The sequence below is a fragment of the Neolamprologus brichardi genome, chromosome 12 (assembly GCF_056152115.1).
Source record: "Neolamprologus brichardi isolate AB-2024 chromosome 12, ASM5615211v1, whole genome shotgun sequence".
NCBI classification, from domain to species: domain Eukaryota; kingdom Metazoa; phylum Chordata; class Actinopteri; order Cichliformes; family Cichlidae; genus Neolamprologus; species Neolamprologus brichardi.
In genome coordinates, this window is record NC_142115.1 from 35085643 (window position 1) to 35229821 (window position 144179).

Genomic DNA, 144179 nt, shown 5'->3' on the forward strand with positions numbered 1-144179 from the left:
AGGAAAGCGGGGAGCGAGCACCAGCCTCCACCTTTCTCCCCTTCACTCTCACCATCTCCCTGTCCTTTTCTCCCCTCATTCACTGAGGATCAAGCCTCCATAATCCCTGGATTTTATATCCACCAAAACAGCTTGGGCCCATCAGCAAATTGCGATGGCATATGGTATAGGTTTATGATTCATCTGGCACATGCATAGCAATGAGAGCCTCATCATCCGTGGGCAAACACCGGGAAAATATCGTAATGTTAAACGATGCCAGCCACGGAGAAAAGTGGCACCGGGCATGTGGGAGGCCTGTGTTTGTTCGGCCCAGCGAGTGCAGCAGCTGAGGTTGTAAACAGCGTTTCAGATCTGCCCTCCTTCCGCAGTCTGGCCTAGATTAGGGCCTGCTGGGAGCGGGAGCTCCGAGCAGACCTCATCTCCAGGGGGAGAAGAATGGAGAAACAGAACATCAGCAAAATACTATTTAAACACCAATGTCAGATTTTTCGCCCGGGTTTCAGACCAGTATTTTTAAATTTAATATTAGTTTTGATGAGATGCTCATGGGTATTTTTTAGGGGTGCAACAATACACAAAATTCACGGTTGGTTCGGTTCGATATTTTTTCAATACAAAAAAAAAATGTTCATGCCTTTTTAATTTGTCATTTATTAAAATTATAACTATATATTTTAACTCAAAAGTAGAGTTTTTAAATTTAATGTTGCTGAAACAACAAAGTAATAAAAATAAATCTCTCTGATCGAGAAATCTCATCTTTGGAAAAGAGAGTTTATTACAGAGAAATGGCTCTTTCCAAAAGAAAAGCTATACTATACGCTTCTTCTGGGCTATATTCTCAGCAGCATATTAAACATATCAGGTCCCCATAAGGAGAATCATGTGCTAACGGCTGTCTAAATGACTAAAGCTTGTAGCATGCGTGCCTGTTTTTGTGTCTGCTTCCACTTGTCTTTGCACGAGGATGATGTCGGAGTAAATGTGCAGTCATATTCGTTGTGTTCCCACTAGTGCTGTCAGCGTTAATCTCGTTAAAATGACGTTAACGCCATAACGCGGCAAATCTCCGTTAACAAGTTACCGCGGATCGCCCCGTGCGTGGGGCTGGACGGCGTCAACACGTTAACAAGCTAACTGCGCTAACACACTAGTTCCCACAAATTGAGCATTGCGTGGCACATCCAACATACTGTTTTACTTTTGTCCATGACGCGCTTACCTTCAGGGTCATACGTCATATGAAGACCAAAATAGTTCCAAAGGCCAGATCTGAATGAGGGTGGGGGAGGTTCAATTTGCCATGTTGCAACGAGCTTAGCTTCTGTCTTGCTAGCTTGCGCTGCGCTCAGTGGATCTGCACTCGACAGTGCAGCCTAGGCGGAGTAGTCGAACGCAGATCCACTGAGCTCTCAACACAGACAGCATCGTCAGAAGAAAAGTTGATAAAATAAATTTAAAAAATTTGTATTGTTCGATACATATGCGTACCGAACCGAAAACACTGTATTGAACGGTTCAATATCGATACGAGTATCGTTGCACCCCTAGTATTTTTGCAGCCCCTTTTAATGACATGTACAATACATGTGATTAATACCATTACTAATGGCTTCTTATAAGCAACAAAGGATCCAAACACATGCACTTAAAGAAGTCAGATGGTATTTTTGGAAATCTCTTGTTAATACTGTAGCCTGTACAAAAAGCTGGTTTTAGCTACCGGAAGGTTAATCCTCGGTTTTTCTCTTTTGGACCCAAAACATTTTTTAACGTCTTGGATGGCCTGTACCCCACAGAGGTCCCAAACTGTGAAGGCTTCATCTTCACGCTTTGAATCTACTGCAGGTCGCTAAGTTTAAACCACTTTTTTCTGACAAGTCAAAGTTTTATTCAGTTAAACTGCCATAAAAAGTTGATTGTAACTCACTAGGAGTGTGATCCAGCCAACACACCTCTCTGCAGGATAACATTTCACTGCGCTATAACCCTATTTTGCTTGAGCTCCCTGCATTCATACACATACAGTTTCTATTTCAATCCATTCAAAATAAGAGAGAGCTACTTCTGTTGAAATGTAAAATGCAGAAGGTTTCCCAATAACGGACTTAATGTGCAACTCCAGGCGATTACTAACACCAAATGGAGTCAACAAGACCTTTGACTGGTCAACTGGGGTTATTTTTAGTTTCCCCATGTGAGCTCGGACATCTGCAAACTGAAGCTTTCTAATGGCCAGCCAGGGAAACCCCACTAAAAGTCTGTGGGAAAATAATGGGTGCATCTGTGACATCAGTAAACACTTTTCTGGTGAGCTTATAGCCTCAGTTGTTAACTTCAAATCATATCCACAATAATGGTTTTCATTTTGCAAATAATGATTGTTGGATCTTTGAACTGAATCAACTCTGGGATTTCCTTACATGGATTACCAAACATGCAAGACATTCAGGTCACAAGCTTTCCTCTTATGGAGCGTCAAGATCAGTTCGGAGGTAGAAGGAACAAGAACGGGGCAAAAAGTGCCTTTTATGGACCGCTGATTACTAAAAGCTCAGTATAAAACAATAAAAAAGCTCAGACCTTTAAACTGGGCAAAGAGGAGAGACGCTTGAAGACAAGGGGCATTTACTCAGAGGGCTTATGAAACAAGACACAGGTGGAGAAAATCATCCACTGATGAGCACACAGAAGGGAAAAAAAACAGGAAGTGAATAAAACAGAGACAACTAACAGATATTAATAGATAAATACTAGATACAAGAAAGAAAGTAACACTAAAAAAGACTAAAAGCTAAAGGAGAAAACATAAGATAAGATAAGATAACCTTTATTAGTCCCACACGTGGTAAATTTGTTTTGTCACAGCAGGAAGTGGACAGTGCAAAAGTTATGAAGCAAAAATTAGAATACAATAAGAATAAATACAGTACACAACTGTACAGAATAGAATAAATAAAATACTATATACAGTAGAATAAAATAGAATAAAATATACAATAAGAAAAAAAATAGAATACAAATGCTATATACAACTGAGTAAAAATACAAAGATAACACGTTTGGTCTCTTCAGTCATTTTATACCTGTCTGCTTGCATATGTGTTGGAGCATAATTTATTGTTTATCATGTAGGAAAGTAAGCACACTTTTACAAAGCAGGCATGTGTGATATATGAGTGAAACCCCCAGACGTAACAGACTACAGAGAAACAGCAAAGTGAAGCACCACCACTGCTTACCTCGTGTATTTCTTTGTGCAGGAAATCAAAAGCACATTTCACCAAAGTTAACTCAGTTCTCATTAGTATCAGAGCTTCTCACTGCTTGCTCACCCACAGACATAATCCACTACATTAGCACCATTTCCAAACATCTGCTGGAGAAGTCAGAGGCGATCTGCTGCCTCTTCTGCTCATGCCTCTTTGGAAATGTGACATGATTACATACAAACACCTCCAGCCAATGTTCCCCTCTGCCTTCATTAAAGTGCAACGCAGAGCGCTGCTGGCAAGGTGACTCGACCCGGGTCTGCTGCAGCTCCACCCCCATCGGTTCAGCCCAGGCTCCCAGAGCCCCACGCTATTGGCTCAGAGGGCCATCCATCAGTGCGGGTAGTGGGTCAGTATGGGTTCAGACGTGGAGCAGAAGCGACCGCGGCTGCCTGCGTGGATCTTCTGCTCAAAGAAGACCTGCCATGAGCTGACAGCCAGTATGTTGGAGGTTTATCATTATCAGGCTCCAGACGGCCTGCCGACCCCTCCGGCCGGACAGGTGATCTCTCCCTGGCCGCCTGACTCAACATATGCCCCCGTGGAGCTTCAACACACATATTGTGCCATCATTATTTCATACCTAGCAGGAGCTTCACGTAGCACGGCCCAAATGTAGGTGCAAATGCCGGCTACTGTGAAAAGAGCTCCCCCCCCCCGCATAAGTAGAAATAGGTTGGAGAGGGAAACAAAGCACAGAAACGGCATCCGTAACCTTTTGCATGTGTTGGCCATCTGCTCATTTTAGAACAGCTTCAAAAACACTTCACACAAGCGATTTCAAAAAGCAACACAAGATTTTTGTCATGTCGCTCACCACTGCCAGAGTCTTAGCTTAATATTTATCACGTTTGCAAACTGATCATAGAGATTTACTATAAACACACACTCGCAGACTCCACAGGAACTCCTGCTTATCATGTCACTTCACCTGAGTGGTAAATGGAAAGGTTTTCTTAACTGTAGCCAATGAAATGACAAATGGCATTAAAATGTTTGTTACTTCAAGACTTTTATAAAGAAATTTCCTGTATCTACACTAAATTAAAATGGCCTTTTAATGTATAAACATGAACCACTTTACAAGAACTTAGAGTTCGTAGACCTCTACTCGACTAATCTTTGTTTAAAGATGGTACATATGTTAATTTAAATGAATTTAACAGTTAGAACTTGTTTTTTGTACTAGTGTACTTTAAGGGTTGATATGCATTAAGTCCTGTTTTGATTAGACAGTTAAACATTAACAGGGCTGCATGTGTGTTAAACTATTTTGGCAACTGAAATATTATGTCAAATACAAGATGGTATTTTGTTTTTTAACCATTTTTTCACACATGATGCAAAATGATGCAAAACACTCTGAAACTACAGACTATAGATTGATTAGATTAATCCCTCGGGTGGGTTCCTCCGGAAAATTCAGTTATAGAACTCATATAGAACTTAAATAAGAAAAATAGACAAAACCAACTTGATATTACTCACTGGTGTACGGAGTCCTGTTTTTAAACCTGATTTTATTTTAACATTTTGTCCATTTCGGAGCCTCAGGCTATTTAAATAAAAATGCTGTTAGCTAACTTAGCTAACTTGCTAACTTAGCTAACTTGCTAACTTAGCTAACTTGCTAACTTAGCTTGTTAGCATTAGCAAGGAACATCCAAAGGACACTGAATGTTTAATAAAGATGGACATAGCCACTGTGATAGCCTTATCTTTTGTGAAGCTACGTGAGGGACCTGACTGAAAACCAGTGTGCCACCAGAGCACATTTTTGGATGTATTTTGTCCGCCTGGGAACAATCGGCTGGTTTACAGCTAATAATTGACTGTATATGAAATAAATGCCCTCACCATTTTGGAGTTTTGTAATTAAATGACCAAGGGTTGGGTCGACTGTACAAAAACAGTAAGACTGCAGAGTCATGGCGTAATTGTCAATCACAACATTTCCTGTTTAATTGTCCTTTCTGACTCTAATGTAAACTTAACATGATGTTATATCCGATAAGACTACAGACATGAAGGGAGCAGAAGCGTTGTTTTCCTGTAGACTTCTGTTGAATCAGACTCCTGCCAAGTGCCCCCCAAACATTTCTGCAATTTAGTTCAGAGTATACAGTGCCGATATGCTTTATATTCTAAGGTATAGAACAATACAGAGAAATCAGATGACCCTGTATGAGCAAGCATTTGGCGACAGTGGGAACTATAACCTCCCTTTTAACAGGAAGAAATCTCCAGCAGAACCAGGCTCATGGAGGGGCAGCCATTCACCCTGACCAGATGGGGGGTGAGAAGCACTTTCTATACCAGGGGTGGGCAACTCCAGGTCTCACGGCCACATCCTGCAGGGTCCTTGATCCAACACAGCTGATTCAAATGGCTAAATTACCTCCTCGACATGTCTTGAAGTTCTCCAGAGGCCTAGTAATGAACTAATCATGTGATTTAGGCGTGTAGACCCAGGGTGAGATCTAAAACCTGCAGGACTGGCCCTTGAAGCCCAGAGTTCCCCACCCCAGTTCTATACTGGTCCCCTTTAGGTGGTACACAGAAACAGGAAAAAAAGCCTCACCACCAAAAAATGTGCCATTAGTGCATGGGAAGCCATATATGACAAATAGTTGCATGGAAATATTCCAAAATGCATCAAACACAAACAAGATGTAACTGAAACTAGGGTAGGTAAAGCAAATGGCACCCACCTGTAGCTGAAAGTGACTCTTTATGTAGTAATGCACAGATTTAGGCCTTTCTAATGTTCATATGGCTTATTTATTAAAAACTAAACAAACCAAAAGTCAAACGCGCAATCAGAAAGCATTTTATCACGAGTACCTACGTGAAATTATGTTTTTGGCACTTTGTTTGTCAGCCCTGGAGCTTTCGTCTTGATGGATAACATCATTTAAGCGCAGAACTGTAGTTGCACCTTCCATCTCAGTTTTCCACATTCACTTAAAGCCACTGGAAAATCACACAACGTATTTCCTTCTCTTCCGTCACATTAAAGCTTTATGACTTGCATTACATATATGTGGCTTCCCACTACTTTGCTGTTCTCTTGAAATAAATGTACACCATTACCGACACTCTAATCATCTTACAGGAGTCCTAAATCTTTATCAGCATATATAGTATATTGGGCTTAAAAATTCACAGCAAGCTCACAGGAAAGAGCATCAAGATAAAGCTCTGAAATCCCAAACCGTCAAGCTCTCCTAATCCTCCCACCTGCATTTTCCATAGCCGTCAGTGAACAGCAGCCCTCCATATCGCCTGAGAAGGGGATTTAGTTGTAATGCTTTCGGAAATACAATGCATAAAATCAATTGTCAACTCTAACAAGCTGTTCTTAGGGCGGATGGACGGCCCTCTGGATCTGACAGAGTCTGGGCTTGGGCTTTGAAAGGTTAGCGGCTGTACAGCGCTGCAGCATTTGATCCCACAGTTACCCGAATTTCAGAGACAACTGTGCAAATCTGGATAACCTGGGAAGCCAGACGGGCTTTCGGGGGGCAACAGCTGCTTAAGTCCATTCGCTGCCTGCCAGAGAAACTTTATCAGGGGAAGTGGAGGTTGAAATTTTATGGCAGCTAAGCCCCCTCCATCAAATTGTGAAAACAGAACCTTGTGGCACAGATCAGGATGGATTTAGGAGTTTGCTTGCTGTTTTCTTGGCTGCAAGCGCTAATATAAAAATAGAAGAATGCAAAGACCTTCGGATGCCGCTGTCCTCATGTGCCACTTTTATTCCAAGCACGACGTTAGTTTCCATCTGAAATACAATAGTGAATTGCAGGCAGACGCCGCTACAGTGGAAGGACGTGAATTTCTCCAGCGTTCAGTCAGAAAATTACCACCGAAATTCACTTCTCCTCTACGGCGCTTCATGTTTCTGTTTTGTAACGCATTTGTGAATTTCTTTCCTGCTAAAATGAAGAATATGTGCAGCATCTAAGCTTCTTTAAACACGCGACATCTTTTGGGTAAATCGGCTGCTTTATTCTCCTCTCAGATGTCTTTTCATCTCCAAACTATTTTGTTTGTTCTAGTATAGCAGTGTGTTCATATGCACCGAGTCCATTTACATAGCACATGATGTATAAGCTTGAATGACAGCATGGTATATAAAGCGGCTTCAGTGAAGTAAAGGCAATAAAGCAGATGAGTGAAAAATGTGTGAAGAGTGTTTTTGGAAGACAAACTCGGCATCGGTGCAGTTGCATTTTGTTTTTTCTTCTTCTTCCTTTATGTGTTTTATTGTTTTTATTTAAGACACATCAATGGCTACACAGCCTTCATAATGATAAAAAAAAGGCTTTTTAGATCTTGTTGGGAGCTCTGATGACGGCTCAATTTTCCCAGAAGGGTAGCCAACTCGATCGTTGGACTTATTTCATCTCAAGTGATTTTTTTTTTTACCCCTTCTGTGTGAAGACATTCAGCTGGTGTTTGCTAGAAACTCGGACTCACATTTTTATGTGATCTTGCACAGCGTTCGTTACTGATGAACACAAACCGAGAAAAAAAGAATAAAGGAGGAAATTCATCGTGCAAAATGGAGGAAGACGGAAAAAAAACTTTATAAATTAACAAAATGAAAGTGCATCGTGTTTGAAACAGCAGCTAATTAATTTGCTAGTATTAAAAAAACAATTAAAATGCAAAAATGTAATTTTGATCATCACCACATCTTTACCTGTAGTTAGTTATCTTTTAATTCCTTCCTTTATTTCAATGTGTTTTATATAAATACCTGATGTGTGCAGTTTAAAATCAGAGGCCAGCTTCTACATAAACCCAGCCTGTGGAGGGAGTCGTTACCATACACCAGACTTCAGTCTAGAAATGTCAACTTTTATGGGCTGAATACTAAAGTCAGATTATCACCAAGTGCTTCCTGCAGCCTGCTCTGTTTAAAACAACCCCGCGTGTAGCTGCCGTCCTAAGCGCAACGGTAAACAGAGCAGACGAGCTGATATTTCACTAAAGCTGTTTGTAGAGTTGTGCGATTTCATTTTTTAGGAAAAAGATGATTTCTAATGTCTCTGTTTTCTAAAAGCTAAGCGAAGGGGCGAGAGTCTTCTCGTGATTTAGTTCATTATTGAATTATGCTGCGTGTAGAGTTTTTTTCTTTAAAAGAAAATCTTTTTGACTAATCAACAATTAAAAGTGAGTTTTTCTTCAGTGTCTTTGTAAAAACTGTCAGATTTCAGTTACTTGAAAGGAAATGATCAGACTGTGACATGATGTGTCAATGCATTTGTGTGTGTTGTGATTATATAACTGGGGACGTTTTGAATACTTTTAATTTTAACGATTGATTAGTCAGTTATTCAGAAAACATTAATTCCCCAGTGGCATCATCTTCCATCTACTTATTTTTCCTGAACACTGAAACTGCTTTTACTTTAATTCCTTTGTGTGGGATCAACAAAGTTAATCTGATCTCACAGGCAGACGACAAAAAAATCGCTCTATAAGGATATAATAAATAATTACAATTAAATTAAATCACAGTGTTAATTAGTCTTAATCCTGTGTTTTTGTTTCAGAGGAAAAAGAAATCGAGACTCTTTAAAGGTCTCGTTCGACTGTGAGATGATGATCGCTGCTACGTTTATAAATTCAGTAAACAGCGTGCGGGTCTGTTCAGTACTTTCTGCTGACTTTTACTTTTGATAGATTAAGTAAAAGCTCGATGTCCGGACATGCAGGTTTAAATAAACGGCGCCTCGTTTGTGCCGTTTGAATAGATTTGTTCATCCTCCCCCTCTACATCAAGTTTCATGACATTTGACTTGATAGTTTTTTTATGATTTTCTAGAAAAAAAACAAAACCAACAACAACACCACCACACAAACACAGTCGTTATGACTTTACAACCTCATGTGAACAGCTGAGCGTATTTTGGTTAATTTGTAACGTTAAAAAAAGTTGATTCATTTTAAAAAAAAAAGGGTTTTACTAAGAAAATTCTGGTATCTGAAGACAATTTCAGTTTTATGAATAAGTAACATCTTTACTAAACTTCAAAACTGACTCGTGAACCGCACAAGATTATTTCTGGATGTTTAAAATACCAGAAAGGACATTAAAAATCAGATTTTGCTGAACGACACTCATGAGTGAAGCATCTAAACTAAGAAAAAAAGTGTTTTCATGACACAACAAATCCTTCCTCAACATGGCGGAGGGCTTATTGTATATACAGCCTACACACACACACACAAACTGACCCGTACACACACATACACACACCTCAGCTGGCATCTTGTCACAGCATGCAAATGTGGATAAAGCAGAAGGTGTACGAGCGCATATTTTTTACTAAATGGAAGACCTCATTTTTGGGGCGTTGAAGACCTTGAAGGGATTTTGTGTGTGTGTGTGTGTGTGTGGTGCCTCCGGTGACTGACTTCACAGGGGGAGAGGCTGCACACTGTCCACTCTGTCCACACACACTCTGTATAATCATGTTCCCTGTCGGGCCCTATAAATCTGTAAGGGCCCAATTAAAGATAGCCTTTAGCATGACCACCCCTACCAGCACACATGTGTTAAAAAGAGAAAGAGGAAGAAACACACACACACAAAAACACTGTTCACTTTTTTATTGAATGTATATTTGATACAACAGACTGCAGAGTACAACAGTGACAGAAAAAATCTGATTAAAAATAAAAACAGTGTAAAACTCAGAAAAGCTTTAAAAACAAAAAAGATGCAGCGGCTCACACGGACGTGAGTCGAACTTCTTTAAGGTTCTACGTGAATATAAAAAAAGACTTCATATTAAAATGATAATTTACAATTCTGCACATGAAATGAGCCGATACAGGAAGTCGTGCATGCATATCGAACCGAAGCCGGAATTTGTTAAAAGTGGACAAAAATCAAAATGTGAAGTTTAAAGTTGTGAAGGTGTTTTAAAAAAGTACAAAAATACTTGCATTTATTACAAAAAAAAAAAAAAAAAGGATTCATTTACAGAGAGGTACAAGCAAATTTGATTTGTTACCTTTAAATGTACAACAATATGTGGTGTGGGGACGCAGCGGTGACTTGTGACATGCTGTAAGCAGGATGAGTTGTGTTGTGACTGCTATGTAAATATCTCATTAGTTTGGGTTAATAATATTCCCGTGCTCTCGGTCGCTACATAAAGAAGACAACATCTAAGTGCTAAAATTTCTCCGTCCCCTGCAAGTCCGGAGCTGACGAGCCTATTAAATGTCAGCCTGCGAAATTATGCAAGAGGCTAAAAGCGTTTAAGTCGAACATAAATACCAGCGCACCCCGAGGATTCGATTCGGAATTATTTATGTCCCTCCGATCGGGACGGAGAGGAAACAAAGGAATAATTAGTCCGGCGCGCTGCTCGCCGCCCGTCTCGCGCGCCCTCGTGCCCACCGAATGCGAGACGCTCGCCCGTTCCCCCTCAAACTTGATGGTTGTTGAACTTATTTTTAGTGTCATTTGATAAGCTTCCCTGCTTGCACAGAGACATCCCACTGACCCAGCCACTGGTCATTGTCTATACCGCTTCCCGTCAAAGCCGGCACGCTTTGTCAGGTTTCGACTCGAATATCCATTTTGCGTCTGAAGTACGGTATCCAAAGTGACTGGATCATTCGAGCCTTTTTCTTCAGCTGCTGCCCCCTTTCCTCCCCCACAGTGTTTCCGCTCACACTAACATCATTTGGGATTGGCGTCGTGACAGCGCGCTTGAGAAATCCACAATATATTTAAGTACATATCCCTTCCTTTTTGGGCTGGGGCGGAGGAAGGGGAGGGGGACGAAATAATTTCTGGAAATGAACAATACTTATCCGTCCATCGCATCCGCTGCTTTGGGTTTACGTTTTGGACGCGGTGCACCGTCGCCGTGTCCTCTTTTTCCTGTGAATAACGCGGTAATAGGTCATTCAATGTCAAAAGGCATAAAAAACAGACAGCCAGGTCTTCACAGGCTGCTGCTTGCTGTTGCCTTTAATTATTTTAATTAAACTTTGATATTCCGCCGCTGAGCGAACTAGCGAGTCGCGACGCGGCTCGGGAGCCCTCGGAGAATTGAGACGGAGAGTCGGGCGGCGTCGAGGCAGCCGCATCTATATCTTAAAACTCTTAACTGATAGGCCTGTTTATGGTTTGTGATGTGCTACGCCTTACTGAGCAGGGAGCAGACTGAACTGAAAACAGGGGCAAAAAACACCAAGCGCCATGTCAAGGTCTTAAAGGCATCAATCCCTCAAACCTAGCTGGAGATCACCCCGGTCAGGAGGCTGTCCTGCGGTCGGATAACGCTCTATTAATTTCCTTGTCCCGAGTGCATAATGAAAGGAAGGTGTATTAAAAAAAAACAAAAAAAAAAAAACTAAAGGGCAAAGTCTTGGTGCCTTCCAATACCTTGGGGCATCCTGTCTACAATTTGTCATGCGTGTGCACTTCTCAGTGTTAAAATGACAAGATAAGCCAGTCAAAGGGCAGCCGCCAGGCACCCGGCGCTGCCGAAGTTGGAGAGGAGTCGTGATGAGACATTGCCAAAAGGCAGTGGACTTCTGCACTTGCGAGGCCCGCTGGGATTATTCAGACTTCCACGCCAAAGGCAAACAGCCCCTTCCTCCGTGTTTTTTTCTCTTTTTTTTTTAAAGATAGCTTCTGTCTGTGTCCACGAAATGAGGTTTTTCACAGAAGCTGCAATATGGTCAGAATATGTTAAGCCTTTGGTGCGCATGAAAAGCTAACCGTGTCTGAGTGCTACGTTCTGGGGCACGCCGCGTTCCTGCTTTGGCCTTTTTTTATTAAATAAAAAGATTTGGTTTGAGGAAAATCTAGTAAATAACTTAATAAATGAAAATTAGAGCGCTGTCGTTCTCCCCGTTTTTAAAACTGCAGAGAGGAAAAGAACCAGAGGGGGAAACTTTGTGCACAGAGTGAAGCAGAGCGAACAGATAGTGGTTTTAGCTGCAGGGCTACACGTCTTTGAGAACAACCTGAAATTCTTCTCTTGTCCACAGCGATCAGCACATGCTGGTTTTCACACAGTAGTTCTTCTTCTTCTTCTGTTTTACACGTGCTGCACGCGGCTGAAGTTAATACACCGGCCCTGAAAATGACACACACACACACCGAGAGGATTAAAACTTTAGTAAGAAACGTCCACTTTGCATTTTACTGCAGTTTTTCAAGCAAATTACACATTTTTTTTTAAACGTCTTAATATTAAATAAAATGATTTGCATTTGATTTTGAATTTGCATAATTTGAAAACATGTATTGCTGTGGGAGATATTTCTATACATATTATATATTTTTTAAATTGGTAAAAAAGGAAAGAAAAGTATCATTCAGACAGCAAAATAAATCGATCAATATTGCGATTATATTATAAAATACTGATATAGGTCTCACAAAACAATCCCCTTCCCCACGCACAAAAAAACCCCAAACAAACTGAAGAAGATTTTCATAAACACACACAGAGTGTAAACACACCAGGATGGATGTTCAGAATAAATCACATGAAACAAAATCTACACTGAGCTGAAATCTTTGTCTCAGCTTCAATCAAACGAAGAATCAACTGGTGACCCTGCAGCAGCTTTAAAAATAAAGTAAGCTCAAAGTAAAAGATCTCAGTCGTCCCTGTGCATTGTTTTATCTTGTGTGTGTTTGCAGCTTTGCCTGAGCCTCTGTGCGGCAGCGCCCTGCTCACTAACAGTAGGCTGACTGGCACCAAGAGGGAGCTCTCGCACAGCGAATCCCCAGCAGCCCGTCAGCCTCACATCTCTGCCTGCGTGAGCCTCCTCTCTCTCTCTCAGCTTCCTTTAGCCTGACTCCAGCATCATCCAGGTGCTCAGCTACACTTCACTGATGCTAGCTGTGAAATTTGTCTTTCACTTATTGTTTTACTGGGTTGTTCTGTAATTTCACTGATTCTTTATTACGCAAAGCTCGCGCCCTCTGGGAGGCGAGAGATCTGATTCGAACACAGGCCGAGAGGTCACAGGTCACAGACCGACTGCACAAGAGGAAAATCCAGCATGTAAACATCTCCTGATCTTCTGCATGGAGTTTTTGGCGTTTAGGTTTGGCGAATGGTCAATTCACACATTCAATGATAACAACAGCACAGTTTGGACCCTTAACTTTCTGAGGTCGAGGGCGCTCCTGGGCTGCCTGTGTGAAAAGCTTCTGTAATCCCATCGTTAACATGATCGATTGAGTTCTATACATTTGATTTTTTCTGGAAAATAATCCCGAAATCAAACCTTTATGGGATTAATGAGCTTAAAGAAGAAGAAAAACAGCCTGCTTTTTATGCAAGTCCTGCAAAACTCATGAACAGGTACTGCAGCTGGCAGGGTTTACAAAATCAGGATTTCTGCACGGCTGCATTGCTCTGCAGGAAGAGCAGCTCACTGACTCACAGCAGCAAAGAGTAGATGAACATTTTATTCCTGCTTTTCAACACACAGGCAGCTGAAACGCTTTGAAGATTTCATCTGAAAGGCCCCGATTCATTTCCTGCGCTGCATTTGTACCGACGCGGCGACACGTGCACATGTTCGAGCGCTACAGCTGCTTCTTTCTCCTTCTGTGGAAACAAAAGCACATTCTTTCACACGCAGGCCTAACGCCGTCCAGGTGGATGCTTCCTATTGAGGCACGGCGGACAAAAATGACCAGGACTTTGGCTCCCGAGCTGCCTGCTGAATGTGGAGCTCAGCAGCCAGCTCCTCTGGTCCCGGAGCTCTTACAGTATCTGCTCTACAGTCTGGCTCGGGAGCAGAAGTGTGCACGGACCGACTGTGACAAGGGCTTTAGACAAGCTGGAGATTCTTCCATTTCTCATTATTTGGCAAGGCTGGTGGGTGTTTGGTGGAGGGGTGGGGGCTTTGCTCCATCTCTGCATGATAAGCCCCTCGACGTGTACCCTCTGCAACTAATCTCACACAGTCAACAAATAAGGCACATCAGATGCTGTTTTGGCCGCGGCCATCAGAGCGGCTAAGTTCAGCGGATTTTACGGGGTTTTACGTCGCGGGGGCTTGCGAGGGAAGGAGCGCTCTCTGCAGTGGCAGAATGGCAGGCGAAGCAGGGGGATATGGTGCGAGGGCGAAGCAGGTGCAGCACAATACGGTCAAACCCATTCCAGTTCCCCTGTTCCCGGATGAACGGGGCCTGACTTGGCAGGGAGCGCTGCATTGTAACTGGGCCATGTTGGAGAGACGGAGGCCCACCTGTGCCACCCGCAGACGCAGAACAATAGTCTGAATATGTCAGCGCGGAGCGTCGGTGACGACTCATCAGACGGACGGCGGCGTGACCGCGGATGGACGGTCGGATTAGTCAGACGGGGAGGTGGAGAGGAAGGGGGAGTGGGTCAGAGAGGGTCATCAAATCCAAGAAGACTGTGATTAATAAGGTTCATTACAGACACCCCGCTGGCTTTCTATTGAAACTAATGGAAACAGCAATAAATTAATAAATATATTAAATAAACAAAATAAATGCTTTAAGGTTGTGATCATGGAGGTAAAACACCATAAAAATCTAAGGATTTACGCATCATTTACTCAGTTTTGTTCTGCAAGACTCTCAGCACGAGAACAAAAACTTCCAAAGTGGAAGGAATAATAATCTGATCGGGGCTGTCGCCACCTACGCCGCAGCCGTGTTAGGAGGCCGCGGCGTGCGGAGAGGAGCCGCAGAGGTCCACGTTCGTCCGGTCCTCAGACGACACGTTTGTCACTTGGACCGTCGGCTCATTACTCGAGGCGCAGCTCCAGAAGTGAATTGGTGTGCGTGTGTTCGTATGTGTGATTTTGACTCTCATCTTGCGGCGTTCACACCCTGAGCAGCTCGAGTCCCCCACAACTCTTTGAGGATCTCTGCTGCACGAGGTTGTGAGATTCTGCAAACTGTTAGTGGCGACGAAACTCTGCGATTTTTTTTCTTCTTGCTATTAAACGAGCCTGCAAATGATAACCAGCAAAGCTTCAGGAAACTAACAGGGAATTTAAGGAGCAGTACTTTCCCTTCTTTTTGTACTCGAGTCGTGTATTTTCCACAGATTGGCTGCCACATGTCTGCGTGAGGTTTAAACTTCACAGCGCTCCTGTTTCACACCTCGGTGCCTTTCAGTAATATGAAACTGCAATATTTAAGGTGTCCCTGTCTACCTTTTTATTATTTCAGTGTTTGCATTTGTATATTGTATGTTTGCATGTATATATGCATTGACTGCTGACATCAACTTGGCGAGGGGATGACTTGAATCAACAAAGTCTGTAAGGTTGTGTAAACTCTTCAAGAAATGTCACATAACCTCAGAAAGCTTTGGCTTTCATAACTTGTGTGTGTGTGTGTGTGTGTGTGTGTGTGTGTGTGTGTGTGTGTGCACTGCAACTGTTTCCAGAGTCAACTTTCTATTTAACCCTTTAAAACCGGTCAGAACAGGCACGCTCCGTTTTGCGCAACTACTTTTAAATCCCGGTAGCTCTGCAACCACGTGAGCTAGCGCAATAATTTTTTTTGCATATGAAACCGGAGGAGTTGTACTTACATCTTATGCCATCAGCTTGTCCTCGGTCACAGTTTCCTTCCACATATAGCTTTGCAAAAACTCATATTGCACTGCTGGAAATAGTTTATTTTGATGCATATGCTGCTTTTTTGCAAATTTGCAGTATAATGTTAATTTTTGTTTTTCCTGCAGTATATAAAAATTGGTGTATTTCAAAAATAAAACTATGAAGACACTCAAAATGAATTTCCTGTGGTGGGAAACTATTTTGTGCAACTTTTTTGTATTTACAGTTTTGAGGGATAAGCCTCTTAAATTTCTCTAACTAGAAATATATGTTAAAAAAACCAAAACGATTTTCAATTTTTTTGTAGTTTAATTCACTTTTTTGCAATTTATGTAATTACTATGCACTTAATGCATACATATTATTAAAATTTAGGCTGTAATGGTTGTATTGATGTATAGCAACTTGAAATGCTCCCAAAAATGGCTCCACAGCATGTAAAAATATAATATAAGCTCTGGCGCACTTGGTTCTATGGTAGGTCTTAAAGGGTTAAAAGCAATACCTGCACACAATCACTCGGGTCCTTGCAAACTTATTTAGAGTGAACTGTGTCTGCTGTTGACATGAACACAGATGAACCTGGAGTCTGAAGCGTTTGAAATGTTTGTGCATGAAATGCTTTTAGTAAGCCGGCACAGCTGCGGACCCGGCTTTCATTTCACTAAAGAAGCGGAAAATATTATTTTCCGTTCACTGCTGAATGCTTTCCTACGCATTAGGCGCTGAATGTGCAGGGTTTTGGGACACGCGCAACAAGGGTGGACTTACACCTTGACTGGGTCCCCCTGTTGGCTGGAATAACAAATCTGAGCATGCATTCCAGACTTTCTTGCACTAATTAAGCAAATAACTTGTAAACCATCAACGATTTATAAGCTAAAGAAAAACTTGGGTTTGTCAGAACAAGTTTGAAATGTTTTTCCGTCGTTGTTTTTGGGAGATTGCTGGAAATAAACACAGCTGATGGAGAATTAGCTGCTTTCCAAATGTTTGTATTGGCTTGGTGTATTAATTGATTGTATAGTTTGTCACATTTACAATATCAGAAACCAAAAAAAAAGGAGATGCACGAAAAGAAGAATCCATTTAGGTTACAGAACGAATCTCCCATCTGGACTGTAGTGTGAAAACACTTGCAAGCATGAGAGTTGTAATCCAGTTGCAAGATGCTTATTTTGCAGTGATAAGCTACAGGCTTTGAAAGATTTTATTACCAGAACAGAGACTTTTTTCCCACATTAGGGCTTTGCAGCGTATACAGTAGCTTAGTTAATCTAGGGCTTACTTAATCCAACAGCAACACTCATCACTCATTATTCCAACACTCGTCTCTGGTTGAGACAAAATGTTAATAAGCTGAGCAGCAAATTCATACTGCAAAGTACTCGCGTACAGTTATGCATGTTCCATTTCTCTTACAGTGACCACGTGTGGCACGAGGTCAGGCCGCGGTTTTTCGTGATGCACACTCGGGCATCATGTGTCAGAGTAGTGACCCTAACAATGAGAACGATCATACGTCCAACACGACTGCGACAAATGTTTCTGACACTTATGAAATATTGTATCCATCGATCATCTGCAAAATTTAAACCACTAAATAAGAGACTTGTCCCAATGAAACATGTTTGCTGTATATGAAGCAGTAGCATGTGCACACAAAATCTTTAAATACATTTTTAGATAATATCATAAATCCTTTGTAACAATAAATAACAAAGTAACAATCAGCTTCCTCAGATCGGTAACTTCCTGATCCTGTTTTCTGACACCACCTCCACCATCTTGAACCCGAGCTGTTGATAAAGTTTCTTTACTGCTCTGCAGCTCAAGATGATGGAGTTACAGTCTGTCCGACCGAGAGACGAGAGATCAGAGATCAGAGACGACTACACGACAGCGAATTTAACAGTGTGTTTGTTAAATGTTAAGTACCACAGGTGGTCATCAGGAACTAGACTATCAAAATAAAAGTGAGGAGACTGTCCAACAGTCGTGCCGCTGCCTCAGAGAGATGAAAAATAAAACTACACTTCGCGTGCATGTTACTTTAACCCTTTAAGACCTACCATAGAGAAGTCCACCAGAGCTTATATTATATTTTTACATGCTGTAGAGCCATTTTTGGGAGCATTTCAAGTTGCTATACATCAATGCAACCATTATAGCCCAGATTTTAATAATATGTCTGCATTAAGTGCATAGTAATTACATAAATTGCAAAAAAGTGCAATAAACTACAAAAAAATTAAAATCGTTTTTGTTTTTTTAACATATATTTCTAGTTAGAGAAATTTAAGAGGCTTATCCCTCAAAACTGTAAATACAAAAAAGTTGCACAAAATAGTTTCCCACCACAGGAAATTTATTTTGAGTGTCTTCATAGTTTTATTTTTGAAATACACCAATTTTTATATACTGCAGGAAAAACGAAAATAAATATTATACTGCAAATTTGCAAAAAAAGCAGCATATGCATCAAAATAAACTATTTCCAGCAGTGCAATATGAGTCCTAAGCATCCCAGAAACGACACAGAAAGTCATAAAGTCAAACATAACTTTTAAAAACACCAGTATAGGCTCATGAGGCCCTGATGGTAAAAAACTACATTTCCGCGAAGCAGATACCACACCACAAATCAACTGCACGTCTCTGGGATGAACAAGTACGTCTAGTCCGTCACACCGAGGCCTCAACCCAGACGAGGTAAACATCCTTCCTCCAGAAACCACAGGAGTCCCCCGAGGTTCAGTGTAAAAGCCAAAATATTACTTGATATCCTCTCTGAACTATTTCACTATTGTGTGAAGATCATTCTCTCAAATTAAATTAGATAGTGGTGAGAGACTTAGCTTTAGCTGGCAGAGTTTGCTCAGGACTTCATTTCATATTTTTCATGTTTCTTCTGTTTGTGCAGGAAACTAATATCAGTGCACCACATTTGAACTGCTCCCCCCTCCAATATTAAAGGGCCTTACTGCCTTTGCATTGCAGTGCATTACACACTAGCCTGTGCTGATGAGATCAAGGATAAATAAGCATTTTAAGACTAATTCAATGACTATTTGAATATTCCTGTCATGACCAATCTAGTCCCGAGTCCGTGTTCCCTCTCTGGGTCAGAGATATCGATGACAAACACTGATAACTTTCCTGATTGATTCACGGCTCATCTTTATATCAATATGTAGATGTAAGTAAGTAGATGCTGTACAGGGATGGATATATGCTACCATCCAGCAGATGTGGATTCACCGGGTATCCTGTTAACTAATAAATACGAAGGTTCTTCAGGGACAGAATTTTATGAAAGATGAATGCAAAGTTTCTTTCCATCTTCAAAAAAATCAAGAAATCAATTCTTTAGGGTTTCTGAACTAAGCTATAAGCTGCTTAGTTTTAGTAATCTGCTGAGTTTTTATAAACAAAACACCAAAAACAGATAAATCCGATACCATGTGACCATGTTGTTGTTTCCTGAGTTACATTGTGGATTAACTTGATTTAACTTAATTTAAGCTCTTTTCTTAAACCTTATTTAAGACTTCTGTGAGCCCAGCAAAAATGTAAACATCCACTTTTGAAATCACACTGACAGCAGTGATCTGAAGAGAACTTAACTTAATCTGTTGTGTTTTATAACAATTTTAATTTATTTGTTATGAAAAAACAGGAAAAATTAACTGAGTCAATAATGCAGAATCAGACTGTATCAGTGCGTCTAAAGTAGGGCTGCCACATTATTATTATTTTGATAGTCGACTAATCAGATCATCATCCATTGGACGTAAAACGTACAGCTTATTGCACCAGCAGCATCTGCTCTTATATAACTATCATTAGCTTACAGCTTTAAGTGTTTAAGGTATGTGCTAACTAAAAATAAAGACAAGATGATAGTTTATTAAATTTTAATGAAATTTGCAGATTGTTTCGGTGAAGTTTAATAAACTCCTTGCTATCTAAAATATAACAGGACACCGGAGTAAATTCTTGAGCATCTCACACTTCTGATAATCAGCTGTCTGCTTGATGTTTATTCAGCTGTGTAAAAACTATAACTTTAATCTCAGCCAAACCGATTTACTCAGGAACAAATAAAATACTAAAAAAAGCCAAACAATAACATTTTTAAGTTATCTAAGTGACTTATGTATGTTTAACCTGAGTAGCGAAAGACAGCAGTGGGTTTGAAAACGATGTACCGGGAGTCCGGTGTTCTCACGGCTCTAGTGAGCCTAGCCCCCGGCTAGCTATCGAGCTAGTGGGTAACAGACGTCTCCGAAAACGTCGGAGCGCTTTTGAAAATATGTGGTGTCTTGATAAACTGAGCAGATATTTGAGGTTTACACAGCTACATTCTCGCCTGAAAATATGTTAAACGTTTATTTTGTGACCCAGAAAGAATAATAAGAGTAATATTAAAACTTACTAGCTGCCGCCATTGTTGGAAACTGAGCTGGGTTGCGCTATGAACTCTGAGACGCAGCTTCTTCTTCTTCAGGGTTTAACGGCAGCTGGCATCCTTGTACATGCAGTGCTGCCATCTTCTGTTTCAGTCCGTTATTACACTCTTAAATCCTACTACTTATTCCTGTGTCTTTTGGGATCTTACAAAGCTTCAAACGACTATTAAATCAGTCGTCGACGATTTTGATAGTCGACGTAATCGTGACTAGTCGACTAATCGTGGCAGCCCTAGTCTAAAGCAGGAGCAAATATAATTTGTCTCAGAGACCTGCAGGATGAGATTTTTGTATTTTTAAGATGTTTAAGCTACGTGAATTAAGCGTTAGACAAACAGACCAGAAGAATCCGTATAAACTTTAACTAACGTCACCGTGTGCTGGAATTCACACGGTGACTTTCCTACAAACTTGAAAACATATCCACTTGACGTGAACTCAAATCGATTTAATACTTTTTAAGTTTTTTATTAGTAAATGTTTGAGACTTTTAAGAACACGCAGCCACCTTGTGTATTTGTGCAGCGTTGGTTCAAACCCAAGTACAAGAAAGCAAACACTTGATTAAAAAAAAAAAGGTGTGAACTATTCCCTTATGAAATCCACGATCTCCCGGAAGCAGCAGACTTCGACATGTTAAAAAACAACTCCGCGCGGTGTCATCCTCCCCTTCGAGTCCCTGCCTGTCGAGCCTCAGCCACCAGACATGTGTTCTGTTTTACTCGGTGTCCTCTGCCACATATTGAACAAATTAAAAGTTCAAGTTGGACGGAGAAGCACAGCTGCACGGGGACAGAGGACAGAGCCAGAGTGTGAGCAATCCTCCCTTCATGAGGCTGCTGGCCCTCTTCTCGCAGCCCCTCGTCCACACACACACATGCTCAAAGACAGACACACACATATACGCTGCCCACACAGCACTGCCATCTGGCCTGCTGGGAAATCAGAGCCACCTGAGACTCGGCCAAATACATGATGCTCGCTGACAACTCGGGCATTTCTACTGATTGTAAAGAGATGAATAAAGATTACACAAGCACATAAGGTACATTGGAGGAAAAAACTGTAACTCCCTTCAGTGCTGCTGTGAAGTTTAGCAGATAGCTCGGAAGAAGCTGGCGAAAAAGTGCGACTTTCAGGAGGAAAGTTCCAAAACAGGAAAGAGTTTCCGTTCTTACTTAACGGCCTTAAGAGCTGTGCGTATACGCAAACACTATAGTGCAGTGAGCCACAATACTACACGCACTTTGATACTCATTAAGCTTCTGTGTCACTACCAAAAACGTGCAACTGCATGGTCGACGCCAGAGTAGGGACGGCGGTTGGTGTCTGGTGAACTCGACCTCCCTGAATGTTAGGGTCAAGATCAGACTACTGAACTCTATCATCTTCCCTACTGCACTTTACGCTAGTGAAACCTGGCGCTCAACAAGTGCAACTATTCAACACCTGAACGTGCTTCAACAACGAGGCCTGCGGCGAATCCTGAGAATTTCCTACCGGGACCGAATAACAAATGAGGAAGTCCTACGAAGAGGAGGCACCTGTTGTTGCAGAAAGGCACTTCCGCTTTGCGGGCCATATTTTACGCCCTCATCGCCCAGCTAAGATTGCCGTGACATGGCGTCCACGCACTGGCAAGCGAAAGCAAGGCCGACCAAAGACCACGTGGCGTCGAACATTCACGGACGATCTGAGAACTGTCGACATTGCCTGGGACGAAGCTGAAGCAGTCGCTGCTGACCGACATCGATGGAGATCACTAGCTGCCCGATGCGCCGCCCGGCGTAGGAGGAACTAAGTGCTAAGTGCATGGTCAAAAGTATGCAGACAGATAAAGCACAGACTGGATTGTGTGCTCCTGTAACAACATCCGTTCTCTGGACTAAGCTGGCCACTGGAATTTGCTTCCTTTCAGTAAAAGATCCAACACTGACGCTGGGTGTTAAACTCTGACTATATCCCACAAGTGTCGGATATGGTTGAGGGTAGAGTTCTGTTAACTAGTCAAATTCCTCAACGTCAAAAGTGGTGTACAAATTCTTGATGAACCGGTCACATTTGGGACCCTCTGAAAATTTGAGACACACATCAATAAAATATCAAAGTCATTGTTTCTGCTTTATACTTTGTTTCAGTTTGACTTTCCTTTACTGCTGGTTCCACATCTTTGTCCAACAATACTGTGTTTTAAAAACCGAACCATGTCAAGTCTGAAGTCCTGCATATGCTGCAATTTACTTTAATGGATCAATATTTGTGTGTACCAAGGTTTTGCAAAGAAAACACTTCCTGAAATACATTTTCAACAAGGAATCAGTGGGTAGAAAGGAGAAAATGTTAGCACAAAGCCCAAGGAGTCTAATTCACACCAGAAAAAAACCTATTGCAAACCAAAAGTGCAGAAACTGCACATCCCATGTTAACTTTAGTCCCAAAGAGACTGTAGACTGCATCACGTCTGCTGTGATATCCGCTCCATCCATTCATTCTCCTCCGGTTGTCCTTATGAGGGTCGTGGGGGTGCCTGAACAGGTTCACATTCACATATATGGGCAATTTAGTGCTACCAATTAACCTAACCCCACTAACTGCATGCCTTTGTACTGTGGGAGGAAGCTGGAGTACCCGGAGAGAACCCACACAAACACAGGAGAACATGCACACAGAAAGGCTCCGCCCAGAATCTCCAAATAACCGAGAACATATTCTGTGAATCTTTAAATATCACTGACACCTTCTGTTAATTCTATTCATCATCACACTGATGATACAGAGCTCTGCTGAGACACCCGGGGCACTCCCCGATGGCTGCAGCCTCCCTCAGCAAGACAATAAAAGAAGCTCCTAAGATGTCTCCAGAAACACGACAATGATCCCAACCTGAAATATCCACTGCTGTTCTAATGCAAGCCCCTAATACATTAGCATAGAACAGAATGAATAGATCAGAATAGCCCTTTATTGTCATTGTACATGCACAACGAAAGCACGGGTGCACCACAGCGACTGTGCTGGAATTAAATGTCTGTGTAGTACTGATATATACATTCAGACATCTTTAATAATTCAGTAACTAGGATTTGCAGTTGAAATTGCATGAGGATAAAGTTGAATTCTCTACACTATATTTATATTTCATGGGTTTTCAAGCTGCGACGCCGCTTCGCTTCTCTGTGAATAAAGCGGTGGATGATGGGAAATCGGGCTCTGATGGCTACTTGACTGACCCTGGGAGCAGAGAGGGAGTGAGTGACAGCTTGCAGTAAAAAAGTTACGCTAACAGGCAGCAGCATATGGTCTGCAGACTGTCAGAGCATTGCTGGCTCCCATTTCTTGCAGACAGGAGAATATTTCAGCGGAAAAGAAAATCTGAAGGCAGAAAAGAAAAAGGTCGAGTTATTTGGGCTGCTTCTTTTTTTATGTTTCTGCTGCAACTTTGAAAACTGTGTCGATCGGACCGGGAGGATCTCGTTTTCTAACCGTTACAGCAAGTCAGCGGCCAAAGTCAAAAGATCAGATCTGCAGAAATCTGAGAGCTATTATGATTCATTTAACATGAACAAGAATCTAGATTGTAGATTTGTTTGTTAATGTTTCTTCTCTGTGCATCAAACTCACAGCAGTCGAGCTTTTGCACATCTCAGTTACACACTAGCCTTTATTTTCCTCTGTTTTCCGCCCTCCGCCGCGACCCGGAGGCGATAAAACAGATGCGTTTACGCTGTGAAGACCCCAGCCCCTTCCTCGCCCAGTGTTTCCAGACAATACAACTGTTGCTGGCACACTTGCATCTTTCGCTCTCACTCCTGGCTGCTGTGTGCTCGCCCTCTTAGTTTTTCTTCACTTCTTTGGTTTTGTTTTCATGCCTCGTGCACAATCATCTCATGCACATCCCACACTACTGCTTCTACTGTCTCTCACAGTCCACGTGTTCATTTTGTATTACAGATTACTTCAACGGCAACGACGTGTATCCTCCCCTTTCAAGCCTAATTTTTTCTGCGCACACATCAAATGAACACCTTGAAGCCTGACATTTAGCAGACAGATTTATCTCCTACCGGGTCCATGCTGATAGGATAACCTCGGCTTTTCGTAGCTCCTTTTTTACCCGACTTGGCAGAAAAACTATGAACACTACATCAAAATCTCCAAGAAGTCTGTGAGAAAAAAGAGGAACAGCCATTCTTTCACTTCTAACTTCTTGCATGTGTGATCGGTTTACTTGCAAATAAAGCTAAAAAACTACTCTGCAGGCAAGGCAACCTTTCAGTTTCCTGCAGAAAAGGTGTAGTTTTAATGCACAAATACATGTCAGCAAACATTTGAGGTCTGCGCTCGGTTAAATTAGGTTTAACCACCTGATGATGAGGACGAGCTTGTTGGTAAGCAGGCGCTAATCTGTACCTGTTCAAGCACGCAGCTGATCATCGTGCTTAAAGCACCAGCTAAACGTCTAACATGCACAGCCTCTGCATCGCGCGTTTCTCGCTGCAGAGATAAACAATATCTCCGGAAGCAGCAGTACTGTAGGTGCAGCTGTTTCCTGCCCAGGCCTCCCGCTTGCTTCCACTCACCCCCATCCTCGCTGGTTTTGTCAGAATAAGTGCACATCATTGGCAGCTAAAAGCTCTGGGCACCGTCCCTCTGGTTGTTCCAGAGAAATGCCAATCGTTTTGGCGTCAACGGGGCCCTCACAGACGGCGCATGAAGGCACAGATGGCACTAATGGACGAGCAGAATCCAACCGAGGGACCGGGACAGAGCCACACCGGAGCGCCGTCCAAATAACTGTAGTGTGAATGTACTGTATGGCCAACGCGTCACTCTGCTCTAGCGGGGCCGGTGCCACGGCAATGCGGCATAAAGAATTTAAAATGATAAAATAATCATAAGAGAGAGAGACCGTGGGAGGATCAGCGTGGAGTGGTGCCAAGAGGATCAGACAGAGGAGAGATTGTTCCTGGGCTGATATGTGCTGAAGCGATTTAGACAGGCCTCGTCCAAGTCAACCCACTCCAGTCCGACAACTGGGTATACAGCTAATGGACAGACTGAAACGCTCTGTGCCAAGGAAGAGCCGCTTTATAGACTGCACCTTCTCCTGGTACAATGGTACTTTTGTACGACGTGCGAGCCAGCTGATAGCCCGTTCCGAGACCCGCGAGGCGTCAGACTCGCGTTTAAGCTTCTTTCTTTTTTCCCTCGTTGACGAAATCTTTCCCTGCGTTTCCACGTGATGCCCACATACTGCACAATTTTAACATTTGTTGTGTAATGCATTCACAAAAACACTCCTATGTCTCTTATTTAGCTAGTAGTGCTAAACAGATGCTTGTAGGAAGAACTAGTCACAGCTTTTGCTGGTGCTAAATGGCTCCCAAAAACCTGTTTGGAGCGCCGTGTACTTTTGATAAAAGTTTAAATACTTCCAAGCGGTCATGATACTTTATGTTTGAGCTTTTTTCAGCCGTCTGTGTGGTTTCTAAAAATGCAAGCGGCTTTCGAATAGGAGTAAAAAAGCAGATAAGTGGGCAGCTTGGAACTGGAAAATTATAGAACGACATTATAAAACTACTGAAATACATAGAAAAAGTTTCTCTGGTGCAAGTAGGGCACAATAAATATAACCAATCTGTCCTAAAATTCCAAAAAAGGTATTAAGCTGTTGCACACTTCAGGTAAAAACATGCAAACTAGCAGCACCGGAAAAACAAATAAACCAAAAACGAGCCAGTTCTGCAGCGGACAGTCAGCTGTTTAGTGTCCCAAAAGCTCAGATCTACAGTGCAACGCGCTCAGATAACATGTGCAACACTTCTGAGTAAGGACGCCAAACCAAAAATAAAGAAGGGGGGGCATTTGTTAATTTTTCTTCTGGGTGCCACAGTGTATCAGTGTCCACAGAGAGCCAGTGGGCTCATCTGTACTTTCAGATTATGCGTCATCACCACAACTGTCCTCACAGAGAGGCCAGGAGAGACGCCACGAACACTCGGAACTGCACTAAAAACATAAGCTCGCATCACGTCTCCCGGCCATCATCAACGAGCATCTTTTCGAACTTAAAGCGCGCAGAATATTTGTGCGTGTGACGCTCAAAGGAACAAACCTCGCCGCTGCTTAAACTTGAGGGTTGTTAGACATTTAAAGTAAACAAAGGCACCGATAATTAAATTACGGACAAATAGGATTCGTGTAGCTGCTGGACGTGTCGGTGTTTTTGCTCGAGGACACATCACCACGCTGCAAAAATGTGAAGCAAGGTAGCAAACAAACAGGTTTTTGCAGACGACGAGACACAACGCTGGGGGATAACTGAACACCGTGCATGCTGGACTTACAATGCAAAATATTTCAAAGTTACAGACGGCAGTGAGGTGACAACAATCGCTCTGAGTCAGCTGGTGCAATTCTGGCGTTACAGCATGAACAGAAAGTCATTGCTGCAGTCGTCATCAAGTCAAACATATTTTAATATCAGTGCATCCTCCAGCTAAATGTGGCAGAATAACACGCGCCCCTCCTCAGGGAAAGAAAACTTCCACAGGACAATTCACAGACGTGTAAATGCTCATCAGAGTCGCTCAGCAGCTCTGCAGCGCGAGTCTGTTTGCACAAAAAATACGGTTTTTTCGTTGGTATATTTGAAATGTTGCCGCAAATACTATCTTCATCATTTATGGATCTGTAACATTCAAAATAGGACAAAGAAATAAAGAATGTGGGGATGATAATCAAGTTAAGAAAAACTAATAAAAGCACTGAAAAAAGTCAAAAGAGGATAAATGTGTCTTTAAACTATTACAATTTTCAATGCTATGTTTAAGAATTTGACATTAGATTTCAGCTCTTCCGTTTCCAGTTTTCTTTGTAACATTAACGCCAATTATTTACATAATTAACGCATCGCGTAGTAACAGGACATCTTCAGGAAACCACCGACATACTACTTCCTTTTTTTAGTCTTAAAGGTTCTTTTTACACAAAATATTGCAAATATCCATTTTGGCCAAACTTTGTTGCCTCAAATGAATCTGTCAATATTTGAAAAACACAGATGATTCAATCTTCACAACCTATTTGTAAACAAAGGTCTTGAGATGACTCACTAGCAGCAATGTGCTCTTACTTCGATGCCAGTCGTGTTTTCGTCAGAGGAGGCAGATATATTTTCAAGTGCTGAAGAGCTCAGTTTGGAATGAAACTCTTTGATTGGCCTTGATTTTTGGAAAGTGTCCTTTTAGTGTGTGTGTGTGTGTGTGTGTGTGTGTGTGTGTGTGTGTGTGTGTGTGTGTGTGTGTGTGTGTGTGTGCGTGCTCATGTTCCCTGCGTGGGTCCCCCTCTTCCCCCTCCACCAGCGGCATGCTGGACGGGGTCACATGCGATCTGCTCTGAGTGGAGATGCGGGCCATGCGACAGCGAGGGCCAGTAATTGGAGTGAGCTGTCAAGATGGGGCGGTGTGTTTATATACATGTGTGTGTGTGTGTGTGTGTGTGTGTTTGTGCACATGCCAGGGCGGGTCCCCTCCTACAGGGTGCCACACATTAAAGTCCCTGATGAGACTAATGCAGGAGGAAACGGCTTTGGCTTTTTGCCCGGTTGCCAGGTGAAAGGGAGGGCCGGTCTAGGTTGACCTAAAATGCTAAATCCTTATTTCTACTTGTGTCACTTTTCTTGGCGTTATCCTCGAATGTGACACTTTTAACAGTCCCGCTGGATTTAATTCGCTATGAATATTCATATTTTTTCCTGCCGATTCTTTAAAAAAACGATTCCCCAAATCTAAAGAAAAGCAGCTCTCATATTTGTATCATTACCGAATCCTTGATCCTTCAGACGCAATTAGCGAGAGCGAGATCACAGCCCCTCGTTTCTCTTTTAAGAGTTAATCAACAAATTAAAGATGCAGATTTGCAGCTAACGACGTGCCGGCGTGAACTGCCAAAGACGTGCGATGCGGCGTTCGCGCCGCTGACATGATTAACTACAATTACAAAAAAGGTAAAACAAAAGCATTAATGGCAAATTGTGTCTAATCACAGACACAAAGGAGATAATTGCGTCGTGGGCTGATGAATTAGTTATTATTAGTTTCTCTGACAACTGTAGTTTATTTCATCTTTGCCAGGACGTGAACATCTGTAGCTGCCTTATTATTGTTGGGCGCTGACAGACAGAAAAGTTCCTTCTCCCACACTCAATTAGTCATTCGTGGTATTTAAAGCTTTCTTCTGGATTATTTTGTGTGCGAATAATCACAACAGCACCGTTTTTTCTCCTAAACAATATCTTTTTTACTTATATTGCAAAAAATATGCAATTTTAACAGTTAACATACACCTGATTTTTCTAAAGTTTAAGAATGTTACCTTAAACCATCGGCTTCACTGAAACTCAAAGGCAGAGGCCGGTTTGGTTTTTTCTTCCCTTGTTGTCATTTTGACTTTGAACTCTGTGCTGTTGTGTTGTATATATTCCAAAGTTGTTCTGCTTATTTAGCAGAGCTTGCGGCTGATTTACGCCAAAGCTTCTGGGTGTATAAATCACAGCCAAAATCTGTCTTCGCGCTCAAAGTTAAATCTGATTTTACGGCAAAAACTCCAGCTTTAAATCTCGACTGGAGAAAAGTTGTTATTTACGAGGCTGTAAACTACAGCAGGGTGGAAATACGAGCGGGTGGCCGCGGCCCGCTACGGCGGGCGGGAAGGCTCGGTGATAAAGCATCTTGTTAGCTCTACTGAGGAAAATATGCTTATCAAGCCGCATGTTAATACAAGCAGTAAATAATGCGATCATCGGCCAGTGATGCTGGAAATATAACAGCGTGAGAAGGAGCCTGAAGCTACGTTGACTACAGGGAGGCGTTTGTGTGCTTTGCTTTCTTTCTGTCGTTCTTGCTTTTGAACATGAGCTACAAACTGAGAGAGCTGGGTTAACGTGTCCTAAGCACAGAAGACACAAGCAGCAACCCACACACAAAGACGAGGAAATATATATGAGGAAAGCTGTAAACACGTTTTTATTTTGTGAGCAACATTCAAGTGGATGTAATTTGGCTTCACTGTGTTTTTTTGCATGTTAGTTTATCATCTTTTTTCACAATAATACACATTTTTAGTCCAAATTAGTGCTGATGCTTGATGAATGACGCCTGGGTTGGCCTCATATACACACCTGATTGTTAATGCTTGTCTGTGTAACAGTTTAGATACACACCATACTGAGATACACTGTGTGGATGTTAATAATGTTACAGTATCTATTTTACTATAGTGTCATTGTTACTCCTGATACATGCATGTATTTGAACACAATGTATCAATTTAAAACAAATCCTGTCTTTTATATCCTACTCCTCTGACTGCTTTCAAATATTATCCCTTTAAAATAAAGACTGCAAAATATCTTATATATAAAAACAAAACAATAGTGGAGATACAAACCCTGACTTTCACCTGCCATGGATCATCTGATAAGCCCTCAAAACATTACTGCACATCTGCAAACCACTTTGCAACCCACCTCCACCCCAGCTCCTTCTTTTTCCCCCATGTTGTTTCTCACCTACTTAATGTTGTATTTGTTGTCACTATTGCTCTATTGGACAAAGGAGGGGGGAACAACTAAGCTGTAGTGCCTCTTCACTTCACTGTGCAATACCTTTTTTGCAATACTTTTTGTTAATAGTCAACGGTGCAATAGACCTCAATACTTGAAATGTGCAATTTACTTGTATTTTTATTTTTATTCCTATTTATTCCCTTTGTATATTTTATTTATATATGTCTCTGTATTTATATATGTGTGTGTATATAAATATATAATATTCTGCTCACGCTCTGTAACTTCTGTCGGTGTTGTGCTTTTGGAAACCGAATTTCCCAGAGGAACCCACCCGAGGGATTAATAAAGTTTTATCTTATCTTATCTCCTTGCTTCATGCAGGCACATCCCAACACATCCATTCAGACAGCAATAACAAGCTTTTTTGGACTATAGTGGCGAGTGGTTCAGTCAGGTTAACAAGTTATCCAGCACGTTCAAGGTAAACACAGTGTTACGCTTAATGTTGCTCAACAACTACGTAAACATCAGTAAGTTTGTTGTTATCGTCATCACTTAACTTCAGGTCTCCATAAAGTTCTGCTGATACACAACAACAAATGACTCTTTAGTACGTCAACCATTCTTCACAAGGGGGAAAAAAACTATGTTGTTTGAGCTCAAGTCCCAACGCAAACATTACAGATTCATCTGTTGCGTTGTGTTTTAGTCATACTATGTTCCACTTGGCTTTTACCAAAGATTTTAAAGAGGAGAAAACTGAATAAATCAACTCTTTTTCATTAAAACAACCCCACTTTTTCTCTTTTATCACCAGTAAGTCTATTTTAGTCATCGTCCTCTGCTCAGCAGGGTAACAGTCCGGACACACTAGCCTGCCATCTTCTCAGGAATACGGCGCCTTTGTAACTTCAGCCTGACTGCGACTGAGTCACCTCGCTGCCTTTGGAGTGACAACAGGCTCTTGACCTTTACCATGTTCTCAGAGCTTACGCTCCAAAATCGTGAACAGGAGATCAGCAAACACATACATAAATCACCCTTTGGCGTTTCAAGCGCTGTACATCCAGACAATAAAGCGTTCAATCAAGTTTGTGCTTCAGTTATAAAAACATTACTTTTGTCATTTCTGCTCGTTCAAGCACACTTGGTGAAAGAGGCACATTTTTATAGAGGCCAAGAGTTCACTGGTAAGTTACTCCTCACGCTTTGAGACAAAAATATGCTGAGTAGTGCAAAGTCGAGAGGAGTTTCTTTAAAGAAAAAGGCCGCGCTGTACTTGCATGGATTGGAGTGTGTTACACTTAAAGAAACCCAGATGGTTCAAGAACTCTCAAAGGCAGCTGCAGTTCTCACAGCTGTCCTACGTGAACAGTGTTCACCATGCTGGCAAGAAATTGCCTGCAAACCTGTGTCAACTCTGGGTGACCTGAGAGTTGGTGTAACAATGGGCGGGAGCCTTGATTTGCAATATGATGAATCCTTGCACAGCACACTAAAACCTTCCCTGAGGCACAGGAGTGAAATTAGCAAGTTTGGCAGGCCTGCGCTGCCTTCTCCGGCGGTTGCCGAGCGTTTCTTTGCAAGAGGAGGGCGGGCGCTGCCTCTTTGTCTCAATGGAGACAAATCTTGGGCGGACTGTTTGTTTGGGGAAGGGGTGTGAACGGCACACAGTCCATCAAATCAATTACAGTCTTATGCAGAGACGGCCTGGCTTGGCCTGGGCTGAGAGCTTGGCCCGATCTTTTATGAGGGGTTATGTGAGTCAGAGTGTTGCCACAGCCAACAGTCGTGACTCGTGTACTCACAACACCAGTACGAGCACGGAGAGGAGGGGTGAAAAGCTTGCATATGGCCAGAGCCAGCGTGTCACATTTGGGCTAGAGTTCACATTGGGCTCAGATGCTCACACCAATGAACTCGTGAGGATTGTCGAGTTGCGGCACCGCGGTCGTGTTTGAGATTTAGCAGCTTAGAGGCGGCGGCGAGAAAACTGTACCACATGTACGCTGACATCCAGCAGTCCAACTGTATGTTTCTATTAACCGTCACGACCAGGCGAGCGCTGCACGTAGTATTTGTTTGAAACATGTAAATCTCATAGTGTACACAGCGTCGAGTTTACAAAGAGGTCAGACAAACATATATAATACAGTCAGAAAGGAAAGGAGGGATGCAGCAGATAAAAAAGTGACTTTTTCCAGGTCTGAGTTTGAGTTAAGAGCTGAATCAGACTCTCCTGTCACATTTCTGTCAGCACTTCTTACATCAGCCGAGAACGAGATTGGAACCCTTTCAAAACGACGGATGTTCGTATGATTTTGAGGTATTAAGTTTGTTCCATTCAACAGTTGAAATTTAAATAGCGGACTCTTAAATACATTTACAGATTACGGTAAATTCATGACTGCTTATGGTTCAGGAGAAGAAGAAATGGAGGCGTTAAACCACGTTTTTCAGCAGTGTAGTGCCTAAGGTGGTCAGATATTCAGTTTCATAGTGCCAACAACAATATCACAAAACGTCTTCCCTTGCACCTAAAAGAAAATAGTTTTGTCACACAGCTGCCAGGTCAGATAAATACTGCTCATGTCTTAGTCATTCATCCTCCTTGTTTTACTTCAGCAGTGATGATTGAATCCTTTTATTGCAGAAACAATTAGTTGATAAATTAGAAAAAAATGAGTTTAGTTTACAGACTGGAGTGACTCACTGAAAGAAAAACAGATATTTGTTGAAAAAGATAATCAGAAACATCCATCAGAACAATATTAGCTAAGAGTCTGAGTCGGCCTCTAGTCAGAGACTCCAAATCTTCAAATGTGAAGCTCCACATGTGAAAATCAAGTTTCTGTCGCTGCTCTTTTCACGATTTAAATCTCTGCAGTAACACTGATTGCACTGTTTAATTAATCGGCTTTCCAGGCAGTTGGTCAACACTCGTTTCAACTTCTGCTGCTGCCATGAGCAAAAATCTGAGCACGATCTGCATTATGGTAATTTATTTGCATATGCTGGAGACTACAGACATTCGCAGTTGCCTGCGGCCCGATCTCAAACACACTCAGTCTTAAGTGTAATTATTCAACGGCGAGCGGCTCCGCTCTCCATCGCGTGGCATTAAAAAGGCTAATATCGCCGCCGTTTTCCTAATGGCGAGTTTGGTGGCCATGCAGTTCATTACTATGTGCATACTGCGAGTCTCGAGAGGATATTTCACCAGGAGGACCCACATATGATGTTACGCTAACTGGCCGAGAGCATGTCGCTGCACGTATCCAAGTTTTTTGGGGAGTCAAGCTGTACTGTTAGGGCGACATGCATGCTAATCAGCGGCGCCTCGTTCTGTAGTCTTTTATTATGCGCTTTTCAACATAGCGTGTCAAGATTATTTCGTTTGAAGGAAAACGCCAGCTGTCATGTTTTATGCATTCGCTTTCAGTTCAGTTTCACTTGCGCGTAGCTGTTGGACGATGAAGCTTGACTTGAGCTTCAGCGTGCAGGTTTCATACATCCGCCGCAGATGCTTCGGCCTTGACGGCGTGCCAGCAGACCCTCGACACAGCGGCGATGGGATCTGACACTGACGTAGCATCTGGATGGAAATGTTTGGCTATAGCATCACCTCATCTTTATTTCATAGATTGTGTCTAAACTGGTCTCTTTGAAACAAATGGACTGAACAATTTCTTCTTAAGCACCACATCATTTATGAATTTATCCTCAATAAATGACCCAAATTTGAATGTGCAAAGACCACAGGTGTGTCTGTCTGGACACTTTTTGACAGAAGATGCAAATATTCTTCCAGCTCGTGCTTTATTTCAGTTCTTCTTACATCTATACACGACTGCACTGAACACCGACAGGCAGTTTAAATCTTAATTAGTGTAATTTGCCATCATTTCAACATTTCTCCATGCTGGTGCCAGTGCAATGCATGGGCTCAGAAGTCAAGAAGCAAACCTCTTTAATTAGGACTTTTAGAAATAGAAGCTCAATGCTTTTTAAGGGAAACTTATTTGTAGCACCCAGTGTGAATAACTCAAGAAAAGAAAGTCAGCACGCTTGGCCAGGTCTTTTTTTTTAGCAACTTATTCACTCATTTATCTTCTTTATATAAAAAAGTATGTTTTTGAAAGACAAATACTATATTCTAAATATAAAACACACACAGACAATTTTTAATTCTACGTTACAAGTCGCACGACTCCAGCAGATATTAAATTACAAAGAAAGAAGAAGAGAAGTGCTTCATAGAGCTATTACAAAAACTAAAAGTCAGCATAGAAACTTTGGGATTTTATATGAAAGACACGAGGTAAAAATCACATGTTAGTGTTTCCACGGCACTTGTGACCGTCTTATGATGTGTGGCCTTTGCCTGCTTTACGTAAGTCATTGTGACATCTTGGAGGAAAACATCTGACCTCTACTCCTGCAGAATAAATTAATAATAATATAATTTCACTTGAAGAAATTCTTCAGTTTTTCCCACCATGATTTTACTCTGAATATTTAACATCTCGCAAATATTTGAACAACCATCAGATCAAACTTATTTCCCGATTAGGTCACCGTGTCAACAGCACAAAGCAGCTTTAAGGAGCCAAAAAACATTTCAAATTCAAGCATTCAAGTTTGGACTTTGAGTTTTGAGCCTTGCGTCTAATCACATTACTGGTCAGACTATGAAACCAGATTTTGCACTTAAAAAGAAATAATTCTTCAGGAGATACAAACAAATAGCATGAACTGTAGTTACGGGACACTTCTTATAGTTTATCGCCTGATATGCAGGAGAATGGGTGAACACAGATGCTGCAGAAGGCATCACGAAGTTCTCACACAGAAACTTAGATTATCAAGTTATCCTTGCAGCATCAAAGACACAGTGAGACTAAACGTTTCCAGTTACTCTAAATTATTAAGACATTGTCAGATAGAGCGGTTAAAATCCCAAATCTTTTACAACACGTGCAAAGATGCTTCACACTCACTCACACTTTTTTACAAATGTCTTTGGATAACAAGTCTGAATGCAGATAATTAACAGTCAGTAAATGACAGCATCTCTCGTCGCCATAGAAATGATCTTATATTTGCAGAATACAGCACGACCATCATACACTGCATGAGTCTAAGTGCAGGGCAGCAACTCGCGTACTTGACCTGTCTAATTGGCTCAAATATACTGCCCCTGAAATCCCAGAGGCCACATAGACACATCAACACACACATGCTAATATCCCCCCTACACACACACACACACACACACACACACACACACACACACAGATACAGATACAGAGACCCCCTGTCCCCATTGCTTCCTCCTCAATAGCTCTGGCTTCATTAGCAGCGGTTTGCATCATCCCTGGCGAAAACGTCACATGTCATCAGCGACTCCATTCTTTATCACTTCCCGCAGTATAGACAGTGTAACCTTCAGAAACCTGCTGCCCACAATTTTACGTCTTAATTAGGAGCACTGTCACAGGCGCCCAGCGCCCCTCGTCCCGATGCGAACGGACAGAGAAGGATGGAGACGGGAAGGGAGTGTGAAAGACGAAGAGGAGGGCAAAGTCAGACGCGAAGGTGGCAGACAAAGGCGGCGAGGGAGAAGGAAGGGAAAGATGTACAGTGGGAGGGAGAAAGAGCAAGGCAGACTGGGAAAAGGGGGGAGGAAGAAGAGTGGCTGGAAGTTCACAGCGTGCAATAAAAGAAAGGAGAGAAAGTTTTTGTCACGCAAAGCAGATGGCAAAGCAAAGTGTACGCGAGGATTTTCATCCTGTGCTGCAGAAAACACGCTTTAACTCCAGGGCTAAGGATCACATGCTAGTCCTCCACAGCAGCTGATAACAAACTAGAATGTTCTCAGTGGGATGACAATTTTTCAGACCTCGGTTTGAGAAATATGAAACGCAAACGACCCAAAGTGTGACACTACGAGTGCAGCGGGCTGTAACTGGTTTAGACGATGACAGCCTATGTAAATCAGGAGAACCATTTAAGTTTTGTGCAAACAGAAAAAAAGGGAAATGATCACATAATGATTTAAATATTGTAACTGCACATGTTTCATTACTGCTTTTGTTTAACTCAAAAATAAGTTGATGTAATCTAGCGAGTTTGCACAAACTTCAAGCATCCAGTTAGATTGTCCTGATCTTTCGAGGCTTACGGTGCACATCCTGCACACGCCTCGTCTTCTGCACGGGGACTATCAAGCAAGGCAAGCTGCTTAACCACATTTGAACCAATCACGCTCACGTGCTTTGTCGTTCCCCTGAAGGCCCGCTTTGAGACAGGCAAAGTTTGCATGTTAAAAAAACCTGACAAAATGATTAAAATATGACAATATTTACTTGAATACGAGGCTAATGCACTGATACTTTGATCATTTTGGTACCCAAGAGCAAGCATAGTTCAATTTAGGTTCCAGAAAATGGTGATTAAGCACCATAAGCTTGAAATTACTCGGCATATTAAACTATTAAAACATTCCTTGCCTAAATACTATCTTCTAAACGCCCGCTATTAGAAGCACGGAAAGTTCAAAAAATAAGGCGGATGACGGTTTTCTGCTGAAGAGATGAAAAGTGGAAGTTGTGTTGGCTAATTGCTCAGCGAGAAAGAGTGAAAATCCGGCTTAGTGGCGAAAACACTGGAGACGCTTGTGTCCTCAGTGTGGGGACAGCTGACGGGTTAACACTATTAAGACTGCAGAGAACACAGGACTGAATGTGCATCTGTGCTCCCCAACAGTGGGATTGAACGCCGCTTTCGAGGCATTCATTCTGAGACACAGATACATAGACAGACGGACCACAGAGAAGCAAAGGGACGACTCAGGAACACAGATTCTTTTTGTGTTTTTATTTCTGCACTTCTATGGAGGCTTTATCTCGTTGGGAGCTCGTCAACAAACACGGCTTCGAGATGAATTAAAGATTGTTTATCGTCGCAGTATGTTGCGCTTTAGTTTACCTCATTTTTGCTCACGTTTCACTCTGTTTCTTTTGATTTTTCTTTGACGCGCTTTTCTTTTTGCAGTATTGCACCTAAAAATAATCTTTTTCTGCACTTTTAGGCAAACTAAACTACGAATTTCTCGTGTGCCCCTCAGTAAACATCTGCTATTGTGCCTCCGGCTTATACTGATATAAATAAATGTCACAAAATAATAAAAAACCCACTAAAAAGATGCACTTGTGAGCTGTTGTACAGGCATTAAAGAAAGCCATTAGAGCACTTAAGCATTAATTAAATCTGTATCATCATTACTCAGTGTAATTGAAGTTGAGACAACCGATCAATTGTAAAAGATCACACTGTCATTAAGGTTAATAAGCTGTTTTACAAACTATCATCATTAACATTAGATAAATCTATTATAATAATAAATGACATATTGATAAAATATGTAGTAAAAATGAGGTGTGCTTCTGAAATTGGTGTGGGCAGAGAGAGAAACGGGTGAAATCATCCTATAAAAATGAAACCTTGATTCTGTTTCTGACTGTAGAGAAACAAATAACTGTACTAAGGATATTTCCAGAGGTGAGAAAGATCCCCCCAAAATTACAACTACATCTGGAAGCCCTTCAAGAGTGTTTTCAATTAGCTACTGTGCTGCTCTGCCAACTATTGTCACATCTGCATCTTTTCTCTCAATCAATTATGAAATACTGTAATTTATTCATGAAATGTTCAGGCTCCAGTTGGTCGAAGAATTTAACCAGTGGAAAGAAAAAAGAAGCTTTTTGCAGCGTCTTACAGAAGACATCTGTTTAAATCACATATACAGTGAAGAGACTCAGCAGGTTGGAGTTTCTTATCAGAAACATTTTAAAACACCTTTAATATAAAACACCCATATATATAAAATATAAAAGAATGTGTGTAAATAATTAAACCAGGTTTTAAGCTGCTTTTCTTCTCATCTAAGGTCATGGGGGGAAAAAAATTAATTAAAAGGTCAAATTGAATTCAAATTAAAGCATCTTTAAACAGCAGTTGAGCCCACAGTTTATAATGAAAGAGCTAATGCTTAAGTTCATTAGCTTAATTAGGAAGGATGTTAAAGAAACGACAGAAGCCCGGCGCTGGAAGAGTTAACGAGGTGGAGCCGGTAATTGGTTGAGAAGTGACCCTTTCGCGGCGGTGACAGGGGCACCGCTAATTCACTTAAATGGCCACTTGAGGCCGAACATTTGGTTCCTGTGAGATGCAGTCAGCACCGCGGGGACGACTTAATATTTAAAAATATTAATGCAATAAAATAAAAAAAGGAAATGTTTTTAATAAATCAGTAATTGATAATAATACGTTTCTGGCTGATTCAGTGCAGCATGCGTCATATTTTACCTTTATTCATTTTAACCATCACTAGTCGGTTTAATAGATGCATCATAAGCCTGCGGGTGAGGATGCTCGTCTCCCCCTGGAGGCAGTGACAGTAATTACACACTTACAACACTCACACTGGTGTCTCTGTCTGATAAGCAGCCAGTGCAGTTTTATTCTGTAACTGCTGCGCCCCCCCCCGTCAGACTAAAAACGGCTCCGAACTGCAACACGTGAAGTTTAGCTGCTGCTTGTGAACTTATTATAAAAGCAAGTTTAAATGTAACAGATGCTAACTCATACGTAAGTATTTGCTAATATTCCAACTAGGGATGCACCGATACCCATACTGGTATCGGGTATCGGGGCCGATACTGTAAAATGTGTGTGTACTCATACTCGTAAAAGTTAACCGATACCAACTTATTTCATTAATCAGAGAGTGGCTTGTCATTTCTGTTGTAGTTCTTTAGATTGGCCACTAGGGGGACATCCCACGCTAAACAGGCACAGGGTTAGGTGAGTGAGACTGGCGGCTCCAGATAAAAAAGAGAAACTGGAGGTTGCTGTAGCTAGGCTAAACAAAATGTCAGCAGTGTGGAACAGCCAACTTTAACTCAGGTTTTGGAAAAGCGATGAAAAATGTCAAGAGAAAATCCACGGGCAGTTAAATTAACAGAGGCTCTGACTCATTTTATTTCTCTGGATGACCAGCCAATGCCAGTCGTGGAAAACATAGGATTGCACCGTCTTCTCAGCATACTCGAGCCGCGATATGAAATATAATAAATAAACAGAAGCTCGGGACAGTGCCAATAGTTCAGTGATATTTTGTTAAACTACAATGTGGAGACTCCGCAATAATTTAAGAGAAGTGCTTATTTTTCACTTGAAATTTTTTTGTGGTCATTTTTATTAAGATTTTATGTTTTATCGGCAGAGAATAAAATAAAACCTGTCTTCCAATTCATTGCGTTTGTGTGTGTGTGGTAGAAATATCGGTTTTTGTACTCTGTATCGGCAAGTACTCAGATCCAAGTATCGGTATCGTATTGGTTTGAAAAAATTGGTATCGTTGCATCCCTAATTCCAACATAACTGTCACAAATAACGTTCAAAGTCTTCGTAATTTGAATTTTTGTATTATAACGTCGCGTTAGCATTATTAGCCAAGAGCGCTCAATGAAACATTCCAGAATTATATCGTTTTCTAATAATTTGTTACAGTTTTTGGGATGTCCACCACATTTGACACCTATTTGATTCCCCAGATATGTTTTCATCACCCTGTGAAGGCTGAAAATGGAAACATGCAAACAGGACCAGTACTGTAAAAAACGCTTTCTTATGTCTAATTCTGAAAACACCGAGCTCAAACCGCTTCCTTTGAGATGAAAATGTCCAGAGGTGGGATGCTTTTGATGTAACATTTAAATGACCTTATTGTTACAAATTAATCATTTATTTTGGGAAAGCCTAAATACATAAACTGGGAGGGCGTGTGCGGTATATGACGTTCCCATTTGTCTGTGCAGGAGTCTGTTTGTAAAGCTGAGTGTACCTGAAAGAAACTGGACATCACTCCTTGGCACAAAAAGGTTTTCTTATGGCCGAGTGACCATTCAAACTGTTCACTGATCTAAAGGAGAATCGAATCAAGTTGAATTTTTATTGTCAGAAGTATCCAGCAGGGGCTAACCTGTAGGAGCCGTGTTATCGACACGATTTTGAGGAGCAACAGCAGCAGTAAAGAGAGGGACAGGAGGAGAAAGGAGGAGGTTGTCGGGGTGTTTATTGTCATGAAGACACATTTCAAGCCTGCGAGCAAATGAATAGAGCCACATTAGTGACACTTCACTGCACCCTCTATTCACAATGGAAGAAAGAGGCTCACAGGGTGAGATGTTCAGCCGGCCACTCGGCATATTTTCCCAGAGAAACATTAAAAACAAGCACAAATATTACCAAAGATCAGTCGGTAGTGATTTTGATTCTGCTGGTAAAAAGTTTAATTCCATTACAGGATGAGAAGGACTATCGTATAAGCTCGTGTTAGAGGCGATATAAGAAAGACAGCATTACGGCAGACAGGAAGGAGCGAGGATTATACAAGTATGAAAACAAGAATTAACTTAAAGACTGCTGTACTGTAGCGTCACTGTGAGAGTTACCATCTGAGGCTCAGAGGCACATGTTTACATGTTTATTCATAGCGTACGTCTGCTATCAAACGCAACGCAAACTGTTTAGAATGGATCTTATTGCATGAAGCTGCGTGCGAGGGCCCTTCACTACGTATTAGCCGCCACTGTCACAACGTTACATTTATGTATACAAAATACGATCGGGCTAATTGAATATTCACTGTGAACATATTCCCTGCATAACACGACTCCCTGCTTTCATCTTTTTAAAAATTCAAATCGATGGGAGGAGAGCTTTAGAATATATTACTTCGTGTATCCCTTAACCCCCCCCCCCCCCTCCAAGTCCTATATGTCTGTCAGGAGGTGAGCTGAGGAGGAGGGCAAAGTGCGGGCGACAGAGCCGGCCTCGGCAAAGCTGACGTTAACAATAATGTAATTTAATTAAAGCCAAGATCCCAGCGGTCCTCGCCAAACGACGGGGCTTTGATTTTAATAGGTGATGAAGAAAAGGCTCGGCGCACGGCAACGCCGCCGCCGCGCCGACCGGTCTGAGGGGTACTGGGAAAAAAGGCACCGGCAGGACATCAGTTCACATCGTATCAGGCGGAGGAGGAGGGAGGGAAGGAGGGAGGGAGAGGAGAGGGAGGGACAGCGGGTGCAGGTACCAGCCCCGGCCACCCAAATACAACAACACCGATCAGCTAATGGAGAGGAAAAGGGGGGACCGCCCAACTGGCGGGGGTGCTGGACCGTCCCAGACAGCATCGAGCTCAGCAACACTGGAAAATACTTTTGTTGCTGAGGATATAAAGCTGTGCAAAGTGGATTTCAGTGCAGAATGAGATTTAAGGGAGCGGGAAAAACACGAGCTAATCCAGCGTCAGACTCTTCACGTGCTCGGGAATGACATTAAATCTGGAAGGATATTAAAGCGTCCGACAAACAGCTTGTTTTGTTCTTCTTTGTTTGCTCGAGAAATCACGAGACAACACTGAGGCTACAAAAACACAAAATGAAGAGATTAAAAGACACAAATAATTTATACTTAGAAATATAGAAAGTGTGTAAAATACACACGTTTATCTCCAAGTAACAAGCTGTGCGTATCTGCCTGCATATTAGTGTAACTGCAGATTAAAATATCCTAAATCTGCGTCATTATTTCAATTAACACGTTTACATTTGCTGTTACAGGATGTTTTTATTCTCATTACCAAACAAATCCAAGAATCAGTCTCTGAGAAATTTGGAAAGACCTTAAATTAATGTGTGTGTGTCTCATGGTGATTTTCTCATGATTCTCCACATTACACCACTTTTCATTTTACTCCAACCAGTCACCACCAACAACAATTAGCTTCCTTTTTATTGGTTAAAGAAACACACACACACACACACACACACACACACACGAGGGCCCCCTCTTCGGTAATCCTGTTACCAGCCAGGTCGTGAACGAGGATGTGCTGGGATGGTGGGGAGGAGGGGGGGGGATTAACATGGCGGTCATTATCAAATTTACAGCCAGTCACACGGACATCTGCCCTACTTTTCCTCGGTTAATGTAAAAAGAACTAATCTGGTTAAGAGAGCGCGGGCGCGGCTCGTAAATCGGCGGCGCTCCGCCGTAGTTAAAGCTGTCACTTCTCTTGTGGGGGAGCGGCGGCTGAATGGAGCTGTCAGCTGGCTACTTGTTAGGGCTAACAAGGCCGTCCACTGATAGGACTAATGAGGCCCAGGGCCCGGCGCTACCCCACGCAGCCCACACCGCCACCGCTTCAGCTGCATTCTCTGCTATATAACGCAGACAAGGAGAAAGGACAGAGGGCGAGCTTAAATTTCAGTTACAAATGAATGTAGAATTCAGAAAGTGGATACATTCTTTCCATTTTTCATCAGCAGATTTTTTTAAAAACATCTGATTATTTTTATTTGATTCTTCTTACATATCACGTCTTTAAAAAGGCAGGGTTTGGATTTGAGAAAAATATGATTTGTACATAAGAAACACGCGTAAGCTCTGCAACACTGTGACTTTAAACAGCATCTAAATGCTGGAAAACAGCAAAAACTGAAGCTTTTTCTTCTCTTGCGCTCTTTCGGTCGCTCTCTTGAGCGGTAGATTTTCTGTAACCCACTGTTACTAATTCCTGTAATTCCTTCTGATTAAAAAGAAATTATCGGTCACAGGTAAGCGCCCAAGCCGATCTGCAAAATGCCCATTAGGTTTTGTATTAATGGCTTTAAACCCCCTTTGAAAGTACGTGTAGGAGGACTGACGACACAGCAGCCGTGACGAGAAACTGAGAAAACCTGACAGAGTTTACAAACTCAACAAAAAAAACGAAAGGACTTGCAGATTTCCCTGAAATGTTACATTTCACTGTGTCGGCCAGTTACAACATGTCGCCTGTTGTCCGTCTCCTTCTTGAGCGAAGCCCACACAGCACATACGCAGTGTGATGAAGAACAACCCGCGCTTCTCTCTTAGCGGAGCAAAAAGCCCCTGAATTAATGCCTTCATCCTCAAACTGAAGGGCTCGTTTTAACAGTAGCTGGGGGTGAAACTTCAAGCATGAGCAACATCTGCAGCTTTGTTTTCCAGAGTCAACTCCAGCCCTGTTCGATAAAGCATAGTCTCTTCTCCCAACGCTTCATTATTCGTGACGCCTTGGTTTAATTCCAATTACCCCTGTTAATTAGGAAATCTCATGCTCTCTGATCTCGAGGTTTGTTTCAACTTAATGTCATTTGCCAGGTTGTTTACTTTCGATTAAAGCCTTTTATTGTGAAATTAAGTGTTACATTTGCTCCGGCGAGGCATTCGTCCGTGTGACGGTAAACATCCTGACTGATGTCAACATGCAGGAGTCCTCCCACGTGCGTCACCTCGCGTCGCGCTGCTATCGACTCTTTCTTTAGGCGTTTGTTAGCGCCGCGTTAGCATTTAGGTACCAAATTATTCCTTTCGCCGGCTGTGGAGAGAGCGAAACGGCCTTCTCCAGCGCCGAAACCCTACAAGGATGTGTCATGTTTTGGCTTCTATCGGGCATTTATTTTTACACCGAACGATACAGTTTGACGGCTTTATTAGTTTCAAGAAAGATGTTCTCACCATATTCGATGTGGCATTGTAATGCAACGAGACAAAAGCAAGGAAAGCGTGAAAGGATGAGTATGTGTGCATCTGTTTGTGTGGGTTTCTTTTTTTTATATTCAACAAATGTTCGCTCTGCTTTACATACTGAGACGAAGCGACAAAAGATGCAAAGAAAGAAGCTGCTGACGGAAGAATAAACGGCTTGTTGAGAGTTTTCAGACATGCTCGGTGGAGTTTTAAAGTTTATCCTCTTTCACAGTATTGTTTTTATTCACTGTATTGTATAAATGGATCACTGTGCATCTCTCAAGCCTTAAACCAGCCTCCTAGTTTCCAGTGCAACCAGTCGTAGTCTACAACTGGAGGTATTACTATAAATCATTTCCACATTAGTACATTAATAATATTTCTCTATAGGCTGAATATGAAGCCGACCACATGTAGCTGTTCACTGTTTTAAATCATATTTATTGCTAAACTGCATTTGCTCTACATGATCAGTCGAATGTAACATGTTAGACACCAACACATATTGTAAATCAGCGGTGCCCAACCTTTATTGCACCACGGACCGGTTCATGTCAGACAATATTTTCACGGACCGGCCTTTAACCCTTTAAAACCGGTCAGAGTGGGCACGCTCTGTTTTGCGTAACTATTTTTAAATCCCGGTAGCTCTGCAACCACGTGAGCTAGCGCAATAATTTTTTTTGCATATGAAACCGGAGGAGTTGTACTTACATCTTATGCCATCAGCTTGTCCTCGGTCACAGTTTCCTTCCACATATAGCTTTGCAAAAACTGCATAAAAAGCACTTGCAGCAACAAAAACATAATATTCCAGAAACACGCTTTGCCGATCCGATCAGCTGTTCGTAACACTTCCTACGTCCATCAGCATGAACTATCGCATGTCCACCATGACCTGCCCGAAACAGGAAGTGACGTCATTTTCGCGGAAATGTAGTTTTTTACCGTCCGGGCCTCATGAGCCTATACTGGTGTTTTTAAAAGTTATCTTTGACTTTATGACTTTCTGTGTCGTTTCTGGGATGCTTAGGACTCATACTGCACTGCTGGAAATAGTTTATTTTGATGCATATGCTGCTTTTTTGCAAATCTGTACTATAATATTTATTTTCGTTTTTCCTGCGGTGTATAAAAATTGGTGTATTTCAAAAATAAAACTATGAAGGCACTTAAAATAAATTTCCTGTGGTGGGAAACTATTTTTTGCAACTTTTTTGTATTTACAGTTTTGAGGGATAAGCCTCTTAAATTTCTCTAACTAGAAATATATGTTAAAAAAACAAAAACGATTTTCAATTTTTTTGTAGTTTATTGCACTTTTTTGCAATTTATGTAATTACTATGCACTTAATGCAGACATATTATTAAAATCTGGGCTATAATGGTTGTATTGATGTATATCAACTTGAAATGCTCCCAAAAATGGCTCCACAGCATGTAAAAATATAATATAAGCTCTGGTGGACTTGGTTCTATGGTAGGTCTTAAAGGGTTAAGGTGTCGTGGATAAATACAACAAAATAAAACCGAAAAAAGATGATTTATTCATAACACACAGGAAAAGACCCAGGGAAACCGAGTTAACGATAAAACCCTGAAAACCATGAATTTCACACCCGAGCCTCGACTCTCGTGGCCCGGTACCAAACGACTCCCGGTCTGGCCCAGGGGTTGGGGTCCGCTGTTGTAAATGAACTGGCATCTTTGTGAATTAAAGATCCTAATCGTTTGTCTTAATCTTAGCTTTGGTCATGAACTCTGGTTAAAAGGATGAAACAGTTTCATTTTCCTCTGTAGGAGTTTCTTTAGATCTGCAGACTCAGTGAAAGCTGCAAGTGAACGACACTGGTCGAGAACTTCATTAGGACGGATTACGGATGAACAGAACATCACAATAAAACTAGATTTTCTTCTTTGTTGGAATCCAACATTTTTTTTATGTTTTGTGTGTTTTCTCTGGATGACTTGCAGCCATGCAGAGGTGACAGGAGAGCCTGGTGCATCAGAATAGTTCAGTCCACTTTATATTTATAGATTTTAAATAACCTTACAAAGCATTTCTTACATGTTAAGACTCACTTCCTGTCTGTGATCTGCTAGTTTTTTGTTTTGCATCACTGGTAAAGTGACACCGAACCATTTCTCCATTCATGGTTTGCCTTGGCACTGAGGCACTCAGTTTTGCTGATGCACTGAGCAACTTTTCCAAGGACATTAGCAATTTTCTTTCAAAACAACTAAAAATGTGTTGTAAACGATCACTTCTACTACTAAGGAAGAAACCTAATAGAGTCCCTGCTTTGGCGAACATATTGCCAGAAACAAAGTAATGGTACAACTTATTTAAGAAAATGCCTCCATAAACCTCCCAGTGCTCGTCAGACAGATGATGCTATGATGAAAGCTATTCTGAAGATTGTAAACATATTGGACTTTTTTCCGCCATCAGTCGTTCACTCCTTCCACCATCTGCCATTGAGAAAAAACTCTGAGAGAAACTTGAGCTCCATTTGCACTGGAAGAACATTTCCCACAAAATGTGACCTCATGGCTCGCGATGTAAAAATGCAGCGCAGAGGCCAGAAACAGGCTGCCAATGCTCTCAGCCACGGCCGTGTTTGTTTGCAGTAATTACGATCGTGTCTCTGTAATTACTGATGACTTACTGATGTTAAAGGCTCAAATACTGAAACTGAAAAGCAAAAATCGTACTCCACAAACAATAGCGTCGCATCTTAACTGATAAAAGAAGATAAAGACAAACAGAAAAACACGAGCGCACAACACTGAGCTGCTGAGAATGGAGAACATAACATGAAGCGTGTATTGCTGTGACCTCCGTGCACCGCGCTCTCTTGCATGCCTGGCAAGCAGACTGTCGCCCCTGCCCCGAGTGGCCCTCGGCTCGAGATGGTCCTTTTAAATTTTTTTTACACCTCCCTTTAACGTCCATCACTTCCTCCCCCTCCTTCCCAAGCAGGTCTGTGGAGTCGCTCGGCTCACGGTCACTTAATTAACCCTTTAAGACCATAGAACCAAGTCCACCAGAGCTTATATTATAGTTTTACATGCTGTGGAGCCATTTTTGGGAGCATTTTAAGTTGATATACATCAATACAACCATTACAGCCCAGATTTTAATAATATGTCTGCATTAAGTGCATAGTAATTACATAAATTGCAAAAAAGTGCAATAAACTACAAAAAAATTGAAAATCGTTTTTGTTTTTTTAACATATATTTCTAGTTAGAGAAATTTAAGAGGCTTATCCCTCAAAACTGTAAATACAAAAAAGTTGCACAAAATAGTTTCCCACCACAGGAAATTTATTTTGAGTGTCTTCATAGTTTTATTTTTGAAATACACCAATTTTTATATCCTGCAGGAAAAACGAAAATAAATATTATAGTGCAAATTTGCAAAAAAGCAGCATATGCATCAAAATAAACTATTTCCAGCAGTGCAATATGAGTCCTAAGCATCCCAGAAACGACACAGAAAGTCATAAAGTCAAACATAACTTTTAAAAACACCAGTATAGGCTCATTGAAGCCCGGACGGTAAAAAACTACATTTCCGCGAAAATGACGTCACTTCCGGTTTCGGGCAGGTCATGGTGGACATGCGATAGTTCGTGCTGATGGACGTAGGAAGTGTAACGAACAGCTGATCGGATCGGCAAAGCCTGTTTCTGGAATATTATGTTTTTGTTGCTGCAAGCGCTTTTTATGCAGTTTTTGCAAAGCTATATGTGGAAGGAAACTGTGACCGAGGACAAGCTGATGGCATAAGATGTAAGTACAACTCCTCCGGTTTCATGTGCAAAAAAAATGATTGCGCTAGCTCATGTGGTTGTAGAGCTACCGGGATTTAAAAATAGTTACGCAAAACAGAGCGTGCAGCTCTGACCGGTTTTAAAGGGTTAAATGCCGTCCACAACTCGATCAATGGTTGTTAAATAAAGACACTGATGCTGTCAGAGAAACAAGCACAGGCAGGAAGAAGGACCCACAATCCAGCTGAGGAAGGAGGATTCGTGGGCTCCTTTTCTACCATCCCTGTAGTTTGTTGTTACGTTTAGACTTTGATCTCTTCTCCTTTCCTTTATCTGAAGGAGAATAATCCCCTGATTGCATTTAGCATCTCTAACGATTTAGTTTAAAGGTATAAAACTCAATAAAAACGCAGAACCTTTGCAGAGGTTGGGATAAAATGACATCAGGAGGTGGATGTGGGAGGAAACACAGGCTTCTGTTTCTCTACCCCCGGGATCAGAACCCATCACCTCGTTAAACGACCATTTCAACGTTCAAGAAGGGAGACTCCCCACCTCCCCACAAAAAAGTAAGTTTTTTCCAACAGCAACAGCGTCAGCTAATACTATTAACCTCCGCACACACCAGCACACTCAGCCCACACATCCCCCTGGTGAGGAACAGATGAGCCTGAGAGGAACAAATGGAAATTCAACTGTAAATCCTCACGGACTCGCGAGAACTCAAAACGCCTTCTTTCTCCGGTTTTTCTCCCGCGTCTCGATCCGCAGGAGGATGAGGAGGGTTTAATGTATGGTGATGCACTCTGTTTGGACATTTTGTAAACAGCTGTTTTTAGAAAACAATACCTAGAATTCAGAGGTAGGCGTTGGAAAATGCAGAAACAAATGCGCGCACGCACACCGCCGCCTCTTCAAAAAGAGCCTGAGAGAGCATCAGAATAAGGCCAACCTCCCTCTCTCTCGCCCTCCCCTTCTCTCTCTGCCACCTTCCTCTACCTGCTGTCCCCAGTCGATCCCCGGCAAAACTTGGCGGCAGATGTTGCTGTGCTAAGTTGGCTCTGAAGTGCCTCCCCGGCTCCCCGGTCTCACCGACAACACAGTCAAACCGCATTAGATCTCTTTATTTGTGCCTGGGGCGAGTTCGGCGCTGCAGCTGTGTCCACCCCCACTCTACCTTTGGTGTTGAAGGCCCTCGGGCGCTAAATGTGAGACCACAAAAAAAAGAGGAAAAAAATTGTTTCACTCTCATTTTCTGTCTCTCTTCTGCATCTGCTGACAATCCAGCGGTCTGGCTCCGGGCAGCAGCGCTGAGGGAGGGAGGGGGAGACACAAAAGGAGACTGCTGGGAAAGAAGGGGGAGGGATGGAAGCGTGGAGAGGAGCGAGGGGGTAGCGCGGACACCCGGGTCCCCGTGCAGAACAGATGTCTGCGACAACCTGCTTCCTTACACCTGTACGAGTCCTCGTAACCCCGCGGAAGCAGCGCGTTGAAAAATTCATGACCCTGGAGGTTTCCTGTCCGCCTTCAAAGACCGCTACCCTCCTTCCCTCGTCCCCTCCCTCTGCCGCCGCCGCTCTCCTCTCTCTGTCGCTGTCTGCTCTGCCATCTACACCTAACCTGTCACTGGACAGTTCAGACACCTCACACTTTGATGAATCTGTACAGAATGATATCACACGTGTCTCAGCGGGGCCAGGCTGGAGAAGCACAACAACGGCAGCGCGGACGGATTCAAAATAAGCTCGCTAACAACTAATGAATGTCAAATATGAGAACACAGACGCATGGAAGCAAAGCATTTCCACTCCAATCAAAAGGCAACATGTGACATCAGCGCCAGTTTTATCAGAGACTGGAAAAATACTAAAATGGAAAATGTAAAACCACAAATTGAGATAAACAATCAGGTCTAGGCTCCATTTCTTTTCTCACATGTTCCAGACTGTCACGGTCTGCGGACCCAGGTGCGTACACAAGTGAGTAGACGGGAGTGAACTTAACAGAAAGTGAGCCTTTATTGTGGCTGAAGACAAAGTGTACAAACAAAGCAGGGATAGCGTGACTAAACAAGACTATAACTAAACTGGGAAAACTAGTATTGTGACAAACTAAGAAGACTCAGAGACTATGATGATCACGGCAAAGACTGACCGTGAAAACATGGAGGTGAGAACACGCACGATCTGATATCCTCGTGTTGGTGTTGTTCCCAGATCATCATACTAAAGGTTGTTCCAGGATCAACATTGCAAGTGACCAATCAGAATGTTGTGATGTCATACTTTTGCGACTTCGGGAAAAACCGGCGTAAAACAAAAAACTGTACTTAAGCTGCAAGAAACCGCCTTTGTCCGCCGATCAACGGACCCTAACCCTGACCCTGACTGTACAAAAGGGTTAGATTTGTGTATGGGATTTCCTATGCCCCCTGAATGCACCATCGGTGTGCATGTCCGCAAATTTAGATCAGAGACAAACGGCAGCCGAACAACGGACAGTGTGTGCGTTCATAAGACTGTAAGTTAATGTTTACTTCATTCAGTTATGTTGGTGTTCAGCCATGAGTGTATTTGATGACTTACCAGCAGTTTCTGCTTCTGTTTAAGTGACGTTATGTACAAGTGGCAGTTCGCTAGCATAACAGATTTGTTCGCTAATTAGCTTCTAGCAGAGAGATTTGTTGTTATCGTGTTGTTGATTCTGTGCTCTGTGTAACAGATGATAACCCAATGTAAAGTTGCCTTCAGTGCATAGTTGTATGCGGTGTGTTAATGCATAATGTCTGACTTTAAGTTTATGTAACCAGTCTGAAGTATAATGTCAGCTTATTTAGTTATATACTGTACTTGAGTACACCTCAGTTGTATCTTTATGTTTATTATGTAATTTGATTTGTATCATTATGCTTTGTCTACAGAAACCACACACACACTCACGCCCAGCTGCGGGCACATTCTCAATTGGAAATACAAAGAATGACAACTTTATTCCTGGACTCTGCCTGTTTGTTCCTCTCACATCTGAACATTTACAAGTGTTCTGACCCGACACTCTGAAGTGATTGCTGCCAGCTCAGATTTCTTTACCCCTTCTAAACACTGACCCTTTAATAAACGCTTAGCAGAATTGATATTGTCCTTGCAACATTGGAATTTCATAAATGCACGAATGGGTTGGTGCGCAAAAGAATAACGTCACAATAATGTGATTGGTCACTTGCAATGTTGAACCTGGAACAACATTTTCATGATGATCTGGGAACAACACCAACACGAGGATATCAGATCATCCAGTGAGCACACAGACGACGCGACACTGAACGCAGCAAGACTGAGGACTAAATACACACATGAGGTGATCACATGAGGACACAGCTGACTAGAATGAAACATAATTACAGCACAGGGGAGAGTAAACCTAAATGCAGTGAACAAAGAACACCAGACTCTTTCAAAATAAAACAGGAAACCCAGAGACTTGAGATAAATCATGACATGAACTTAACGCAGGTCCTTCCTCCCTGCAGCTGTCAGACTGTACAATCAGAACTGCTCCCAACAAACATAGATGTTTACTAGGGGTGCAACGATACAACAAAATTCACGGTTCGGTTCGGTTCGATACTTTGGTGTCACGGTTCGATATTTTTTCGATACAAAAAAAATGTTCATGCCTTTTTATTAATTTGTCATTTATTAAATTTTCACGGCACATTCTGCACCACATCTCTGTGCGTTCATCATTTGTTTGAAGCCAGCTCACGTCCTGCAACCACTTTTCCAAGAATACGCGCTTCTTTTGTGGTTCGGACTCCTTCTGACATTTCTTTGGAGGTGGAGGAACATCACAGTAATTGCTTAAAGGAGCTTCTTCGACATCTTTAAGAGTTCTAAACAAATGTCTGTCCTCCTCCAGAAAATCTTATGTACGCAAACACGCGTTGCAACTTCTTATCTTGTGCGTGTTTTTTATTTTGACAGCGAATGCGCACCTGCGGACCACTTATGTGCAGCCCTGGTTATTTAGCTCGTCATATTGCAGCCACAGAAATTCTTTTGTCCATGAAACCATAAAGCTGCACTTTCTTTTTGCCTTATAGTCTGATTTGTCATAACCTTTCCGTTTTGTCACTTCTTCACCCTGACCTGTCTTATTTGGCTCAGCAGAACTAAAATATATATCCTGCTGCTTTTACACACGCACTCACATAACGCTCAGCGATTCTCTGCGCGATCAACCTCTCACATGTTTAAGCTGCAGGAGATTTCACTTGTCATGTTTGCATAGTAAGCTAACGATTGATAAGACGATGTCAGAGGAATTGGTGCGCAAATTATCATCACTCACCAATCAGTGCTGTCGCTCTCTATACACAGTTCACGCGATTGCAAAGTGAAAGCAAAAAACAAGCGCAAATTCAAACGCGATTTCAATATGTCACATATTGACAGTGGCCGATGCCAATGACATAATTACCCAGCTACATTTCCGAAAGAATGCAAAAGCATTGACATATATTTTTCCTTCCTACGATAGGCCGACGGGCAGGGCAGAGATAGATTTTGGTAGCCCGACTGGAAAAAAGCCCCAGGACGTCGGGCTAGCGATTTTGTGAGCCCTGTATCTGATTGAGGAATCACTCATCTTTGGAAAAGAGAGTTTATTATGGAGAAATGTCTCTTTCCAAAATAAAAGCTATACTATACGCTTCTTCTGGGCTATATTCTCAGCAGCATATTAAACATATCAGGTCCCCATAATGAGAATCATGTGCTAACGGCTGTCTAAATGACTCGGGTAAAGTTTGTAGCATGCATGCGTGCTTGTTTTTGTCTGCTTCCACTTGTCTTTGCACTAGGATGATGTTGGAGTAAATGTGCAGTCATATTTGTTGTGTTCCCACTAGTGCTGTCAGCGTTAATCTGAAATGACGTTAAGGTCACAACACGGCAAATCTCCGTTAACGAGCTACCGCGGATCGCCTCATGAGTGGGGCTGGAAGACGTCAACACATTAACGAGCTAACTGCGCTAACACACTAGTTCCCAACAATTGAGCATTGCTGGCACATCCGACATACTGTTTTACTTTAGTCCATGACGTGCTTACCTTCAGGGTCATACGTCACATGAAAACCAAAATAGTTCCAAACGCCAGATCTGAATGAGGGTGGGGGAGGTTCAATTTGCCATGTTGCAACGAGCTTAACTTCTGTCTAGCTAGCTTACCCTGCGCTCAGTGAATCTGCGTTTGACTACTCCGCCTAGGCTGCACTGTCGAGCGCAGATCCACTGAGCGCTCAACACAGACAGCACCGTCAGAAGGAAAGTTGATCAAATAAATTAAAAATTTTGTATTGTTCGATACATATGCGTACCGAACCGAAAGCACTGTATCGAACGGTTCGATATCGATACGAGTATCGTTGCACCCCTAATGTTTACATCAATGCTGTAACTGCAATAAGTTAATTAACCGATTCGCACTACAACCTGGTTTGCCTCTTACCTGTAATTATTTTTATTTAATCTAATAACTGTACAGTTCTCTCTGTTTATAGTAACCGTTGTCCTTAATGTAAATATGTAAGAAAAATTGTGTATGTTTCTGTTCCGTGTCCTGTGTACTGTTTGTTTGTATATTTGTCTTTTTGGCTGCTGTTACAACCAAATTTCCCCTTGTGGGACAATTAAAGGATTATTCTATTCTATTCTATTCTATTCTATTCTAACATAACCACACAGACATGAAACATGACAGGTAGACGCACGAATCAGGGGGAGATGACAAAAACAACTAAGAAATGAAGGACTAAATAGCCACCTAGAAATTAACTCGATCAAAAATGGATACAAAAATACATAAAACTCAAACACTGGGTCACACGACCCAGCCCATGACACAGACATGATGTAGTCTCACTAGTGGAAATACTCTGGTTTAGGAGTATCATTAAGTTATTAAATCATTCAGGATGTCTGACCTGTAATTCAATTCAATTCAATTTTATTTATATAGCGCCAAATCACAACAAAAGTCGCCTCAAGGCGCTTCATAGATACAGAGAAAAACCCAACAATCATATGACCCCCTATGAGCAGCACTTTGGCGACAGTGGGAAGGAAAAACTCCCTTTTAACAGGAAGAAACCTCCAGCAGAGCCAGGCTCAGGGAGGGGCGGGGCCATCTGCTGCGACCGGTTGGGGTGAGAGAAGGAAGACAGGATAAGGATCCTGTAAGGATCCCAAGTCCCAAAAACTCTGAGAATTTGTGTTTTTAACAAAAGATTCTCAAAAAACTAGCCTGAAAATTGCTACAACTTAGCAGTTGACTGTCTAGTTTCAGAGTTAGGAAGTGAATCAAATCAGCTGAACGGTTCATTGGATTTCATATTTGTGGATAGAATCAAGAATGAAAGACTGATTGAATCTTACGAAACTCGCATGAAATCAATTACATGTTAGCAACACAGCTGAAATTCAACTGTGAGCCAGCAGGCGATTTAAAACAATCATCTCCAAAATACGATTAGGTTTCAAAACACCTTCCACTGCTCCTCAGTTGAGACGTCACTTCAAACACACTTCGTGGCCCTCTGTTTGATTCCCTCCCGCGTCCTGTGTGCACGATGTTGATCACAGACTTAATGTGGACGCGGTGATCGGCATGAGAATGAAGCGAGACTTCAGCAGCAGCAGCAGCCTTCCCTCCTCCGGCCGACGTGCTTTGACAGAACTTGTGTACTCACTGGTGGGCTTCACTCTGCTTCCGAACAGTTTGCTCAGAGCGACAGAGGTGACCTCTTGTGTGGGAATATCAGTCATCTTCTACACAGCTGGAGCGGCCGTGATGTTTCCACATTCAGACAGTTGGATGAATACCGGGCAGGGGAATTCCTGTCATTTCACGAAAACCCTGTACTGCAGGTAAATATGCACGTTTAGTCTCATCATGAAGCCTTTTAACAAACTTTTAACAATTTATTTTGTCGCTTCACATCATACTTGAGTTGTTTACGCTGTTGTAGAGAATAACTGGTTGATGCTCAGTCGCTTAGGAAGGCAAACAGATCACGAGACTTCCACCGATGTTCATTTTATGTCTTGACTAACTTGGTTAAAAGGTCGTCACTTTAAAAAGTCCAGATTACACGTTACTACAGCTCACAGCACCTCGAGGTGTCGCAAATCCTAAAACTGAGCTCTATAATGTTCTATATTGATCCATCACTGATGTATCAACAGCAATGGTTGAACTCAATACTCTGTAATGTATCTTCACTGTGACACTGAGGTACACCACACTGTACAAATGAGCAAACATTTTAATTGGTTACTGGTTGTCATGACAATGACAAACATGAAAGGAGAGAGTGTGGTTACTGCTGAGTTGAGAGACTCAAAAAACCTAATATGTATAAAACAGGTGAAAAATGTGGAAAAAAACCTTCTGTTTTTAAATAGAAAGAGAAACAAAATCTATGAAGAAGAGCGTCCAAATGTTCACATTACTACAGTTATGCCGATTCAGCTCCTGCTCAAACTGCACGATTGACTCGCAGGGGTTAGAAGTTTGTAGGTCACGATGCAGGTCTCACACTATACAACCCGATGCTCTGATGCGACCCGAGTGCTCACACTGTGCGTCCATAAAATGAAGGTTATAACAGAAATTCTGTCGCTCGCTCTCCCTCTCTGTCTTTCACTCACACAGACACACACCACCATCATCAACTTTGCTAAATTGCTAATGAAAAACACTGATCAGCTGTGATTGAGCAGCAATGTCTATCCAACTATTTTCACGGTTGTTGTGGTCGTGATCATTTTGTGAGGCCACATCGAAAAGGCTCGGATGAGCTTTCCAAAGTTCTACAAGTGCCTCCATCGCTTGTGTCCAGATCACACGCTGCACTGCCGTGCTGCGCCGTCTTTTTCGCTGACATTTGTGTTTGCGCGTGCGCAGTGTGAGAAACTGCGGTGACACCCTCACGACCAAGTGATTGATTGATGATCAGGGCTGGTCGTGAGGTGTTAATCGCTTCTCGTTACCCCACGTATACTACACGATGCACGACGCACGATGAAGGCCAAAATCGGGCCGATCGCCAAAACGGTCGCACGACTCAAAAATCGGCTCAAAACGGGCCAAAAATCGCACAGTGTGAGCCCGGCATTAGCCTATACTACATTAGATCTGCATAACTCAGAGTTCAGGTTAATCTCACTGTTTCAAACAACCTGTTTAAACTCCCTTCCTCCTCTTTTCAAGCAGTGCTTTTGTCTGATTGGCTGCCCCTCTCAACAATAAAGTTTGATCAGCAGGTGGCTTACTGACATCATTTAGTACATAAACTGATTTTAGTCCATACTTTAACCAAGTTAACATGAGCATCCAAAGTCGTATCAGAACGATGGATCATAAGAATATCTGCTAATGTAAAGTAAGACTGTAAGACTCGATATTAATACAAACATCTCACATCTCTTAAAAACAAAAGCTGGAATTAAAAAAGAATTAAAATCAGCGTTGGCTCAGAAACATCAGTGTCTGCATGGCTTTAAAATACTTTCATTCAAATGTTGGCGACGCACGTTGCAGTGAGATTCTGATGGATTTTAACCACTATATCTAAACATCTTCTAAAATGTGATCCGCCACATCACTACTCACTGCAACTATGAGAGTTGTTATCTATTTTTACCAGTGCATCTTCTGGCATTCTGAAATTTGCTAAACAGCACTGTGACACCCCGAGTAGCAACTGGCAGGCTCACAGCTGGCCCACTGGCTCGGGTTTTTTCCATGTTGCAAAACACGACTCCACTTGAGAGATTTGCAGCCTGACATCATTCTCTAAACTACTAAAAGCTTGGACGGTTCCTGCTCTCTAACCTCTGTGAAGAGGAAGATGCACAGACGTTGGAGACAACAGGGGAATAATGTATGTGCAGCATACAGGTGCAGATTTTTTGGCCCATTCGCCTGCACAGCTTGTGCCCGTGAAGCACCGTCCTTTGGAGAACGATGAGAGTTTGGAAGAGTCCGCGCATTTCTCTTTTAAGATTCACGTTTGGGTTTCCCCTGGCAGTTTTAATACTAATACAGTTCTGCTGTGTAATGTTAAAAAGGAGACTGACGGGGAATTTCTAAAATGACCTCACAGACTTCAGAAGAAGGCCAGGAAAAGCCTGGACGTGTTTGTGGGCCACAGTAACATAGCTGCTCCACTTGTCTGCAACCTGATTCTAATCTCACCATTAATTCTGACATTTAACATACAGCACAGCAGATTGTATCGTGTTTGGATTGTAGTCAGCCATTAAAACATATAAAAACATCTGGTTAACTGGCTTAGCAGCGGTTTCTGTGCAGCGCTCTTTCTTAACCGCCTGTGGGGCGTCAGGTTTCACTGTGCCGATTTGTGGAGTCGATTTGCTTCCTCTTCTTTTACACTGGTTGAAAAACACCAAAAACCCCAGAGCATAACCATATTAGGTCATCCCTGTCACGCTTCCTTCTGTGAGTATCTGCAGCTGCAGCTCACATTGGCTCCCTTAGGAAACAACAACACAAGGCACAACTTGTGCCAGCAGCTTCCTCTGCCGAGAGGAGCTGCGATACAATACAACAATAAAACAATGAGCTCTTAAGTGTAACTGCGGTGACTTTAAAGATTTGGAGGGATAAAAGCATTCCTATTAAAGCATAGAGGGGATTAGGGACTTCATGGAATGGTTACAGGAACATTTAGCACTTAAAAAAAGAAACAGAAGAACATCCACGCTGCTGACTACTGCAGGATCTTTTCTATTTTTGCTCCCGTGTACTATAAACTGCACTGATGACCACTGATGAGACTTTGACTCACTGCCTCAAGCTGTTGGTTTGTGCAACTAAAAAGCAGCACTGCACAATCTTTGCACACGTGTGCACTTCGCTCTCAGTATGACGTCCTCCTGCATAATTCACCAAACGCAAATGAGTTTGTATTTTTGGCTGATATGCAAATATTTGGTTTCCATTAGAGCAAATTACCGGTGCTGAGAAGCTTCGAGTTTGTTTTAGGTTTGAGGAGAACATCAGGGAGGAATTTCGACTTACCTGGTCTTCTGATGTGGGTCGCATGAGGGACACTCGGTCGTACTGCCGCCGCATCAAAGCCCACAAAGCATCGAGACGACCCTGATGAAGCACAGAAACAGAACTGTGTCAGTTGTCTTTAAAATATGCATAAAAATGTGTGAGAATCAGAGCTTTTTTCAGATCATATTTGCTAAAGTAATCTTGTGTAGATTTTCAAAACCAGTGTTTCCACAGATTGATCTTTAAGGTAACGCACAAAGCATCAGACAATGGATGCTGTTTTCCACCGTAGATGCCAGTCGTGGCCTCTTAAATGAATATTCAACCATTCTCTATTTCAAGAGTTTCACTTCATGGTAATAAAAAAATAATCTAATTTGAAGCGTTTCTTTTCAACTACCCAAAGACAGCTTTAACTTTTAACCACAAGCCAGTTTTATTTAGAGATTTTCACATGAGTGTAATTTGCTGGATGAACCTTGGAGAACTAGTAAATGTGCCTTTAACCCTTTAAGACCTACCATAGAACCAAGTCCGCCAGAGCTTATATTATAGTTTTACATGCTGTGGAGCCATTTTTGGGAGGATTTCAAGTTGCTATACATCAATACAACCATAACAGCCTAAATTATAATAATATGTATGCATTAAGTGCATAGTAATTACATAAATTGCAAAAAAGTGCAATAAACTACAAAAAAATTGAAAATCATTTTTGTTTTTTTAACATATATTTCTAGTTAGAGAAATTTAAGAGGCTTATCCCTCAAAACTGTAAATACAAAAAAGTTGCACAAAATAGTTTCCCACCACAGGAAATTTATTTTGAGTGTCTTCATAGTTTTATTTTTGAAATACACCAATTTTTATACACTGCAGGAAAAACGAAAATAAATATTATAGTGCAAATTTGCAAAAAAGCAGCATATGCATCAAAATAAACTATTTCCAGCAGTGCAATATGAGTCCTAAGCATCCCAGAAACGACACAGAAAGTCATAAAGTCAAAGATAACTTTTAAAAACACCAGTATAGGCTCATGAGGCCCTGATGGTAAAAAACTACATTTCCACAAAATGACGTCACTTCCGGTTTCGGGCAGGTCATGGCGGTTCGCACTGACGTCTATTCCAAGTAGGAAGTGTTACAAACAGCTGATCGGATCGGCAAAGCGTGTTTCTGGAATATTATGTTTTTGTTGCTGCAAGTGCTTTTTATGCAGTTTTTGCAAAGTTATATGTGGAAGGAAACTGTGACCGAGGACAAGCTGATGGCATAAGATGTAAGTACAACTCCTCCAGTTTCATATGCAAAAAAACATTATTGCGCTAACTTACGTGGTTGCAGAGCTACCGGGATTTAAAAATAGTTACGCAAAACGGAGCGTGCCCACTCTGACCGGCTTTAAAGGGTTAAGCTGAGACTTTTCCTATCAGCATCATTTAGAAGTACCCAAAGTAGGAAAAGAAAAAACCTAAAGTAAGTCAGTAACTCTCACCTTGATAGGAGTGTACCATTTGTTCTCGGGTGGAAGGTTGGGAGCGGGCTTTGGAGGTGGCCGTTTGATCATCGGCTCCTCTACATCCTGTGGTAAGGACACTTTGGCATTCTTTGCTTTCTCCAGCCGGGCCCCCTCCTCAGTAGAGCCTTTTTCCCCCCAGCGCACCTTGAACAAGAAAATAGAAATGTTGAATGAGGGCAATCGAGCAGTTAAACACCTGATTGGTCCATCAGTCTGAGAGAAACTACAGAACTTTAGCTTCAGCACCACAGCTTCAGTAAAAGATCTGTACATGTTGGAGAAATCACTGGATTCTTTTATCAATAAGGACGTTTACATTTGGTATAATGTGTTATTGTGTGTGTCAGCGTGTGAAAGCAGGCCTGTGTGTTAAGTAAAGCTGTCCTGCTTTTTAATTGAATTCATCACATCTGTTACAAGGAGGAGATAAAAAAAAACCCAGCGTCACATGAATGGGGAGAGGTGATTAATTAGCAACACAGTTTTCAAGCTGTAGGTTAAGCCGTGACAATATAGAACAGCTTTTCAGAATCATCTCTGGGATACATCGCCGGCCTGCCGCATCATCAGGAAAAGAGAAAGGCTGCCATGAATAAAAGATACGTTGTCACCTCAATAATCGTTTGAAACGCTGGCAGCGGCAAAGCGGCGGAGGTGGTTTTCTCAGCATGACGTCTTAAATGTGGATGCGGAGGAGAGGACGGGTTGGTCTTTACAAGCAACTCGTTATCTATCAGTGGGGTGACGGCGGGGAGGGAGTGGGGGCTTCAGATGTGTCGATGGGAATCAACGCGCTAGTGGAAGAACAGAGAAAGGTAACAGCCAGGATTGGATCTCAGCAACACTCTGGGGGGGGGAAGTCAAGAGGTAGGAGCTCCCCGAGGATGCTGGGAAATCCCTGCCATGCCACCAACTTCCTCGGGGCTAAGTGGGAAGGAGGGGGAGGGGCAGCTCGCTTTTAAACCTGAATTCCCTTCGGAGGAGGCGGATAACAAAGCGAGCTGCCAAGGTCTGGAAGTTGAGACGGGGGAAGCGGAGAGGAGAGGTGGGTATGTCAAGTTGACAGCAGCACTCAATCTTTCATCCCGGCCGCGACTTGATCCAATCAGCCCTCGACGGCCAAGGACGAGATGGCAGGACCTGTCATGTCGGAGGCATCAGTGGGCTGACGAGGACAGCGGCCCGGCCGGTCAGTCAGCCAGTCAGTCGCTCGCTCGGTGGGTTTCTCCTCCTGATTCCTGCGTAACTCAACAAAGTTCCCGCCTCGCAGAAAAGACTGATGCACGTTTACATGACCACACATATGTAATTTCCTGCTGTCTGCATTTTGACCTTTGGAATATTTCAGCTATTTTTGCTCGTTTCGTTCAGCTTTTCACTAAGAAAGAGCGGAAGCAGCATGTCGGCCAATAGTTTTGAGTTTCTGACCTCCATCCGACTGATCCCTCCGACTCCTCTTCCTCCGTAGTACGAGGCATCCACAGTTGGCCACTTCTTCTTGGGCAGCGGCTCAGGCTCCTAAGAAATAAACATAGAAAACAAAACCAGGAAACACATAGCTGTGTGTCAAATAAGAGTGTGTGCAAATTTCCTTTCCATATTTAAATGCATGACATTAAACAGAGTCACTGCAATGACAAAGGGAAGGAAGTGCAATGATGTGTTTGCTATTGTTCTATTTTCTTCATCCATATTTGTCCCTGCACACCAGAACAACGTTTCCTTTCATCGGGAAGACGTCACTTTGTCAGGAAGGAAGGGAAACGTAGGCCATTACTAAGTGCAGAGGGGAAACCGTTCGTATCGCTCCGCTGACGTTTACACTTCCATCTGCCGCAAACTGAGAATGCTGCAGTGGGATGGGATCAACTACCACACAGGGTAACGCTTTTAGAAGCATTTACACTGTAATCCTGTGCCCTGCAGAAAAAACTAAACAAAACCGTAGCATCATGTTAACGTGTTTGGCAAAAATTCAGCCAATGATAAGCCAGATATTTAAATGTCTACTTTACGCTACAATGTTACTGGAAATAAACTAAACTCAGGTTTTCTGCTATAAATGTGTTCGTATTTAACAAAATAAAAGCGCAGACATTCGTTTTTGACTCTCTGAACTAACACAGCCAATCCCTGTTTGTGCTCTCTGCTCATATTAAGTTATTTTTGGCTTTTTAAAGAACTTATTTCAACATTGCACTCAACAACAAACACATCCTCCCTAACAAAGTAGGGGTGACGTGGGCTGCGAGTTTGAGTCCCCCGCTCTGGGGGGGAAAAGTCAAGAGGTAGTAGCTCCCTGAGGATGCTGGGAAATTTAGTGTAAAGCTTTACAAGCAGTACGGTATTTTAATTTGCTTTTAAAAACCTGCAAATGATTTTCACCATGGAGGTTGAGTAACTCCATCGGCAACTCTCTGATTGTCTAAACCAGGGGTGGGGAACTCCAGGCCTCGAGGGCCGGTGTCCTGCAGGTTTTAGATGTGTCCTTGATCCAACACAGCTGATTTAAATGGTTAAATTAGCTCCTCAACAAGTCCTGAAGTTCTCCAGAGGCCTGGTAATGAACTAATCATGTGATTCAGATGTGTTGACCCAGGGTGAGATCTAAAACCTGCAGGACACTGGCCCTCGAGGCCTGGAGTTCCCACCCCTGCTCTAAATGTTATAGACAAGTTAAAACGGTGAGGCTTGGTCCAGCTTAGGGTAAGTATCACAAAATAACCTGGATCCACGTATCCGTCTGGATACAGAGATTCAGTTCAGGAACGGTGTGAAAATTTTGATTTTACACAGTGAAATCTAAAATATTAGACCTCAGCTAGATACTTGATATTGACTGTTTCCCCTCTGGAATTTAATTAACTAAAATAATCAGTTAAACATGAAAATCTTTTTTCTGTTAATGAATCTCGTACTGCAGAAGACGCTTTTTGATTCAGTCTTTTACGATAATCGTCAGTCAGTGAAGACTTTTCTAAAGTTATTTTTTGAAGGAACTGCTCGACACGTTGGGAAATATGCAAACTGACTTCATTTCATCATGTCTGTGTGCAGAGCTGGAGCTGGGATTACTCTAGTTTAGCAGAAAGACTGAAATCACGGGGCAAACAGCGAGCACGCCTCTGTCCAAAGTTCAAAAATCCATCTAGCAGCTCACTAATTAAAATGTGATCTTGTTTATATGATCTGTACACGAACAGAAAGGTAAAAGGGACACGTTATGGTTTTAGTCTCGCTGAATCATCTCGAGTTAGACGCTCAATGCAGCGATAACAGCCCTGTGAAACTCAACAATCCTGATCCTCAAAATGTGCAAAGTTTCCCTGAAATCTCCGCGCTGCACCCCTCTGAGCTCTGCAACCTCTTCTTCTTTTGCACCGCACGGATTTTCAAACCTGAAAATAAAACAATTGTGACTCACGGGCGGCGGAGGGCGGGATGGTGGAGGCGGCGGCGGCGGGTCCTTGATGACCTGGATAAACAGAAGAAGCAAAAGAGCGTCAGCACGGCCCGTCAGGAGACGCACAAACACACGCGCTCAAACCTCATCAGGACGAGCGTCGACAAGGCTGACAGAGGTGATTCGTGACAGGTGACTGAGCCAAACAGAAACATCCCTGAGCTCATCTCACGGTGGAGACGCCGTCGCTGCCAGCCTGTTTCGCAGCAGCAACTGCTGCCCCGTCGCGTCGCTGACTGCTGATTACAAGGATTCTGCTTGTAAACCAACATCAGGGGCCCCCCGTGCAAAATAAAGAAAAGCTGAAAATCAACTTGTTGACAGGGGAGTCTTTGGGGCGAGCGCCGCTGCCCGTTTAGCTCTTAATTAATTGGATGGGGTTCAGTGCTTCCAAGCAATTCCCCCAATCATAAAGTCCTAAGGAGTTAATTAGCTCCAATGAGATACAGAGGAGGAGGCTTGGGCTCAGCTCCAAGCCCCGTCTGAAGGGAAGATGAGTGGCGGCGAACACACAGAGAAAATACAAGAAAACACGCACGCACGCGCCCACGTATAACCAGGACACGACTCTCCCGGAGCAGCGTGACCGGCCCGGCGGCATTGTTTGTGACAACACTGGATGAGAGGGCACCTGAGGAGCAGGTTGTCCACAATGTGATTCCACTCAAGGACAAGATGCCTCGGCCGGGTTTTTCAGATGTGCACGGCAAAGCAGAGAGAGGCCTGACAGTGACATTTGTCAGGTGTCAGTCAGACGCTCCACATACTGATGTGCGACTCTTTACTGAAGACGCTTCTGCCACTCACTCACCAAAAACCCATCTGTGAGCTGGAAACACCGAGGCGCTTTATTCGTCGGTGTTGTCAGTTGCTGCAGGTCACAGCCGTCACATGAAAACACAGGCCTGCACACTTGCAGTTTATTTATGTTCTTTTTGCATCTTTAATGCTTTTTCACAAGTTTTCTTTTATTTTGTGGATTTTTCACAAGGAAACTAAGAGAAAGTCACCGTGCAAGTCAAGTTTTACATACTGAGAAATCGATAAACTCAAAGAAGTCCAGTCGCTTCTCTTTCCAAGCTCCTCAGATTAGCACGATTGGATGACTCGTCCAGCAGCTGATCCAGCAGGTAAAAATACCAATGCAAGCCAATATTTTAATAATAATAATAATAATTTATATAGCGCTTTTCAAGGCACCCAAAGCGCTTTACAATACCACTATTCATTCACTCTCACATTCACACACTGGTGGAGGCAGCTACAGTTGTAGCCACAGCTTCCCTGGGGCAGACTGACAGAAGCGAGGCTGCCATATCGCGCCATCAGCCCCTCTGGCCAACACCAGGAGGCGGTAGGTGAAGTGTCTTGCCCAAGGACACAACGACCAGGACAGAGAGCCCGGAGATCGAACCGGCGACCTTCCGGTTACAGATGCGCTTCCCAAACCCCTGAGCCACGGTCGCCCCAACAGTGTACTGTTTTGTACTGTTTATATGGATAATGGATGAACTGGTACCAAACATTTTCACTACAACACGTTGATGCTTTTAAGAGTGACCCCAGACAGTTTTTTAAATGAACAAAGTCTCTGTTTCACGACTTGAAGTTCATCAAACGGTGTAATATAAACAGAAGGCCGCTCACAGTGGAGATTTTAATTAACTAAATCATGAAATCTGATGATATAGAGCAGCGGTCCCCAACCCCCGGGCCTCGGACCGGTACCGGTCCGTGAGTCGTTTGGTACCGGTCCGTGAGAGTTGAGGCTCAGGTGTGAAATGTATAGTCTTCAGGGTTTTTATCGGTTTTCAGCGTTATTTTGTTATCGTTTTTATCGTTTACTCTGTTTTCCTGGGTCTTTTCACGTGTGTTATGAATAAATCTTCTTTTTTTCGGTACCGGTACTAGTTTTATTTTGTTGTATTTATCCGCGACACCTTAAAGGCCGGTCCGTGAAAATATTGTCGGGCATAAACAGGTCCATGGCGCAAAAAAGGTTGGAGACCGCTGCTTTAAAGTATAAAGATTTAAAGTATCATGTCAGACTTTTAAGGTCAGTAGATTGATCTGAGGGTGGCATAAAGCCACTTAAACTATGTTTCTTGTTTGTATTGACAACATATCGGGAATGATGTCTGGGGATCTGAAATATCACGTTACTTTGGTCCTCTGACCTCATCTACAAGGTCAAATAAGGTCAAACTTTCATAAAATACTTTTTAAAATGGTTTTCAAAACATGTTTTTAATTTCTAATTTCTAAAAAGGTTGTGGACCGCTGATCTAGCGAGTATTGCAGAATGGCTGTGTGGAGATACTGTGTGATATCTTAAAGTACAGTGAGGTCACAACCTCTTCTGAATAACGTCTCCATTATTACTCAATTAATCGATTAACATGCTGGTAACAAAAACTTTTATTTATTTAACTATAGAGCAAATCATTGATAGTGAAGGCGGGCAGATTTATCTTTTTTCTGTTACTTTTTGTTAAAAATCTTCAGGTTTTGGATCAAAGTCATCAAACTGAGCTCAGGAAGTGTTTTTGGAATTTTATGGGACATTTATTCAAACCTAAATCCTGACACAAAGGGAAAGGAGAAAAAGCTTCTGCTCACCCCCTCGCCCGCCCCCCACACAGGGGTGGCGCCCTATAAATGCAGTGCTTATAATTGCACTAAGGACATATCTCAACCTGAGGTGCGCAGCAAAGTGGAAAGCTGACCTTTGCTCATTAGTCATCAAAGACAGATACCACAGTGTCAGAGCTGGTTATGCATTTGCTAAAGTGGTTTCGGAGGGAAAAGGAGCGATGTAATTACGGCATATCATAGATCCTAACAGCTGTTTCGTTCACTCTTAAGCTCAGGGACGCTATCACACTCTCTGCTTACTGTTGTCATTAGAATAATGAAAAATAATCAATTAGGGTTAATTAATTCCTTTGTGACACACAACCGGCTGCAAGCAAATCTAGTAAAGGGCTACCGGTGGCCTCGCCATACGCTGATTAACATCATTTCAGCCACACCTTACGTTCACGGGATTATCTCTTTTATTAAGTAATTACGCAGCAGATTTCCTGCACATGTTGTGAGACAAATAAAGCGTCACACAAGCGCTCTGCTGCTCTTTCCCAGCTACCTGATGGACAGATGTGAAGAGGAGCAGCACGGTGGCATAATTAAAAACTGAACCGCGGGATATTTCGCCATCTGACACAAGCCCCAGCGGCCCGCCGCCGCCGCAGCCTCGACACCGGGGGGAATTGGACCAATCAGAGGCACTCGGGGTATTGTCCCCATATGGCCGTCTCCGTAAACGTCCAACTGGACTTTATAATCTGTTCGTTCCCAACCTTAAGCTCGAACCGTGTCGTGTCAAGCTGTTTTGGGAGGCTTATGACGACGGATCAGCGGCGGATAGCGTATTTGAAAGTTTAAAACTTCATCTGCGGAGAAACTGTTTGCACAAGAACAAAACAAATAAAAAATCAACTGAAAAAGAACAAAGACGACAAAAGTTCTGCAAGAACAAGAAATAATTAGAGATTAATAACATATTAAGGACCAAATGAGTCGCTAATGTGTCCAAAAGTGCATCCAATTCAGCAGCGAATAGTTTGTAATTTGGATAAACTGGCAATGTAATTTAAAACGGCATCTCCAATCCCGAATCCTTTGATTTGAACTAAAGGCGATGCCATTCGAGTTTAATTTCCAAACAAATCATAAACAAAGAAATTACCACTCCACAGCTTGTATGACCTCTCTCCTGGCATCGGTCCACGCGGGAGAGAGAAGGGGAGAGAAGGATTGTGGGAAAGAGGTTGGGCATGTGTCTCTGTGCATGTGTATGTGTGTGTCGAGCGTGTGTGTGCGGCCTCATCCCGACTGCTGAAACCTGGCAGACTGGGGGTTTAAATATTAACAAGCCACACATGGCCCTCCTCTTCTGCCGCGTCCCTCGATGGAAGGCAACAGCAGCTCTCTCCACCAAGACAAACACGTCCACCGCCAGACATGCTGCAGGGGGTTTACATTTTAATGCCTTTGTTGGTTTTCCAAAATATGCTTCCATCTCATCCTGGATGGGATCCCTTCAGGTCCACAAAGCCAGGTGACGTCTATCATTTAAGGGCCGGTGCGGGCGAGCGGCAACAGAGGTCCGCCGCGAGGGTCGGCGGGGTGGAGGGTAAATTTGCCTTCATCAGATCTCAATAGAAAAAGGCAGAGACACAGAAAAAAGAGGCTGCGCACACCATCTGTAGCCCCTCTCTCATAGCCTCAAACGATAATCTGTTGTGGATTTTTGTAAACGGTTGAGCGGGGGAGACTTTATTTCCAAAGGGGGTGAGGCCACAGCGAGGTTTTTAAAACAGTACTCTTTTTTTTTTAAACAACTAAACCAAAGTTTCGACTCTGGACAAAAAAGCAAAAATATTTTCTAGTCATAAGTTATTGAAAAGGAAACAATAACAGAGAACTCCCACTTTAAGAGCAGATTTCAGATGAATTAATTAAACGCAGACTTTAAAACATCCCGGACACATGGCACTGGAAACGTGGACTTAATGAAGAACCTCCCAACCTCACAGAGAGAGAATAAAAAGCACGACCAAGAAGCACAAAACTAAAAAAAAGCAAAAAAACCTTATCCCTAAGCAGAAACATTTACGTCATAACCGGCTGCTTCCACTTTTCACACTTTTAGGACCAAAACGAAGGAACAAAAGAACATTTTTCATCATTTTACAGCAGACGTTTGTCTCAGTTTCAACATCCTTTACTCAATTTATGAGGATGAAGCTTAAAAATAATCTGTCCTGTCAAGAACGTGGAAAAAGTTTTTTGTCTGTTTCCTATGCGGTATATGTGTACATTATACACTCAGCCACCTTTGTAATTATATCTACTGAACTGCCTGTTAATACAAGTGTTATATCAGCCAATCACATGGCAGCAACTCCAGGAATTAAGGCAGGTAGACATTGACTGTTGTTGGTGGCATCTGGGGTTCACAGATAATGGTCCAAAAATAAGAAAATATCCTTTGAGTAGCAGATCTGTTGATGTTGAGTCACAGGAAGGCAACAGAAAGTCAAATAACCCCTCGTTCCAGCCAAGGTTCAGAAGAAGCCGCCTCGTAACGCACAACATGTCAAACCTGCATCGATCGATCTTGCCTGTATCTGCAGTTTGGAGCGGCGGCCTTTTAGTGTCAGCTGAGCTCAGTTTAACCCTTTAAGACCTACCATAGAACCAAGTCCGCCAGAGCTTATATTATATTTTTACATGCTGTAGAGCCATTTTTGGGAGCATTTCAAGTTGCTATATATCAATACAACTGTTATAGCCTAAATTTTAATAATATGTCTGCATTAAGTGCATAGTAATTACATAAATTGCAAAAAAAGTGCAATAAACTACAAAAAAATTGAAAATCGTTTTTGTTTTTTAACATATATTTCTAGTTAGAGAAATTTAAGAGGCTTATCCCTCAAAACTGTAAATACAAAAAAGTTGCACAAAATAGTTTCCCACCACAGGAAATTTATTTTAAGTGTCTTCATAGTTTTATTTTTGAAATACACCAATTTTTATACACTGTAGGAAAAACGAAAATAAATATTATAATGCAAATTTGCAAAAAAGCAGCATATGCATCAAAATAAACTATTTCCAGCAGTGCAATATGAGTCCTAAGCATCCCAGAAACGACTCAGAAAGTCATAAAGTCAAACATAACTTTTAAAAACACCAGTATAGGCTCATGAGGCCCTGATGGTAAAAAAAACCCCCGTCACTTCCGGTTTCGGGCAGGTCATGGCGGACATGCGATAGTTCGCGCTGATGGACGTAGGAAGTGTTATGAACAGCTGATCGGATGGGCAAAGCGTGTTTCTGGAATATTATGTTTTTGTTGCTGCAAGTGCTTTTTATGCAGTTTTTGCAAAGCTATATGTGGAAGGAAACTGTGACCGAGGACAAGCTGATGGCATAAGATGTAAGTACAACTCCTCCGGTTTCATATGCAAAAAAAATTATTGCGCTAGCTCACGTGGTTGCAGAGCTACCGGGATTTAAAAGTAGTTATGCAAAACAGAGCGTGCCCGCTCCGACCGGTTTTAAAGGGTTAAAGGTTGCACTGTTGCTGAGCATCTCCGTCTCTTTGTGACGACAGCGTGCTCATCTCTTCATGGCTGCTTCAAGCACGCCGCGAAGCTCAAATCATCTCCACCCCGTTTCTCGAACATAACAATGAGTTCACTGTCCTCCAAAGGCCTCCACAGTCACCAGATCCAGTCGAGCATCTTCACTTTTGTGTGAGGAACGAACAAAAATCAGCAAAACTATTCACTGTTATTTTTTAGTGAAGTACACGCACAGGCCTCTGGTCTTTAGTGGGCGGGTTTTAAACAGTAGAGGGATGTTTTATTTAATCCAACTTCTGCCTAATGCAGGTTTAAATAAACAATATTAGCAGTACTGAGGAAGAATAAGAAATATTCGTAATAGTGTATCTAGAACACGATTGAATAGATGTGTAAAAGTGTTTTAAGCTGAAGCAGGACATGATGGATTCTAATGCGATAAAACCGCTAAAAGTCTGTGTGATTATTCTGAATCCCTTCAGTCCCCAGGTAGGCCCGACATTAGTCCTAAACAAACAGAGACTCTGGTAACTTTCATGCAATCTGTCACTCACATCTTTCTGCTGCTCGTCTATGTTGTTAGTGTTTGTGTAAAGCGACTTCTCCACATATAGCATGTGCAGCAATCGGCCGCTGGTCTGCAGGATGTGGCCTCTTCACCTTCTTCCTGTTTGAGGTCGTTCCTCTGCGGTGTTGCTAAACCAGTGTGACTTATCGCGGTAAGCGGGAGGTGACGAGCTTGAACAGATGTTCGGCACCACTTCCCTTCGGCAAGGCTTGGTGAAAAACACCGAGCCTGCCCGTCACCTCTTTGTGCTTTTTAACTGGTGATTAAACTCCATCTTTCACCCAGATTAGGTCAGACTTTACGAGACAGTTTGTGCTTTTTCAAGCGACCTTTTTCAGCATGGCGGTGCTGCATGTGCTGCAACAGGATGTTTACAGCTGTCAGAGCAATACGAGAAAATAAAAGTGGGTGATAGGGTTTATCCTCATCAGATTTACAGGACGCTTTAGACACTTTAGCGTGTTTTTCCCCCACAGTCGAGAACCCGCTCTCGTCTCCGCTCAAAGACAGATTTAATTCATTTATCAGTTTTGGTTCACCAAACATGACTGTGCTGGTTATCGGCGGTGTAGCAGCACTCACCACTTTGCAACACAGAGGCCACAACCACCACATGAGGGCCAGGGCCACGAGGAGGAGCAGCACCAGGAAGACTATCGCCACCACAAAACCGTCCGACTGAAGGAGAAAAGAAAAGAAAACAGTCACACAGCTGGAAACAACTGGATGTGTCAAAGCTGGAGGAGAAATATTAAAAGTTTATTAGAAGGAATGCGAAATAGAAACAAAGGGGAACGCGCGGTCGATAACAGCTAAATCGGAGCAAGCAGATGTTTCACAAATTTTCATCATCAGGAATTACGTGACTCCCAGATAACCGCAAAGTGTCTATAAAACGATGTCATTGCTTCATCATATGAGAAACACTGAAAAAAAGGAAGTTCTGCTCAAACATAACAGGAGAACTTGTAACATATAGTCAGGCCATGTTTTATGCATTTCCTCAGTTATAAAGTCCGGAAACGCAGCTTCATGTTATTAAACTTTAAGTTTAATCTGGAATATGAAATATCAGAGCTCAGCTTTAAACTCACACATGTGGTAGCAGAGATGGTGTAGGCACTCGAGATGAAGGACTTGCCGTTGTTAAGGCTGATGAGAACATCCATTTTCCTGTAAAGGAAAGAGTTTAATTAGTATCAGAGGAAACAACAGGAAACACCATTAAAACCTCGTCTCACTTTATCCTGCCAGTTTTATCACGTTTGTCAGAGAAGAAAAACACGTTTGCATTTCCAGGGAAGTTCACTGTGTTGGAACTTTCGTCATCTGTTTTCTGTTTTTGCAAACTTTGTGATTAAAGATACTTCAACTGTAAACAGTTGATATCTATTTAATCTCCAAGAAGGACAAGCATCACACTGCAGCTTGTGCCCTCAGTCTTGTCTTACAGGTGCTAACTGTCACCTCAGCAAATTTCCTAAAATACTTTTTTTTTTTGACCCCCAACCAGTGCAAAAAAAAAAAATCACCTGTGTCCATAAAATGAGGATTTAATAATAAAATGAAATTTTGAATATTGTAATTTTTTATTATAAGGAAATTCAATTCATTAACTATACATGAGTTTTTATTTTCCAGTCCCCTTTGGAGCAAAGTACCCTTAAATATACTGGGACACATGTTTCACAGACACTCTATTCAAACCCCCCCTCACATAAGCTGGCCTTTAACATCCTAAAGCAATGATGTCAAACTCATTTTTGTCCAGTTGGTCCCACTTTGACGAAGCCATAACACTACAGCATCACAGCCTATATGAAACACACACGCCTCTAAATTTCTCATTTTTTAAATAAGTATAAAGAAGTCTGCTCGGAGCTGCCGCCCTGCTGGCTGAAGGCTGCTGCAGGAGCCCAACTTTGAGTCTGCTCTCCAGATCTTTTTCTGCACGTCACCCCACTCTTCCCTGGTTTCCTGTCCTCTCTCTCCTCTTCCCTCTCTGAAGCCTAAATGCCAAAAATAATAGAATAGAAGCTTTTTCTATTTCATTTTCAAATGAGCCATCGCTGTACAAACAGCCTGATCTCTTCAGAAAAACACAGAATGTATCTCAGGAGTAGTTACAATTTAACTGAAAGATGTGAAAAGACATAAAACCATCACATGTAAAGCTTTTGTATCTAATATGAATCAGAGATCCTGCTCAGATTTTTACTCATGTTTAGTTATGCTGGTCATGCATTACCACACCGTAAACAGCAACGTGGTTTGTTTTTAACAAAAACGTGTAATTAATGACTTCAGTGTAATTTTATCACACGGCGAAGCCATCCGGCGGGCCAAACGGGATCATCAAATCTCGCCCCCGAGCCTCATGTTTGACACCGCCGTCTTAGAGGTAGCAGCACTGTTTGAGAAGCTTTAATTGCTTTTTAAGTAACGAGTTGTTGCCAAGCAACGTTATTATTTTTACCTGTCTCTCTTCTACCGTGCTACGTGTGTGTGTGTTTAATCAATCTAACAATATGTATTGAGTGTTACTAAAAACAGTTTTGTTCTCCCTGATAACACTTTGCTCTGCATCAAGACTTTAAAAACAGAAGAGCTCTATAATTCTACTGTTGCTCTCGCAAATCCTGTTCTCACAAACGCTAACAAGTCCTGGAGTCATGTTAGCACAATGCTCAATAAAGACAACAATCAGAATTAAATAAATGTCCTCAGTGGGAGGAAATCCTGTCATTATCACATAATCATCGTGTGTGGGTGAAGTAACTTGACTGGCAGTAACAAGGCTCCTGAACTCCGAAGACTTATTTAGAGAGAAAAATGCAAAGCCAAAACGGGCGCAATTAAAACCCTAATGATGAACGGCACCGCAATTTCCATATGTCTATTATGCCCGATCCAATTACCGCAGGTTTAATGAGAATTCAGGATATGGAACGAATGAAACGCCTGAAATATTCCCTCCGACACGAAAGGAAAAGAGGCGAGAGAAAGAAGTACGCGGCACGGTGTTGTGTGCGAGGGGCCAGCTGTGAGTGCGCGGTGGTGTACAGGGGAGGCCTGCATTAAAAATGGTGCAGTGGAATAATAACAAGAGGGCTCTCTTTGCTGTGGATTTTGCCTCAGGCAGTGCCTTGGGCCACCAATTCTCCTGTGGTTCTGAACAGATGAGCGACCAGACCATGTGTCCTTTACTACGCCGTCTAAATATTCGAAACTGACTTTTTTGCACCTCACCTTATTTACTGCGCTAAATATTTAAAATACAATGCAGGGATCCGCTCTGACACCTCATCCAACTTGTTGATGATCAACTTGTGTTTTCAAATTATCTATTACTTAATAAAGTTATATTTAAATAAAATCTTTATTGGATATTTGATGCAGGTCTTTCATATTGAAGCAGCTGGTGCATTTTAGGCAATGCTACAGAGGGCAAAATATTCTACTCATTTATTCTATTCGGTTATGTGTGCTGCAGATACACTGACACTTTTATAGTGACAGTCAGTGAAGGATTACAACGTAGCAGGATGAACAAAATAATAAGTAAATGTAATGCTCTTTTAGTTTTAGGTCAGCGGTCCCCAACCAACGGGCCAAGTCGTTTGGTATCGAGTTGAAAGTCGGGTGTGAAATTGATGGTTTTCAGGGTTTTTAATCGTTATTATTTTATCGTTTTTATCATTAACTCTGTTTCCCTGCGTCTTTTCCCATGTGTTATGAATAAATCTTCTTTTTCTGGTTTTATTTTGTTGAATTTATCCGCGACACCTTAAAGGCCGGTCCGTGAAAATATTGTCGGTCCCTGGCGCAAAAAGAAGTTGGGGACCGCTGTTTTAGGTGACATCGGAATTTGCAAAGAATGTTACTGTAACACTGCTGCACTACCAAACGACATTAAAAAAGACAACATTAAGGAAAAATGAAAAGAAGCCAGGCCTGCCAAGGTTGCATATAAACAAATGTACCCAAATGGGATGAGATCTGGTCACTGTGAGGGCCGTAGCATATAATGCACACTTGCTCAATAACTCTTAGTCATGGTGTTTTTACAATATTTTCACTGGAACTGATCGATTATGTTAGACTGACAGATTAACTTTGCAATTCGAGGAAAAAATGTGGGAGAAGTTTTCAGAAATCATTAACAGAGAACTAAGAAACGCTCTGGTACTGCTGGGAAGGCTTTACTTGACCTGTTTCAGGTTCCTTTAAACTGTTAGTAATGTGCTACATGTCTTTAAACCTACACAAATGAATGAATGGTAACTTTAAGAGTTGAAAACTGAAGATTTCGAATGAGAATCAGTTTGCTTCCATCAGGAAGCATCGCTGGAAACGCTGCACGCCTCTGTAGCTCGGCGAAGATGTTCTAGGTCCCTGCATGTTAACTAAGCGCTCGCGCTGAATGGGTGAGGGGAGAGGCTAATTTAGCTGACACCATCAATCCGTGATAATGGTGGGCAGGTTGTTAATCAAGCTGGAGGTGTGGACCCCGCAGTGCGTAGGGGGGGGAAAGCTCCCAAGCGAGTTACACTGACGAACCCACTTCTCCCTCGGTCGACAACGCCGGACATCTTTAACGCACCGCAACCCAACCATAGTGAGCGAGGCCTTTTTTTCTCCTCCCTCTCTGAGACACTGACTGCTAATTTACCAAGTTACTGTTGAGTAGGCAGAATCTGCTCTGACACAGAGGCATAAGTCATAGATCCTCTTCTCTTTTACACACTTTTATTTCCATGAAGACGACCAAAAGAATATAGTAATTGCGCGGCCAAATCTATTAAAGTGTTGCTCTAATGATTAGTCACTCTGCTGCTCGCAGAATATGAATCTATGGCTTTTTCGTTAGTCGGTTGTAAAGTTCATTTTAAAAATGTTTAAATGCAATACTAGCAATTTGATTATGGAGAGGGGGGGTTAAAAGGTTTAAAAGAGGCAACCCGGTAACTGAATAATTGAAAATAGAGCAGGCTGTCATTTAACTTTTCCACAGTAAAAGCCAATGAGTGACACTGAGGAGAGAGCTGCAGCTGCTGGTGGGTCTGTAGTTATGTTTGAATAAATGGGAGCTGAAAGGGCAGACTGTCACAGGGCCGAGGGATCGCTCAAAAACAGACACCGCTTCCCAGGGACACCGGTTGAACGGCCGAAGGCTCCTTCCCGCCGCAGACCTCTGGCTCCGCATTGGAAAAAGTTTGTCCCCAGGCTCGCTATAATTCATCAGAAGGTAGGCCTTCTGTGACGCTAAGCTTTGGTGATGCGATGCAGCTGGAGCGGCTGACGATGGTGACGCTAATGGCTTTCAAACTTCCTTTAAAGATGTGAAGATTGAGGAGGGTGAATAATTTACAGCAGAGCATATGTGGGGCCTGTCGCCCGGCATCCAGGAATCATCAGTCTGTATGTGTTTGTGTGGCAGAAGTTCTGAAGGACGGGAGGAAGCTCGGTTGATGGGAGGGATCGCCTCACGAAGCCTGGACAGCAGATGAGAGAATGTGGTCCAGACGAGACAACCGCTAGTACTCTAAAAATTTATCCTTCTTATAACCAACAATCCAATTGGGAGATAATACCAACTGAGAGCACTTCTGATTGGTACTTTCAGCTCCACGTACATTCCCTCTCGTGGATGGATCTTATTAAGAGACAGGAAACAGGGTTCGCCGCTATTCTAGTCTAGAAAACGTGGCAAAAAGATCCCCAAAGTCATGTAGGAAAGGGATCCGTTTACCCATCGTTGGACAGATTTACTGAGACAGTCAAAAAGGCTTTTAGAGATATCTGCGTTACATTAATGGAATATAAAATATTTACCAATTTTACAGTTAATCAGAAACACCAAGAAAAAGTTAAAAGACTCCTGGACAAACCTGACCAATGGAGACGTAAAGCAGAGATGGTGACATATGTGCACTCGCACCAGGTGACCTGCACCTACAACAGGTTTGAGTGAATTTGAACAGAGCGATTGAGTATTGGTGCCCTGGGCTGCTCGACGGGGGTGGCCCAGGCACGGTCGGTCGGGTCCAGATCCAGATTCAGATCATGTTACAACCAATCAACAGACACGAAGCAGGCCTGTGCTGCACATGAAGGGATATTCAGACAATAGGACATTTCAATCAAAACATCCTGATACCCCCCGGGGAGCACACGGGGTGACGATGTTCTCTGCAGCAGCACGTCTTATTTATCCACCGACATATCAGCGTCACTGCACCTGCTGTGTAAAGCAGCTGTCACCTCCCTCTTCAGGTATTTCTTTTGTTTCCACCATTACTGTGAGAACACTTCCTGAGGAGCCCCAGTGGGGTGTGCGGGGTCTCCTAATGGAGATGCGCATGGAGGGCTGGAGGAGGGAGCATAGAGTGTCAGCAGATGCCAGAGTTTCAAGCCTGATGCCACAGCTGTCAGCACAGATGATGCCTCTGCCGTGAGTGCTCCCGCACAGCTCGATGACCGAGGACGCTCTGATTCCTGGACGCCGAAGCTAGATGCGGTGCCGTGTGTCCCCAGCGGGACAAGAACTCGCAGCTGAGGACCTCAACTCAGTTGACCGCTGTATCTGAAATATGTTCCCCAGCAACTTATATCTGTGAGTCAAAAACACAAACTCAAGCAGTGCTCGCCGAGGACAAGGCCCCATGTGTAACGAAACATGGCTGGAAAGGGGGGAAAGGATTGTGCGATGAAATGACAATTCTTCTCCGGCTGAGTAGAGCCGTGTTAAAGGAGCATCCTTTGCGGCGGCAGCGGTGATGGAGCAGAAGCAGACAGATGGAAGGAGACGGAAGTTTCTGGGCTCTGGAGTTCCACGCAGGTGGTCCGGGGTGCAGGGATTGTCACTGCATGGTGAATTATTTAAATGGAGAGCACGGAAAAGGGAACGGCTGCATCTGTCGCACATCCTTTTAAAGCCCCTCCAGCAGATGTGTTTACTCACCACCCGTACCAGCTAACTACTTAATGGGTCATCATCGGCAGCCAAGAGTTAATTAAGCAGGCCTTTTGCAAATGGCGGGTACGTAACATCAGTGTCAGCTCAGGTCCTATCAGGTGCTGGTGACCTGTGATGTAGGGAGTCCGCTTCGTCTTTTTACAGGCTGAACCAAAACATTGTGTTTGGCTGCCCCGACCTCGACTCAGGAGAAAGAACCTGGACAAAGTCCAGCAGACGCTTTTGAAATGCTGAGAAATCCTCAACGCTTCTCAAAACTCCATAAAAATATAAAATATATGCATGACTTCACAGCTTTATCTGTGCAGTAAAAAATTACAGACGTGTCAAATGACCTTTCTAGAATTCTTAAGAAACCTTTTCAACTTCAGGCTCCTTCTGTTCAGTTATTGCAGTGCTAAAATAATCAGACAATAAATAACCAGCTCGAATTATGATCTAATATCATTTTATTTTATGCAAAATGGCCAAAATGATCTTTCAAATTTCCAAAATATAAGAATTTATGTTTTTTTTATATTAAAATCACTGAATTTGAAGCGCCTTGAGGCGACTTTTGTTGTGATTTGGCGCTATATAAATTGAATTGAATTGAATTCTTCCCGGTTGAAGAGATTTAAAGGTACTGAACCATATAATCTGGGATCTGGGATTGTTGTGGCATTCAACTGAGAAAACAAGGATGAATCTATTAAATCCATCAAATAACGACTTGATAGATTTATCCACAATCAAAACAACTGATAGTTATATAGTGATGTAAATGATCTTTTTTCTCCCTTATAAAAACATGAAAAGATCTTTTTAGCTTTTATACATTGAAAATAAAACAGAAAAATAACCAATTCCATCTACAAGCAGCACAAAAAACACTGAGGGTTGTTTAAATGCATGCTTACCAAAAAACTGCATCGGATTTTTTGACTGTCTTATAGATTTTTACTCGCTGAAACCAGGAAAAATATTTTTAAAATTCCATCTTGTAGGGTCAACCTTACAATATAAAGCGCCTTGAGGCGAGTGTTGTTGCGATTTGCTGCTATTTAAATAAAATTGAATTGAATCTCAATAGGTTTCCTTGCAAAACTCATGCTTTTAGTGTAATTAAGTGCATAGTTTGCCTTAAACTGAAATCTATCTATACTTTGACTCAAGTATCAGCAGGCCCTATCAGGCTTATTTTGTTCATAGTGAAAGGTGAGGAATCTCCGAAAAATTATGCATAGTTACTTGTAATAAAAACTGATTTTTTTCATCGCTGTTGTAGTTTATTTAATGTAAACTCCTGCTGTTTTGCAAAAACTGTACGTGGTGGATGGAAATGGAGATCATTTTTGGATTCAGCACCCTAAAATTCCTAAAATTGACCAAAAATATGTCATGCAACTGAAAATAATTTTTTTACGACCTGTGTTATTAATGCATTGATGTATGTGTTTGCATTTAAATGATGCTTCTTAGAGTCTGTATGTTTCCATCTCTTCTCTGTAGTTTACTGTTTTTATAAAATATAAAAAAATGAAAATATCATGTTTTCATGAACACTTTAGATTTTTGACACGAGCAGATTAACTGAGGTGAGGTTCAAGTTGAATCGCTGTAGTTACGGCATCGCCGCCGTCATACTGTATTATACACAATCTCATTTAGAGCTGGAAGACCTTCAGGAGCCAGCGGCACTCATAATCATACATTTTTGATTGGATTGCAGTCAGCAAGGACATTAAAATCTGTTGTTCCATCTATAATGCCTTAGCGATCATCTGCTATGGTTTGGGATTATAAGAGATGCCGTTAAAATCAAACAACAGCAACGCGGGCTGGAATAAACGCGTATTTGCACTGTTTTCACTAGAGTGTTTGCGGCTTGTATGTATGGGGTGTTTGTCTCTTCTACACTGTTTACTGCGTCTTTAACATACAGCTAATTTACAGACTTAGGAGCTGATTGTTTGCACAAAAGACTTTTGAAAAACTGAGTGGAAAAAAATAGAAAATGTGCATGAGAGAAACCAAGACTTCAATGTTTCAGTAAAACTTTAGAGACGTGTGATTTAAATAAAAATAAGAAGAAAACAAACAAACACAGAGACCTGAGCTGCACAGAAGAAGCTTAAATTCTCCAGAAAAGGGAAGTTTGCTTTTTTGGGGGAAGATTCTTAATGTGGGAAATGTAAGAAAGGGGAAGTAACTACTACAAAGGACGTGATCTTATATATGATTCACCGACTGATTTAAGCTTCCCGAATTCAACATACAGCTGAAAAACAAACACTGAGCTCTGGCATTTATCCTACACAACATTCATTTCTTTCCTTCGCCGTAACAATTTATAGGGCAGCATATTGAATCTATTTAGATTGTCCCTATTTGTAGACGCCAGCGCGATCCTGTCACTGAGACTTCACACGTCTCCTCTTGTCATGGTGCCAAGATGAAAACATAAACGTATCTATAGAAACACACATGAGCTGCATATATCATGTCATATGTTTCTGAGAACATGCTTCCTGAAGACACTGCTGCATTTCCACACACAGTGAATATTTACAGCCAAGAAAGTTCACTTTTCTTCATGCTCACCAAGTGTTATGGCAAAAAAAAGAATATACTGAAGTGTATATATATGTTTACCTTGAATAATTTTAAATGTCTTAATTAAATTAAAGGTGTGCACGGAAGCTGACCTCTAGCTGACCTCGGCTTTGCATCATATCTGGAGCTCTGCATGATATACACATAAACTTCTGCCTCATCAGCTGTTGAGCAACCAAACTTAGCACACAAGTACATCTTAGGTCAGTGAGGGGTTTCATCTCTGTGGACATTGTGATGTCATCATGTTACCGAGGCAACTACTTAAAATGTAAAAAGTAAGGAAGAGATGTAAGAAACACCCTTCAACCTTTCTGAAGTGAGTGAGCCAAACGTTAAAACGCTGAAAGAAAGTGTAATAAAAACATCAAAGCCACAGCTGTGGACAACACTGCACACATGACTGACACATATGTCATCTGTCATGTTAGGTGATGAATCTGATCTTCAATTCACGATTACAATAAAATAATTACACTCAATCAAATTGATCTTTCTTCTTCATGACTCGAACAAAAATATTTAAATAGAACAGTTACACAACATTTACAACACTATGATGCGTTGTACTATATCACATAAAGCTTTCTCTGATATTTTAGCATCACTGTTAGCAGAGACTGTTTGTGACGGCTTCTCCATATACGACAATAAAACAACGTCCTACTTACTGTCCGACTTCGTAGAGCTTCGGGGCGGGACACAGCAGGTAGTCGTTACGCACCGTGCTCGGCTTCTCAGCTGGAAGACATAACAAAAAGTTTTATTATTAACTTTGCAGATTGTTTAATGAGGTAAGCACGGATTACGGATTGTAACAGTATCTGTTTATGTATCTGTGCTTGTTCTGTCTACACAGTCAAACATGAAGGAAACCCTCGATCACTACGGTGTAACACAAAACCATCACGAATCCATTTCAGCTGCTCTGGTGTGATTTAAAACACAACAGGTCCACTAGAGCAGAGGTCTCCAACCTTTTTTGCGCCATGGACCGGTTTATGCCCGACAATATTTTCACGGACCGGCCTTTAAGGTGTCGCGGATAAATACAACAAAATAAAACTAGTACCGGTACCAAAAAAAGAAGATTTATTCATAACACACGTGAAAAGACCCAGGGACACCGAGTAAATGATAAAAACGATAACAAAATAACGCTGAAAACCGATAAAAACCCTGAAAACTATACATTTCACACCTGAGCCTCAACTCTCGTGGCCCGGTACCAAACGACTCACGGACCGGTACCACTCTGAGGCCCGGGGGTTGGGGACCGCTGCACTGGAGGACCAAAAACAAGACAAAATTTTTGATGGTGGTGGACACAGACCATTGCTCTCTCCTCACCTTCCTGACCGATTGTTCTCTAGTTCTGGTCTACTGGTAACACGAGATGGTAACTGTGTCCAGTACAGGTTGGGTTTGCGGTCTCGCCCAGTATAGTCTCAACAGTGTGCAGCAGAGCAGTAGTTACATAAGGAGAGCTGGAGAGGGGCAGCATCAATCCAACAGTAAGACAGGTATCTGCTGCTTTGTGAGAGGAGGAACAAAAGCAGCGCTGCCAGAGCCCCACAGGATGACCTCCGCTCATGGTGACCCTGCCAGTTCTGCAGTTCTCTGGCAACCAACAGCCTTCTGTGAGCCTCTGTGTTATCCTCCTAACACCCGAACTCTTCCACAGCATGCATTTTTAATTTCTCTTTGATATTTGGTCACATTGGGGCCCAATGAATGTAAAAACAAAGAATTACCAGATTTTTTTTTTACCTTATTTTTGTTTTTAAGAAAAATGAGAGCCACATATGAGGATATTTGTTAAAAATTTTGATAGAACAGTAGCAGTATAATGTCCTCATAAGCAGAGATGAGCAGTACTGTAATTTGATTACTTTTTTCAAGTAACGAGTAAAGTAAGGGATTACTATTGCAAAAACGGTAATTAGATTACTGTTACTTTCCCGTAGGAACGCTGCGTTACTGCGTTACTAAAACTGTGATTTTTTGCAGAATGTCTCATGACAGTGACGTGAGCGAGTGCGACGTTCGTGAAAACAGCTGTGTGCAGATCAACAATGGATAATATATCGAGTGCAGAGAGAGTATGAGCGTGCAGCGTTTAAAGCGTGGAAGTACTGACCTTACTTTGAGTTTATTCCATAAAAAGTGACAAAAACATTAGTGTCCGTTGTGCGTGGGAAGAAAACTTCTTTTTACAGCGAAAAAACCCCTAAACTTCCAAACAAGCACCGAGTAGCTACGACGTAATGGGAAACTCACAGAGAAACTCGCGGATTCTTCCACTGACCGCTGCAGCACACCTGCACCAGGGTAAACCTCCGCCTGCCCCACTCCTGCTTTACAGGTGAAAATAGAGCAACAGGACCACTAGTCTTTGACTTTGTTTATTTTCTGCTGTGTTTTACTTGCATCTATTTGAAAGACTGAGTGTAAACACAAAATATTTTATGTGCTGGAATGTGCAGAAAACAGGTTTAAATGTTAAACTAATTTCTTCCAGTCAGAGAATGGTGCATATAATTAAATTTTTGCTTGATGCATAAAGTTAAAAGATTAAAACTAATAAAACAAGTTTTAAAAAGAGACTTTTCCATTTGATTACATTTTGTATGATGGATTATGTAGAAAAAGTAGAATTGGGCTGAAAGATCTATCGCTTTATCACCTATTCAGGTTGTAAATCGTGTTTTTAAAAAGTAACTAAGTAATTAATTACTTTTGAAAATAAGCAATCAGTAAAGTAACGGGATTACTTTTTTGGGGAAGTAATCAGTAATTAGCCACTGATTACTTTTTTCAAGTAACTTGACCAACACTGCTCGTAAGTGGATATCAGGCCCTTGTAGAGCAAAATTGAGTATTTTGGTCTAAATAACCAAAATGTGATGTCCACATATGTGGACGGCAGGTCCTAGGAGGTTAAATAGATCTGTATCTATCCCATTTGAATAAAAATCAGTGATATTTTCACATTTTAACTGATTTGTATTAATGAACATTTCTTCTATGCTCAGGATTTTTTATCCTATGAGATTTTGGAGCTGGGACTCGATTGGGCACAAAATAAAATAAATAATTGGATTATAATCTGAGAGCGTTCATCAGCACAGGTTGACAAAAACCTGAAGCGTCACAGAGGTCACTCTGATGATTGAAACTTGTTCCTCCTTTTCTACAGAGGGATCCAACTGGTTTGAGTGAAGCATCTGCTTCACATATGTGCCGTGTTCCATAGCTGCCATGATGCTTGTCCATAATTATAAGGTGCCCCACTGTTAAAAAGGTCTGGACTGAACACATGCAAAAGCCAGTAAGGGAATAAATAGCCCCAAGTGGGCGAATGTGAGACAGCCTAAACTGAGAAAGGACTAACAGGAAGACATCTGCTAATGGCCGCTTCCTAAATCAGATGAATTTATGTTTTAAAGGGAAAAAATATGTTCCAAGTATTTTAGTCAAGTTGAAATGTTGAAAATCAAAAATAACTTGTCAAGGATGGAAGTGTTGTCATTGGCAGTCACCGATCCCACAGATCCCACGGCCAAATGAGAGCTTTAAAAGATTGGCTCTAGGTGCCAAATCCCGTTTGCTTCCTAAAAAAAGGATTTCTTATCAGAACAGACTGCAAGCACAAAATAAGGAGCGCGGTGACCTACTGTACATCCCCCCCTTCCTTCTGTTGAATTCAGATCATTGAGATGAGTGAGATAACAGACATGTCCGGGCCGGGTTTGTTTTGCCGTTTCCGACCTCTGAAGATTTTCCAACACATACTGTATTCCATGTCTGTGTCGCTCACGTTACGTCCTTAAAAGACAATAAATCCTCATTGTTTTTCCACTGTAAATGAACACACATAAGATCCATTCATAGCAGTGGAGAAAGAGGGTGGAGTGTCTGTTACTGCGAGCGTGGCTCTGGGGAAACCTTTAATCAGAGTGCAGACAGCTATTTCAGGATGCAGCGCACAAAAACGTTCAACACAATTTGCTGAGCTCAGTGCAGATGGAACACTTACTGTTTGCTTTTAGGGCATTGCTGAGATTTTGGGTTAGTCTGCAATTATTATTGAAAGTTTTGGGTTATTTTCCAAATTTTGGGAAGAAAAATGTCCACAGTACACATTTTAAGGTTTGGTGGTTGCTTTGTTCTTTCCCATGTGAACCTTTTGTCCCATCTGCCCTCTTCTCTTTCCCCTCTAACAACAGATGGAAGCCCCTCTCTAAACCCAGATCTGCTGGAGGTTTCTTCCTGTTAAAAGGGAGTTTTTCCTTCCCACTGTCGCCAAGTGCTTGTCCATAAGAGTTCATATTATTGTTGGAGTTTTTCCCCATCATTGGTTTTTACTCTGCAATATAAAGTCCTGTTATTGTTACTGTTATCTGATTACTTTTTTCAAGTAACGAGTAATAAGGGATTACTATTGCAAAAAAAGTAATTCGATTACTGTTACTTTACTGTAAGCATGCTACGTTACTGCGTTACTAAACTGTGATTTTGTTTGTGTGCGACATTCGTGGTAATGGACGTGTGTAGCTCAACAATGGATAATATGTAGAGTGGGAGAGCGAACGACCATGCCGCATTTAAAGCGTGGAAGTAATCACATTACTTTGAGTTTTGATTCTGTAAAAAGTGACAAAGACATTAGCGTCCGCTGTTCACTCTGCGTGGGAAGAAAACTTCTAAACTTCTGAGCAAGCACCGAGCATGCTGCCACAGGAATGTGGACTTCACAGAGAAACCCCCGGATCCCCCCACTGACATGACCGCTGTGGCACCGGGCAAACCTCCACCCGCCCCACTCCTGATAAACAGGTGACAATAGATTTCAGAGCGACAGGACTCTTAAATCTGTTGCTGAATCTTTGATTTTATTTATTTTTTGCTGTGTTTTACTTGCATCTATTTGAAAGAGTGTAAACACAAAAACATTTTTACTTTATATGCTGGAATATGCAGAAAATAGGGTTAAATGTTAAAGAATTTCTTCAGGTCAAAGACTGTTGCATATATTTAATTTTTGCTTGATGCAATTCGCATAAAATTAAAAGATTTAAACTAAAAAAAACTATTTTTAAAAGAGGCTTTTTCATGTGATTACAGTTTTTATGATGTGAAAAAATAGAACTGGGCTGAGAGGTCTATTGCTTTATGACACACTCAGGTTGTGTATCATGTTTTCAAAAAGTAACTAAGTAACTAATTACTTTGAAAACAAGTAATCAGTGATGTAATGGGATTACTTTTTTAGAGAAGTAATCAGTAATTAGTTACTAATTACTTTTTTCAAACAGTTTGACCAACACTGTTTGTCAGCACATAAATAAAGAAGACATTTCAGGAGACATGACGTGAGGACAATGGTCCTGCCGTGTGAGCAACGGGAAGATTCAACTCAATTTAATTTTGAACCCTTTAGTCAGAAGATTGGGAAACATATTTACTGACAGGAGCAAAGAAATACGGGTCATGCAAAGAAAATATTTCTGTACAAAAAAGACTGGATGGACAGATTGTGGTAGACAGCCACATGATATTGTCTTCATAAAAAATTCCTTTGCGGACATGCCGACTTCCTCTTTATGATTTTCAACTTCCCTGGTAGTTTTTTTAAAACCACGAGCAAAATTTAAACTTACGACACAAATGTAAAAATACAAATCCGAGCAAATATTTGCAAAAGTTTTAGATGTGAATGTGTTGTCAGCTTAGCAGCAACGATTGCTCGGTTGTGCAGGATGTTACGAGCTCGTCAGGACATCGTTCTGGTCACAATGTGGCTTCAGCAGTTAATTAAAGGGGAGTTACTGTCCTATGATTGGAACCTGTGTTGTATATTTCAAATTATTAATCAATAACTGTGCAGAGTTGAATCCTGCATGCTCACCATCAGTTTACTGCACAGACCAGTCCACGTAAGTCCAACACAGTGAGTTATGACATCAAAAGACTACATGGTGTATGTATATAAAGCTTTTACTCTGGGTTTTCTCCACTTACTGAAGGTTTGCTGGCCAACTATGAAGCTGCAGACGACGCCCTCATTGCTGCGTCCGATCGCAAAGCCGTTCCCTCTGAGGACGATATCAAAGGACTCTGTGGAATGTAAACACACAGCAGACGAGCTCGGAGGAGGAATTTTAAAAGTCTTCGCCTTTCTTCTGATGGCCTCTCATATGACTTTGCACGACCAACATTAAAGTTTTACTTGTCTATGAGCAGGCTCGACACAGTTGGAAGGATGTCATTGTTTCATTCAGCACATGTGGAGGATAAATCGACTTGAGTTCCAAAAACTTGATCAGGATTCACTTACGATTCACGCAGACGCTGGAGGGCTCCACGCTCAGGATCTCTGTGCACGATCTCTTTAATATCTTGAGGATAACAGGAAGGGGAAATGAAATGCAAACATTACTGCTTGAGGGCTGAGAATAAATACATCAAGTCCTGGCCGTTATCGACTCTGTCAAGTTTAGAAAACAGATTAGAGCGCAACACCTGAGAAGTGTCTTGCTCCTCTGGACCTGCAGGCTAAAGGAGAGCGCTGAATATCAGCGGTGAGGAGAACAGGAGGTAGAACAGCAGCTGTGTCAGCTTTTATGGGAAAATTATGCAAGACTATTACTGTTCCTCACTTCGATTAAAAACCTCGGGGATCCTGCATTACCATATAAAGAGCCTGTGTGAGCCCACTGTCATGGAGCCGCACTATCGCCTATGATTCAATAAATCAACAAAGGACAAACTATGCAAATCCCAGTACACAGTCAGTAAAAAGAAGCATATTAACTGCAATAAAGGACACTTGAACCTTTCATTTGATGTTGGGTTAGACTTCAATCTGAGAAGAGGAAGACGGAAGTGTTTACAGCAGCCTTATTAAATACGACGGTTTGATATGGAATTGTTAAAAGGGGAGAGGGTTGTAGATGACAGCTGGGAGGGAAAAGGATCTGCTGCTGTTCCTCTGTGCCACTATTTTCCCGGTCTAATTACTTCGTTGGCAGTGCGATAGAGAAAAAAAAAAGGGGGGAAATAAAAAAAAAACAACAACTGACTGTTTGCCTCCCTAAGCTTAAAATAATGGGAGGACCTCAGGAATTACACTGTTTTTCCATCTCGTGAAATTTTCCACTTGAAGAAATTCCATCTCGCACATACAGAAAAATTTCACTCTTCAAGAAAATTTGGTAAATTGTTTGAGTTACAGGATCCACAAACTAGATCCTCGGTGTTTTGAAGATATTAAAATATAAGCTTCGAATGCTGAGATTAGAGGCCTCCGTTTGCTTCGACTCAAACAGCAGCTATTCATTTCTCTGGGATCTACTGACAAACATTATTTACGGGCTGCAGAGGGAAAAGGAGGCAGACGTCCAAATACCCAAAGTCATCCAAATATCTCAGCCAGTGTTGTAACTGGCGGGGGTTTCTGCAAGGATGAGGCTGGTCTAATCGCTTTCTGGAAATAATTAAGTGGAAAGGTTCATATGGCGATGAACTTTTTGTCATATGCATTATTTTGCAGTAAAGCGCCACAAGATAACAACTAATGGTGCAGAGTTTAACAGTAGTAGCAAAGGACGTTACTGATAGCAGTTGGATTTGGGGCTTTCCCAAAAGGCCTGCAGCTCAGACAACAAAGGGCCAGTGCAGAAGAAATAAACGAGGGTGCAGAAACTCGACTTTGCTGAGCTTTTTCCTGCGACTTTTATCATGCTGGTCACAGAGGCGGGGTGGATCCTGCAGCAAAAGGCTGCACAGATGATCTCAAATCCTCAAAATCCAACAGAGAAGCAAGAAGGCCAACTAGTCAGGAATCCAGTATTAGTAATCGGAGAGGAATGCTCCTCGTTTCATTTGGATGCTGGAGGCGTCACTGCGCTCAGCTCCTCTCCTGAGGGGACGAGCTTTTTTGTTGTTGTCCTGGACTTTCTCGGACAGGCTTTCAGACGCTTCGGATGACGGTTGGAGTGTCTCGAGACCACAAAACACACGCACATGTGCCTTTAGTGGCAAGAGTGGCCTGTGAACAAAGCTCTCTTTCTGATAGAATAAACAGACTGAAGCATTTTCTTCAAAATATGAGTAATCATGTTCACCCTTCACCCCAAAGTCTTTTATCTTCTAATCTTAACTATTCCAAACTGGGTGTCTGTACTTCTTACAGTTGACAGGATTCTTGGACTTACACATGAGAACATTTTCATCTTTGTGGTTACTCACACTCAACAACAATTACAGCTGCTTTCAATGAATCGTGGCTGCACATGCACGAGCGAGACTCTACTACCAGCAGCTGCAGTGCTTAAATTAAAAGCTTTACATGTTTCTGTGTCTAAATAAACTATAAAATTAACACATTTATAAAGAACTGGCGTGAAGTATCTCCATCTTACCCGTTTATTTTTGCATTCACAGACAAAGGTAGAAAGCAGCACTTTCCTGTAAATCACAGTCGTTTTAAAAGTAGAGCCATCAATCACAGCTCGGGGTTCTTTGCATCACGCAGAAACAAGTCGCACCCTTTGGCTTTGTGTGCTTCCAGCTGCACGTCTGACAGCAACATTTAGCTCTGCTCTTTTCCTAAACACCGCTGGCCTTTTCAGCTCATGTAAGTCCAGCTCGGGTCAGAGTGCTCTGCAGGACTCTGGGCTCAGACTCATGTGAAAACGTTGCCATACAAACCCCCACCTTGGCTGACAGCATTCAGGCTAAAAGCTGCAGCACATGGAAAGTATAACTAACTGGCTGGCAGAGGATGAGGCGGCTGTTTGTGAACGTTATTTAAACACTGTTTAAGGGACTCTCGCTCTCGGAGGGCGACTCGCTGATTTCTGTGGCTTACACCAGCTTTTATTTTGAAAAATCATCTAAAAACTGAGAATTAGCTCTACTGAAGCCCTGCTGCTGCACTCGCGCCTTGTGACACAATAAAAAACAGCGTGAAGCGGATGCTATATGGACAGTGACTACTTGTTCCCATCCCAGCGTGTAATTTGCGACAGAGCGGCTGAGACATTTCCGTCTTTGTGTGCAAAATGAGGACACAACGACCAGTTATTTCCACAGACATTTTCCAAACAGCGTAGCAGGAAGTCCACTGAGGTTTTGCTCTAATTTGTGAGAGATGTCAACGAAGCCAAAGGAAACAACTTTACTCAATTGCTGAATTGACAAACAGCGTGCACTATGTTAGCAGCTGAGCTGTGCTCGCATACGGAGAAGAGATGTTTAGAAAACACAGCTTGTTAGTCGACAGCACGAACGACAAAGCTACCTCACAAAGACACAAAAAAAAGAGACGTCAGGCAAACTTACAGAGTTGATAATGCCTTTGAGAGCGTGGAAGCCATCTTTGACAGGAAACACATGGTCTTTGGTGTCCGCAATTTCAGCAAGCTGTTGGTATCACGAAAGAATGGAGTAAACAGGGAGCAGTGCTGATTTAACACGGCTTTCTTCTTTTTCTCTTTTCCTCTTTATGACTGAGCTCTGTCTTTCCCTTCATATTATGGGCAGGAGGAGACAAACAGATGGCATGACTGTGGCAAACACTTTGCTCAACTATAAAAAAAAAAAAATTGCAGCACAAATTGGGAGCAACATTGCCATTGTTTTTGACTTAAGTTCTCATCAAAGGATCGGTTACCAATGGTTACAAGGGACAGGCCACCATGTTGGAAGAGTGACAGTAAAAGTGCAGACAGCGCTGAGCGTCGGTGACATTAGAGGGGAGAGATTCTTGACGTCACTTTAGGATATGAGCACAAACTCATCGTTTGCTACGGAGACAAATAATAAATACAATAAAAATAGTGTGAACGGCGCGAGGAGCCAATAAGCGATTTCACAGCCAACAGAAATGGTGCTTTTACTCCACAGTTTCTAATGACAACAAATGCTCACAGTAAGCCTTAATAGTTACACTCCTGTGTGCTCTGTACTGCTTAATATAATCGCCGGCGACACGCTAAATCAACCTTCCTCAGGCTTAATAGTATAAACACACTTTAACTATTCCTGTATGATCACACGTTCATTTACTGTGCATTCGTTTATTTTCTGGTCATATCGCTAGTATCAAGTTTTTTTTTGTTGATACTTTTTATTTATTTATTTAGGAACATTTTTATGCAGAAAAAAACAAAAAAGACAAAATATTATGAGGTCATGGGAAGACAATATATGCCCGTGTATACAGCTCCACATCCACACATACATATATCAATACTTTGGTATTGCGAGTTCTATGCATTAAAGAGTGCTGCCACAATTTGTAAAGCCCAGCCATTTTCTCCAACGTCTCCTCCCCAAGTCTCCAAGAGTCGCAGGGTGAAAGTCATACATGCCATCAATTGCTTGTATCAAGTATTTGTAATGTAATTAACCTCAATTTAATGTTATTTTAAACTTCAGAGTGGTTTAAATTTCTACGCCTTCTTTAATGTTGTGAAAAACAAACACATGATGAGTCAAAAATATTAGTGTGCACCCTCTTTATGCACCCTCTCAATCTACAAAAGGAGGCTTGTCCAAAAATATGAAAAGTATGAAAAGTAATAACTGATCATGCAATCAAAAAAAAGAGTAAATGTTTAAATATCATGTCCTAGAAAGTCATGTACAGTATTCCAACTTATGTTAACTTATTCCCGACCACTGGGAATGAAACTAATATTACCCTGTAAGACCCAATCCAACAAAAAACAGGCAGAAAATTCTGATTTTTTGGAAATGAGATTATAACAAATCCAATTTTCTTTTCTGTATGATATATTTTTATTAAATATTTTTTGTATCACATTTGATATTTTGGGCGTTTTTGGCAACTTTTTGTTGCCAATGTTAATTTTGTTGTTAATTTTAATGTTAATAAAAAACAAACAAAACAAAAAAAAGAGTTTTGTCCATAACATTTTGAGATTATGGCAAGTTTTGATCATTTAGATGAGATACAGGTCTCAGAAAGTCATCTATCAAATATGCTACAAAGGGCATTGTAGGGTTAAGATCAACACCTGAGTGATTTAAGATGAGAACTGGTCACACGTACGAGTGCAAGAAAAAAGCTTTGGATTAGACGGATTTCTGCGCAGATTATTCATGAATTGTTTGGGTTTTTTTAATCTAATTCACAATAACATGCTGCAGGCTGGGGGAAAAAGCGAGCCGTTATGCTTACAAGTTCTCCACGAGCTGCTTGGACTGAGGTGTTCCTAATAATCACAGGCATACAAAGTCTGGTTACTTTTCTTGAGAATAGCTGGGTGGCATAAACCAAGCTTTGATTACAGCAGCTTTCACAAAAGCACCACAGAGACGCGAGAAGCTGGAAAAGTCTACAGAGGAATTTCTAATGAAGCGAGTGTTTATTAATACAAACATAAAGTGTCTACAAATGGAAGAAATCCAGTGACGCTGCTGCTGTTAGCGGTGGCGATCCTGAACAAACCAAACACTATAAGAAAGGAACCGAGGGGTCGTGTCTGCAGTAACTGACACAGACCAAAGGAAGCTTTGCAAATAAATACTGCAGAATCTCAAGTTTCAACGAATGAGACTAAAGCTGGGCTTTCCTGTAAAAGGCTGTACAGTGGAGGACTAGAGGAAGTGCGCTCTGCATGACAGAGGCAGCATCATGGTTTGGTTTTGCTGCGTCCTCCTGCTCCTTGAAATCGATGCGTAAACACTGAATTTACAATTTGATCGAGCTGACAGGGATGAAGACATCCCAGAAATATGTCCAAAGCTCCTCCACATCATCAAGTAGTTATACGAAGCATTCAGAAAGCATAACTATTTACATGTTAGAAGTATTTTCAGCTGGTGTTTGTCTATAATAACAGAAGAAGAATCAACAACATTTTAAGAGTAATCGATGCAGATTCCTGGAAATTCCAAAGACTTCATATGTTCCCTCAACTGTACATCCGGAGTTCCTGACAAGAACTGGAGCTTTAGGTCACGAAGACTCTGTTCTCTGCTTTAATGTAAATTATTATTATTTTTCCGGCCACCTTCAAGCCTTTAAAAGGTGAAAGTTTGACAGCGAGAACATGTTTAGGTGTCCTACTACTTCACTTGGTTTTTCCGCACAGGTAAAAGCACTGATGATGTTTACCTTTTCCTGACACTCTTCCAACACGCCAATGTGTCTTACACCAGAACCGGAATCACTGAGCACACATTCAGCGACAGACTCGTCTTATGTTTAGATTAAGACTAAAGCCCTCTTACCTGCTGCTCATCAAAGTCTTTGATACCCACACAGTAAACACGAGCGCCATATTTCCTCGCTTCGTGAGCCTGCAGTTCAAATAAATGCGTGGATGATGTGCAACAGGTTGAAATTTCAAAAAAGAAAAACAGAGTGCAAATAAACAGATGAACAGATACTTCTGCAGATGAATAAGTTAAAAAAAAAGGGTTTTATTTTCTGAATGAGGAAAAATGCAGAGTTTAATTTTAAACTACGCTGAGGTAAGAAAGCAAGGGAAGGGGGGGGAGACAAGCTACATTTAGAGCTGTGGTCAGAATGAAAATCACCTGCTTTACAGTCAGTTCGTGAACATAAACTGCAAGCTTCCCGTCTGTCAGAGCCAGGATGATGCTGGAGGACTTGACCGACTGTTGCTTTATCTGCTCGTTGGCCTGCAGGACCAGATTGGTGACGAGCATTTGATCAGATTTGTGTTTTACGATTACTTTACAAAGTAAAAGGAGAGAAAACGAACCTGTTCGATTCCCTTGTGCATATACGTTTCACCTGCTGGAGTCACGTCTTTCAGAAGCCGCAGACCTTCTTCAATCTGGTGTCTAAAAACGTTGACGACATAAAGAAACGCTTAGCGGCTCACGCCACGTGTTGACACCGCATCAAATTTCAGCGTGTTCTCTGGCAGCACTGATGTGTAAAATGTCTTTACAGCAGCTACATGATGACACTCACTATTCTGACCAACATCAGCTTTGTTGACTGCGATATCGTCATTACAGCTACGCTACTGTTCTTGTTCTTCGCATCGGTTTTGCTGTTTGGCTTAATGTTCAAAGATAACAAAGACATTTCCAACATCTTTAAAAACCACTTATTTTATTCTTCATAATAACAACTCTCAGCATCAGCCATGTTCCAAAATGTTTCCAGTGCAGATGCCAGTGTCTTTCCACGTCATCTGTGCATCCCCTGTTTTCTTAATCTGATATTAAAAAGTATTAAAGTATTGTCTAAAGTGTATTTATGTCATTTTTTAAAATAGTGCTAAATTTAGATATGGTTTTGATGACAGTGCAGATAAAAATACGACAGTAAACCACTTGCCAAATTATTTATACCCTAAAGTGGTAAAAACCAAAAAATGAAAGACACTTAAAAATGCGTTTATTATTATTATTTGTCAAAGTATTTAATATTAATTTAAAGAATTGGAATTCAGATCAAGTAAATAAACATTTTTCCTTTTCTTGGGTGAAAATGTTAAATCAGTAGTTATCATGCAGATCATCGATCCTCACATTTGAGCTTTTTAGGATGATGAAAATGTGAAAATGCTCAATTCCAACATTAATATATAAAACCCTTCTGCAATTTTAATTAAAAAAGAAGCAGTTATGCATGAAGTTACAGTTACCACTTTATGCATAATGCACCTTATATATGTATTTACATGTGCATGTATATGCACATGTATATATATACATATATATATTAGGGGTGCAACGATACACAAAATTCACGGTTCAGTTCGATACTTTGGTGTCACGGTTCGATATTTTTTCGATACAAAAAAATGTTCATGCTTTTTTAATTTGTCATTTATTAAAATTATAAATATATATTTTAACTCAAAAGTACAGTTTTTAAATGTAATGTTGCTGAAATAACAAAGTAATAAAAAATAAATCTATCTGATGGAGAAATCACTCATCTTTGGAAAAGAGAGTTTATTACAGAGAAATGTCTCTTTCCAAAATAAAAGCTATACTATACGCTTCTTCTGGGCTATATTCTCAGCAGCATATTAAACATATCAGGTCCCCATAAGGAGAATCATGTGCTAACGGCTGTCTAAATGACTCGGGTAAAGCTTGTAGCATGCGTGCTTGTTGTTTTTGTCTGCTTCCACTTGTCTTTGCACTAGGATGATGTCGAGTAAATGTGCAGTCATATTCGTTGTGTTCCCACTAGTGCTGTCAGCCTTAATCTGAAATGACGTTAACGCCACAACACGGCAAATCTCCGTTAACGAGCTACCGTGGATCGCCCCGTGGGTGGGGCTGGACTGCGTCAACACGTTAACGAGCTAACTACGCTAACGCACTAGTTCCCACCAATGTAATTGAGCATTGCGTGGCACATCCGACATACTGTTTTACTTTTGTCCATGACGTGCTTACCTTCAGGGTCATACTTCACATGAAAACCAAAATAGTTCCAAAGGCCAGATCTGAATGAGGGTGGAGGAGGTTCAATTTGCCATGTTGCAACGAGCTTAGCTTCTGTCTTGCTAGCTTGCGCTGCGCTCGGTGGATCTGCGCTCGACAGTGCAGCCTAGGCGGAGTAGTCGAACGCAGATCCACTGAGCGCTCAACACAGACAGCACCGTCAGAAGAAAAGTTGATAAAATAAATAAAAAATTTTGTATTGTTCATACACATGCCTACCGAGCTGAAAGCACTGTATCGAATGGTTCAATATCAATACGAGTATTGTTGCACCCCTAATATATATATAAATATATATATATATATATACACCCCTAATATATATATATATATATATATATATACACCCCTAATATATATATATATATATATATATATATACACCCCTAATATATATATATATATATATACCCCTAATATATATATATATATATATATATATATATATATATATATATATATATATATATATATATATATATATATATATATACATATTAGGCTTGATTTGTATACATATGTATACAAATCAAGCAAGCAAGCATATAGATATATATGTATATGTGTGTGTATATTTAGTGAGTACAGTGTATGTGTATTTGCATATACATGTCTGTGTGCCATTTAGAGTTCACTTCAGAATTCGGTACCTTTCTCCAGTCAGAGGCAGCAGGACTTTGGCTTGGGCAGAGAAAACGATGAACGAGACTCTCATTCTCGGACTGAAAAACAGAAGTGAACAGGGATTCGTTTTAAATAAACAAACAGAAGCAATACTCTAAATGTCTCATTTAGTTGCATGTTTTAAATAATAACAACTAAAATAACCCTGTAATATAATACGTTTTATTATCCCGTACAAAAATCTGCACTTCTGTCCTTTGTCGTCTTTACCAAACGATCGCGGCCACAATCAAACACGTGAAGTTCTTAGCCTAGCTGGGAATGTGTCAGTGTGACAGACAGTGTTATATAAAGCTTTTACATGAGTTCAGTTCAGTTAAAGGGAATTAAAGACGCATTAATAACGAACCAAACAGAAGGGGCTCTTTTAATGTCAACTAATATTAGTGGATGACTTAAAGCAGCTTCTGTGGGACTGAGGAAGTGATTAATAAGACAGGAAACATGTTGTGGCAATGAGTCACGCATAAACACACGAACAAACACAAACACACACGCGCACACACACACAGGCGTAAATATAGTATAGAATCTATATATTTTGTACCTGTGACTTTTTAAGGGTGTTAAACGACACGTCAGACACTTTGATGCGTGTCTGACCAAACAGTGTGGCGTCAAGCGTTCGCAGTACAGCCAGCGCTGTTTACATTCAGTACCGCTCTGTCATCTCCGAGCACTCGCTCGCCGCCTCATGAATTATTAATAATTTATTTTCTTAAACAAACATGGCTGGTTTCTGAGTCCTGTACACACCGACGCAGGGACGAAGACATGGCTATGGTGACATTCCCCAAAACTGGGGGCAATAAAATTACATTAGAACTGTAATAAAAGACAGAAAATGAGAAATGAATGAAATAGAATATATAAAACTCCATATTTTCATATATAGATATAAGCTGGATTTTAAAAATGACAAGATCTGACGAGTACTGGGGGAATTATTTAGTTTTAATATTATAAAACAATACTTTTATTTAAGCCAAAATAAACTACAAGTGCATTTCTTCAGTAAGGTTTCACTATAAAATTCAGTTAACAAACCAAAAAAGCTCTAAGTAACCAGCAGCAGGGCGTGACACGTTTTCACTCGTCCTCACTACTGAAATCAATCACAAGGGCGTGATGGGTCGTCGGTTAAAAGGAGCACGAAATATTGAGCAGGCAAATTAAAAATACACTAAACCTTTAGAGAACATCTACAAGGGATTTTTTATTTTAAAAATACTAGTGACGAAACAAATATTTCTGCCAACAGCCGCCTAAAAATATGATTACAAGGACGTGGGTTTGAGAAGAGACCGCATTGAGAGACTTTCATGCTAAAGGTGGCGTTCACTGGAACACATTTTCCTGTTAAATTAAAATAAAGAAGCGCTGGAAAAATAGACGTGTCAGCGTGAGGCTGGTGTCCTACAGTTTAACTTTCCAAGCATCGAGTGTTCGATGGTGTAAAGAAGACCAGACCACAGACAAACTGCGAAACGTCCAAGTCAACTGAAAGACAGAATCTCACACTGCGAGCTTGACCTTAAAGTTTTTATCCTGCGCGATCATAAAGGCAACAGCGACGCGATCGTCCTCGTCACATGTGGATTCAAATCAGCGACACAATTTAGGGTGAAAAACATCGTGTAGCCATGAAATCACAGGATGCCATAAGTAACTAAAGTAAGGGTACTTCTGCGTCGCTTAAACAATACTCGATTACATGCGCTCGGTTACTTCACACCTCTCCGACAGACAGAAAGCACACGGATGCCATCCCACAGAGCGAGTTAAACTTCAGATAATTAAGTGTTTCCTTCAGAGAACCGAAGCCTTCAGAGCATAAGGAGAGGTGCTGATATTTCTCACCCACATGACACATGGCCCAGTCGCGATCCTCCCCCGCAAAAATAGCACAATCTTTAAGCCACACGGCCAGATTTGGCAGGGAGCGGTAGCAGCCGTATACATCCACATCCTGTCTGCAAGTTTCGGGACTCATATGTGGACTAAAAACTAACCGCACGCAAGTCACGGATGAGAAATCGTGGGTGGCGACTTAACGTCGAACTTTAGGTTTTCACTGGAGATGTTATTTGTTACCTCTTTAGCAGTACTGGGATCTTTTCTTATTTCTAAGAAAGACTTGGGATAAAGACGCAGTTGATGCCAAGGACAAATCAGAGGGTGGTGTTGGGTTTTTTTTTTCTTTGAGAATGGTGGAGAGGGGGGGTGATGAAGTAGTCCAGTTTGCTCCACATGGCGGAACAGAAGTGCTCTTGGTGAGCGAGCATTGTTTAGCAGATTGTCCTCATCGCCTTCCAGTGTTCTTTTGCTTTACTGTACATTGTCTGCCTGTCAGCCGTTCTGTGGTGGAAGCAGGGGATAAGTGTGGAGCCGGACCCCCCCTGGTGCAAATGGCCATTCTCACAGCCCAGAAGACTGCTCCTCTCTGCCACCCACTCCCACCTGGTGCCTTTGCTATTTTCTTCAACCAACCACTTCATTCTGGCTGGGTCGCTACCGTCTGTACTGTGCTGGCAGGCGCCGTTTGACTCAAACGTTATGCAAGCTGAACGTTTCAAGCCGGTTTCTGCCGTTTTGTCTTTTTAATGAATTATGTGCAAGACGGATGCCGTAGATTCTGCACAATGATAGTTTGTAAAACAGGTGGGAAGTCATTTAAATCTGTGCAACTGGCTGGAAGTAACGGTGTGAGCGCTTGAGTGATAGATTTTATCCCATAAAACCGCCATGCTGATGTCAAACAGATGTAAAACAGAAGAAAAGGCCTTCTTTTTTCATTCATTTTCCCCCAACTTATTCCTCTTTCTTTTTAAACATCCGTGAGATATGAGAAAACAGGAAAATATCATACTTGCCTCACAAACCGGTCAGTAAGGTTCTTCACAAAGGAATATATCTCACGCCAGTCATTAGCAACGCTTCCAGACCTGAAAACAAGAAAACAACAGTCAGCTCACAGCTCATCAGTTGCAGCAGATTGTGTGCTGGGGAGTAAAATACTGTACAGTATTTGTGCTTTGTACCACAACCACAGTTGGACATTTAACACCAGCCACATGCTGGATAATTGTGCAAAGTCTGTGTACTACAGCAGCCACTTCAGCTGTTAGAATCCTCGAACGTTCACACGAGGCTCGCCTCTCTACAAATGTACTTGGCCAACAGATCTGAAATTTAACAGGAAGTTACCGGGTAGAGGTTGAAGCAACAGAATGCAGTTTAACTTAATCCAGTTAATTTGTGCAGTTTAGTAACGCGGGAGTTCTCCGATGTCTGACAGGCTCACTTCTGCAACCTTTCGTTACACAAGAAGTGCAGAGAAAGATGGAATAAGGTGCAAGAGCTTGTTCTACTGTCTTTGTCTCATTAAAACTAATTAAGAGTTGGTAATTGCCAAAAACGACACATAAATTTTCCAAGGTGGGTGTGAACCTGTAGCCCTTGGCCCCTCTCACCCCTCAGTAAGTTGGTCTGACCACATTGAACGAAGTGTGTAAAATGTGCCCTTGATGTAACGACAAAGAGGTAATTAAACCAATAATTACAATTCTATGTATGTACGGAGAACATAAAAAAGAAGAGTTTGACCGTTAGGAGGCTCATCTTTCATGCCACCTCTTTCTCCTCCCTGCTGCCCGTAGACAAGGTCACACAGCGGAGGAAGGAGGCAAGAATAAAGAAGAGTTTTACTCTACTTTGACAACGCTGGTGACTCTGCATATATTTAAGTGAGTTCTTTGTGGCTAAACATTGGTTTAATAGTTAAAGGGATGAGAATCAGCTCTGGAGGATCTCAATGTCATCATCTTTGTTCAGTGCGATGCTTGGGTTTAATAACTCATAGCGGGCTGGAGTAAACAAACATGTTTTAAGTTGTTGTCATTTTTGGTTTTATAAAAATTATAATGAGAAAATTTGAATGTTTATTTGCATGAAGCTCCCAACTTAATCTACTTATGTGTTCATAACAATAAAGACATCTTATTCTGAGTGTTTTCTGTTTGGTGCATGAATATTTGGGTTTGCTCTTATAAACTGGTGCCAAATTTCACAAGATTAGTTTGCATATCTTGATGCATGCTCAATCATCCAGGTTAGTAAATCCCAAAAGTTGATTCTGTTCATCTGGACGTAACGTTTTGTGGGAGTTTCGTCACTCATCCAGGTGACTTCTTCAGTCTCAGCTGACTGTAGGTTTCCAACCTTATAAACAGTACATTTGCATAATGACTGAAACCAGCCCACTGATCAATCCTGGACAGGGAGGAACGCTGGTTTGAGTGCGGAGTCAAGGAGGCCATTTACGTGAAAAGGGAAAGACCATCTCTGAATCGAAGAGGAGGCCTAAGGGTACATCTTTTGCCATCTTACAATGCTGTGATTGCAGCCATTCCCCAACTCTCTGTGAATGGTACTCATGGCCATTGATCAGTGGTTGTTGATCAATGGTCATGAGAATTTGCATAATTAAGATTAAGGAACTGACCTCACAGCCCATTGTTCCTTCAGTGGGCTGGTTTCAGTCATTATCCAAATATAGTGTTTATAAGATTGGAAACCTGCAGTCAGCTGAGACTGAAGAAGTCACCTGGATGAGTGACGAAATGTTTCTCCCAGAAAACGCTACGTCCAGATGAACAGAATCAACTTTTGGAGATTTACTTACCTGGATGATTGAGCATGCATCAAGACAAAGAATAAAGTAACTTAACGTTATAACTCATCAGGACCTGCACAACACTGTCATGCAACAAAACTCAAAAAAGTGAGATGTTTTATCTTGGGTCGAGCTTCTAAACCAGGTAACTCTACTGTTTGCTCTTCCTGTGATATGGAGTCTAACTAGCGAGCGCTGCAGAGTCATTAGCTGTTAGTCAAAGGAGCTTGCAAAGAAAAGCGCCTGGACTTCTTTAAGTTGCTTGAAGACGTTTCACCTCTCATCCGAGAAGCTTCTTCAGCTCTAAGGTCAAATGGTGGAGAGTCCCAGATATAAACCTAGTGGGAGTGTCCCCCCAAAGAGGGACAAAAGGACCCCCTGATGATCCTCTAATTTTGACCTTAGAACTGAAGAAGCTTCTCGGATGAGAGGTGAAACGTCTTCAAGTAACTTAAAGAAGTCCAGACGCTTTTCTTTGCAAGCTCCTTTGACTACGATGACCTGGATGACTGAGAACCTTCTCAGACATTAGCTGTTAGTATCTCCTCCTTCAACCTGTTTTGATTAGCTGGTGTGTTGTTGCAAGAATCTTCTTGCTTTTGGAGTTTGCAGAGGTCGCTCTCATTATGTTGAGCTATGCTACATATTAAATAAACTATCTCAGAATGATTTAACAGGCTGGAAATACTTGAATTTTATGTTCATACATCTTTAAGGCTAATACAGCTCCATGTGGAGTGTGCTCTATCCACTGTTAGAAACCATTTCAATCAGTGTTTGCTTTTCTTTGACGTCACACTGAGGATGTACAGGTTGGTTGCCAAGTGTGAATGGAAAAAGATGACAAGTGAGGCTAAAAAGTGAAGCTAGTGCAGAAGTGCCACCAACCATTCTATCTAATGGCCTGCAGTGGTGACTGCACTACTGGAAGTCTATGGGAAAGTAGCTCTCAGTTCTCTTGCTCTGTACTTTCAGTGAACACTTTCCCGATGGGTTTTTGGACTCAACTGCTAGTTTATAAAACAGGAAGCTCACTTGTAAATGTTGGTTCCCTAATAGAGTCCAAAAGGATTATGATTTGTGTTACTGTGTGACTGACAGATGCTCTGAAAAGGGTTTTGAAAGAAAAAAGGAAAGGCAGCGATTGCTGCCGCAAACATTACAGCAAAGTCTTATCAGTTCAACCAGGAAATCCTGAAGTAGAGAAATCGTAGCTGCAGAGATAAAGTAAACTTAGAGATGCTGCAAGCTGACAAGTAACAAACAGTAAAGTTCAGACCTGTTACATTTCAAACATGTCAACTTGCATTTGGAAATCCAACGCATTTGGCAAATTTATAAAAAAAAAAAGAAATGCTGAACAAGCAAAGATGTGTGCACGCTGTCATAATTGTGCCAAAAAACCTCGGTCATCATCCTGTAATTATGCAATTTTATCCAGAGCAGGGTGGGTCAAGCACAAAAGGGCCAAGCGAGCAGTGTTTCAACTCAGCACGATGGCACATGTCCAAGCCGCGGGAGGATGGGATTAAAAACAGTTGCTGTCGAGGCTGTAAACTCTCCTTCGTATACAGGAGGTCTTTTTGCATGGCGCCGCTTCTGCAAAGCAGTTTCGCTGAACCGAATGTGGCTGTGAAGTCTCTGCATGTGTGATGTCTGCAGCAGGGCTGTGAGAGTGCGAAAGACAGGAAGTAATGCAGCATCAACATCTGCTCGAAGCTGCTCGCGCTGGGTTCGTCGGTGCACCATAAGGGTGGTTTCAATGGTATTTGAGGATTAGAAAGATTATATGTGTAAAACTCACACTAGTTAATGCTGTCGCCTAAAAAGACTTAAGTCAAGACTTTAATCAATGATTAAAAGACATTAATTAATTGATTAGAAGATGCTCTGCTGTCATGTCAGATAGCTGTTGCTATGGATACTGAAACAATGAAACAATACAGCAACAGTTGAGAAACCTTCATTCTTCCTCTTCTCAACATTTCAGCATTTCCCAGAACGATAACATTATAAAAACATGTTACTGACCTGTTACCAACTATGTTAACATGTTTAACTACTTTAAACATTAAAGTCTGGTTAACGTTCAGGGTTTCGAAACTACTTGTTCAAATTTGGATGAGGTCACGGTGACGCTTGTGTGGTGGTACGAGTTTGTCACAGTAGTCGCTTCACCACATGCAACCACGAAGCACAGCTGTTCACCACGTAACCAAGACACAGCGTAGAGTATCCTTCACTTGCGCGGTCACAGGCCCGGCTTGATCTCCAGTTCACTTGTAGTTCTTTTCAAACATCTGACCTCAGCCTCGAACATTTATCAAAGCTTTTTTACAGCCGAGCAGCTAAACAGAGAGCTTTTTCAAGTCCTGTCATGAAATCTCCAGAGACATAAACTGTAAACTGCCAACGCATTATAATCATCATCTGCTGTTTTTAATACATCCAAAGTTCCTGCAGCTGCAGACCAACTGAAGGCTCCACATTACATTACAAGGCAATCCCAATTTCCATTTCCACTTTTTAGTTACAGTTAACACTAAAGCTTCACTGAAAACGAACAGGAGATTAGACATGCAGCTGACGACGAGCCAGCTAAACAACAACAGCTGGTTATAAGGTGAAATTATGTCAGCTGAGTCTAAATGCCTGTAAATGACTATTACATCCTCACATTGTATGAGAGTTTATTCGCTAAGTATCCGAGTCCAATACTTCAGAAAGTCGCCTCAAGGCGCTTTATTTTGTAAGGTAGACCAACAATCACATGACCCCTTATGAGCAATCACTTTGGCAACATAAAACTCCCAGGGAGGGGCGGGGCCATCTGCTGCGACCGGTTGGGGAGAGAAGGAAGACAGGATAAAGACCTGCTGTGGAGGAGAGCTTAATATTAATAATAAGTATGATTGGGTGCAGAGAGGTCTATTAACACATAGTGAGTGAGAAAGGTGACTGAGGAAGAAATACATGGTGCATCATGGGAATTCCCCGGCAGCTTACATCTATTGCAGCATAACTAAGGGAGGATTCAGGGTCAGCTGATCCAGCCCTAACTATATGCTTTAGCAAAAAGGAAAGTTTGAAGCCTAATCTTAAAACCTGAATCCTTGGACGAAAGTGAGCTCCACTGACTTCTTTCACAAAGCTTTAAATATTTGCATATTGACAGACGAAACAAACAGCAGACTGACAGCCACTACAGTTGACTGGGGGTCAGAGATGCTTGTCCTACAGTGACCACCATAACTAGGATTATGTACTTGAATTGGGAGGTGGAGGAAAACACAACTTATTGATTGCAATCTGCAAACTTCTGATATCTAGCAATGAGATTTTACACACTGCCTAATTTTTAAGGTACCCAAACCCCTGTGATGCAGCAGCTACAGAAATTGGTGAAGTTACTCATCTATCATCCTTTGTCATGCTGTAATTCATGTGATACATCATTTAAACTGTTGTGCAATTTGCCTTGCATAACTATGTACTCTTAAGCTGCAGTTAGGGCTGACATATTTGCTGTTGTGAGAATGAACGGGATGCTAACACGGTAAATATAACCGTTTATACTTCATCGTCTTCTCCTAAATGTATCAAGAGAATAGAGACTGTTATAGTTCTGGAAAAAGAAAAAGTGATACTGAAGTAGGTTTTATCACACTAGTAAATTCCTGCCAGGATCTCACTGATGTTTTTTTGAGGTATCAGTAGACCTGAACACAGACTCGTGCCGGCAGCTTATTCACTTTGAATATGAACCAGTCTCCACTTGTACCAGATTACAAAGAATTTAAAAGATACCCAGCTAGCCATAACAACACCAAAGTAAGCAAGTGCCAGGAGTGGTCAGTTTGCACGCTGCCATGCACATTCCTTCTTTGTACTGCGAGTTTTGGTACATGAAACTTGTTATCATCTTCAGTGATAAGGTCTTTTACATGCACAGCTTTAAGCACTTTAGCAAAACAACAGTACGTTCAAAGCTCAGGGAGGCTTCATTAGAGCTGACTGTACCCATCAGTCGCGTCGCACACACAAACTTCATTAGTTAGAAATGCAGTTTGAATCCCATCCAAACAACTTGAGTGTTGGAGATGTTACCAGGATGGATGACATCTATGATGCAAAGACTCCTAGCTCTCTATTTGCAAACATGAATTTAAAACATGCGTGGATGTGTGTGTGAGACCAGACTGGACCCTGTTAGCTCCATCACTTCACAGTTGATTATTGTGTTTCAGTTGTATAGTTAACCATAACATGTCAATTCATTTTTATCACAACTCGCTTTTAAAATGGTTTAGTTTGTCACGTTTCCCTCCCCCTGTCCAACCCCACTTCTGTAACATCACATTTTTACCCCAGTCAGCCACATCAGCATGACTGGGGTCTTCCACTGATGTCAACAGATGGGATTCAGGCAGAGGCGCAGTTCAGGCCAGGCCACACCAAACTGCACGTTTGGATGTTAAAACTTAGACTTCATCGCCTGCAAAAACTGCCAACTTTAACATGGAAATCCATGTGACCCCCTGGGGAAATGAGAAATCAGCTAAAACTGACATTCAGAAGCAAAACAGCATCAAATATAAGTAGATTTATTTATTTATTTTAATGTGAAAAATAATTGATAAATAAATGGAATGAGTAGAGTGTATAAAGTCTGCAGTGAAACTAAAGTCAAGAAGCAGGCACCAAGTGGGTCCCATCAGACTTTAAACAACCCTCCCCCCCCCCCCCCCCCCCCCTTTAGGTAAGGCCCTGGCTGTAGCACTTCATCTCCATAACACAGCAGACCTGAGTAACAGTAACACAATGTAAACCTTATAGTGCCACAAATTTATACAAAGTCTGCAAAAAATACAGGATATGTTGAAAACGCATATTCCTAATCAGGTCGCAGATAATCTGTCCACCCTAACCAAACTATCCCCCCACCATCCCAGGGGTGCACCGGCTCGTCCTCCTCCACAGGCAAACACAGGAGTCCGTAACAAAAAGCAGTTAGCATGCTGCTGCAGCGATCACACAGGAGTCATCTAAAGTTCACCACTGCCTGCAGTTTTCACTTACTTGTCTAAAACAAAGTAGAGGTCGTACGCCCCGTGACAGGACGCTTCTTCTGCCCAGCAGGACGAGGCGAACAACCCGAGCAGGAGCACCGCGACCGCCGCCAAAGTCCAGCCGCTCTGTCCGCGCACAAGTTTCTCCTCCGCGGCAAAGTAACGTGACAACTTTTCCCGCATGTTTGCCACACAGAGAAACGATAAGGAGTCGCTGCTCGTTGAGAAAAATCAAAGTTTAAATGAGTTTTCGGGGAGGAGGAGCTGCATGTCCAAAACAACCAAGTTAACAATTTGAGCAACAAAATCAAGGAAATCGCCGTCACGTCACGTCACCGATTAAGTGTGTACATCGTTGTGACTCACTGCTCACTCACATCCTCAATAAAACCAAACCTGGCGAGAAACACGAAAAAACCCCAGACGGAAGAAACCCAAAAAATATCAGCTTTTCCCAAACTTCACCGAGATAAACTGTGAGAACTTTGAGCTTCCTTCAAGGGCTGCTCAAAACTCGTACTGCTGAGTGCTGTAGGCGTAGCTTTACAAAATTAATCGCTTCTTTTCACGTTCCTGCTTCGTTTTACAGATGTGCCCAGAAAAGAGCTCGTGTTGAATTTAACAAAGCTGGTAAATGAAAGAAAGGTGTTTAATAAGCAATTTATTTTATTTGCTTTATTATGTGGTGGAAAGGAATGTTACTGTTACTGTTATTTAAGTAAATTGCGTGGCATTTGTGGTTTTTTTTAGGTTTTTTAATATAAAAATATAAAATGTGCAGTCTAAAAGTGCTCATGTTTCTGAAGGCCGTGCCATCAAATCACCTAATCCTTCATTTTCCTATAGCCTACAGCCTGAACGCTGTAAGTTTCATCACTAAAGGTGTTTTAACCTGGACAAAATGGACAAAATCATAAAAATGTAACCATCAAAGAAGTGACAGGTCAGTCATATAACTTTGATCATCCAGTCAAACCTGTCCTGCCAGTCATTCTGCCCTAATATTACTACAGATCAAACAACCTGCCTGCCTCCTCCCACTGAAATGGCAGGCCCTGATGTTACAACCTTAAAAAAAGAAAAGAAAATGTTTATTTCCTCCAAATTACCGTCTACAAACTACAAACCATCCCATCTGATTAAGCATCCGCAGGATAAGCTGGAACAAACCAGACACAAGGAAGTCCAGCCCACACAGCCCACAGGATCCACTGCCAAAGTTCCTGAACGTACTCAGAATTAACGAATGCTTTTAATGATGGAGCTGTAGGTTGTTAAAAAACAAACAAACAATAAATATGACATCACCATAAAACTGCTCGCGACTAATATGGTGAATGTGTCATCCGTTGGCCTATTTTTATTTTTTTTCTGACGTTTGCCCAACTTTGGAAACGCTGTTATACTGACGGCACTTGAAGGCGTCATGAGCCTCCAGTCCAGTCCAGTGCGCATGCACGGGATGGAACCAGCTGTTTCTTATGCAGTGCTGGAGTTCCCAATGCACACACCCAACATCTGTATCACCTTATGAAGAGGACTACATAATAATGATCACATAAGAAGGATAAAGAGTGTTTTTGTTTTTGCTCTGCTGAGATGTCTCATCTTTCAAAAACCGCGGAGAAACATTTCAAAAGTCTTGGGAACCTGGTGAAAAAAGTGTGTTTTTGTTGCTCTTAAACCAAATGGTGCTAGTTAGCTATTTTGGCTCCAAGGCTCCAAAGCTTCCTGTTGCACAGGGGATCTTTGGAACTAAGAGAAATGATTAACGATTTATGTTTTCAGGCTATGAAAGCTGAAATAACCACACATGCTTCATCTTCTCCTTTTCTCATAATGACACAATTTCCCTAAATTCTTATGACATCTGAGGCTTTTGTTGGAGCACTAACATCAGCTTGGCTGCAACATGCTTCATTTCAAACTGTATGAACACGTGGCATACAGAGAAGGCATCCAAAGCTCTTTTTCTGATACAGATCGAACAGTCACGCCGAGGGAAGCAGAAAGTCTGCTGGCTGCACAAGCACGGGAAGAGGCTGCAGATGTGAGGTCCACCATGTGTGAACTCCAAGAAGGTCCCCAGAAAGACATTGCTTAAGGACACACATGCTTTCATTTTTATTGTGGTATTTGTTGCAATTTTTGAGAGAATGAGACGCTTTTGAAGCCTCTAATCTCCAGTCTGTCTGCTTTAGATTTTATATAAAGTGCTGTGGAAAAAATATTTGGCCCTCTTTTTGAATTTGTATTTGATTGTTGCATAAATTACAATCGTGCGTTTCAGATATCAGACAAATTTTAATGTTAGACAAGGATCACCTGAGTAAATACAAATGCAATGTTTAAATGATGATTTTATTTACTAAGAGGTAATAAAAGCTATCCTATCCTAACCTGGACCTGTGTGAAAAATGATTGAATAATTGATGGTACCAGCCGTGGCAGTTAGAACTGACATTAAGTGTTTGCAGTAGTGTTTGCAATTAAGTGGAGTCTTCACGCACTCGTCTTTGCACTCTGCTGGAGTGGAAAGTTTTCCAGCATGAATGGCTTTTTTAAGGTCGTGCCAAAACTGGGACTTAATTGTTTTTTCCTCCTTTTTTTAGCCATTCTGAGGTGGTTTTGGTGGTGTGTTTAAGATCGCTGTCCTTCAGTATAACCCAAGTGTGCTTGAGCTTCAGGGCTAAACTGATGAGCGGACATTTTTCTGGTAAAGGGCAGAATTCATGGTTGCATCAGGTCATCCTGAAGCAGCTCCAGGCCATCACAAAAGTCCCAAACGTCTTGGGTTGACGAGCCTTTGTGTTCTTTTTGACTAGCAGTGGTGTTCTCCTTGAAAGTCTCCCATGGATGCCATTTTTCCATCAGCAGAGCTGCGTGAGATCTGCAGTTTTTTAGATGTTGTTCTGGTTTCTTTTGTTGTTGATGTGCTCTTGGAGTAATTTTGGTTTGATAATAGCTGTTACCATGGCTCACTGGAGTCCTAAAGCCTTAGAAAGGGCTTGTTAGCACTTTCTGGACTGATAGGTAGATATCAAGGGCTATAACTTTTTCACAAACAGCCAGGTAGGTATGGATAGTAAAACAAATATGCAGAAAGAAAGAATGAAAACAAATGTTTCCTCAAAGAAGTGTTATAGGCAGTTTAATGGACTTGATGTGGTGGCCATTTGTTTTTTTATAAACATTTTCAGTGCTTGCAAGAATTAAAGATAATGATCTGAATCAGATCTTTGGGAATTCGTGGTTGGATTTGAAATTAAATTTGCCTTTATACTCAAGGGGCCTCACAGAACTACATCGGCCTCCATCATCAGCATAAATGGCTCATTGTGCAGTTTTAAATCCCCCAACCTGGACGACTTAGTGCATTGCTCCTCACATTGATCTACAGCGGGAGCTGAACCGCCACCCCCCCACCCCCGTCTCTAATTCTGGCAGCGTACCATGGAGCTGTATGCATAAAACAAAAGCCATCCTCCACCCACCGAGCCACACAGCACCATTTAACCAAATGCAATATGAACATGTGGCCAAGGAGCATTCCAAAACCAAGCCTTCAAGGGAAAACCAAGACAGATAATGCAAATGTTTTCACAGTTGTATCTATTGACTCTAGATGAGTAATTAAGTTTCATAACTCCTTTATATCTCAGTAGCTTTCCCCTCAGGTTACATTCAACACCAGTTATACATTTCTTCAGGTGGTGTTTTACACAACATGCAGGAAATTCCAGGTTTGGTCGTAAGTGATGAATCACGTCTTTTGTTTGAACAAGGTGCGTGCAGCTGGCTCTGCAGTAGATGTGACTCCAGGCTATGAAATTAATGCCACAGCTGCTGTTGGGCTCTTCCTGCTTTACCTGTATCTGCTACAACAAATGTTCCAAATAAAGGTAGATTAAAAGATTTTAAACACTTACTGCAATTTCTGCTTATCGAGGTAGCTCCCATCAGCACTGAAAGCCGTGAACACCAGCCTATATAATATCAAAATCAGAGGGGCAAGACTGAGATGGTTTGGACAGTTGCAGAGGTGGGATAGTGGAGCGGTCAAAAGAAGTTGAAGATGGTGCTGCGAGGAAGGAGGAAAGGAGGAAGACCTCGGAGAAGATTCAGGGATGTAGTGAAAGAGGATATGCATGGGCTGATGTGACAGAGGAAGATGCTAGGGGCAGGGTGAGATGGAGACAGGAAGCAGCTTAATGAAGAAGAAAAAGAAGAAGAAGCTACATTCACATAACCTCAGTTAAGAAAAGTACATTTATAAAATACACTGACATATCATGAATTTTATTTCGGCGCCATAACAAACTCATAAAATAAAGCGAGCTGAATAGAGACAAACATGCCAGTCTTTTACAATACAATACAACTTTATTTGTATAGCACATTTAAAAGACCAGTGGTACACCAAAGTGCTTTACAATAAAAACAGGAAAATTAAGACAATAAATAAAAGACTATTAACAAAGTACCACATATGTCATCAGGTTAAGGGCACTAATTATACAACAATAAAAGGGAATATAAGAACAAAGTTACTGAGAACAGATATAGCTAAAAGATAAAGTACATAAATAAGAAATTGAACCAAATATAAAACAGGGATGCTAACTAGATGGAAAAGCTATGTTGAATAAATGAGTTTTTAAACGGGATTTAAAAGATAAAACAGAGTCTGACGCACGGATAGCGATGGGAAGGTTGTTCCACAGATTCGGTGCAACCAGGGCAAAAGCACGGTCACCCCTAGATTTAAGTCTAGATCCAGGCTGAGCCAGGAGTAATTGGGCTGAAGACCTGAGGGCTCGCCCAGGGACATGTAGACTAAGAAGATCAACAAGATAACGAGGGGCTAAATTATAATTTTAAAGGTGAGCAACAATATTTTAAATTCAATGCGATATTTTATGGGTAACCAATGCAACTCAAAAAGAACTGGGGTGATAGAGGCTTTCTAGTGCCAGTCAGAAGGCGAGCTGCAGCATTCTGGACAAGCTGAAGTCTGTGAAGGAGAGCGGAGTGAAGACCAAAGTAGATTTAGTTACAGTAATCCAATCTAGAATTCACAAAAGCATGAATGAGCTTTTCAAGATCTTTATGAGGGACATAGTGCTTAGCCTTAGCAATAAGGCGCAGCTGGTAGAAGCTAGATTTGATTACTGAAGACACTTGTTTGTTAAATTGGAAAGAGCTCCTAGGTCACTAACTGAGTCAGAGAAAGAAGTGGCAAAGGAACCAAAGGTATCAGCTGATAGGCCCCGGGGGATATGGTTGCCAAACATTTCAATAAAGAAATTGATCATACATCAATTATGAAACTAGCCTTATAACTGCTAGGGCATAAACATTCTGGAATAACTCTTCCATTTTGTCTTTGAAATCTATCAAAACCCAACTCAAACCCCTAATCATCTAACCTGTGATGTGGATGCTAGGAGGTGAAAGTAAACTAACTCTACAAGGACAAGGTTGCAACAAAGAAATGTTATTTTAAAACTATCGTAAAAAGATTGAGATCAAGAGGCATCAGTATTAGATCAGTATTAGGGTAAAAGTTGAAAAAATCATAACTATATTACGCCTCGGGAGTGAGAACAGGCAACATACTTATAAGGTCGAGACATGCAAGCGAGAGTTCTGAAGGAATTTGGGGAAGTAGCTTAACCATTATTGATTATAAAAGATCTATTGAGATGATCTCCCTCTGAAATGTACAATGTTTGTATCCTTAAGATGCAGATGGACTCAGCTGCAGAAAGACTCAGCTGTCCATCTGCATCTTAAGGTCAAAGGTCACTCTTTCGAGGATGCCAATGTTCACATTTTGGACAGAGAGGACAGATGGTTTGAAAGAGGAGTGAAAGAAGCATCTATGTCCACTGTGAGCGACCATCTTTGAACAGAGGCGGTGGTTTACGACACCAACTCTCTGCCATCTATAATCCAGTTTTGAGTTCCCTCCCCAGACGCCTTAACGCCCACTCACATCCTGGGCCATCTGACCTCAGGAATTCGCATGATAAGGTGGGGCCAGGTTTCACAATGAACTCACCTGAAACTCTGGCTGATTGGGACCCACACCCAGTTCCACACCTTGGCTCAGGCGATTAGAGGATCATCAAGGGGTCCTTTTGTCCCTCTGTGGGGGGAAACTCCCACTAGGTTTAAATCTGGGACTCTCCACCATTTGACCTTAGAACTGAAGAAGCTTCTCGGATGAAGGTGAAACATCTTCAAGTAACTTAAAGAAGTCCAGACGCTTTTCTTTGCAAGCTCCTTTGATTAAAATAAAAATGTATAATATTGTGTATTTCTGATCTGAACGCTGCAAATAGCTGAATAAAGCTGAAACAACATTATTCTTTGGAAAGCATTACTCATAAAAACCATAAAATGCCAGCAAATACGTTAGAGACGACAGTAATATAAAAATAGCGATGTCCACATCTGCCTGTAGAAGTGCTCGTTGTTTACATTTTCTATTCTGAGGAAGTACTTTCACCTCATTTAAGTATAAGAACTAATTATTCACAGCGCAGCTTCTCCTGAAACACGGATTACACAAACAAACTGAATCCACTTTCTTTTGTTTTGCCTCGTTGTGAAAACTACGCTGTCACACAACTCCATATCAGTGAGGTAATTACCATAACACACCTCATCAAATCTGAATAGTCCAGAGAACAGCAACACACGATTATAATTATCTAGCAAATCAAAGTCTAATTAGATTTTAATTAGAATGTTAATTCTTTTGCACGCCATTTGGTTTCCGTACATGCTAGCTAACTTGATGTATCCTGAGCAGAGCCCCACAAAACAAAGAGAACAAAAAGAAGAAAAACAACAACCATGTATTTCCCATTATTTGGGAAATGTAAGCATATACGAGAATCCAGTGGCTTGAGAAAATAGTTGTTGTGCATCAATTCGTCACGGGGCTTTTGAGGTGGAGGAAAAAAATCAAAAGCGACAGTTAAAACAATGCTAATTTATGTAAGCACTGAGGTGTTGAAGCTAATCAAGAGTTAAACCCGTGACCAACGGCAAAATCACAAAAACAAAGAAGTTCTTCTAATAATCTAAATTATTAGGATTTCAAGTGCAGGTTCAAAACATCCTCGGGGACAACACACGACATTTTCGCTTAAAGGGTCCATAGATATGTAAATCACTCAACTTATTCCGTAAAGAGGAAATCATATTCTGGGATTTTGAGAAAAGAGGATGTAAAATTGCAAAACAGGACGATTTTTCTGTCAGCGAAACCTCTGCTGGGAAACAGCTCCTTTCCTGTTATAAATGAATAATACAGATTCACAGCCTGATCCTGTTTCAGCTTCTTTGACGCAGGGTTTGGTTTGCTGGACTTTATGTTTTCTAGTTTAGTGTTTTGGTGCTTGAGTTTTCTGATTATGATATTTATATTTCTTGTGATTCAGGTTAATTTGAGGTTGTCTGGTCTCCGTTCGCCCTTTCAGTCTTTTCCTCAGTGTTTGTTCGCCTCACTGTGTCCCTCGGTCTCTTCTTTTGTCAAGTTGTGCATCTTAGGCTGTTTCCCAATTCAGGGTCTGCAGCCTTAAAGGCGCATTTTAAGGCCGATTACGTCACAGCGACGCGACGAAGGCTGTCCCAATTCGAAGGCTGCTCGAAATGCGGCCCTCAAATGCGTCCTTCATTTCCCTGAATTTTAAGGATGTGGCGGTGTAGACTTCGTGGCCCAACATATCCCAGAATGCATAGGGCGGCGGTGGGTGTGGATAATTTTGCCGAAAAAAAACGGCGGATGAGGGGCACCCGAAGAGTAAACTTTAAGTAAGTACTGAATATTATGTCACTTATTTATGTGCAAATGTTTAATAACGAAGAACATTAAAACATTTCTGTTGGCCACATGTCGGCAAAGTTATGTGACATTAGTGACGTTTGTACTAACTTGGTTTTAAAGCCTTTACTTTAAAATATACGCCGTTCAATAGCTGAGCTTAATCAGAGAATGATCAAAGCTCATGTAGAAACAAACAAACAAATGAACAAAAGATTTTCTCCTTCATTTCTGTCAAACAAAGCTGTATGAAACGTTTCCAGCTGTTAGTATCATGGTTGCTAGGCAACCTGGGCAGCGAGACGGAGGCTAGACCGTCCCATTTCACAAGCCTCGCACTTCCGGCCTTAGCGGTCTTTGAGTACGCGGCCCTTGAGGATCGTTGAGGCTGCGTACTTTAAGGCTGCAGACCCTGAATTGGGATACAACCATAGTCTGCGTCAGTGTGTTTCCTGTTTTATTTTGATAGTCCTTGTCTTTTGTGTTTTGCGTTCAGGTTGCTTCCCTTACCTCGTTATGTCTAATTAGTGCCCCCTGTGCGTCCCAGCTGTCTCCCCTCCGCTAATCTTCCCCTTGTGTATACATCGTCTCAGTCTCTCCTCGGCCCTCGTTGGAGTCTCTGCTTATCAGTCTTCTTGTCTTGCTAGTTCCATGTTCCCTTAATATTTAGGTTATTTGTTGCATTTTGTTTTTTTCTTTTGCGTACTCTCATGTCCAGCCTAAATAAACAGCTCGCTTTATGTTTACTCGTTTCAGTCTTTCTGCATCATCTGCATTTGGTCCACACTCAGCTCCACACGATCTGCAGCCCGCTGACCTTGACACTTCTCTGCGTGTCTGTTTGGTAACAACATCAAAGTTGGGTTTTGTCTAAATTCCTAAGACCAATTCATTCTTGTTCTCTGTGAGGGATACGAGTCTGAGACCTCTACATCAACCAAAATGTATGAAATGTATCCGTACAAGGAGACATCCTGGGCTTTCTCCTGATGCCACATTTGTGGTGTGGGTGTGTCTGAGGCAGGTCATTTTGGAGTTAATGGCTTTTTCTGGATGCTAGCTTTCTCTATGATTCTTCATTTCTTACCTAATATCAGACATAACTGTATAAATAAATTGCACTCATTCATGCACAAGGCACAATAATGTTAACTTCATAAAATATTACAACTATGAACTATTCCAGGTACTGCAGCAGGGTTTCTCAGGGTGTAAATATAAACGACAAGAGTTATGATACAGGGTTTAAAGTAGTGCAGTGTGATTGTGTGTTTAGCATGCAGAATATATTTCTTTACTGTCCTGTAGGAAGGAGATCGTACAGCCTGGTCCTTCAAGTTGACACACCTGCTTTGAGTTTATCTATTTTTATCTTACAAGAGAAAAACATTTTGAGGTGTAAAGGTGTTAAAATATCAGGGCGCCTCAAGAAAACCAACCAAAGAAGTATTAGTCACAATAACGGCGATCCATTGAGTCTAATGGCATCAATAACTCATAATTACCTTAATAACTGTTATTTTAGCTTGCTTTTTCTCCTTTGAGAAAGCACTGTTTGTCACTAATGGCATCTTAAGTTGAAATTGAGCACCTTGCCCAGAAGTAAACAGCATCTATCAATCATGACTTGAGGCCAAGTGTCAAAACACACAAACGCCAAGCGTGTGTGTGTGTGTGTGTTAACAAGTCATTTTTCATTTCATAGTAACAGGCAAACTCAGCTGCTCCACATCACCTTCAGCATGCCGGATGTTAGTGAAAGATAACTTTGCTATTTAAGAAAAGCAGCTTGCGCTCAAATATACTGCACACAGTTACAAGACAGGAGAGAAACAGGCGAGAGATTTTCTCTGGGTGGAGAGGAGGACCAATGACATCATCACACGCTGGGACAGCTGACGCCAAGCACAGAGAATCCTCAACGCATTTCCGTTTGTTTGCGGTTTTCCAGACGGATCGTGGTTTAAAACCAGCTGCACGAGCTGATGAATGACCTGAGCCTCACAGGCCCAATCGCTCAGTGTCCTCCTCAGTCATGCTGGTTACCATGACTGCAGCAGCACTAAACTGCTGTGAACCCGAATAATTCAACTGAGCTCACATTGCAATAACTTATCAGTAATACGGGTGGTTACGTTTTTCAGTACCAAACCAGATCTTGAGTTTCAGAGGCTCAAAAGTAATTGGACAATTGACTGACTAACCAACCTTATAGCCAAGTGAGGCCTTATTATTTATGACAAATTAAGGAGATAAAGATCTGGACTTGATTCCAAGTGTTTAATTTAAATGTTGTATTTTTTTTTCACTAGATCTGTCAATGTGAGGTCCAGAAAGATATAAATGCAAGTGAAGAAGCCAGATCAACAGTGTGGTACATCTGTAACATGAGGTATTCAATGTTTAGGTCAACACTCTTGACTCCAATTCTTTCACGGCAGCACTTTGAGACAGTGATCCACGCCTTTGTTAGCACTCGGCTGGATTACTGTAATGCACTTTATATTGGGGTCAGCACATTATATATTAGTCATCTACAGAGGGTGCAAAATGCCGCAGCTCGTCTCTTAACTGGCACTCGAAAGTTTGAGCACATTTCCCCTGTTTTAGCTTCACGTCACTGGCTGCCCATTTCTTTTAGGATTCATTTTAAAATTCTTTTATTTACTTTTAAAGCTCTCCATGGCCTAGCCCCATCGTATCTCTCTGAGCTGCTACAGCCTTATACACCCACCCGCTCTCTCAGGTCAGCTGATCAGCTGCTCCTGAAGACTTAGAGGAGATCGTGCTTTTGCTGTAGCAGCAAAACTGTGGAATGAGCTTCCTTTAGAGATTAGACAGGCCACTTCTTTATCTGTTTACCCTGACCTTTGACACCACGTGAGATGTTGGTTTTTTATTTTTTATTTTAGTTGTTGTTTTTAGGTGATTCAATACTGTTTTATCTTGTTTTTGTTTTAATATAGGGCTGATTTAATTTTATGTTTTATGTGTTTTACTTATTTGTTTTGCTGTTTTCTGTTATTCTATTGTTTTAACTTATTTTCTGTACAGCACTTTGTTCCTGTGCTGGGTATTTTAAAGTGCTTTATAAGCAGTGTTGGGGAGTAACGGAATACATGTACCGCCGTTACGTATTTAAAATACAAAATACGAGTAACTGTATTCCGTTACAGTTACCGTTTAAAAAGGTGGTATTTAGAATACAGTTACTTTGTTGAAATAAATGGATTACACGGCGGTACTTCCCTGTTTCATATTGTGGCGGGTCAGGACTGTTTGGGTTTTGTTTGACAGCTACGTTCTGTTGTTCCAGGCAGCAGCGTTACGGTTGCCATGGTTACAGAGTGACGCTGTCTCTCTCTGCGTGTTTCCTGGGTGAGAGAGCGCCTGTTGTTGCTGTGCTAAGCTAATAGGCAGAATGCTACAGGTATAGCTCTAAAGAATGTAGCATCATAGGCAGTGTAGTCCGTGCTGCAGGGAGAATGGACTGCCATACCCGTTATGTGTCTGTGAGCGAGGGAGGGAGAAAAAGGAAAAGTACGAGCTGTCATCGAGCAAAAACGGGAGCTGGAAGCATGTAAATATAATAATAACCACTGCAGCCAAGAAGAGAGCCTGATGAGCCCAGTTGTAAGTAAGCTATTAAGACTCGACTGTACACCGTGTTCGTGTTTTCCTACGAAACAATAAGTTCTGTTGCAGCAGCCTTTCAACGCCTCTCTCTGTCTCTCGCTAGCAAAGTTGACCCAGACAACAAAGTAAAGCTAGTTTTCGGCTACGAGCCGACACAGAACCCACCGTATTAGCCAGAGGTCCCTTTACTACGGTTCGGAGCCGCGGACCTTCAGTAACAGTAATAAATCACAGCAATAGTACATTCATGTAGTTGTAAACAGCATGATAATATATTAAGTAATCCAAAGTATTCCGTTACGTTACTCTCATTGAGTAACGTAACGGAATACGTTACAGAATACATTTTGGGGCATGTAATCTGTAATCTGTAATGGAATACATTTTAAAAGTAACCTTCCCAACACTGTTTATAAATAAAATTGGATTGGATTGGAACACTCCAGCCCGAAGACCACACAAGAGAACAAAAAGAATGACTTCCATGGTTAAGGCGAGAATACTGTTGACGGGATGGGGCCGTCATTGTCAGAGTCTACAGGCAAGAGACGCCTTCCTGAATGGAAATCCAGAGGGTTTAAACAAGGTGCAAACCACCAGTTACACTCATCAAAAACAAAAAGGCCAGAAGCTGAAAATTCTTATCCAAGTACTAAAAAAATCTTTATATTTGACTCTAATTATGTTTGAGCCTCTGACTCAAACATGCGCTGTGCATACCTGTAATGCCTTGCTAATGTAATTTTTTAAAAACCCCTGTAAGAAGTAGTGGACGTCTTAACCGCGCTGCTTGTAACCGGTTTATCTGACTTGGCTCGCTGTGTGGTTCAGCCCGTGCACGAGGATTTTTCTTCAGTTTTGGTAAATTGGTCAATTCTGTTATTGTATGAGTCTCATACTAAGGGTTAATTAGCTGATAAGTTAGCCCTCCACCCCTCCTGACAGTTTACTTCATGTGGATTGTTAGGATGCGTGTTTGAACTGACTTCTTTCAGGTTCACACGTCTACATTCCTGCACACAGGCCTCGCTTAAAGCTCACATCTTCACTGACTCAACGCTCCTGAGAAGCAGACATTAGCATTTAGAGAAGGACGGGCAACGAGGCATCGTCGAGATAATGAAATGAATCCACGTTTGATCCTCTCACCATCTCCCGGTAATTGTTCTTGATTCCCCCTTTGTGTTTCACGCTTGACTCCCCACTTATATCAGGGCCCGCGTACCAAGATGTGCTCGTTCCCCCTATCAGTGACAGCAGAGTTCAGTGATTAACAAATTAAGGATCTTCTTTGCCTTAATCTGTCTTGAGGCTTTTTTTCAGTTGGCTTCTGCAGAAACATGTTTGGCGATGACAGCGCCTCTGCTTCCATATTTAATTGGATTAGAGGGAAGTCGGGATTAATACACTCGCCGACTGGCGTCGGGGAGGGATGAATAAGGAAAAAAACAGGTGATGAGGTCGTTTCAGAATTACCTCATCAACTTCTTTTACTGCACTGTTGAGATGTGGAGGATTTCTTTGGCGTGGAGTATCATGGGAGGATGTGAAAGCCTGTGTGCAGGCTTATGGATTAATTTGGAGAAACGTTAGGCTGAACCGATTAACGTCAAAGTAGGAACATTTCCTGATGTTCAGCAGTGGGGATTGGGCAGTGCTAGGTTATGTTCATTTCTCTAGTTAAGTTAGACCAAGTCTTCACATGCAGGGGTGTTTGGTATCTTTTAAATCTGATGATTTTCCAAGTTTTTCACAACACAGTCAGCAGCAGCACCAGTTAGGGGTTCAGCATCCCCACACTGATTCGTCTGGCTATGCTCAGATAGCTTCTGTGTCTGAAATGTAAGTGCTGCATGCTTTTTAACAGCAAGCAGGAGACGACTCCCGTGGAAAAGTGTCTCCTGTTATTCAGTCATCTGGAACCTTTAGTGCATGTTTTAATCTTCCCTTCAATGCCTCCAATGAAAACACATATTTATAGATTAGCTTTCCGTTAATCTTCTTCCTTTTATTTTGGAGCATAGCCTGCAACTATTTGCATGTGTAGAAGTGCGTGTGCTGGAATGAACGTTGGACTGAATAGCTGATTATTTCTGTGTCTGTATCTTCAAACACGTAAACTTTTCTTTTATGTGTGGCTTTTACTGAAACTGTGTAAAAAACTGTGAAACTTTGTATCTGAATAATCTTTATTATTATTCTTAGGATTGATCCACATCACCAATGAGTAGTATTTCCCCCCTTCCTCATTTCTTTCTTTTTTCTGCATATTTGTCACACTTACACGTTTCAGATCGTCATTTGTTTGATGATCAGAAACATTTAAGCAAAAAACATCTGTGTAAAATTGGCAGTTATTGCATCAGAGTCACAACCAGTCAGTAGGTTACACTTACTCTGTCACAGGCAGGTTTGGATAGTTTTTCCCGCTTAATAAATGAAACCATAATTTAAAAACTTTATTGTGCATTTACTTTGTTAATCTCTGTCTAATATTAAAAACATGCATAAATTTAATTTGGATATTTCATCACTTTTTGGTCCACAGTAAGCCATGTATTATTGTCTATGTTGATTAAACTCTGTGTTGATTAAACAAGCAAAATAAATGTAAGTTTAAAAAAACAGATGGAGGGTTTAATAGTTTATACAAAACATTGCTCTACAGCACAGTTGTGATGATAACTCATTGTCCACCGCATGCTGTGATACACGAAACTGAGGCTTCATTAAGGACAATAGGTTTAGTACATTTTTTTTCTTTCCTATTTTGTCTAAAATGATGAAAGGAAGGATGGGAGGAAAGAAAGGAAGGAAAGGAAGCCAGATTTAAGTGTGGTACATTGTTGCCCTTTCCGACTGCGTTCAGTATTGCATCATCACATGTTAGATCAGCACATTCTGACATTTGATTTTACAACTTTTACTCTGAAACATAGTTATGCGAGTGTTTCTTTTCAGAGTAATATTTATATTATTGGGTGGAATCATCAAAGCACAAGAGCTGGCTGACAGATTTCCATGAAAGTAAACACTCTGTGGAAGTTATGATGACATCCAGTCACACAATACAAAGCGATACGACTGGTTCATATCAAAGTATCGAATGGTTCAGTGACAGGTTTACATACTAGAATAACCCTCATTTATCAGGTTCTTTAACCCTTACAATTAAGGACAGACAGCGTTTTCTTTTTTTTCTTCTGTTTATCCAATTCAGGTTTGCAGAAGAGCTGCAGCCCATCCCATCTGGCACACGGTGAGAGGCGGAGTACGCCCTGGACAGGTCGCCAGCCTGTTAACACATAAAGACAGTGTTTGGTATCCTAGTACATAAATATGGTTATTCTATATAATTTGGGAAAATATGATCACTGACCCAAATAATAAATCTCTATAGCAGAGATGTCAAACCTATTTTACATCATGGGTCACATACAGCCCACTTTGACCTCACTGGCTGGATCAGTGAAGACCCCTTTCTGTCAGTGTGAAGAAGTTTAACCACTCAATCCTTCAATAGACGTGTAAATCACAGCAAAAGTACCCAATTGCCTGGATTGTCCTCTAACTGAGTGGACACACTGAAAAAATAAATAAATGTAAATTTCTATTGTAGATGGTGATAAATCAGATTACTATCTATTGCCTAATTCCTTTGAATGACCCCAGAAATTAAATTACATTGAAAATACATGTAGAAGTGCTTTTCTTTACATCTTCCATATCTTCGCTCTCGCTCTGCAGGCCTACTTGTTGTTCCTAGAGTATTTAAAAGTAGAATGGGAGGCAGAGCCTTCAGTTTTCAGGCCCCTCTTCTGTGGAACCAGCTTCCAGTTTGGATTCGGGAGACAGACACTATCTCTACTTTTAAGATTAGGCTTCAAACTTTCCTTTTTGCTAAAGCATATAGTTAGGGCTGGACCAGGTGACCCTGAATCCTCCCTTAGTTATGCTGCAATAGACGTAGGCTGCCGGGGGATTCCCATGATGCATTGAGTTTTTCCTTTCCAGTCACCTTTCTCACTCACTATGTATTAACAGACCTCTCTGTATTGAATCATATCTGTTATTAACCTCTGTCTCTCTTCCACAGCATGTCTTTATCCTGTCTTCCTTCTCTCACCCCAACCGGTCGCAGCAGATGGCCCCGCCCCTCCCTGAGCCTGGTTCTGCTGGAGGTTTCTTCCTGTTAAAAGGGAGTTTTTCCTTCCCACTGTCGCCAAAGTGCTCATAGGGGGTCATATGATTGTTGGGTTTTTCTCTGTATCTATGAAGCGCCTTGAGGCGACTTTTGTTGTGATTTGGCGCTATATAAATAAAATTGAATTGAATTGAATTGAATTGAAATTGAACTGTCTTCTTGGCTAGATTGGCGGCCGATTCCGGCCCACGGACCATATGTTTAACAACCCCACTCTAAAGCTTCCAGCAGCTGCCAAGTGATTTTGGCTAAAACTGGAAATGATTTCCTACTAAAATATTGTACAGCTGCTTGTTGACACAAACAACTGTAGATGCTAGCTCCCAGATAATAACAGCCGGCCCAAATGTTACCCAGATCTAGTTTTCTTCATGTGCGCGTGACTGCCACACCTCGACCACAGGTCTACCATATATGTGCCAGGTGTGCTGTGACCTCTGGAGTCAACATCTGGTCCAGTCAGCGTATGCTGGTTCCCATAGCAACCTCGCCTCATCACTTTTGGTAGAAAAAGACTTTTGCCAGTGTCACAACTGAGCGGTAAGTGCCAAAAGCATGTCGGATTGGACCCAAACGTCAGCACTGTGGGATGTGTGCTAGGCTAATGCTGTAGCTACTTACTGAACTGGACCTCTTGACTTTTTTTGGAGTATTTTGTGTGCTTTTCTATGCCAAACCAGTCATGTCCAATACACCATGCTACTTAGCATAGTTTATCTGTATATGGAGTCTATAGATACACCTTGGTAACAAAGCCTGATACGGTTAGCTCTTTAATTAGCACTTGAGCCTCTAGTGGAAATAGAGGCTGACTGTAGTGCTTAAGTTGACAGTTTACAAATCAATGAATGACACAGGGTGGCTACGGATACAGTATATTATATATACACAATTTAATAAATGACTGCCTATAATAAACCTTTTCTTTTATTTAAGAGTAGCTTTTGTTTCCAACTCATCTTTACCAAAACTGAAACAGCTTATACCTGCTGCCTCTCTCAGTTCAGAAAACGCCGGCAGTCTGTAAAAACACAAGCATCAGATTGCATCCATCTCTTTCCTCTGTCTCCCACTCCCACTGGCCTCCTCCCTGCTCTCTGTGTTTTATTTACTTGGCTGACATGCAGCGTTCACGCTGGCAGCTTTGTCCATCAAAAGGCACCTGCTCCTGGTGATTGTTTGCTCACCTTCCTGTCCAGAGCGCTGCAGATGAGTGTCAGCAGTCTTTTTCTCTCACCACCTTTTTGTTATTTTTCCACTCTGATGAAATGTCTTCCAGGCTGACGGCTGCCTGTGCAAACGTCAGGTTGGCCAGTCGTCCCGAGGCAGGCCTGTCTCACAAAGAGCCACTGAATTTCATCACTGCATTACGTCTACCACATTTGGAGGAGGTGTTTTGTTGAGACTCATGCATCAGTGTAAGCTGGGAATTCAGTCTTGCTCAAGGACATTACAAAATGTTCAAGTCTTGATAGATACACTGCCCGCTATTGCTGGGGCCGATCCTGTAAACTTCCAGGTACAGTCTGCCTCTGACATCAAACTCTGATATTAAACTCTGTTGAACATGCAGGCTCTACAAAGTAAACCTAGATTATGAGTAATTGTGCCTTACCATAACAAGACTGTGGTAATTATTCTGTTTTGGCAGTGGCAATAAATCGTTAAATAAAGCACAAGTTTCACTTCCTTCTTGGATTACATGAAAAAAGGATTTAAATGTAATCCAATAAGGAAGTGAAATTCCTTATTGGATTACATTTCGCTCCTTTTTCACGCTTTAACATTTCCTTTTAATGCCAGCCATATTCATGCAGGTCTATGATGGAGCAACTGCAAACTCACGCTGCCTCCAGTTATCCCAAATTTGTTCTGAGATTTATGCTCATGCATGTGTACATTATCACATTTTAAGACCTTTAAGTCTAAAGTCTAAAAGTAAGCTCATATAGAAAATGTTTAGGACATTCACAAAAGATTAATTACGATTTAAAGAAAAGAAAAAGCAATTTCAATAAATATTTTCACCCTTAAAAATAATGAAGGTTTGTGCATCTGCAGCAGAAAAGACAATAAAGTAAAGTCGCACTGAAGCTAAAAGACTGTATGTGATGAAACAAACACTTACATTTCCTCATTGCATCTCTGTGTGCGTGTGAGGGTCAAATCTTTACATCACTCAAGAGTTTAATGGTTCCTGTGCAGATAGCCTATTTCATAGTTGAACCGTTAGCTTTATTTTTAAACCTCTAAAGCTTGAACCATGATGAAAGGGCACCGTGATGCCAGATATTCAAATTTTTTGAAGGCAGAGTGTTTATTAAACCTTAGAAAAAAGGCCACTTTGAGTTTCATATGAGTTGCAATTTTTATCACATTTGCTATATCTGGCATTTTTGTGCAATTTGTTGCTTAAAACTTATTTTGCAAATTATTTTATTTATTTATTTTTTGGGGGTTGGGGGACTGAAACACTGGTTTCAAAAGTTCAAAAACTTACAGGGTTAAAGTGACTTTCTTCAGTATGACTGAAGTGAATGTTCAAAGTAGAAATGCTGCGTTGTGCAAACATTTGTCTCTGACTTTTAAAAAGTGGGGTTACTTAACAAAAATATCCAAGTGTGTTCAACAGAGTGATCAAATAAGAGGCACAGAGTCAGTGAGCGGAACAGAGGAAGACAAAGAGAACGAACAGCAAGAGCGCAGCCGCCCGAGCGCAGTGGACGAGGCTTTCAAATAGCTGTTGCTTCACATGTCAGGCTGCGGTGCGGCTGAAGACTGACGGGGGCTGATTGGTGAGGCCCATCATTCCACAGCTTAATGACCGTCCCACAGCACCCTGTCCCTCGGGGGGGTAAACAGTTTTTAAAGAAGCAGGAAATCCACAAGCCTTGCTGTCACTTAAGTTAGCAACAAATAATCCGTCCAACCTCGTCACCTCTTCTGCAACCCACACACACAATCCTCTTCCCCCCTTCTTCCACCAGTTCCAGTTCAAATTGCCCCGGGCGCTCGGTGCAAGATAGCGAAGAACAATTGCCGTGTTCACAGTTCATCTTGCCGATGTTTTTTCCAGCCTGTCACAGAAGTCTTTGTACTTTTCCGGCTTTAAAAGAAAACTTGCTAGCACATTGTTGTTTTGTCGTGGCTCAGGAGAGAGTTTGACCTCGGACAACTTTTCAGGAAGACAGGTGGCCTGATGAAAGTATCACAACGCAACATGCAGCATTAAACTTTAATACTGATTAAATGCATGTACGCTGAATACTTCATGCATCACTAAAGTGAGGATATGCAGTAAGTTTTGTGTCAAACCTTTCAGCGAGAAATCTCTTCACCACTCTGCTTTCTTTTTTTCAGAATTAACTTATATTGATTAGCCATGGTTGTCTTTCTTTGAGAAATTTGCAGTGTTACCAAGATAGAAATTTCATATGATCATCCAGTTTCCCCTCAGAGTGAGGACATAATGTATTTTCAGCTGATTGTGTCTGTTTGGCATTAAACAAGAAATACATGTTTAAGGTTTTGGTGCAGATACAGGAGCTTCTTAAACACCATATCAAGAGGAGCTACTGTGCTTACATGGATTTGTTTGCATTCCATTATTTTCAAGGACAATGGCTGGGAAAAAACTGCAGTTCCACTAATGGCCACTAGAGACTGACTCCAAAAATAAGCCCGCAGACTCACATAAAATGCTTAAAAGAAATGTTTTAAGAGCTGTTTAGAGCTAAGTACAAAAAAGGTTTTAGTCTTTATAGATATTTTTTTCCTTGGTAGCTGTACATTGGGTAATTGCTTTTCCTGTGCATTATTGATCTAGAAAAATAAACGACTAATAACGTTTTACCTTCAGGAATTATTTTTAAAAATTGCTCCATTTCAAAAACGAATTAACAATCCAAGATTAGATTTGTTGTATTAGCACAAAAAATGAAATTTGAGCTGCAAATGCAAATAAATTCAACTCAATGATAGATAAATGGACAGGATATGTTAACAAGTTTTCAGTGTTATTTGTCATATGCAAGTTAGCACAGGGTCAACATTGCAATGAAATGTGTTTGACGAGCAGCAGCCACTCAGCAGCATGGTACAGTAGAAGAAAATATAATAAAATATAATAATAAAAAAAAATAGAAAAATAGTAAAGAGCAAAATATTAGAGAGACGTTGTAAAAGAGAAAAGATGACTAAATATGTATCTATAAATATAAATATATGTACACTAGTGATTAAATAAGAAAATCTTAAAAAGAAATATGACGGGAGGGCAGATGGGATATTGCACAGAAAGGAGCAGCAGAAAATTACAGTATTGCACTTTTTAAATATAAATATCAATAACAATAAAGTGAAGTGACCAGTGCAGATTATACAGAGTACTTGTGAAGCTGCAGGGTAGCTTCTGAGTGCGTCCTGTGGACTGTGTTGTGTGTTGTTGGTGGTAGAAACTGTTTTTAAGTCTTGTACAAGATACCTGTGATTTCTCTTATTCGTAGTTCTATATCGTATAGTTGTAGTTGTTGCATTGTAAGCTCTTTAGCTGCTGATGGTGGTTCACATACACCTTTCACATCTTTCCTCCCAAAGTTTGTAATCTTTGTCCTGTTACATTTTTCTCTGTATGGACTGTTGGATGTTAGATGTGAGGAGGTATTCATATCATCTGCATCTATATATCTTCCTCCACTTCTGCCTGAATCAATGAACCCCCCTCCCAACATCCACAGTGCTTTAATGGATTTACCTAAGCAGTCACACTTGACTTCCCGCGCCGACATACCTCCTCACTCAACTTGACAAGCTTGCCGGTCCACATTTACGCTGACGACCAAGAGTATCTAACGCATGTGACAAAGTCTTCAGACAGGCTACGGCGGCGTGGGAGGGAGGGAACTCGCGTGCTTCCCCCTCAGCGTCACATCTCTTGACAGGTGCCATTTTCAGTACCGCACATCGCCCTTGTCGCCAGCCGACCGCCAAGTCCCCATCAGCTTTGCTTTCTCACCGCCTTTTCCTGCTCAGGTTTCCAAAGTGCAGACTGGAGACAGCGGAGGGAGTTGGCGCAGTGTCGCTAATGATTAGCAAGGAGGGTTTGAGGGCCAGCAGGCCTCCGCACGAGCAGCAGTGATAGCTGAAGAAGACAAAAAGTGAAATAAGAAACATCCTGAAGTTGGTGCAGAGTTGGAGATGAGGCTGAAGTGGAGAGGATGCTCTCTGCCTGCTGGTGTGGAGATGGTAATGCTGGCAGCTGGCGCCAAGACTACACAAGCAGTGGGAGTGCAGAGCTGAAGTGTACCAGTCTTTTGTCTAATGTAGCGCAGATATTACTTCAGAGGAAGGTTGGAGACTTTAAAAAAAGAGTCAGTCTGTTTTAACCCTCTAAAACCTACCATAGAACCAAGTCCGCCAGAGCTTATATTATATGTTTACATGCTGTAGAGCCATTTTTGGGAGCATTTCAAGTTGCTATACATCAATATAACCATTATAGCCCAAATTTTAATAATATGTCTGCATTAAGTGCATAGTAATTACATAAATTGCAAAAAAGTGCAATAAACTACAAAAAAATTGAATATCGTTTTTGTTTTTTTTAAATATATTTCTAGTTAGAGAAATTTAAGAGGCTTATCCCTCAAAACTGTAAATACAAAAAAGTTGCATAAAATAGTTTCCCACCACAGGAAATTTATTTTGAGTGTCTTCATATTTTTATTTTTGAAATACACCAATTTTTATATACTGCAGGAAAAACGAAAATAAATATTATAATGCAAATTTGCAAAAAAGCAGCATATGCATCAAAATAAACTATTTCCAGCAGTGCAATATCAGTTCTAAGCATCCCAGAAACGACACAGAAAGTCATAAAGTCAAACATAACTTTTAAAAACACCAGTATAGGCTCACGAGGCACTGAAGGTAAAAAACTACATTTCCGCGAAAATAACGTCACATGGCGGACATGTGATATATGTGGAAGGAAACCGTGACCTAGGACAAGCTGATGGCATAAGATGGAAGTACAACTCCTCCGGTTTCATATGCAAAAACAATTATTGTGCTAGCTTACGTGGTTGCAGTGCTACCGGGATTTAAAAATAGTTGCGCAAAGCAGAGTGTGCCCGCTCAGACCGGCTTTAAAGGGTTAAGTATATATATGTGAAATTTTATATATTATATTCTTTTAGCATTACTTATCCCATTTAAAAAAAAAAAAAATCCTTCAGGGTTCTGAGTTTGAAGATTTTTAGAGCAAACCTACAGGCATCAGCTGCAACATTAAAATCACCGAAGGGTGAAGAAGTATTAATCTCCGAACGTTAGGTCCTAACATTCATGCATATATTACTTTACATGTATCACTTTCTTTTCTTTCCACACAAAGCACCACCTAAACCTTCACCTCCACTGGCACTCCACAATGACAGCAGCCTCCTACAGGAGCACTCAGGAAAAGCCCAGCGAACATGCTAAGAAAGATTAATACTCCAAAGACTCCAATGCAATCAAGTGGAATGTGCTGGTCCATGAGACCAAACGTTTCCCTGTCAAGGTCCTGTTGACAGACATCAGGCACTCTGTGCTCTTTTGGCTCAGAGATGGCCCAAAGGGGAACGTGAGCCAGGTGCTTTTAGTTATGTGACCAGTTGGTGTACTTTCTGTACTTTTTAATAAAGTACACAAGAGAAACAGAACATCTATAAAAGCGTCTTTGGAGGGAGACAAAGATTTTGTAGTTCAGACACTATTCTAGAGCCACTTCGGGTGTTACGGAGATGCTCAGATTTCCAAATCCAAATCCAAATGCTAACTGGGAAATACTAAACAGACAGGGAATTACCTTATGGACAGGACACACAACAAGAGGGAAATTGCAAAAAGACACAGACAATGGTCGTGTTCAAATTCATGGGCTGCATCCTCCCGAGGCTGCATTTGTAGACCGATTACGTCACAGCGACGGGCCGAAGGCTGTCCAAATTCGTAGACTCCTCCGAATGCAGCAGACAAATGCGTCCTCCTTTTCCCCGAATTTGAAGGATGGGTCGGGTGTGTCCTTTGTGGCCTACCATATCCCAGAATTCATAGGCCCAGCCAAACTCCAGTTTCCAACAATGGCAGCCGCTACTAAGTTTTAAAATTACTCTTACTATTCTTTCTGGGTCACAAAATAAACTTTTAACATATTTTCAGGTAAGAAAGTAGCTGTGTAAACCTCAAATATCTGCTCGGTTTATCAAGATATCGCGTATTTGCAAAAGTGCTTTGACGTTTTCGGAGACGTCTGCTACCCACCAGCTCGATAGCTAGTCGGGAGATTAGAGATTCGATTAGATCAGATTTCCATATCCAAATTCTTACACTTTTAAACTTCTTAAGTCTTAAGTCATCATTGCTGACAACCCTTACGCTAATTGTAGAGTTATGTGTTTTTTAAAAGCGTGGCAATCATGAATCATGGAAATCATAAAACAAAGAAAATCATCATTCTAAGTGACACATATAACTTTTCCCCCCAAAACACAGAGTCAAGGTAGATTTAGAGTCATCGCCTATGGGGACTCAGGCCTCAGAGGGCTAAAGAAGGAAACACAAGAAAGTAAAGTAAAAGGCAGCTTACCATTGTTTGTAGCATGTAAATGATTATGATTAGTGCAGGACAAAAATGGATGGATGTGTAAGACACACAGAATGCATGTCAGGGAGAGATGCAGACCCAAACTACAGACTCAGGCAGGACTAGCTCAAAACAGATTTATTGGTGAGTTTGCAGTCAAACAACTAAACTGGGAATGCTAACTGGGAAATACTAAACAGATGGGGAATTACCTTATGGGCAGGACACACAACAAGAGGGAAATTGCGACAAGGAACACAAAAAGACACAAACAATATACACATGAGGGAATCAGGGCAGAGAGGAAACACCTGGGGAACACAGCTGGACAATAGTCTAATGAGACAGGGGAACAAACACTGACTAAACACAGAGAGAGCGAGGGACACACTGAAAATATAAACAACCACAGAGACATGACTATACATGGGGACTATACATGGGCCTCTCTGTTTCATGGGGCATGAAACAGAGAGGAGGCATGACAACAGAAACCTAAAGATTGGATAAGAAACTAAGGCAACATCATAACAATACAAATATTAAACAGAGGGATAAGAATAATAATAACCAAAACAAGGATCAGAATCTTAACCTCAGAATATGAAATCAACCAAAATCAACAGTCCAAACGCATAAATGCTGGGTCACAAACCGAGGACCATGACGATCCAGAAAGTAGACATATGCTTGCAACATGAAAGCTTGCTGAAACTGCTAATTACCACAAACTGTAGTGGTCGATTTGAGTGGACTAACCTGATTCTGATCACAGCAAAGACCACTTAGGGCTTTAGGGCTTGCAAAATTCATCCGCCAATCAGCGTCACTGTATATTTAATGCTTTTCAGCCTGTAAACATTGCTTCTGCCTGCACACTTTGCTAACATCTCGACTGCTTTTATTATCTCAAGGTCACTTTTGTTTTCTGCTATTGTCATGACACAGTGTGAATTCACATGGGTCACAATAATTAGTGCACTCCCATACCTGTGCAATGCTAAATACTTAAAATACTTAATACTATGTGCTAGTGCTATATCTGTGTGCTATGTGCTCTCAGCCTTGCATTTTGTTTGACCCTAACAGAGTCTCCTCTCTTATTTATTTTTATTGTTTTATTGTTTTTTCTCAAAAATTATACAACACATGTAGATACTTGTGTGGAAGCATATGACAGAAACTTTCCCTGCTTTGATAGGCAGACAGTGCTGATTAATCACTCCTCGTGTGAGCTAAGATATACTGGCAGAGGTAAGATGCAATTTTGATTCCTACAGTTTTCCAAAGTGTAATCAATAACCTCGACACATTCCGTCTTGCTATGCCTGAGTAAGTGAAAACACCTGCAAGGTATTTTATAAGTATCAGAATATTCATGAATAATCACATCTGGCCAGGGAACATAAGAGACTTCAGCCGCTGTTTAGAGTTTCGTGGACAGAGAACACAAGCAGTCCTCCAACTCAAACTCCTGTAACCTAGAAAGAAGCAAACAAACAGAAACCACAGTGACAAACTGTAGTGTACCTCACCCAGAGTCTGTAGCTTAGGCTGAAAGGATGATGAGAAACATCTGTTTAGTTCGCCTGCATGTGTTTTATTTCATTTCAGCTACAACAGCATGAAACTGTTATTACTATGAAACTCATCTGACGTACCTGTCATGCTGGATATTGAAACAGTTTTCTATTTTTCCATTTTAAAGATATGTAGAGTGCTGATGATGGCACAAGAATGCCAGCTTTGAAAAATTCCGTAAACTTGTCTTCTAGTTTAAGTTAGCCACGACTCCAGATAGTTGCTGTGCCTACGGATGCACCAACATGTGAACACCTCTCCTAACCCTGCCTTACAGGCCAAATGGCACCGAACCCTGCTTCTCCACTGTAGCTCATGTAAACAGTCGGAATGATTTACCTGACACTGGAAAAATACTTGGTCGACTTTACTGACGCAACATTAATAGGATAAATTAATGCCAAGTCTTCTGACTCTATATCCTTAAATGTCCAAGACAACAAAATGTAAGATTTACGTGTGGTAGTTTGGTAAGCTGGCTATGGAGCGCTTACTTTTGCTTCAACAGTGAATAATTTCTTTGTTCTTCACCTCCCCACACAGCATTTACTCCATTATTTACAATGGAGTCATGTTTTGCCCACCAGGATAAGGAGACGGTCACATGAATGAAAACTACTGTAAACTTGGCTACCTGGAGAAAAATTCTTTGTTTTGAGTGCTAGTACAACATTTTTCTTTGCAGGGGACAGATTTCTGTACTTTTTGAACAGAAGTTTATCAATCTTAGCCCTGTCACAGAGCGGTTGCAAAAAGGATAGCCAGGACATACTCCGCCTGTTTAATTTATTATAGCTGTAAAGCCAGACATTGTTAATTTTATACTTGTGTTTGTGAACCAATTAAACAAAAGAAAAGTGTTAATTAGAGAGCTTTAGAGACGTTGCCAAGCTTTTAACTTTGAACAGAGCTAAGCTAGCAGCTTCCATTCCTTATGTTAGCTTTGCTAATTAGCTTCTGACTTCTGACTCTACACATAAGAAATTGTACCAAACCTCTCAAAATGAATAATTATCCAAGCCTATTTATAATAAATATACATTGTACTAACTGATAGTTTTGTGCTTTATTTTTAAGATGCTGCCTCTAAACCTGATATCACAAGCTATTAGCAACAACAGTATGCTAACCACAAGCTAGGTTAAGTAAGGAATTTCTGCAACCTACTATAAAATGTATACATTTTACATCCAGATGTCCAGAAATGAAGATGATTATTAACCTTTACTTGAGTGGGGGCAAACTTTACTTAAGAGTAATCCCAGGAAACTTGTTTAGTAAGATTTGTTTGACCTTTATGTAGCAATGTAACTGTATTATGATTCTTTAGATTTCACCTAACATTCAATCTCACCAGTTCATTAGTGCCTTTGGAGTAAAATTGGTAACCCCCTTTTCTTCAGTATTTAAAGAGTTTGTAATCATTAAAAGGTGAAACCTTGTGAAACAAAATTGGATGCTGTCATTGCATTTTCAGTTCACCAGGCTGCTGTTTCTTCAGCTAACGTCCCGTCTGTGACTTCACTCTCTGAGGAACTATATATGACCATCAGCTAACAAGCCCCATCTCAGCCTGAAGCCATGTCCCTGTAATGTACACCAGAGAGCCACATCATCTCTCCTCACATGGAATCCGTTTGAGGACAGCCACGGCACAGCACAGTTTTTTCATCTCTGCCTACTGTGTGAACTTTTAATGCGATTACCGGCCACATAGGACGAGTCCAGGCCACGGCGTCCGTTTTTCCAAAGCTAACATAAGAGGTTTGGAAAGATGATCGTCAAATATCCCTGCACATCCCTCCTGGCAATCAATCGTTGGTCATCCTCTAATTTTCAAAGGGTCACTAATCTAATATTAAAGGGCTGTGACAGTAATGAGCACTGTGGATGTGTGGTCCAAGGCTGCGGGATTAAATGGGTGCACTTACAATACCAGTAAACTCAGGCCAATCTCAGCAATATTTCGCTGGACATTGAGCTGCAGTGCCTGAGCCTCAAGTCATGTTAGCTTAACACCAAAAGGCACTCAAGTACAAGGGGGTTGGGAGGTGTGCATGTACGTGTTACGCTCCATTAGTAGCTTACATTCAAACTGAGTCCAAACACTTAAATGGGTTGCATACTTGGCTTAGCAGTGAAACGTTTGCTGCCACCCAAAGTTGCTTCAACCTCCTGAGGCAGTTTAAACAGATACACCTGAGTGCTGCCTCTGTTTTCTAAACTCTGGAGTTAAATAACCAGGGACTCATTCATCCCCACTGCAATTATAGAAGACTGTTTTATCTACATGCAAAATTAGGAAATCTCTTGCGCTTGCAGTGAAACAGCTATTCTGCAACTACTCCTTGGTGCCCCATCTATTTGCACTGTGTAATTGTTTTATCTGATATTCTGCTTGGTTTGAATCTAAACTCTTAACGCCAAACCTTATTCTTGTATAAAACAATCAGGACTTGAATCGTGCCACATCCACTCCCCACTCTGCTGCCTTTTGTTCACACTCGCTTTCAATTTTTGCATGCTGAAGGCCAAGAATATGAGACCAATTAAAACTCAGAGCAGGGTCTTACAACCATCCTCTCTCCTGGCAGGCGTCCTCATAACACGTTGCACATTCTTTGCTCCAGAAAGCCTTGTGCTCTTCGCCCCATTTCCCAAAACCACATAAGACAAAAGGGGGCTGGTGGCTTGGGGTGCGTGCCAAGCTCAGATGCGCAACAACAAAGACAAAGGAGATCACAGTGGGAATTAGGGGATTCCCCAGAGAGCAGAAGGGAGGATGATGGTGTTTATGAGGTAAATCTGCTGTGAAATCTCCCCCACATAGAAAGTGTGCAGGACAACACTGTCTGCTTAGGCCTGAAGTGACAAGAATGAGGTCGATGTACCCCGGGCACATGACCCCCGAGTAAGTCCCGAGAATAAGGTGCCTGGGGCAATGGCACTGCTTCGTCAAACTCAGAGGTCACTCATTAAGGCCAGGATCCTTCTCTCAGCCTAAATGTCTTGAAGGAGTGGCTGTTTCAAAGCAATTATGGTCAGACATGGTTATCCATGTCGACCAGGGTCAGAAGTTAAAGGATCCCTGGTGACTGCTTGCATGTCCTGGGTTGGTCCCAATCCCCCCTCCTTTTGAGGCTTTACTGGAAGCGTTACGTTTTCCTTTTACATTATAGTCCCACCTCGCAGGCTGTACAGTACTAAACCCATTTGTAAGGACGGAATGAATAAGGATTTCCACCTCAGGTTTTGGACCCGTATTGGAGTCATAAAATAAAATGACACATGATCACACATGGAAACATTTTTCTCACAATTTAAAAACACAGTAAACCATATTTAAAGTATTTAAGCTTCAAGTAAACAAACAATTAATTAATTTTGAAGTATAAGGAGTTTGTTTGCCAGAGAACAACATGCAGAAGAAGGACACAGATGCATTTTTTGATATTTATGCCCATGTGGTATCCACCCTACTAACAACAATTAGCTCTCAGAACTCAGTTTCTGACAATTACAAAAGAACTGTTTATACTGAAACAGGGATTATCATCAACACAGTTCCCTTTTACATCTCTTTTATCATCATGTCAGAACTTCCTTAAAACGCACAGTCGGGGCATTCCAGTCTAACCACGGTTAATTCATAGTACTAACCCAGCAAAAAGTTTTGTTGCCTCTGAGATTGGGTTGAAACATGAAACAAGAAAAAAACACCTCTTTAATACTAGTTTGGTTCTAAAGAAAAGGAGATCTGAAGGATATTTTTCCTCTCCACCGCATTAGACACTCAGCAGATTTAGAACCATAAAGTTCTTGTTACAAGGAAATAAAAAGCAGATGCATGTTTTTTTTATATATATTTAGTGGCCTGATCACAGTAATTTAACAACCAAATAAAGTGTTTATCAATGACATGTTAGCGTGTAGCTAAATTTTCACTTTTTAGCATATAGACCTCAGTCAACAAAATTTTTTCAGTGGAAAAAATAAATGAAAGGGTGACTGTTCACCTCTCACTTTTCACCCACTTTTAGATGCAAAAAGGATGTCTTGAACTATTTAAGGAACTATTACAAACATGGATATGAATATCAAAGAGGGCAAGTTTCAAATAATAGGGTCAACCCTCATTTTACGCATTTGTAATCACTGTTCTAAATGTTCAGTTTCAGGCAGTTTTTTCTACTTGTGGTTATCAATCATGTCAGCGAGGCACACATCCAAGTCCCGCCTACCAGTTGTTTAAATGAAGTGGCAGCCAATCAGAGGAGGGTTTGCTTAAAGTGAAACACCTGTAATCCGCACCACCACTGTTGTGTTTATGACTTGCTAAATAACCCATACACAGAGCGCTGACCAGGCTCGAGTAATGCCGTGGTGTTTTTGAGCTTAAAATAATAACTTTTTTATGGGAAAAAACAGTTAGATATGGGTTAAACAGGTTAAAGCTGTTCTTGTACAAAATATACAAATTATTTGTATTCAGCATTTACCAAACTTTGTAACTTCCTGCTTCTGCAAAATTGCTCGTGTTTAATTGTTTTTCCAGTTCCAATCAATCCTTGTGTGCTTCTTATTTATTTATTTTTAGGAGCCAAAGCTGCACCGTGGTAAAAATGTGTCATCCCACAACACGCAGATCTCTGGACCACATACTTGTAAATTTGCAGCTCATGAATGTCCATGATGGAGGTCCTCCTCACAGAGGCCTTTTTCATGTCACTGTCAAAACAACTCGTTAGCTCTTGGAAAAAGACACTTTTTCAACCCATCTTTTGAATATTTCTCGCTGGACACGATCCAAAAACTTTCCCAGCCTGGACGATTGTCCTGGGAGCTTTCATTGGATTAATTTTTTTGTTTTGATTCGGTTTTTCTAGTCTGTCAGTCAAGCCTCTACCCCCCTGAATTCTCGTACTCTTTGCTGTCTCTGTGTGTTTCTGTCTCTGAAAGGAAACTTTGATGCACTTATGGAATGCAGTGCTCTCTGCTCTCCCTGTGCAGGGAGCCTGAGAGGGGCCACACACCCCCGAACACTCACAAATTACACACCTCAGACGCCCTGCACGCAGCAGCTGTGTCCCAGTGCTTTAAAGGAAGCCTTCCCCTGCTCTGCTCGCTGCTGGCGTCCGCATGCCGCTGCCCATCGGGACCCTTCTGTGCTGTTTGCTGCTGTTGCCTTTGATTTGCTGCTCTGTGCAGCGGTCCTGCAGCCACCCCAGACCTCCGTGGGTTTGGAGGGGTGGATCTGGCTGTATGGTGTCAGTGATGCTGACAAGCCCTCCTCAAGGTATTCCACGTCATCTGTCATTTTCATCCCACATGTTTTTAACTTTTCTTTATTCCTCCCGACCCCCAAAATTTTAAACAGACTCTGAACACACAATCATGCATTTTTTAAAGCAGCTTACATTTAACGATGCACATGCACTGAAATGTGTAAGAATTTTTAAAGTTTCATGGCTATGGAGATGCAGAAAATCTATTTCTTTGCTCTGTCTGTATGGACATTATATTGATGCATTAATTGTCAAAAAAATGCATTATAAGTAAACTGCCATCCATAATTTGTTATTTCGGGAATACCACAATAATTCAGAATTTGTTGGCTAATCTAGACAATAGCACTTAAAACTTAATTGTCTGTACAATATAAAATTTTCCATTACTTCAGAATTACACTACTCAAACGTTTTGATGCATGCTCAATCATCCAGGTAAGTAAATCTCTAAAACGTTTCATCACTCATCCAGGTGACTTCTTCAGTCTCAGCTGAACAGTACATTTGCATAATGAGTGAAACCAGCCCACTGAAGGAACAATGGGCTGGGAGGTCACAGAATCAACTTTTAGAGATACACTACTCAAACAATTTGATCCTTCCAAAATATTCCCGAATGTACCGACGTGAAATCAGGGGAAACTATTCAGATATTACTCTGAAAACTTTCATTTATTCTCCAAATTAAATTTGAGTTTTACTCTTAAGAGATTCACTGATTAGGAATTTGCTGTTTATACCAGCGGTCTCCAACCCCCGGGCCTCGGACCGGTACGTGAGTCGTTTAGTACCGGGCCGCGAGAGTTGAGGCTCAGGTGTGAAATGTATAGTTTTCAGGGGTTTTATCGGTTTTCAGCGTTATTTTGTTACCGTTTTGATCGTTAACTCTGTTTTCCTGGGTCTTTTCACGTGTGTTATGAATAAATTTTCTTTTTTTTGGTACCGGTACTAGTTTTATTCTGTTGTATTTATCCACGACACCTTAAAGGCCGGTCCATGAAAATATTGTCGGGCATAAACCGGTCCGTGGCGCAAAAAAGGTTGGAGACCGCTGGTTTATACAACACAAGACTACAATACAGCAAGTAACACTATACCAGGACCAGGGCCTATCTGCTGTAAAACACACCTGGCCATTACAGACATTTATCAGTGAAGAGGGCCCCCGATATTAATATTATAGTACTAAAAATGTGACAGTAACATATAATAATAGTGCCGCAGTGTTAGTCTTCATTTCTTCATTTCATGGAGTTTCAGTTTAACAGATTCAGTAATTTTACTGTCAGCCTGTTAGTTGTTTTTCTGCCTCCATTTTTTTATGATATTGTTATTATTAATTATTTTTTCTCACCCCAACCGGTCGCAGCAGATGGCCCCGCCCCTCCCTGAGCCTGATTCTGACGGAGGTTTCTTCCTGTTAAAAGGGAGTTTTTCCTTCCCACTGTCGCCAAAGTGCTTGCTCATAGGGGGTCATATGATTGTTGTTGTTTTTTTCTCTGTATGTATTATTGTAGGGTCTACCTTAAAATATAAAGCTCCTTGAGACGACTGTTGTTGTGATTTGGCTCTATACAAATAAAATTGATTTGAATTGAATAGAATTAACTTATATTATGCTGTAATGTGGATCACATAATAGGATATCTGCAGCTTTTTAGTGACCAGTGACAAACAAAGATTGATTGTCACATTTTTACACCAGTTTTAGTTTTTTCTGTTTTCTTTTTTTTTTTTTAAGTAAAACACAAACACTTAAAGTATTTCCTGTATTAAAGTCATAATTCACAGTAAAAATGTTCAAATTTGTGTTTTATCAACAAACTTTTTAAATCAGGGAATTCAGTCTGTTTGAATTATCGCTGTTGTGTGAGACAAGCAGAGCGAAGCCAAGCGGAGCATTTGAAGAGTTTGGAGGATGCTGCCCTGCCCTGACAGAGTCAGACATGCAGCTCTCTCCCCAAAGTGTGTTTTTGTGTGTTGGGTTGTGTATGGGAGGATGCCCTGAGGGCAGAGGAACCTGGAACATTAAGCCTTGCCATGGCGGTTCAGCTCAGCTCTGAGCCTTGAGCCGCTCTGGCAGCTTGCCTGGGGTGGAGGTGGCAGCGGGGGTGGCACAGGTTTGGAAAAAGGACCCTCAGCTCGCTCCTCTTCACTCTTCTGGGACGCACAACCCACTCCCTGTCTGAGTCGATGGAAATATTTTTGTCACTTTATTTTTGGAATCACGTACACCACAGAAGGGAAAGCTGGCCTTTGCGGCCTTTGTTTGACGGCCTTCATCCAGAACAGAGAGCAACACAAATTATAAACGTTCTGGAAGATGGATGCAGATGACCGTGCTGTGTTCAACTGCTGGACAGCCTTTTATGACGGTACCTTTGACAATCCTAAATTAATGTGCACGTCCTGAACACCATTCTTCATGCTGAGAATATTTTATTTTGATGAAGTCTCAATATCTCAAACCAGAAAGTTTGCTTAACGAAAGGAGAGGGTACAACAACTCATACATCTACAATAACCCTAACAATCAATCACTGATAATTTAAAATTAAATCAAAGCTACAATATGACTTCTCTGGTTTCAGACCTTGTACCAGTCTGTGATACCTGTTGGTTTACAATCACACTCAGGCTACGTCCACACTGGCCCGGATAAATTTGAAAACGGCGTTTTCGTCTGAAAATGCTCTGCGTTCACACTATCGTTTTCAGTCGTTTGCACAGAGTTGTGCGTCCACATGCCATGCGTAAAACGCATGACGATTCAACTTGCCTCATTTCTGTCTGCCGTTTATTTACTTTCCAGCTCTTTGAAACGTTGCGGCAAAATGTCAAGGAAAAGCACTGAGTTTTTTAAAATGGACTAACAATGAGGTGGAGTTGTTGCTGCAAGTAACACAAAAGTACAAAGTTGCAAGTGAGAATTAAATAATTTGAAGAAAAGCTAGGAGCATGGAGAAACTGATATTAATATTTAATAGGGCTGTCAAAATTGAGTGCAAACAAAACAACTGCTGTATAATGCCCTCCGCTATCTTAGTTTATGTTGTCACATGACTGCATCACATGACTAAAATGTGTCATCGTTTTCAAAAAGGCTCCAGGTTTGCTGTCCACACTGCGACGTGAAAATGTGTCCGCTTTGGAGAGCGTTTTCAAAACTCGAGTTTTCCTTGACCAAAAATGCTGGAAGGCCAAAAATGGAGAGAAAAAGATGAGTTTTCAAACGAAAAAGTATTAGTGTGGACATGGCCTCAATCACTGTGATTGAGCGTCATGTTATACCACTGGAAAGGAGGTGCCAGCAATAACCTACCAGAACAGTTGGTGGCTTATCCTAAGTAAAAATGGTGGGTTGTTGAACCTTCATTACTTCACTGTGTTGTGTGTGGAAAGTTCTTTGGGCTCCTATTGGTCAGGGTTGCTGTGGAAAATGTCACACAGTGTCAAAGAAGCGCGATTGGGTTTTTAATTTTTTCTGTCAAGGCACCGAGGCATCTCAGCATCATGTAGCTAGTTAAAACCTGGCATCGCCTGCAGTCCATCGTAATGATTAATCTCTGGCTCTCTTACATACTGTGTCTTTTGTCCTGTCGGTAAAATAGTGTTCAAACGCCTTTAAAGGACTGTTTTCACAATCAAAGTTTCATTCATCTGAAAAATCCAGATGACCCGTATAGTTGTATAGTTGTGTGTACGGAGCCAAAAGGAAGTTCTTGAGCTGAGAGAGCAGGAATGCCAGTTGTTTAGGCTCATTTTGGACTTGACGGAGAATAACACTAACACTCATGCTAATGCTAATGCTGATGGTCTGTTGACCAAAATATTTGTGAACATCTGGTTACTCCATGAAATAAGTTGCACAAGATTTTATTCTTTCTGGTCAATGAGTTCTTCAGTTCTCCTTGATAAATCAGTAGTCACAGCGCCATGGAGTCCAAATGTGAAAGCTAACTTTTGAGTAGAAAAACAGCTAGAAAGGCATTTACAATTTCCGATTAACTGGAAGCAACTGGACAGGGTCTAATGTTTATATTTTCAAAATATACAGATAACGAAACAACTACCAATCCAGTCTAGCATCTGAAGAAAAATCCACAGTTGTAGGTATGGATTCTAGGATCTGAACCAAGTGTGAAAACTGTGACAGACCCAAGACCATCCTTCTTCTGGATCAGACCCAGGTGTGACAGCAGCTTTCACACTTAAACAAATGTATTGAATTCTCAGGGCGAATCGCCTCAGGTTCAGTCAGCCTGAGTGTGAAAACGCCCTTAGAGAGCAATCACACCTACGTTTCATTTTCTTGGAAGAGCTCACTTCGTTACATTTGTGTATTTGATTTCTTTTGGATCGCACAATCTAGCCAATGATTAAGATATAAGACAAATATAAAGCCTTACAGGTGCTTGGACCTGTTATTTGAAAACATCACTCTTCATCATTGGCTGACAGTGACACTGAACATTAGCCAGATAGCAGCCTGAAATGTAGGAACTACAGACTTTGAACAGCAACCAATTTTCTCATCTACACATATGGAGATGTGTTTTGTGTTGCACCTTGGTTTGAAAAAACGATTTACCAGGTAGATATTCTGTTAGAGAAACATTTCCATCCAAGTGATTATGTATGCAGCTGTAGCACTGCTTACAACTGAAATGATAATAAAGTTGAAAAAGTCTAACTCTGATTCGAGTTGTACTGGCCTAACAAAGTCTTTGTTAAGGCTGACTCTGGGACCTTAATGGCATTTTGACCTGGGGAAGCAAGTCTTGGCCAACTGACGATCTCCATGACAAAAACGTTTGGCACAGATATGCCAAAAACAGATATGTTTCCTTTTGAAAGACTACTTGAGACTCTCTCCAAAATGTGAGTCAATCGCATTAAACCAACACCTTAAAATGCCCAGATTTAGAACAGATGTTGGTTTACATGTTTCAAATCACGGGCCTCAGCCTCTGGACTATTTTTGTCTTGTTAGTGCCTTTCAGAGCATTTATTTATACCATTATGGGTCATATGATATACGGGTACTAACAGCTAGTCCAAAAATTTTGGACTCCAGTGAGAGAAATGTTAGTATTTTATTTTGATGTTAAGTAATACTCATCACAAGTATCTTTCTCTGGGTAATACACCCATATGCTCCTGGGAACCTCTGTAATGGACCTTACAGAGGACATCGGTCAATCCGGTCGTTAAGTCTGACGTCACTAGCCGTGTCTGGGCCTAAACTCCGCTGCAGGTCCATATATCAAACGATCACTATGGCATTACTGAGAGTTGAAAAACTGTCTAAAGTCTTTCATCTTTAATTAAATGATCAGTGTTCTGCTCTACCAGGTGTAACAATTGAGTTTAACATCCAGGCATCCATGAAAACGGAATTTATGACATTTAACGGAGTTAGAAGTTAGCAGGAAGTTAGCTCGCTAGCTTCTATCTAAATACAATATAGCATGTCCTGACTGCGGGGTTTTGGAAACAAATTCAAACGTACAGCTCTGTTATCACTTCCAACATAAATGAAGACAGAAAACTAAACAGCAGTGACGTTTGTACGGTTACTGAAGTTTGGCTAGCTGGTATATAATGATGTGCTACGTGACCGCTAGCGACACAGCTATGTTAGCATAATATAAAGAAGCTAACTTTTTTTCCACTCGATAAAAGTTAACGTGAGTGTTCTCGGTGGTCAGGAACAAATGTAATCGCATGGCAGGATGCTGTAAAAGGACCAAACTTCAGCCAGGAGAACAACTGAGATAATTGATCCACAATACAAGGTTAGTTATTCATATACTGCTGCATGGGCTGGGCTGTAGTTACATCCTAAGGTTTTAAAAACTGAGCTTAAATAAATGATTAGCGGTAATAAAAGCTGAGGGAGGTCAACAGTGATCACTGACTGTTTTAGGAGCTTTTTGAGATTAAATAGAAGAAAATACAAAACATTAAACATGTTAACAACACAAAAGCCATATTAAACGCAGACTACTTTAGGCCCGGAAGTAGGAGTCGTCACGTCATCACAAAAAATCACAAAAAAAGTTAAATGGGAAGATTCTGTTTTCCTTGGTTCTCAGGAGGCTATATCATATAACTTCCACTTGCTAACCAAGCTAGCTATCGTTAGCTGTTTACTAATTCCACCCTCTTAAATGAAAAGTAAAACGAAGGCTTTAAAACAGAAGCTCAAAAACCAGTGTGTGGCATCATGATGGCTAGCGAGCTGTGCAGGTGCCATAAAAACTTGCTTTGGTAGTTTCATAGTGAGAAATGTGTACACTTAACTGTGCTAAGTTTGGCTGTTAGCTTGTTACTTGCTACACGTGCAGGAAACCCCAGTTTGGTAAAGTGGAGGCTAAAGGCTAATCTGCTGATAATGAAACCACAACAGAGAGATGCTGCAAGGTATAGGGCAGTACCTTTTTCCTTTTCCAGGTTGGCAGTGCAGTGATGAATATGTATACATTAGTGTGTGTTGTTTCCTTTTTAGGGGGCACAAATTCGTTATATCTAGCTGGGATCATCCGCATGTGGCATCATGCACCAAATTGATATGGCAAGGGAACCACGCTCATTCTGCTTGAAATCAGTACCAGGTGCCACTAGTGTCATTACTAAGACTGGTAGTGCCAAACACCCTCTGGTGTTCTTGCTGTCTGTTTCCACCTTGGCATGTCTTCCCTAAAAATCTGTCCAGTGCAGTCATTCAAACATCAGAGTCGTGCAACAGTAAATGCAAAGAACGCTGTCATTGTTTCCTCTAGTGCAAAAAATTGCACTTCAAACAGCCCCTGTTGGCTGAGCTGCCAATCAAACACGTCCTGCCCACTCACAGGTCTGGAGCATAAAGGAGCATTTCACATGCATCTCCAAAGACGCGTCTTTTCTTTTCTTTGAGCAATTAAAAAATTAGCAGCGACCTTGAAAATCCCTTTAAGAAGTGAATCTAAAGAGGACCAGTTGGAGACATCCTCAAGCACCTCGGTGACGTGACGCCTGGTGGTATTGTTCACACTTGACCAAGAAAAAAAGAAAAACAATCGCAGGTTGACCGACGCAAACACAGCCTTAGCTTCTCTTTGTTCCCTCTTTCTTCCCCTCTTTGGTCCTCATTTCTCTTTCTTTCTCTCTCTTTTTTCTCTTTGTAGTTAGAGCACCAGAAGCTGTGGAGAGAAGAGTCCAAGCCGGCCAACAAAGCTATTGAAGCATTACTCGCCCCTTCCCTCCCTCCCCCATCTCCCTCTCTCTCTCCCTCTGTTTCAGGCCTTGCTGTGTTTTTGGCAGTTACTACTGACCATCATGAACGTCATTGCCAATTTTTGTGAAAACTGGCACATATGGCAGCTGAAGTGCCATATGCCATACAGAATATTTTTTGGACGTTACCCCCATTTGTATAATCGCTGGATCCGGTATAAAAGTGGCTCATTATTAATTCATTCCTTCCCAGTTTTTTTCTCTCTCTCCTGTTTGGTTCCCCTGTGTGGGTTTTTTTTCCCCTCATTTTCCTTCATTTTTTTCCAGGTCCGTTTGATGTCTAGGAGGACAGGAACGACAAGTTAATTTAATGTGCAGTGTGGGGATTAAAGCGTTTGGTTAATTCAAAGGTAAATGCAGGGATTATTTCTCGCGTGCACGTCCATCTCTGTGCATTAATCTTGTTTTTATTCTGCTGTACTATAGCACAAATTAGGTTTTAAATGCTTAAATACTCCAGTGCTAAATTGGTTTATTGCAAAAGTGATGCCCTGTAGAGTAGCCAGGGTTTTAAAGGATTGCCCTAATAGTCTTTATTTTTTTTAATATTAAAAAAGTCCAATGAAAAATGTCCTATTAGCAAATGATATATTCATCTATGTTAAGAGCTAATTTCTGTTTAATATTGTGAATTCCTATCTTTAGCTTTTACTTAACCAAGCATTTTTAATTTGTTCTACTTGAGAAAATAAAACACTTCCTGTGTGACGGAGGAGGACTTTAGCAGCAAATTTAAGAGCTGAACTGGCTTAAGGTTGAGTCACTGTTATATCACTCAAAGTCTGTTGCCAGACTGACATTTATTTATATAAACTTGTGATTAAATGAGCCAAAATCTCTTGGACGCACAGATGCCTTTTACGGCTGCAGTTCTTCCCGCTCTGTCTCACATGAACAGCTTTCGCATTCCTCGTCCACTATTGCAGGAATTGTTTCCTCTTGTGTGTGTGTCTCCGTCTTACTGCAGAGCGCACACACTTGACACACAAACGGCCCACACTTCCTCTCTGATTCTTCCTCACAGTCGCTGCCTCTCTTCCTTCTCCTCTTCTGCCCTCCTTTGGAAAGACACTGAAAGATCTACTCTAACGCTCTCAGCCTTCCCAGCGTTTCTGTTCGTCCATCATGATGTCAGATTTTGGCTCTTCTTCATCGCACCTGGACCGTTAACTCAGCTCAGAGCTGCTACATTTGAACACTGATGATGTCACTAATAGATAACCAGGAGATTTGAGGCTTTGGGCCAAAGTCGCTCCCTTCTTTCGGTGATCACATAACAAACGCACAGCAGTTCAGTTTTTCAGGAGGTTCTCAGTCGTTTTGGTTTATGGCTTCGCGTGCAGCGAGACATGAGCACTTCAGTGACTTTTCCTCAGCTGTTCTGATGAGCTTTAGTGGCTTAATATAAATACTTCTGATTTATTTATTTCTAGCACCCAAAAAACAAGCAAATAAAAATGAAATATCCTGAAGCTGCATCTGTACAACTGTTTTAGAAGCCGTCAAAGAAAATCTAATCAGTACTGTGCCAACTTACAATTATTAAGCTCCCGCTGGCTTTGACAATTTTGTATTTAATGATAAGCTGTGCAACATGACACCAGCTTTAAGATATAATCTTCCTGCAATTCCAGCAGTATTTTTGCACAAACACAAAAATTAACCTGCAAATATTCGAGCAGAAGAAACAACAAAGGTCTGTGCGGTGCTCAGGAACCCGTCTGTACCCGGGGTTAGTTCATGTGCAACACAATTAACTGGCAGAAAATGAAACGTAGTTCCCTCCCAGTGAATAAATGATTTGGGGCTAAATTGATAGCATCAGAATATGAAGTAAAAGAAAAGAAAAATTAGAGGCACACGAGGCAATGCTTTATATCAGGATTGAAATGTAAATGTTTTCTTGCAAAACAAAATCTGTTATTTCTGCTTTTTAATCTTGAGAGAAGCACATCAGAAGTTTTTCTGAGTCTTTGCATTAAATGACTCCTTCATGCTTTACACCACACAAAGAAAAGATAAGAAGAAATGTGAACTAAAAGCAGTTCAACATGCTGCACCTCAGCAAGACGTCAGAAAGTTGCTCTGCATTGAAAGAGAGAGTTTGATAGGTGTCATATAAACCCTGTGTGATGGTGAAATAAGAAAGCGTCCTGTCTCCCCTTTATTTTATTCATGCGGCGTGTGTGAACGAGTGATTTTTAAAACATATTCATCTCCACATTAAAAGTGGACGGCGATTTATTAAACATTTTTGCAGCAAACAGTAGCTGTCAACACATTCACAGCTGAGAACTCTGACTCTGTCCGGGTGAATAACCTGCTTTTCCTGTGATGTGTTTACCCATCGAAGATCAATGCATTTGTCTCTCGAGCTGCAAAGCAAAACATGCCTAATATTTGATGAGACGCCGTGACAGGAAGACAGTGGGGACGGGACGCGGCGCTGCCAGTTTCTGTCTGCTGAAATCCATTTGCAAAAGCTTCTGTTGTCATTCTCGTGATATGCCGGATGAAAGGAAAGGAAATTAACTTATCATTACCGGAGAATTTAGTATTACAGGGAGAAGATTAGAGACAAAGTTTGTTTCTGAAGTTTCTCAGGTGTTTGTGAGGAAATGTTCAAGAACGCCTGTTGGTGCATGATAAAAATATGATCCTGTCAAAGTCTTTCTATAATTGATGGTGCGGTGATGATGACCACAAGATTGTTCCCACAAGGTGTTGCGTGATGGCTGTGAATTAATAATGGTGTGGGTATCAACCTGCTTTCCTCATGCAGTATTAATTCATCAGGTAAACTGACCTGATAGAAGTTTTAGATGAATACAGGAAAACATGACCAACTTTTCATTTGATCAGAGTATGTGTTACAAGTTTTTTTGTATATAGTTTGTCATGATAATGAAACAGTTTAAATCTTAATCGATATTTCAGTTTGAAATGTGAGTCTCATCTCATTGGTCTGATTTTTGGGGTCATTGTCACAGTTTTAGCAGCTCTGGCCGGATGTCCTCTTCTTCCTCCTTCTTACAAACCTCTGATAGGCTAAACCTGGGTTCACTAACGACAGTTTTGTTCCCCCAAGTGCCAAGATGACCGATATCCATGAACTAGCATGC

General features: G+C 41.5%; 1 protein-coding gene across 1 annotated transcript; it reads right to left on the reverse strand.

The window, feature by feature from the left end:
- Window positions 1–9894: 9894 nt before the first annotated feature.
- On the reverse strand, window positions 9895–104120 carry antxr2a (ANTXR cell adhesion molecule 2a). Its single transcript, XM_087849471.1, has 17 exons — window positions 103614–104120; window positions 96733–96804; window positions 93826–93897; window positions 91465–91546; window positions 91277–91381; window positions 90968–91036; window positions 88049–88129; window positions 85041–85101; window positions 84725–84820; window positions 79372–79441; window positions 70221–70299; window positions 69709–69804; window positions 62365–62415; window positions 60369–60458; window positions 58917–59084; window positions 57437–57517; window positions 9895–12394 (listed from the first exon to the last, which is right to left on the reverse strand). Exons 1-17 carry the CDS (start codon window positions 103784–103786, stop codon window positions 12356–12358), a joined length of 1485 nt encoding a protein of 494 aa, XP_087705597.1. The 5' UTR covers window positions 103787–104120; the 3' UTR covers window positions 9895–12355.
- Window positions 104121–144179: the final 40059 nt, after the last annotated feature.

Excerpts from the sequence above, each read along its gene's own strand:
- antxr2a (XM_087849471.1), bottom strand. The coding sequence starts at position 103,786 with ATGCGGGAAAAGTTGTCACGTTACTTTGCCGCGGAGGAGAAACTTGTG. Across the intron at positions 91,382-91,464 it reads TGCACAAGGGAATCGAACAG|GCCAACGAGCAGATAAAGCA; the intron begins GTTCGTTTTCTC and ends CTGGTCCTGCAG. Across the intron at positions 91,037-91,276 it reads ACGAACTGACTGTAAAGCAG|GCTCACGAAGCGAGGAAATA; the intron begins GTGATTTTCATT and ends TTTGAACTGCAG.